The sequence below is a fragment of the Indicator indicator genome, chromosome 1 (genome assembly GCF_027791375.1).
Source record: "Indicator indicator isolate 239-I01 chromosome 1, UM_Iind_1.1, whole genome shotgun sequence".
In the NCBI taxonomy this organism is placed as follows: Eukaryota; Metazoa; Chordata; class Aves; order Piciformes; family Indicatoridae; genus Indicator; species Indicator indicator.
Window position 1 is genome coordinate 95,936,587 of NC_072010.1, and position 118,510 is coordinate 96,055,096.

Here is a 118,510-nt window from a genome sequence, read left to right on the forward strand (position 1 = left end):
TACAGCTGGCACAACGTCCAGCACCAGAATTAGGATCACTGTTGGAGCTATCAGAGTTGTTCTGGGAAACTGAGGAAGCAACAGCTACCCTCCTGGTATTGTTACCTCGGGATCTGCCCCTCTGCAGCTCCCGTAACCTCTTGAAAAGATCCGAAGTTGGTTGACCATCCCATCTGTTCATGTTCTCACCAAACTGATCACGCAGAGTTATCCAGATACTGCCACGTGATTGCCTCTGCTGTCTGTTTTGGTTTGACCTATTCTGGAATGGCCTTCTTGGAGCACGTCTGTTTCTGACAGCTAAAACTTGTATCCATCTGGAGGAAGAGGAATCAGAATCATCCCCTTTCATCAAGTTGGATATGGATGCTTTAAGTTCCTCCTTCAGCTCTTTCATGCATATCTTTATCTCTCCAGACAGAGTTTCAATGGCTGAAACCAAAGAAGTACATGCAAGACTATCCTCCAATTGCCTCATTTGGTCAGTGAAATGGCCAACAGTAGGAGGTGCTCCACCATAATTTCTTGCCACAATCCTGCTTGCCAGAACAGTAGCATAATTAGGAGGAGCAAGCTTAATGAGCTTTTTGGCAAGGCCTGTTCCAACAGGAATTTCATCAGGATTCAGTCTTATGATCTCCATACATTACTTCTCTCACAGCAAACTCTCTCAGACGCTTGATTCCCTCAGCTATTGTGGTCCAAGGCTTAGGGTTCCATGGTAAATCATCTCTGCTGGGGTACCTCAGCGAGACTGCCAGTAGGAGGCGTGCCCACAGAGAAGCTTTACCAATGCACTTGCCTAGATGCCTGTCTATGCCTGTATCCTTTGAGAGCATACCCAACTGAGAGGCCGACTTGTCGCCTACCACCAATGCTGGGGCTCCCATATCAAAACACCTGGCTAGCCAAGACAGGACTGGCTCATTATCTCCTCTGATGTAATCCTTCCTCACATGTCTAATTTCCTGTCTGGGTGCATTAGCTGACTGTATGTCATCCTCATCATCATCATCATCATCATCATCCTGAGGTCGCTGTCCCCATAATCCTGTTGTAATCCTCCGTTGAATTTCCTTAAGTTCAGAGGCTCTGCCAGCAGTTGCTAATCTACCGGGGTCTACATCCTGACCTACATCTCCATCATCCATGTGGGGTCTCAAGAGGTCTACCAGAGTTTTAAGGCTAACCCTCTCTTCCTCACCAGAAGGATCTTTCTTAACAGAGGGACCCTGAGTAGAAGGACCCTCATCTCCATCTGCACCATCTCCTGCAGCATCTGCATCTCCTCCTGCAGCTTCTTTGCGCTTTCTGGTGATAGTGGCAACCAAATTTACTGGATTGGTTTTCACATTCACAGCAGAGTTGGAAGAGCAAGTAGCCTTATGTCTTTCTTGACACAGTGCTATCAGTAGCCATATGATTATTCCAAGAAACAACAAAATTAAGATTAAGGCTAGCACAAGATATCTAGGGTACCATTGGTTCCAAAGACCCTCTGTAGTTGTAAGAGGAGTAACAAACTCATATATGTCTGCTAGCACATCCATAGTTGAGTTACCATAGCTTCTTAGCCCAATAAGACCACAACAGAATTCACCAACATTCAGTAACTTGTTCTTAACCCAAAGAAACAACTTATATGCCACATATCTCACAATCTTGTCTATCATGCAAGAAACGGCCCATCTGTAAACAATCACACTGATAATAGACGAAATAGAATGACTCAGAATCCAAAACAGCTTCATTTTGCTTCCTAATCTGAGCAGAAATAAATCACAAGCAATCGAGCCCCATGTTGGGTGCCAAAAATAAAAAGTGTGTCAGTGTGAGCTGAAATTCCCCCCTCCACCAACAATAACCAGGCTAGCTCAGTCTGGAAGCAAATGAAGGCTGTATTTACAAGCAGAGTCTAAAATCTACAATGAAATGCAATGAATATGTACAAATATACAAAATTCACAACATTCACAAATATATACAATCAACAGAAAAAGCACAACCGATCTCCCTTTGCTTCCCCCCAAGGGGACCCTCCCAAAGGGGCCTCTCTCTCTCCCAAGAGCTTCCCCCCCACACCCCCCTGGACAGAGAAGCAGTTAGTTAAGCAGAAAATTGTTAACTTAGCTGCCAAGGTCAGTACGTGTTATCTTCAGCCAGAAGAGAAGAAGAAACAGCAGCCAGACAGCCCAGCAACTGCCCCCACTGCAGAACGCAGAATGTGCAGAATGCCTACTTTGTTTTGGGTAATAGTTCTTAAACATTTCTATCTATCCAATGGAAGTGTTTAGAACAATCGTTATTTTGCTTTCTTACACCCAATAGTGACTTATTTACATTCTTTCACTTTCTCTGTTTTGAACTTTGCAAGGAAAAATTAAAAAGACAATTTCAAACCACCACATCCAGCCAGCCAATTGCCTGTGATGCCTCTTCCTAGCAGCACTCCCAGCACCAAGGAAAACAACCCCCTCCAGGAAAAGTCCTCCACCCATGGGAATGCATAGAAATGCAGAAACAAAAGCCTTGCATTCTTCCCAGTCTCCTATACCCTAATTAGCTAAAGCAAAATTACTTCCCATATCTTTATCACGACATTATCTAACTGAACTGTCCTTTGTGCAACGAATAACAGCAACCTAAAGAGCAACAGCTGGCAGTCAAGATTGAGACTTTTTTCTTTTTCTGGAAACATCTGTTTGGGGTGACTGGGGTGATAAGGAAAAGAGTCAGGAGAAGGAGCAAAGCAAATGTGGCTGGGAATAGTTTTCATTAAATACCTGAGGGAATGAAAACTGGACACTAATTGCATGAGAGGCTCCACTCTGCACTGAGAATCTGAGTGTGAGGGTAAGTTTTTGGGACTCTGTCACCAGCCCAGTACTGCAGCTCCATGTGAGCTCCATGTGAGCTGAAGTAGTCAGGAGTTTCTAGTCCTTCAGCTGAAACCCAGAAGCCCTTGGGGTGCAAATCTCTGTGGTAGAGAGGAAAAACAAGCCCAAACATGCTTCAGGCACGTCGAAACTCAAACCTTCTCTTTTCCCCCTCCCTCTGGAGCTGGTGCTTTTGACAGGAAATAAACAACAGCCAGGCACCTGCATGTCTATGTAAACATGCCCAAGCTTGTCCTTGTTTTAGTAAACAAGTACCCACGTGCCTCACCTGTGCTTGCCTTGTGTTGGTGTTATGGTTTGAAAGTGGAACTTTTGCCTAGTTCCTAACTGTGAAAACAATAATAGGAACTTTCTAGACATTTCTGAGTAAAACGTAAACAAATTATCATTTGACAAAGAACAATAACATAGATAGGTATATATCATTCCATTCGTTTGCTAACTTGGATAAAAAACAGTTGTATAAACTATTCTTTCTCTTTTTTGCTCCTTCTCTCTGCTTATGCATTGCTTCCTTATCTCTCTGACCTGAATACAAGCTGAACTGTCTCTTATTAGGCTGTGTAAGGTATGGGGGGGTGGGGCGAAGGTGAAAGGGAAGTGGGGAAGCTTTGAGCAGCCCCCTGGCTTTGCCCAGAGGGGTCTCTGTATTGTTTATAAATTGTAAATATATGTAAATATATATATAGTACATATTCATTGCATTTCATGTTTTTAGATTTTAGTTTGCTTGTAAATATAGCTTAATATGCTTCCAAAACCTTCTAACCTAGTCTGGTGATTTATTTTGGGGGTAATTCTCCAAATTCATGTTGAGGGGGCAATTCCTAAACCCACCACAGTTGGACTTATGCGTTATCAAATTTGGTCAAACTTGGTACTACAGGTTAAACTAGCCTGTTTACTTCTTTTGCCATTAGCCAACATTTATTCTTGGCAAATATTAAATACTTGCCCTTGTTTACCAAGTAGCCCTGGGTTTTGCCAAAGTCTGTTTTGTACATATGAAACCAGAACCTGAACCATAGATTGATCTGTGGAAATGAACCCTGCAACTCCGGAGAGTTATGAAGCAGGCATGTTTGTTACAGTGCTGGGTACAAGTGGGATCTTTCCACCAAACCTGTACACCCTATACCAGTACACGCAGGTATTTATGTGATAAAAACATACATATTCATTAGTTTTCTGAGAATAGGTGTAGTTCAAATAAATTATTTCCAGGAACTCATTAATATGTGTCCTCCCATTCTCTGCCCAGGTTCTGCCCTCCGGCGGTTGTTTGGGTGGTCGTTGGGGATGAAGCAAGAATCTTCCTCACAGGGTCTTTTTCACCTTTGGTCCAAGTACATGTTTTCCACTACATTCTAGTTCCCCCTTACCTCCATTTTTTTTTTTTTTGGTTTTGTCAAAAGAAAGATGCAAACCTTGACCCTTATGGTTAAATGTTCAACTGCTTCCTGAAGGTACACCCTTTGATGAAAGACCTGTATCTGTTCTTTTGCAGCCCAATGTTTGTAATGTATAGTTACACGTTACTTCCTTTGATCAATAATGGGTCTCTGGTATAGGTATTAGAAAATAAATAATGGGTCTCTTCTGAAATATAGGGTTAGAAAATCATTAAAGACCCCTCCACCAATATTCATTAAAGGCTCCTCCACCAATATTCTTTGATTTTATATTTTTCCTTCATCAAGATGAAAGACGGTGAAAGCTGATTGCATTTACAACAGCCTCAGCACAAATCAGTGTGAAGCTACAGTGAAAAGCCCTGCCAGCAAGCCAAAGCCATTTTGCTGAGTAGAAAGGGAAAAGCCCTGGGAAAGCTGTGCCAGCTGCATCCCGAAGCTGCAGCCCGTGAGTGAAAAGCCACTCCGTGAATCAAGACCTTGTAGGCTGCCGTCCAAATGCTGAGATATACCACAGTCTGTGAGCTGAGCATAGCGCTGAGAACCATGCGCCAGAGCCCGAGACCTGTTTGCAAGAGAGCGGAGAGCCGCTGCTGCCAAGATGCAGCAAGGCCAATCTGAGAAACTGCGAAAGCAGCCTGCCACTGCCGGACACAAGGAGAAAAGCTGATGCTGATCGCTCAGCCAGCAAGGTGCCAAACTTGCCACAGTGTCCCATGAAACCATGAGAAAGCCACGTTGTTGCTGAAGCCTGTTAAAGTGGAGTTCTGATCCTTCATTTCCACCAAGAACGGTTGCTCTGGCTTAGGCCAGGCTGGGCTGGCTCAAAAGCTGCTGCTCTCAGTGACTGTTTCCTTGTGACCAGCAGCATAAAACTGAAGTCTTTGCACAGATGAATCCTTCTAGCTAGTATGAATATGCTGAGTTGTTGTAATTATATTTGCAAATCAACACATAAACATCTCTGCAGAGATGACTGGTAGCCTTAAGAGCTGCAGCGCTAATTGGGCTTTCTCTACTCTTAAAATCAGTATGAATGTGCTTGCACCATGCTCCATGCCAGTGTCAAATACACTCATTTAAAGCAAGACCGGTTATTGCAACATCTCACTGCTCCTGGAGTGCAGATCTATTGTTTATGAGCAACACATCCTCTGCACTCCACACTGTGCAACAGTTGAGCATCCAGGAGTACCTCTAGCTGTCAGGCCTTGATAACAGCTGTGTCAATTTGCAACCCTGTGATTGATTCCAGTGCCTATAAGCAACACAAAAGTTCCTTTAGTCTGAACCAGCTTATTATTTAGATGTTTATTTGCATATTCCTATTGAGATTCAACTACTCTTAGAGCAAAAGGATAGGCCCAATGCAACAATATCAGGTAACAAGCTATTTCAAATAACAGGAACCTAGCTCACTTAGCTCTAAGCTGCTGCTGCAGGACCATGGTCAGGAAAAGAAGCTGGGAGAAAAGCAGAGTCTAAGTATCTCAGTTACCGATTTTTTTTTTTTTTTAATTCACAAAGTGATACTTGCCCCTTTGGTATTAGCTGTTGTATTTTTCCTTGTATCTAATTCTTTTGGTACACAACTGCTCTTGTTATCAGATGAAACATGAAATTCCTCACAAATCAAGGTGGTTACAACAAGGCTTCTGAGGCAACAAAATATTCAGGATGTATATATGAGTAATGACATGAGAGGACTAACATCAGTTCAATAATAAGCAGGACTAGAATGACTGAAAATTAATTTGGCCTCTATTTGAAGACAACAGCTCTAGAGCTAATCTTGAAGGTGTTTGTACTCAGTCCACCAGGAGACATGCAGCCATGAAAACACGTAAAGTCAATGTAGATCAGGCATGTAAGAATGAAGCTGCTCTAAGATAAATGGCCAGCAGGTCAAGGGAGGTGATTCTCCCCCTCTACTCAGCTCTGGTGAGACCCCACCTGGAGTACTTGTGCTGGGGCACACCCATCCTGGATGGGGCTGAGAAGAACCCAGCCCCAGGTGGACAAAAGAAATTTAATCTGGGGAGGGCTTTGGCCCCTCCCCTGCTGGGAGAAGGTGGTCCCCTGACTCAGAGGTGGTCTGTTCCACTTCCCCTTCCTGTCCAGCAAGCCTATAAAAAGGGGGGACAGCTTGCTGCTCTTCCCCTTTTTTTTTCCTGCCTCGTCTGCTTGAGAGGACTTCCTGCTGCTGTTGCTGTCACTGTCTCCTGCACCGGACCACGTGGCTGGGGCCCTTTCTCTCTCTCAACTGAATCCACCGACATCCAGGGGAACACAAGGCCATCCAGGCTTGGTTTTGTATATTTTTCTTCCCACTTACCCTCATCCCTCACCTCTGTGAACCCCCCGCCCCGTTACTGATATATATATATGTAGAAAAAAATTTTTTTCCTTTCCCTTTTGTGAAAAAAGAAAAAAATTTTACTCCTCCTACTTCCAAACCGACTTCAGAATATTTCTTTCACGAGTTTTTTTTTTTTTCTCTTCTTCTTCTCTCTCTCTCCACCCTGCCAAGAAAAAAGGGAGAAGGGCTGGGGGAGGAATTTATATCTATTATCATTTGAGCTCCTAAACTCAGAGCTCAAACCACCACAGTACTGCATCCAGTTCTGGAACCCCTATTACAAGAGGGATATGGACATGCCAGAACATGCCCAGAGAAGGGCCACCAGGATGATCAGAAGGCTGGAGCACCTCTCCTATGAGGACAGACTGAAAGAGTTGGGGCTGTTCAGTCTCGAGAAAAGAAGGCTCCGAGGTGACCTTATTGTGGTCTTCCAGTATCTGAAGGGGGCCTACAAGAAAGCTGGGGAGGGACTTTTTAGGATACCAGGTAGCGATAGGACTAGGGGGAATGGAATAAAGCTGGAAGTGGGGAGATTCAGGCTGGAAGTGAGGAAGAAGTTCTTCCCCATGAGAGTGGTGAGAGCCTGGAATGGGTTGTCCAGGGAGATGGTTGAGGCCCCCTCCCTGGAGGTGTCTAAGGCCAGGCTGGATGAGGTTCTAGCCAGCCTGATCTAGTGTGAGGTGTCCCTGCCCATGGCAGGGCGGTTGGAACTAGATGATCCTTGTGGTCCCTTCCAACCCTGATTCTATTAAAAGAGAACCAATTCCATGACTAGATTTAATTTTAAAGGAAATTAGGACATACTGATTTGTAACACTTGGTCCACAGGAGCTAAAAAAGCATAAAGGTCCAGCTGCTCTGAAATGATTATGCCTAAATACAATGAAGGAGGAAAAAATAGGAATTAGTAACTTTCACTGATCACCTATATTCTACATATAATACTTAAACATTTTATAGAGATGATGGACGCTTATTTGGATAGCATATTAATTTGAGTCAATTATCTCCTTCGACGCTAAAGATTATCACAGTCTCCCAAATAATCCATTCGACCACTACAGCAAGTCTTGCACAGTGAAAATCAACAAAGATATAGAAATACATCTTCAAATGAAAAGAAAACTTGCAAATGCTGCTTTAATTCTTACAACAGGGAGGCATTTTTATATAAAAAAAGGAAAGTTCAGAGGCTTCACTGTAAATACATCCTAAATTATTATTCCATAAAACCAGAAAAGAAATGGTGTCTTTGTGGAAAATGGTCTTTTTTTCTTTCATTTCTCAATACCATTTATTACACTTAAACAAACAAAACCTTAAAAAAACCCCAAAACCAAGCAAACAAAACCCCCAACACCACACAAGAAAAACCTCAAACCTTTTTTTCTGTTCACATAGGCTGACACAATCATTTAGAGTATTGCTAACACTGTGTTCCTCATCTTATCATTTCTCTTTGTTGTACAAGACAGAGTCTGACCCAAGGGCTTTCCAGAATTTTGTGGGAGCCGCTGAGATACTATCAGTGATCATATTTGATGCCGAAAGAGCCAATTTACCTCTGCCCTGCATGCAGAACCTCCTTATTTTGGGTCAAGTTATCCTGCAGCTTAGGTCCATATGAATAATGCATGCTGGGAAGGGAGACGAGCAGGGAGGGATGGTTTTCTGCAATTATTTCTCCTCCATATAGTCTAGAGAAATCAAGCTTTTTTGTTTGTTTGTTTTTTGTTTTTTAACTTGCTATCCTAGAAAAGTGAACTAGCAACTTACTGGTAATTAGCCCCTGTGTGTTAGCCACATAGTACAGCTGTTGATAAGCAGCTACTTATGGAGGTTGGCTGGTGTAAAAGTCACAGTAAGTCCTGTATTACACTACACAAGTGGGAAGTGGAATTAAGAATAACCTTAGACAAAGCAATAATGTTGAAAAATGGGCTCAGATTCTCAAATATTCATGTACTATGAGTACTCAACCATGAAAAAACGTCACTGATGTCACTGGAATTACCTCTGGAGAAAGGCAATCATCAAAATGAGTATTTTCACTATCCATCCTTCTGAACATATATTTCCATTTCAGTGTCTCAAGCAAAGAAAGAAAACTTAAGGTCAAGAATCCTGGCAGATAAGTGACTCTGACGGATAAGAGTATGTTATTTATTGCTTTCATCAATTCTCCTGCTATTTATTTCATTTGGGGTAACAGAACCACTAGAAAAGCTTCACAGGAAGGCTTCTGGTTGCTTTAAAATGAGGTTGGAAGTACAAAGAACACTCAAGGAATGTTAAATACCAGAACATCTGAAAATGAGCACACCTGAGGAAAAGAATACTGTTCCATTAAAGTTGGCTGAGAAGAATCTGGCTTTACATTCTATTGTTACTAGCATAATTTAGGCTTTTGAGTATATCAGAAACAACTGTCACTAGGCTCACAAACAAATGTCTTCAGGAGCTCTGTGAATGCAAAGTCAGCCTAAATAATGGGAATATGATGGACTAGTACAGGGTGCTCATATTAAGGAGTGCTAGATTTGTCACAAATAGAAGAAATGTTTGACACAATTTCTCAACTTAGTAAATTCCAGTTTGATGTTTGTGATGTGATTCTCCGTGTTTTCCAAATGCCTGTGATATATTTTAAATTACTTGATTACCAGAATGCTGTTAAAAGTCTAAAAGTGGGATCCGATGATATAAGAATTAAAGCTGGTACAGTGTAACAAGAGTTATTTTCAAAAGTTGAGCTACTTATAAAAGCATTTCAGTTTTGAAGTTGCTTACTAATATTGATACAACTTGTAAACATATTCACAGACATCCAGGAATCCAGTGCCCAAACTATTTTTTCCTTTTACCAAAAGCAGATTTCATAAAACTTTAGATTTTAATTTGTATGCTATGCTCAAGAAACTGTAATGAGACTGAATTTATTTAGATTCAAATATATTAACAGAATCTGCAACTTGTAATTTTTTGCCGATATATGAAAATTAAGAATTGAAATTAGTTCTAAACAGAACTTCCTGAATATTTCTCTCAAAATTGAATGTATCAAGGGCATAGTATGAACACAGATGATAAATTTACCCTGTAAGATTTATCACCGATGTGAATAAAAATGTTTTACAGAATTCTGTTCTTGATTGTCTCCTTGCAGATGAAGAGAGAGGGTATTTCCCCCCCAGTTGTATGTAAAAGAGAGGAAAAACACCCCGTTGACTGTTTTCTTGTCACACCTCAAATAGAATCACACAGGCTTACTTGTGGTGTGAGACTAATTACACAAATTACATCTGAAAGAAAAAAGTTAAATTAAGAATTGAATGGCTACTGCATGATCAGTGGGCATGAGTGAGATCTAATGTCATTGTGTTTAGAAATGGCTTCATCCAGATCCAGCTGTCTGTTGTTGACCTTCACCTCCATGCAGCCATTATAAAAAACGGTTACTAATGTAGCGCCCAGAGGAACATCTGCATAGAAACACATTCAATTTATTAGGACAACGCATGCAAATTCTCACATTTTTCAGATTAGCAAAAACATGGGGAATGCACCATTCCGCATCCATTAGTCAGACATAGGAAAAGAAAGAGAATCTAGATAGAAACACTAAAGTTCATCTCCCTTTTTCATTTGAGATAAGGTCAACAAAGACTGAGAAAGGCCAATAGAATTTGAAGTATGTGTTAGAGGTGTATTCCCATCCAGAAACCTAAACACACTTTTGTTTAATAGTAGCAATTTCCTGTATTAACAACACTGAATCAACAGTTTGTTTTCTGGAACCCATGGCTCTTGTCTTGACCTACAAACAGATGCTTATGAGTTTAGAGGTCACAGAAAGAACCATTTTGCCTTTGCCAGAAAGCTACTCTGAATTTGAATCTGCAAGTTCTCAGATAGGGGACCCCTGGGAACTCCACTTACTTTACTGCTTACTTACTGCTTTTTGGAAGTGAATTTGCTGTAAAAGACTCAATCTGTTGCTCATTTAGGTATTATTTGGGTTATGGAAACATCAGATTATGGATATCCTTCCTTCCAGGAAACAATGTTAAGCACAAAATCAAGCAGGCATTATTTTGAGGTCTTAGGCTACAACTGGATTCTTAAAAGGCAAACATAAGATGATCCAAGTACCTTCAGAAACTACAATGAGGATGCCTAGAAGCTGATCTCAAGAGTATCATCTTGTTTTTTCAGATGTTAATCATCCTATCCCTCCTAAAAGATAAACTTGATTGTTTGGGAACAAGAAATGTTGCTGTGATTTTATTTTGCTGTAAGCTGCAGTACTGCACGAACCATTCTGTAGAATTGTATCCTTCTGCTCTTTTTACTCCAGTGATGATAACATCACTATCATAGAACTATGGAAGTCTCATATAGCCTGCATGGTAGTGCTGAATTAATTAATTAAGAGGCATACATCCAACGCTGATACTAGTTTGAAGAAATGCATATCAAAAATGAGGACTTTAGGCATTTCGTGAAGACCAGATTTTTGTTACGATCCTTACCTACCATTTTATACTGCTCAGTAATTCCACGGACTTTTCAGGAGTGAGTTAAGAGTGAGCAAATGAATTGGTCCAGCCAAACTGGCTGTACACAGGGACCTAAAGTAGTTTTCCTAGACTACATTTTCAGTCTTTGGTAACAGACTGTTGTGGAAGAGTGTCATTTCGACAACACAGGGTTTTTTGTTGCTGCTTTGAAACCTCTGAATAAAAAATGTTCATGCATACAGAGGATTTTTGTTAATTTGCATGTGGAAAATACCGTTCAAAACTGAGAAATTATACTTAAGCAGTGGCATGTAACTAATATTTGCTTCTTAACTATTTGGGATGCATAACTGAAGTCAAGGTCGTAGCTCTTAAGATGCCAATTATTCTGTGGCTAGCAATGTACTAATAATTTAAATATCCCAAAGACGAAGAAATTACTGGAATCTTAGTTACTATGGCTCAGCCCACCTACTGACTTGCCACTATTAAGTAAATACTGACTTCATCCTTCTTTTATAAGTGTGCAGGAATTACAGAACACTCACCTATTGTGGTATGGGACAGTACTGCACCATTACTGCATTTTGTCATTCTACACACTCAATTTGAATTGAACTTACCTTGTTATATGGTTCCCAAAATATTGACTATCCATTGAAAAAAAAAAAAAAGCAGGAGAAATTGTAAAGAACAAGTCAATTCTAACATTCAGGCCTGGATACTAAGGCAACCACCACTTCAAAGACTGTGATACCTGAACTACTGCCCTCAATACCTTCCTTCTGCTTTGACAAGCAAGTCCAGAGGGTGGAACTATAAATCCAGGTTCCCCTGCGTGCTATCTTGGAGGAAATGCCTAAAGAGAGAATCTCCAAAGGATACACAGTTCCTCCATTCTTTTAACTTCAGTGTACTTTTGTCTCCTTTAGAAGAAATACACTGTAAATAAAACTAGCTATATCTGGGGCAGTGCTATGACATTGCAGCCTACATGTAAAATGGATGTCAATTCAAGACTGTTGGTCGAACTCTTCAGAAGTTCCGTAGGAATTGTGACTTACTCTCCCTGAAATAACTTTAATAGAGGATACAGAAAACCCCTGCCAGTAGTAATGTTGTAACCACGGTGTCTTTCCTGTATGAATTCTCAAGTTAGAGGACTTTAAGCTTCGAAAATGCCTTATGTGTGGCAATGCTGGTTTTCCTCGTAACTCATGATGAAGTTAAAGATAAGCATGTGCACACTTCCAGTACAAAATAATGCTTCTAGGTCTTGAGACTGGGGATGCACTTGCAGCTTGCTTTCCATAAAATATCTGCTGTTTCAACACATTTTCTCAGAAATGTCTCAGAAATATTGCCACATTTCTGTTGCTCAGAGTTAAACTACTGAAATTATGTTCCTGACTTCTCCTACTTCACTTCTGGCAATTTACTTACAAATGCCTGGGTTTCTTACATGCTTGATGCAGTTCCTAAATTGTGCCAGCTGGTGGCTCTTCAGAAACATGCAACGCTCAGTCCCCCTCAGCTTGGAAATCAAGACATTTTCCAAATCCAGACCTCTAGAGAGAGACTCATGCCTTTTAATGGGCTGAGTAATGCTATCGTTGAAAAGCAGACTCCCTCAAAAGCTGAATAGACTGTATAAAACAAGAAGTGCTTGGGAAAGAACCTGTGTCTTTTTGAGCAGTTGAAGGCTTTTTTCTTGCTTGGGTAAGGCTGAATATAATCAGGTTTCTATAAATAAATCAAAATAATGAAAAGAAATGAAGCTCACCTGGCAGGCCACCCAAATAGGTAACAACATTTGCCATCATTGCTCGATGCAAGAAAGATAGTTGCTCTGAAGTGCTTCTGTCTGTGTGTGAATCAACAGACAGTTCAAGTTGCTGTTTTGTTGCTCTAAGTCTAATCAGCACTTTTCTGGGTGTACATAATTTCTTTGATTCTAGATGTGCGACAGTGATGTTTCCAATGGTCACAATGATTTTCTAAAAGGAATAATAGTAGGTCACAAAAGATGCTACATATAAATTTAACAGACAGTTATACTTAGTTCTGATGCGTTTTGTATTTGGAAGTAGAAAAAAAGGAGATGTTGGAGCCACATTTTTAAAAAACAGCACCTGAAGTTGGAAAAGTTACCAAAGTTAATGCATAGTCATAACCTTTGGTGATGAATGCCATTTATTTATATTCACTAAATTTATAGTGAGAATGTTCACTGTAAAAAATCTTTGACCATGGTTCTGGGGTGAAATCCTATTTCTCTTACAGCCAAAAAGAGTATTCCTACATTTTTAAAGGTAACCAAACGTTACTACAGGTTCTTGTTTTGGACAAAAGCATGGATTAGCCATAGTGTTTAATCATGCTCTATCTCGGGATGCCTGATGTAAACAGGTGTAAACAGAAACTTATGGACAAAAAGACCTTTTTATGAATTTAACAAACATGATGCCATTATATAATATTCTGCTTCTGTCATATTCCTCTTTCTGCTTTGGGCATTTGTAAGGAAAAGTTAAAGATTATGCGATGAAATGGATAGTACTTGATAGTACTTGGCTAGTGCTTAGTCACTGCTGTAGCAATTGTGACTAGTGATGTCTTTTCTGCACTCCACTGTATGATCTAAGTGCTTTGCAAAATATTTTTCAGCCTACAAGCTCCCTGGCAAGTAAATGTGAGTAGCTCTTTTAGTTTAGTTTTTCCCAAATGGAGTAGTAAGTTAAGCAAGACAAAATAAGAGCTGTGACTTGTACATGTATGAGCTGCTATGACAATTGTAAGATCACCTGTGAGTCAGAGGAGTTAGAGTCCACTATGGACAAAGCAAGCGGCACTGTTTCATTAGAAACCAAAGCAAACATAACACCAGTGTCTGTGGATGGGCGAATAGTCAGAGTCACATTTATTAGCCAGTCTTCATCACTGTCAAGATTGTCTGTTGCAAAAAGAATAATTTAAATTAATAAATCCATCTGCTAATGAAGAATTAATATGTTGTTAAAAATTAGTATTTAATATGCTCTCACTGTAGGGGAAAAAAGTTCGAATCTCCAAAAAAATACGTGAACTTTGGAACTTTTAGAAAGAACTACAAGTCTAAAAAAACCCAACAAAACAAATATAAAAAATTTCACAAACATCCAAACCAAAACCTGACAAAAAAAACCCAACCAAACAACAGCAACCAACACCCCCCCCAAAGAAAACACTAAAAAAAAGAATAAAAAGGAAACATAATCCTGTATTTCCCCTATTCTTCTGTGCTTATTGGACTGTTTTTGTTATATCTTCTCCATTTTAATGTGTAACAGGTACCATATTAATTTAGAGATCAGTTCAAAATGAAACCCAAAAATCTAATATACTCACAAATTATTGCCACTGAGTAAAAGATCTAGAGTTCTCACATAGTTTCACATTCCAAAGCAGTTCCACTATTAAAATAGGAATTTGCATGTGCATAAAGTAAATACGCAAATGGTGCAATTGCAATTTCATATCATGCATTCATAGTGAAGCTAACAGAAAAATTATTTTTTAAAAAAGTATTTGTCATCTTTTGTAGTTTTTCTTCCAGTGTCTCTTCCCCATCTTTCCACTTAAATCTAGCAGTTTCTTGAGGAAGCAGAAATCCAAAAATATGAGGTGAAGCTAGATTCCTACACAAATCTAAAATAACACGGAGACTGGGTTATAAAAGCTCATAGAAGGGCAGTGCTAGGTTTGAGCAGCCTCTCCGATTTGGCAGGGGGGTGGGGGAGAACACAAAGTCGAGAGGGTGAAGTCATGGCAGCAGACCCAAACACAAAGGTGAGGAAATATCATGGCAGCATGTTACAAGGGAATGAATGAGAGAAAACCTAATGAAACTGTGAAATTAAGGTCAGGCAATAAAATTCTGGATTCAGGAAGGAACAAGAGATGCACCTAAAACCTCTTGATAAGCAGGAGAACTGCACACACCACTATCAGTGATCCCTTTCTCTATGCCCAGTCTTCTTTTTCTGTCAGTAAAACAGAATCATAAAATGGTTTGGGTTGAAAGGAACCTCCAAAGGTCATCTAGTCCAACCTCACTCCTTCACTAGATCATGGCTGCCTTCCCCATTGATGATCTGTGGACACTGAATGTATCCAACAGTGCCCATCCTTTGCAAATAAGGAATACATTTCCTAAAACACTTTGGAAATGAAATAGCATTTTCATTCAAGGAAATTTCTAATGGAAGCAATGAGAATCATTACTGGATGCAGTGGCATACAGCTTAGGTTCTGTGTGTCTCTTTAACAATTCATCAGTTATACCACCAGTCCAAAAATAATCTATAGGGAGAGATAGAAAAATACTTACTATAGTTTATCTTAAATGCTGCCATTCCAGTGCCAGGGTAGAAAGATCCTCTCCCCACTGATACTAAACAGTGTTTGCTTTGTTTTTCTTGAATTACTTCTTTTACACCTGAATGTCCCTGATTCATCAGGTTCCAGGCACGAATGCACCCATCTAGCCGAGGGTTAATCTGTAGAAGAATTGCAGCACTAGGTGTTTGCATTCAAAGTTGTTTTAAAATTGTTAATAATAAGCATTACTTGACATATCAACTTACTTCTGGCAGACAAATAAAGCCTTATCACTCTGAGAGGTTACAGCACTGATGCTGGGATAGCATGCAGTTACTATCTCAGTCATCAAAAGGTTTTTCTGATTTAGTAACATTTCCAATTTTGATATCACTGATCTGTACAAAATTTTTAAAGCTCATGCTGTCCTGCTTAGGTCACAACAGCTTTTCTGTAGCTGAAAGACAATGATCAATAGAACTGTTCCTTGTTCAAGGTTTCATCTTTTACCAAAATAAGAAGTAATTTCAGGAATTACTTTTTGTTGGATAAAGGGATGTTGTTGTATTGCTTCCTATTTTTTCCCTCTTCATTATTGAGCAAAAATGGATTAAGTTTTTTATACTTTGTAAAGGTGCAGCTTTTACCTTTCATTACTTTTTGCACCTCTGTTTAAACTGCCGATTAGTTTCAGGACTTCTGGACTGCAAATCAGTCTCAATGGCTTGACTGAACTCATACACAGCACAAGTTGCTGAGGATGGATAATTGAAAGAATCATGGCCCTTGTCTATCCTGAGCTATTATAAAACCTAGTAAAAATGAAAGCTCATTGTACTGCCTGCAAAGTGAATTCCATTATCTACTCAGGGTCTAGTAAAAGCAAGCAACATGAATTACTCTGAACTGCTCTCACAGCAGGAGTGGTGGTTACTTAGGGAACCTTAAAGCTAGAGCAGGAAACATGCTACAGAATCCTGAAAGATTAAGCCATCAGCATTGAGTTTTTACAACTACAAAACTACATGCATGCTTATTTTCAAAACTGTGGTTTAACAACAACCTTTTATTTCAGTTACCTGCTTAACAAGATTGTTGCCCACTTTGCGAGGTAATCCAGCAATGTATACTTTAGTTTCCAAGAAACTTTGTGATTGCTTAAAAACAGTTCCTGGACTGTTAATACTCATCACGGCTTCTTTAGCTATTTTTACACTGATGCTGTGTTCTAGTTCTTCAACTGATATCTAGAATTAAATACAGTTAATTACATATATACACAAACAGAATATTTTAAATACTAATTGCATATACTTGTATGAAGCATTAGTAAATTTTCTCTAAATATGTAACTTTAAATAGATTTAATGCAGTCAATAATGCAGTTATGACAACTGTCCATATCCATGGACATTCACAGGAGGATGATCTTCTTCTCCATCCCTATCCCACCCCTTGGTAAACCCATGCAGCTGATTAGTTTGCTTTATGTACTATAGAGTTTTCACGAAGCTGATTTCTACAATTCCTCTATATCAAATCCACATTTGGCATACAGTCATACAGTTCTCCACTGCAATCTGCTGCAGAGAACTGAAGCTTCAGATGGGATGCAGACAAAATAGGTTCAGTGGTTGCTCCTGTTGTTATTAGGCATCAGAGCATATTTGTAATCTCAATGAAGTTGTATTAGACAGGATTACTGAACGGAAGTTGTACTGAACAGGACATCTACATAGAATCCCAGCTTCTCTCGTCCCCTCTTTGAAAACAAACCAAACAAAACCTAACCAATGTTAGGAATTTGGTGTGATTTATAATCATTTAAGTGAGCAAGATCTTCCATCTTTGGCATGCATGTTTGAAGAACAAGATGGATGTCTGGTCTAGCAAATGTGTAACTTGTTTTCTAGAAAAAGTATCTGACAACTATGCACTTGACCACACAATCACACTTTTTAATATTCTACTTCTTCCTTTTTCATGACTACGAAGAATAATTCTTATGTTGCCAATTAATAATAATTACTTCTTTTTTTGATCACAAACAGGTGCCACAGTTTCCCAGATATAAGGCATTCTTATGCATTTCTTGTTTGATTTTTAAATCTGAGGTTTGAGGACATTATTTTAAGCCTTTTCAGTAGTTGCTTAGCTTCTCCCCACTTTACTTATCAAGGCAGAATGTTCCCATAGTGGGTTAAAGGAAGAAAAGGAAAGAAGAAAACCCAGCTTACTATATGCCACAATCCATCATTAATGGCTTTGCCTCCACTGGTGACTTTTGTTCCAAATTCATTCTTGAATTGAATTTCAATCTTCCCATCACGAAGAGCAAGCAAGATCCATGCTGTATTGTCAAGGGATTCTGCATATAGTATAACTCCCTCTGCATCATATGTTCGGAAATCAAATTCTGCTGTAAATCTGAATTGTGAATAAAGAATCTTAATTAAGAAGACAGGAAACATGAACTACTCTAAAGCTTAGGATAACTCATTAATAAGGTATTAGAAAAAAACCCAACATTCATAGATATTAACCTTTTGGTTAGTAACTATTAACTGCTCTGTATCTGAGCAGTTGTGATACTTGTACACAATTAGTGAAAAGCAGAATTTGATGTAAGCCTTGTTCATCTGAATCCCACAAAAAATGTTGAGGTTAACACCCTGAGCTGGGATTGAAAGAGTTTTGGTTTGGTTCTTAAATCTGCTATGAGCTTTACATGTGAAGGATATCACAGCCCCTTGAGTAAGAAGAGAGACATAATATTCCTATTACATTTTGTGGAGATATGATGTGAATTATCATGTAATATTTACAACCTAACAATCTGCTTTGGTTACTGCTGCCTTTTATATGTGATCCTCTAACTCAAGGGTTTGTTGTCTGGGTCTTGGCAGTTAACTGAATGTGTGTATATAACAAAATTATGATTTAAATTACAGTACCTGTACAGTGGAAGAAAGAGTATGTAAGTGTAGTGAAAACCAGTCCTTGTCTCCCAGAACTTTTGGACTTGACAGAATAGATTACAGATAAAAGGAGAAAACAAAGTTTTTGTAAGTTAGGATTTGCTGAAGACAACAAAAGAAAGAAGTAAGGGAGCTGTAGTTAAGAACTCAGGTTGATCTCACTCTTGTCTTTGTCCACTAGATGCCATTGTCTCTCATGCAGACTCATAGAAAAATCATTCTGTATTTACACATAGATAGCTTCAAACATTTATCATCTTAGAAAGGTCTTCCAGGACAGCATTAATTGAGTGATCAACTTGGAATAGCAGCAGAGGAAAAAGTATCAATATTTAAGTCCTTCTATAAGGTTTTGAGGCTCTGGGAATCACCAGTTCAATAGCTGCTGCTGTCACTCTCCAATTGTTCAGTCAGTAAGCCAAAGAACACTGCAATTTCATCTGCTGTATTTGGAGTTACTGTCATTAGCAATGGTTCGGACAGCTGTAATGGAAATCACATAGATGGTGCTCTAGAAAAGTACTGTGTCCTATAGGTGTCCTTGGAACACCCTGTGAAAGCAAGCACAGGGTAGGGCTGGGGAGGAAGCACTGGCCTCAGTAAGTATACATGTAGCATATTCTTTTTGTGTTACAGCTGTCAACAGCAGAATTGAAGTAGCAGCAACACCCAAACAAAAGCCATTCCCTTACATAACTGTAGCTGTAAGTTGTACAGTAATAATTTTCCTATAACATCTGAATTTATGTTGAGAATTTTAAACGCCCTCCTATATCTATATTGCCACCATCCACCTTCCCCATCCCCTGTTCTATTCTTTAGAGGAAGAGTAAGCAATTTTTTTCTTTTTTGTCTACAAACCAGTGGGATTTACTGCCTATTAAACTTACTGCCGTCAATCCTCTTCCTTTTTTTGCCCATTCAAGCCTGGATCTCTTTGAACTTTTTCACCCAGCCCATATATCTCTTCCTACAACAGTAGCGGTAACGATGACTATAACAGCTGGAAGACTCCAGCCCTGTTAATCATAGATATGATCACATCTGAGTGCCACTGGTGCACGCCTTGCCCTAGCTGTGTGCTGCTTCCTGACTGGGACACAGCTGCCACTGCTTCCTACTCACTTCTGAGGTATCTGGAAGAAACCTGTTTTGCAATGTAAGAGAATTGCTGTCTATATTGATGAGGTGGCTCAAGGACACTGTACCACCAGTAAGAGATGCTGTAAACTCACTCCAGACATATTACTTTTGCCTGTCCACTTTCAAATTACTTCAGCTTACTCTTAGTGCTAGTATGTGTAGGGACTTGAGTTAATTTATTCTCCATATAAATGTATTTTAACCAGTGGGGAGATGGTAAAATCATCTATGCATGCCATACTTGCTTTCTAAACCCTCAGAAAATTAATGGAAACAAATATCCATGATTTTAAAGCACACTTCTACTAATAGAAAATGCTTACCTGGTGACGTTTGGCAGTTTAAACTTTAAGTACAGAACGGGAGTTCCTATAAATTGCTCTGCCAGGTAAAGCAGCTCATAATTCTTTTCAAGATTCAGTGGGATACATGCAGTAACAGACTGAAAATGGTAGAGAATAAAATATGCTGTTAATGCATTGTAATATCTCATGAAGCAACTCCTGCTGTTGGATGTTAGTGTGTTCCTTTTTTTTTATAAGCAATGGCTTATCTCTTTTGTTATTAAAAATTAAATACCTATATACAAATGAAGAGGTGTTTGGTTTTGCTTGAAATGTCCATTATTTAAGCAGCTGGAGGATAATCCAGGCTGAAAAGGTTCTAGTGAATTGCAGCTAATATTTAAATATTTAGTAATTGAATTAAGAATTCAAAATTGATAGCAGGGCACTGTGACTGAGGACCTGTGACACTAACCTACTAGGGTCCTGTCAGAATCCATCATTAAAATTGACTGGAATCTAAATCTGTTCATGTGTTAGAAGGAAATGTGGCCAGGGCTGTGTCTTGTGAAGATTTTGTTACCAAATAAAAAAAAAAAGGTAAAAAAAAAAAGTAACATCACCTTTTATTTTCTTTATCAATATTGATGTACAACTACTCATAGCACTACTAGAAACACTTACCTGGAATAAAAAATAAGCATTTACATGTGGATTAAGAAACAGATAAATAGAAAATGTTTCTATCTGTTTGTTCATTGAATGTACTTGTCATATCTCAGCTCTGGAAAGGAATGTTGATGAAATCAACACCACAACTACTGCTGGAATAGCACTGAATTAATATTTATGAGAAGAGTTAGTAGGGATACGAAGCTCTTAATACTATATTCTCAGAAAACTGTTAAAGTATTTCTAAGTATTTGTGCCAACTGAAAGGCATATAACAGTTTGTAAAATCAGGATTAATCCCAATATTCTAGCTAAGTCAATGTGAGTAATTACAGACAGCGAACTGCAGTTGCAGTAAAAAGGGGAGGGCAGTGGAGGGAGAGGGAAAGGAAATGGTCCTTATTCTTTCAGGTATTCATTTCCATGAAGTTTTAAACAAAGACATTTAAATCCAGGAATACTGTCTATTTTATGTGTGAAACAAATTTAAACTAGTGCAACATTCAGTAAATACATGTCAAGAATCCATTTTAAGGCATTGTTGCCTTCATCTTCTGAAACTGATGTTGTAACTAAAGTAGAACTACAATTTTATCTTAAAACTGAAGCACTCAGACTTCCTTTAGGAAACTACACTCTGTATGTGGGCAGAGGTGGGAAGATTATTCCAGAATGTAATTTAGAGCACCTGTCTCATTGACTAGTAAGAGCTTAAAAGTCTCTTTGATCTGAAGTTATCCTGAAAACACACCTTGAATATCTTCTATATGATGGCAGTGTAGTATCCCAACTCTGACTTCTGTATTCACAATGCAGCAGTTTAATTAAATGTACAAATGTTCATCTTGAATTTTATGGCTACTTCATGTTATGTTTGTTAGTGTTGCTATTCTTTGGATTGTATGTATTTTCAGCTGATTACTTTTTTCTGATTAAAAAGCCCTGAAAGTAACTTCCAGATAAACTTAATCATTTCTGTAAAGAAAATAACATGTGAGGCTAGAAGACGCTCTTTCTAGTTCATGAATATGCAAAATGAAATATAATGACTGCAAGCATTGTTCAGATATTAAATTCCAGAAAGTACAAACAAAATAATACATACATCCTAAAACTTGTCTCAGATCTGTTCCTACACTTTAACACAAATTTTGTTAGGATGTTAGAGAAGTGTTTTTGTTAAAGTTGTCTGAACTCAATTTGCATAACAAGTCTCTGCCTGAACCTTTCAAAGTACACAGAGAACCACTCACAAGAAAATCCTTGAGTTTCAAACTTCCTGCTACTAAGAAGTGTAAATGTTCAAACTGACCAAGAATAGCAAATTTTGGCTGCAAGACGTTCTTCAATTGGAAAGTACTAAGTGCCTTTTTTTTTAAGCATGTAGAAGTGTGGAAAATAATCCTATTTTTTTCAACCCAAATAGGCAAAGCACAGAGTAATTCTGGAAGAGTGAGTGAAAACTTCTGAGCAGGCTAAGGAAAATATGGGAGCATATGGACAACTGGAGTGTTCCCTCTCTGAGTAAGCTGAACAGGAATTATTTGTCTGACAAGAGAAAACTGGGTCTTATATTGGAAGCAGCATGGACTAAAGGTGACTGGGTAAGGCAAGTTTCTCTTGACAAGATTTCTCTGAACGAACATGAATGAACTGAATGGCGTCCAAATCCATACCACATCTCCTGCATGAGCCAATACAGCTCAGTCCCCAACGCTTTCTTGGCAATTTTGAATCAGTTTTCAAATATCTTCCTATTTTCCTTAATTTTAACTTATCCTCCCATCAAGAAATATCCAACTTTGTGATTCCTCTCAAGGGAATTCTACACAGTGCAGTTTTACCTCACAGCTCTTCATGTCCTTGGAGAGCTTGAACCCTTTCTTGCCATCACAATAGCAGCTGTAACTTCCTGGAGAATTTATGCAGAGCTGAGCACAAACATTTTCAGCACATTCATCAATATCTAGGGGAAATGGATACATACAGAATCATTTATTCAGATTATTCATGGCACGGAGAACTAACACAATAAATTGATGGAATAACAGACAAGATAGATAGATCCAGCAGGTGACTACTGCTAAACTGAACTAATGCTAATGGATTTCCCCTGTGTAAAATTTACAATCCAGAATTACTTAGTGAGTGTATGAAACCTGGTAATCTGACAGAAGTCTTAAGTGCAGAACTGGGGATAATTTGGTCTGATTTGTGAGGCAGTAAGAAGCTGAGCTATAATGTAGTTGAATTAGTGAAAGCGAACTCAATAAATCACTGCCACTTACAGAAGAAATGCCATTATAGAAGAAATGTCAGATCTCTTCCTTGCCCTAGAAGGTGTCATGAGAACTTAAGAGTATTAAGAGTATTTATGGCAAGTATATCGAGAAAAGATGTGGTTTATTCACATAAAACCAAAATAATCTTAGGGCAACATACCCTTCAAAATAACATGTCATAATTGCATAAATAACTAAGTTTCAGACAGCATGTTTATATGGAGAGAAATCTGATCTGAGCTGTGAAGAAAGTAAACCAACTAAAGGAACTTCCTATTTAGTAGGCTCTATATAATAAAAAATTTGGAAATGAAAGGGTGTGTAATATGCCAACGTAACTGTTACATTTCTAATCCAGAAACAAACAAAATGTCTCTTGCTCAAGAGAATATAATGAGAGTGATTTTAGTCATCAGATTAAAGAAACTGTAATACTTACTTTGAAACAAATGACCCTTCTTGAAGGAATAAACAATTTTGTACCAATGTATGAATTTAAAAAATATGGTTTATACTATACTATTTTTTAAGATGAAAATACTTTTTTTCTTTGTTGCTTGGAGAAGGATAGAGAAAAACAAAGAATGGAATAAAAAAAAAGCAGGGTGAGAGGGGACAAGGAAACCCATTCCAAAAAACCAAACAACCCAAACAATGCATGCACACACAAAAAACCCCACAGCACAAAACCAAGACAAAAACAACTGCAAAACCTTTTTGGAGGAACTCTTAGCACTCTACATCCAGCTCCACCACCTCCTTGCTTCCATGTCACCATAAATATCTCTCTTGTGGAGGAAGGTGAGGGATAGGATAAGAAATTAAGTTCTTAATGGGAGTTCTCTGCATTACTATCATGGTAATTCTGTAACAGCCAGCTCAAACCAACTGTTCTGTTTTACTGGGTTTCACTGGGTTCTGAGGATACACTGGGTTCTAAAGACATATGTAAGACTTTAAACCTTTGACCAGCAAGCGCTGCCAGATTGTTTTCCTGTTCTGGGGAAAAGGTTAACACATACTGGAAGATAGTTCCTAAAATATGAGTGGTAAGTTGATGGTTGTGGCTTTTTAGATTCTTCCAGTACTAGTCTTAGGTTCACAGCTGCAGAAAGAGTTATACAGGAGATGTTTCTGCTTCTCTCTGCTCCTTAAAGTGTTTTATCCATCCAAAATGTAATCTAGGTGCAGAAGGAATTTTTATCATAGAAGTACAGTACTGATGTTTCTTCAAGTTGATCTGACATTTTGCCTATTTCTTTTGTGTTACACCCTTGTAACTTTAATGAGTTTTAGAGCACATAAATTGTGACTGTGTCTGAAATTACCATTCCTTCAAAGGTGAATACTTGCTCAGATTTGAGAAACTTGTCTTATTAAATGTGTTACTCTGCATGTATATATGTATGCACAAGTTCAGACTCCCGCAACTATAAATTATCAACTCTCTATTCATGGTTTACCTCCTATTTCATTCACTTTGGCCTGATGTCACCTGTAGTATTTCTTAAGAGAGTAAGATGCAGGGGGTAAGTCACAGTATCTAAGTGTTTATTCTGGAGTCTTATTCAGACTTCTTTCCATATCTTTTGGAGATAATACATGCCAAATTAGTCATGTGGCAGGACTTGGCCAGTCGTTAAATATTATGCTGATGCATACTTGCAACTTATTAACCCTTTTGTTTCCTCCAGCTGCAACTAGACTACCTCTTACTCTTTTGTTTGGCACATGCACTACTTCCATTTAGAAATCACTAAGCTTGTTAATGGCCTTGAAAGGGGTTGCCTAACCCAGTAGACTGCAAGCTCAGCTTGGTGAAAGGATTCTACTGTGAAAATAATTTTCTAATAATTTCTAGTGACTGCCAATCTGATGTCTATTAAAACTAAGACGACACGATGCGTTACAACATGAAGCTGGTGTTCCCACCACTGTTTCTCCATCGTAGCTAAGATGCAAATAAAGCAATGACAAAATCCAAAATATAGCCCAACCATACTATGTAATGGGTGAAAATACTATCTGTGTTTTCTCCCATCCTGTCTCCTTTTTTGGGGAAAAAAAATTAAAAAAAAAATCTGGTTACAATCATTTTAAGATTTGAAAAGATCAAGAAATCCGTATAGGCATGATCACACAGAGAGAAGGAAAAAAGGAAACAAAATAAAACATACTAACCCCAGCCTATTGTCCACTTCTCACTGAGGAGACATAAAAGAAAAAAAATGTATTTCCTTACAAGATGAATTGGAGTAGAGAGAAGCACCTTTCTTCTCATGCCCTTCGCAGAGAAGCATGATCCTGTGCAGATACTTTAAGACATATTGTTCTCTGTGCAAAATCCACTTCGAATACTTGAACTCCTAGCACTACAGTATAACTACAAGTCCTGCTGGTTAACCAGCAGCACTAGAGTAACTCCGAGTACTGAATACTCTGAAAACAGTAGTTAATTGTGAGCGTGCTCCTCAGGCCCAGGATCTGCAGACAGAGGCTTATGAAGTTGTGAGGAAACTTACCACAGTTTGACAGATGAATTTCTATCATTAAAACAATTACTGAGAGACCTGCATCAGTCTTGCAGGGGTGTACATCTCCATTACCCAAAACAAACCTACTGCTCAAGAGTAAGAACTCCCTTCAGAGTGTACTATAGCAGCAGAGAACAGTCAAGTTTGTTGGATAGGCACAAAGTCTGTTTCCTCAGCAGATGTTCTGGAATCCTGAGTCAGCCCAAATGGCAAGATCTCCCTATGCAGAAATAACTGTCCTGCTACAGAAATGCTGATATGCACAGCCTGGAGGGGATGAAGTATTTTTACAGACTTATTTTAATAATTTATGCTATAACTATCCTGCTGGGTTTTTTTTCCAAGTTCTAGTCAGCATCTTTACATGTTTGAGTGTTTTCAAAGGCTTCTTACAGATCTGTCTAAATGTCAGTCCCACACTTTGCACAAATACATGAATCTGAGCAGCAACCTGGGTTTATACAGCTGCTTTCAGTGGAAGGCTAAAATGGCTTGCATCAAATAAGTTGCTAAGATACAATAAAATAATCCACAAAGAAGACATACTGTGCCCTGAGACAAGCACTGATGTGAACAGGCAGTGTTAAGCAAGTCATGTGGGAAGAAGAAACCTTGATTTCTTGTCTCAAATTTTCAGACTATGTGCTAAGGAAGGACTAATTCCAACATGGTTAATTCTGTGATACTCTGTGCTATTGATTAATTGGTTCAATTACTTCTTTAAGACAAGTTCTCCTTTCAGAGAGGGAGAATAATGTGGGGAAAGACAAGCCAGAACTTTGGACATTCTCTAAAATATGGATTCAGCTTGTTTTGTTTCCTTAATACTGACTGCAAGACAGATCCTTCTAGTACAATAAGCATACTTACTCATTCTTACTACCCCTTTTTGTCAAGGTGTTTGAAATTGCAAAGGTATAGAGAAGAAGATAGTAAAATTCTGTATTTAGAGTTGTGTCGCATCTATGAAACGAAAACTGATATCTTTCTCTGATAGTGTCTCCCAAAAGGCAGGGATGAAGAACTGTAGCAACATTCTCTAGGAACAGGCTGAGGGAAAAAAAAAAAAATCAAACCCCTCTTCTATTCCACTCTACTTGTGTCTGTCATCATAGAGACAGCTGTGCATAAACATATGTGAATTTTGGTTTTCTGATAATCATAATTGAATTTGGCTACCTCAATGCAACATTGATGTCATTTAGTATTTCTCTAAGGCTACATTCCTGTAAGTCTGAACAATCCTTTCCTTAGACAGGATTTGGTGTGTCATTTAATGTCATTACGAGAAGGTACAAAAGCTTAGCAGCACAATCCTTCTTCTAAGAGGTATGACTGCTGGTTTTAATGTGATCATCTTGCAACCTCTGGAAACCATGTTTCAGAAGAAAAGAAATACTTATGTTCAATTTGATGCAACACATGTATCTGCAAAAAGGGCTAGGAGGAGTGCGAATAAGATTAATTACCATTAAATTTTTCTCATTTCAGTGCATGCAGGGACACAACATTTTCAGCAACAGTTTAATCTCATAGTAAGTAGACAAACAGCACACATGCAAGGTTCTGTGACAAAAAAGCTGCATGAAAAGCCATGGAGTAAAAGATTTATAGCCAGCAAGAAGGTACTTTTGTGTCCTTTGAAGCAGAGTTTAAAATGAAAATCACTCATTAATGTATTTTTCTTAAACTGGCAATGCAGAAAATCTTTCTTCATAGTAAAATTCTAAAAGCTTATATATCTCTGAAATCTAATTTCTGATGTATGTGCTAAATGGGAACTTCAACGAATAAAAATAAAATAGATTCTGTAGCAACTATGCAAATATTTTCAATAGTTGAAGAAGTTATTTTATGATTGTGTATGAATGACTTTTTGCTGCTTTAGTGCTTTAGCCATCGATACATTTCAACTTTGCTATAAGCATTACAGAACTTCATTTTGAAATTCCTTCTTACAGATTTCCATTTTAGGAACAAATACTCCTGAAGAAAGATTCTTTTGGTGCAGCTTCTTTTTTTCACAGCTCCTTTTAATAGGTATCTAAGAACATTTTTATTTTAAATGTGCGGTCTTTATAAAGAATCTTTTATACAATTGCCATGCTGTCATTTCCATCCTAGAATGGAGATCAGGTCACTCTAATGAGGTATTTTTGAGCATAAGTAGATATACCAAGGAAGGATTAGACTAATGTTATTTTAAATGAAATTCAATTCCCCCAGTGAAAAGCTCTTTCCACTACCTGAGATCTAAGGATATACAAAGGACAGAGGCTGAGTCTTGAGAGCTAAATAAGCATCAAAACAGCCTGTAACATGGATAAAGACCATCTTTTTACGTTTCTGAGAAAACTTGATTAAGAATGGTTTATAATTTCTGACAATTATTTCTTTATAAATCTTCCCAACAGTCTTGCCCAGTTTGGAATTGCCAAATAAATGCTTTTAACTGATTTTGCTATAGCTTGTCTTGAGTTAGGTGTATATTAAACTGACTGAAATCAAATACTCCATCCTTGTAACTGTAATGGGGCTTTAAAAATCACAGAATCATATCATAGAATCATAAAATCAGCCAGGTTGGAAAAGACCTCCAAGATCATCCAGTCCAACTGATTGCCCAGCCCTATCCAATCAACTAGACCATGGCACTAAGTGCCTCATCCAGTCTCCTCTTGAACATCTCCAGGGACTGCAACTCCACCACCTCCCTGGGCAGCCCATTCCAATGGGTAATCACTCTCTCTGTGAAGAGCTTCCTCCTAACATCCAGCCTATACCTCCCCCGGCACAACTTGAGACTGTGTCCCCTCGTTCTGCTGCTGGTTGTCTGGGAGAAGAGACTGACCCCCTCCTGGCTACAACCTCCCTTCAGGTAGTTGTAGACAGCAATGAGGTCACCCCTGAGCCTCCTCTTCACCAGGCTAAACAACCCCAGCTCCCTCAGCCTCTCCTGACAGGGTTTGTGTTCCAGGCCTCTCATCAGCTTTGTTGCCCTTCTCTGGACACGTGCCAGTACCTCAACCTCTCTTGAATTGAGGAGCCCAGAACTGGACACAGTAATCAAGGTGATGCCTAACCAGTGCTGAGTACAGGGGAAGAATAACCTCCCTTGTCCTGCTGGCTACACTATTCCGGATATAGGCCAGGATGCCACTGGCTCTGCTGGCCGCCTGGGCACACTGCTGGCTCATGTTCAGCCTACTATCAACCAGCACTCCCAGGTCCCTCTCTGGCTGTTCTCCAGCCACTCTGTCCCCATCCTGTAGTGCTGTTTGGGATTGTTGTGGCCAAAGTGTAGAACCTTGCACTTAGCCTTGTTAAATCTCATCCCATTAGCCTCTGCCCACCCATCCAGCCTGTCAAGGTCCCTCTGCAGGGCCCTCCTACGCTCCAACAGATCAACACCTGCTCCTAACTTTGTGTCATCTGCAAACTTACTGATGATGGACTCAATTCCCTCATCCACATCATCAATAAAGATGTTGAACAGGCCGGGCCCATCACAAATCCCCGGGGGACACCACTAGTGACTGGCCGCCAGCTGGATGTGGCACCGTTCACCACCACTCTCTGGGCCTGGCCCTCCAGCCAGTTCTTGACCCATTTCAGAGTGAATCTGGTCAAGTAACGGGCTACCAGCTTTGCCAGGAGCTTCTTGTGGCAGACAGTGTCAAAGGCTTTGCTAAGGTCCTGGTAGACTACATCCACAGCCTTCCCCGTATTCACCTGGCTGGTAACCTGATCATAGAAGGAGATCAGGTTGGTCAGGCAGGACCTGCCTCTCCTGAACCCATGCTGGCTGGGTCTGATCCCTTGACCATCCTGCAGGTTCTGTGCGATTTCACTCAAGATGACCTGTTCCATAACCTTGCCTGGCACCGAGGTCAGGCTGACAGGTCTGTAATTTCCTAGTTCCTCCTTCCAGCCCTTCTTGTAGATGGGCCTCACATTGGCCAGCTTGTAGCCATCAGCGACCTCTCCAGTGAGCCAGGACTGCTGATAAATGATGGAGAGTGGCTTGGCCAGCTCATCTGCCAGCTCTCTCAGCACCCTAGGATGGATCCCATCTGGTCCCATGGACTTGTGAGGATCCAAGTGGCTCAGCAGGTCCCTTACTGCTTCCTCCTGGATTACAGGAGGACTATACTGGTCCCTGGCTCCATCTGCCAGTTCAGGAGGCCAGTTGTCCTGAAGACAGCCTGTCCCACTATTGAAGATTTAGGCAAAGAAGGTGTTAAGTACCCCTGCCTTTTCCTCATCTTTTGTTACTATATTCCCCTCTGCATCCAATAAAGAGTCGAGGTTGTCCTTGCTTCTTCTTTTGCCATTAATGTATTTATAGAAGTATTTTTTATTCTCCTTTACAGCAGTAGCCAGTCTAAGTTCTAAATGGGCTTTTGCCTTTCTAATTTTTTCCTACAAAACCTGGCAACATCCTTAAACTCTTCCTGGGATACCTCCCCTTTTTTCCAGAGGTGAGATACCCTCTTTTTTTCCCTTAATTCCTTTAGAAGCTCCTTGCTCATCCAGTCTGGCTGTCTCCCTCATCAACTCCTGAACCTTCAAGAGTTCTTTCTTGAAATAAGTCCATTCTTCTTGGACTCCTTTGTTTTTAAGGCTGTTTCCCAAGGAACTTTCTGAGTTAGTTCCTTGAATAAGCCACAGTCTGCCCTTCGGAAGTCCAGGATGGAGGTTTTGGTGGTGCCCCTCCTGGATTCACCATATATTGAAAACTACTTAATGGTCACTGGACCCCAGGCAGCCTCCCACCACCACATCTCCCATCAGCCCTTCTCTATTTGTAAACAGCAAGTCCAGCAGGACTGAACCCCTGGTAGGCTTGCATAACAGCTGGGATAAGAAGCTATCCTCCATACACTCCAAAAACCTTCTAGACTGCCTCTTCTCTGCAGTGCTCAGTTCCCAGCAGATGTCTGGCAGGTTAAAGTCACCCACAAGAACAAGGGGAAGTGATCTTGAGGCAGCCTCCAGCTCCTTGAAGAATAATAAACCAACCTCTTCTTCCTGGTTGGGTTGTCTATAACAGACTCCAACCAGGATGTCGGACTTGTTGGCCTTCCCCCTAATTCTTACCCATTAGGACTCAACCTGATCATCCTTAGTCTCTACTTCCATGATGTCCAGAGCCTCCCTAATATACAGGACCACTCCTCCACCCCTTCTCCCTCACCTGCCTCTCCTGTAGAGTCTGTAGCCATTGATTACAGCGCTCCACTTGTGAGAGTCATCATACCATGTTCCTGGTTTCTTGGCCTTTTGGTGATCAAGTGTAGTGTAAGTAAAATGGCACAAGACACTCTAGTAATGTCCAGATCCACAACACATTGATCCAGGTTATCTGAAAAATGCTCTAACTGCTTTTAGAGCTTGGACAGAAAGTCCTCTCTAAAGTGAAAGAGGAAAGCTTTCAAGAATTGAGAAAGTTATCCAGCATACAGTGGAACATGGGAGTATACCATTGTCATGGATTGAGTTGAGCCTGATGCTGTTATTCATAGCATGCAGCAGTCTTGCCAGCTTCAAAAGAATTGAAATGCTAACTGGAACAAAGTATTATAGGGCTTGAAGTTCAGATTGCAACATGGGAGACTTCCTGTTCCGGTTCCTGCTTCTGGGTTCTGGGTTCTTGGGCATGGTCTCTTTTCTGCAGGCATGGAGGTAAAGAGTGGGAGTCGGATAGCTGCTGGTTTCGGTTTTCTGTTTTATGCTGTTTGTTTTTTTCCCTATGTATTTTACTGTGCTGCTTTCCGCAAACAGGTTAAGCTACGGTAATCATGTATTGTATTATTAGGTTAATTAGATTATTAGCTAAGGTAATTATGCATTGTGCTTATATCTTATGTTACACTAAATTCTTATCTCTATCTCAGCCCTGAGTTGCGGGAGTTACTCTTCCTCTCACTCCTGTGTTGAGGGAGCAGGCAGGCTACCCCTTGCACTAAGCCATTACAACCACAAACCCCTCCAATGCCTGGAAGTTAATTGTTGCAGCTGTGTACAACGTATGTAATAAAGCCTATCTGAACCTCTGAAAGAACAATCAATTGAACTATATCGTAATAAACAATATGAAGATTGAAAAATACACTACTAGACGAGATGCTGGGGGGTGGGTAAAAACCTACCTTCACAGTTCTTGGAAGTTGAATTATACGTGTAGCCTTCTGCACATGCACATTCATATTTTCCTAGGGTGTTTTTGCAGAAGGCTGTTCCACAGATGTTTGGATCTAACACACATTCATTTATATCTAGAAATATAAAAAAGTAAAAAACCAAGTAATTCTTTCCCATACTACTTTTTCCTAACTTTATCCAAAACTGTGCAAATTGAGTTGAGGCTTGCAAACTGGCTTGCTCATGACAGGGCTACCACGCTTTCATAGCGGACTAAAGCTGAACCTGTAAAAAACTTTCAGAGGTCTCCAAAAGGCACTTTTGCAGGCCCTCAGTGAAAAACAAGTTTGCTGCTTTCCTACTCATCTAATTCTCTCTTGTGTTTTCTGGCAACAGGAAAAGGTACATATGTCCAAGAAAGGAGAGAGAGAAACACTCTGCATAATAATATCCTACCTTGGAAAAAGACATCCAGAAAGACAAGAGATAATCATAATAGTTTTTCTTACATGTTACAATCAATTCATGTCAGAATCATGTTTTAATTGACTATGCTGACAGGTATTCAACTCCCTCACTGTCTCTCCATCCCTTAAACCATTTTAGAGTCTGTGTTGTTTCCAATTTTTCAATGTCATTTTTAAAATGCAGATGTGACAACTGGATGGAGCATAGAGTATCAATTTTACTAAATGTCTTGTAGACAAAAAAATATTGATCTCTGGTAGTGCTACAAGTCTCATTTTTATGTGACGGAATCATTCTATTTTTCTCTGTGGTTTTGTAGTAGGTTGTGGAAATGGTGTTGTACAAGGGAACAGATTCTGCCACTGGCTTGACAGGACTCTTTAAACATTTTTTTAAGTCAAAGATGTCCTGAATTCAGCCTTTTTTTTTTTTACAGTGACTGTATGTACTCAAAATTTCTAGATGTATAATTTTGTAGTTGGATGTAATCATAGAATGGTTGAGGTTGGAAGAGACCTCTGGAGATCAAGTGCAACTGCCTTGCTAAAGCAGGATCACATTGATTTTTAGTCAACGTACTTCCATTTAATCATGTTTTCCTGAAGTCTCACTTCCTACCTCCGCAATCCCGTTTATTTGAATGCATGAAGTAACCATCTTCACACAAACAACGGTAGCCTCCAGGTAAATTAGAGCAGCGTTGGCTACAGCCTCCATTTAAGTCTTCACATTCATTTATATCTAGAAGGAAAACAAAAATCTCTGCTGAGGGGAAGACGCTGAACAATTGGGCGGAGGTTGGTATATTCAAAGATCTGATGCTACTCAATAATTGTAGAACTACAATTGTGTTTCTGAGAATTAAGATTTTAATGAGATTAGAGAGTGTACCTTCTTCACATTTCTCTCCTTGCCATCCTGGTTTACAGATACATGTGTATTTGGCCTGTCCATCTATGCAATCCTTATATCCATCCTTATGGCATGGCAGAGGGTTACACTGGTTTGAAATTTCTGTGGGATGGAAAACATGGTAAAAAGACTTGTTATTTAGGGTTATTTTGCTTCAAGGATCAGTTTAGCCTTCCTTCTTCTCTTCCGATAGGTATCTTTAATGAAATAGGAAATGGCTTGAAGCATAATATCAAGTACCCATGCAATCGTCTTGCTATTAATTGTCAGCAAGAATTTGCAAGTGACTGAGAAAACACAAAGCCACCAGCACTTTTTCTTTACAGTATCACAGTACATTAGAGATTGGAAGGGACCTCCAGAGACCATCAGGTCCAATCCCCCTGCCAAAGCAGTATCTTAGATAGAAAACAGTCAGAAAACAAACGATTCACTATGATATGTCAATCCCTGCAAAATGTGGCCAAACACAGACTTGATACTATTTTCATCACATTTTAAGGACATAGTTCCCTTTGTAAAGAACAGTGATCTGCCCCATCATATTACCACAAGTTTTACTAGAAATACTGAAGTTTCAAGAATACCAGAATTTAAGGCTACACAGTTCACTTTCTCTGGTGAAGGAGTGTCACATTTAAGGAGAAACTAATGCCTCAGGCTGCCTTGGCTTTCCAGATCCTGTGGGTAGATTAGAAAAATCAGTGCTTAATGCTACAACCTTTTACATAGATTAACTTCAATGACAAACAAGTTTGTTTCATAAGGAGTGACTGAAGATACTATATATGCTAGCAAGGCTCAAATACACAGACTGGGGCAAAGTACACAGAATAACTGCCTTTTCTTTTCTCTAACCAAAATACGTAACTTTTTCCACCAGTTTCATCATCTTACATCAGCATACCACATAAGAAATCATTCTACCTGCGTCACCTGAATATGCTGGCAGCTTTTTTTGATTATTTTTCTGCAGGCCTTGAACATTACAAATACATTGTTTCTACTGTAAAGCTACACTCTTGTAAAGTTCTGGAGTGCCACTCTGAGGCATGCTTTTCAAAAAGGTAGTACCCTAAAAAAACAGATAGCAGAATGAAAAGAAGAAAATATTTAGTTATGTTCAGATTTAAAAAAGTAGAATGAAAGGCTAATGATCCTGAAAACTGGAACTTGCTACAATTCTGTACGTAAGGATTTCCTAAATGTTTCTTACTTCCCTCAAAAGAACTAAGCCCCACAGAATTACACGTTTATAAAGCCTTCCGTGACTAAGAAAGCTTAAACAAAATCTGTGCTAGTATATTTGTCAATTAAATCCATTCCTAATTAAATTCTGCTGCAATTAAATCCAAAAGCTCAGAGGTTAACCAAGCTTTGAAACCAAAGAGCACCTCTAGAATAGGTACAGCATGTCACATAATGTTGATAGTTCAGACAACAGGACTCACTCCAGCTGCAGATGAAGTCTGGCAGAAGAATAAAATTAATGGAGTTTATGTATAGATCGTTTACAGCAGTTTCCAAATGTAAGTTTTAGAACTTTCAAAATTTCTTTTCTTTTTTTTTTTTACTGCCTTTGTAGGTCCATGAACAAGTGTGTGAATTTGAGTAGGCAAGCAGGGAACAAACTTGACTTTAAATGTTTCTCAGAAAAAGGCAGTGATAGCTTGTGAGATTCTGAACTGAGAGAAGATCTACTGGATTGTGATTGTGAAATGTGAACAGACTGAATTAGGTGAATTAAGGATATATTGGGGAAGAAAACTGAAGATATCAATGAACGAGAAAAGGAGACCTGGTGAAATACATCAGAGGGAGAAGACAAGTCAGGATGGATACGAGTGGGTGAATGAAGAGATTTATGCCTGTAGATGAATGATTAAGATGTTACTGCAGAAACAGTAATGTAGCAGCCATTTATTCCAAAAGCTGGCCTGCTGTTCCTGTTTTCATAGCATCACAGAATGCCATAATTGGAAGGGACCCCATGGATCATCTGGTCCAATCTTTCCAGGTGGTAGTATAGTTCAAACAAGATTGCTCAGCACCCTGTCAAGCTGAGTGTTAAAACTTACCAAGGCAGGTGAATCCACTACTTCTCTTGGGAGATTATTCCAATGTCTAAATGTTCTCATAGTGAAAATCCTTCTTCCAGATTCCAATTGGAATCTCCCTAGGAGTAACTAGTACCCAGCGGTAACCCATGTCTTTTCCATGTGACTCCTTGTAAACTCCATTGTCCCATTTTCCCAAGACAGTGTGCTTTCTGATTTTGAAGGTTTAACACACAGCCTTCTTCCCCACAATGTAAAAGTGAGGGAAAGTAACACAAAAATCCTCTGGGATGAGAAAGAGTTGAGATAAAGAGCTTAAATAAGAAAAATGAGATGATACAATGCACAATTACCTTAGCCTATTTCCAGAAAAGGCACAGCAAAATGTCAAAGTGGCAGCAGAAGCCAGAGACCTACCTCCTACTGTCCCACACCAACCCAGTGAGAAAGAACAATACCCCAAGCCTGGAAACTGAAAGCAGCAACTGGAACATGAAGCTTCTCTTGTTACAATCTGAACTTCAAGCCATGTAATACTTTGCTCCATCCAGCATTTTAATTTTGAAGCTGGTATGATGTCATCATGGTATGCAGATTCAACTCAACTCATGACGCTGACCTACTACCTAGCAATGGTTTTTGATAAACATTTATTACAACAACTGAAAATCAGAAGATATGCTCAAACTGCAAAAGAAAGTGTAGGTGGCAGGAAATGTATTGTGGTACCTCTATCTTCTGCCACTGAGAGGCTTTGGTATCCATGAGATGTGTCATGGTAAACTGGATAGATAAAAATGCAGGGACTTTAAAGTGTTTGTTTTCAAATGCAATTTGGTATGCAAATTTATGGGATACAGATGTTTAGAGATACCTGCTTGAATTAGAAAAGTATGAAAAAAGGTCTTCCGAAAATTTTCCTTTTCCCTCCTAGATGCGGGTTAAGGAAAATATACATATAGTTTTCTGTAATTGTCTATCCAGAAATATGTGTCTTTAAACCATATCTTCTTTTGTGTACTGAAATATGTCATTTAGACAAATCTGAAAACAACAAAAGTATTTTTCAATTTTGTTTTGCACTGTTATTTTTATTGCTTGGGGGTTTTTTTCAGCTTGAAGTTCAAACTAGTTACTCTATTATTATGAACTAATTCTTATAATTATTGTTTCTCATTAGGCAAATTGGATTTTTCATTTTCAAAAAAATCAGAAAGAGGACTTTTAAAAAATTGTGGTATCAATATTACAAAATCTTTGTCTCAGTGAAAGGATATTTTTAAAAAAAGTTATATAGTTTTAATGTGAATTTTAAATTCCACTTTCTCAGTAGAAGCTGCATTCCAGAAATGTGGATAAATTTCATTGAATGTTTTAAGTCCTAAAAATGCTTGAAATTTTTAGGCATACCACTTTATTTCTCCTTTACCCTGGTGACTGACCAATAATTTTATTTTATAACGTGAAATCAAATGAAGAAATACAATGACTACGAAGAAAACTAGTTGTTTGCAATGGGTAATACAGAAACTCTGAACATTCACACAGCTCTGATAAAATCTTTTCCTCTCACAACCTCTGATCAGAGAGTGAGAAAGAGTAGAATGAATGGGCTTTAAACTAGGCTTGAAGAGGGAAGGGAGCAAGTACAACATTACTAGAGATGAACCAAAGGAGGCTGAAGGTGTTAAGCTTCAGACAGGGGCAAAACCAGCAGCCCAGCTGAAGTGTATGTACACTAATGCGCGCAGGATGGGTAACAAACAAGAGGAGCTGGAAGTCCTGGTACAGGAGGAAACTATGATGTTGTTGCCATCACAGAAAAATGGTGGGATGACACTCGGAACTGGAGTGTTGTAATCAAGGGCTACAGACTCTTCAGGAGAGGGAGAAGGGCTGGAGGAGTGGCCCTGTATGTTAGGGAGACTTTGGGCATCATGGAGGTTGAGACTAAGGATGATCAGGTTGAGTCCCTGTGGGTAAGAATTAGGGGGAAGGCCAACAAGTCTGACATCCTGGTTGGAGTCTGTTATAGACCACCTAATCAGGAAGAAGAGGTTGCTTTAATTTTCTTCAAGCAGCTGTAGGCTGCCTCAAGATCACTTCCCCTTGTTCTTGTGGGTGACTTTAACCTGCCAGACATCTGCTGGGAATTGAACACTGCAGAGAAGAGGCAGTCTAGAAGGTTCCTGGAGTGTATGGAGGATAGCTTCTTAACCTAGCTGTTATGCAAGCCTACCAGGGGTTCAGCCCTGCTCGACTTGCTGTTTACAAATAGAGAAGGGCTGGAGAAGGGTGATGTGGTGGTGGGAGGCTGCCTGGGGTCCAGTGACCATGAAATAATTGAGTTTTCAATATACGGTGAATCCAGGAAGGGCATCTCCAAAACCTCCATCCTGGACTTCCGAAGGGCAGACTGTGGCTTATTCAAGGAACTAACTCAGAAAGTTCCTTGGGAAACAGCCTTAAAAACAAAGAGGTCCAGGAAGGCTGGACTTACTTCAAGAAAGAACTCTTGAAGGCGCAGGAACAGGCTGTGCCCATGTGCCGGAAGAGGAACCGACAAGGGAGACAACCGGACTGGATGAGCAAGGAGCTTCTAAAGGAATTAAGGGAAAAAAAGAGGGTATCTCACCTCTGGAAAAAAGGGGAGGTATCCCAGGAAGAGTTTAAGGATGTTGCCAGGTTTTGTAGGAAAAAATTAGAAAGGCAAAAGCCCATTTAGAACTTAGACTGGACACAGCCATAAAGGAGAATGAAAAATATTTCTCTAAATATATTAATGGCAAAAGAAGAAGCAAGGACAACCTCGACTCTTTATTGGATGCAGAGGGGAATATAGTAACAAAAGATGAGGATAAGGCAGAGGTACTTAACACCTTCAGTCTTCAATAGTGGGACAGGCTGTCTTCAGGACAACTGGCCTCCTGAACTGGCAGATGGAGCCAGGGACCAGTATAGTCCTCCTGTAATCCAGGAGGAAGCAGTAAGGGACCTGCTGAGCCACTTGGATCCTCACAAGTCCATGGGACCAGATGGGATCCATCCTAGGGTGCTGAGAGAGCTGGCAGATGAGCTGGCCAAGCCACTCTCCATCATTTATCAGCAGTCCTGGCTCACTGGAGAGGTCGCTGATGGCTACAAGCTGGCCAATGTGAGGCCCATCTACAAGAAGAGCTGGAAGGAGGAACTAGGAAATTACAGACCTGTCAGCCTGACCTCGGTGCCAGGCAAGGTTATGGAACAGGTCATCTTGAGTGAAATCGCACAGAACCTGCAGGATGGTCAAGGGATCAGACCCAGCCAGCATGGGTTCAGGAGGGGCAGGTCCTGCCTGACCAACCTGATCTCCTTTTATGATCAGGTTACCCGCCTGGTGAATGCAGGGCAGGCTGTGGATGTAGTCTATCTGGACCTTAGCAAAGCATTTGACACTGTCTGCCACAAGAAGCTCCTGGCAAAGCTGGCAGCTTGTGGTTTGAACAGATTCACTCTGAAATGGGTCAAGAACTGGCTGGAGGGCCAGGCCCAGAGAGTGGTGGTGAACGGTGCCACATCCAGCTGGCGGCCAGTCACCAGTGGTGTCCCCCGGGGATTTGTGATGGGCCCGGCCTGTTCAACATCTTTATTGATGATGTGGATGAGGGAATTGAGTCCATCATCAGTAAGTTTGCAGATGACACAAAGTTAGGAGCAGGTATTGATCTGTTGGAGGGTAGAATGGCCCTCCAGAAGGACCTGGACAGGCTTAATGGGTGGGCAGAAGCCAATGGGATGAGATTTAACAAGGCTAAGTGCAAGGTTCTACACTTTGGCCACAACAATCCCATGGAGCGCTACAGGCTGGGGACAGAGTGGCTGGAGAATAGCCAGACAGAGAAGGACCTGGGAGTGCTGGTTGATAGTAGGCTGAACATGAGCCAGCAGTGTGCCTGGGTGGCTAGGAAGGCCAATGGCATCCTGGCCTATATCAGGAATAGTGTAGTCAGCAGGTCAAGGGAGGTTATTCTTCCCCTGTACTCAGCCCTGGTGAGGCATCACCTTAAGTATTGTGTCCAGTTCTGGGCTCCTCAATTCAAGAGAGATGTTGAGGTACTGGCACGTGTCCAGAGAAGGGCAACAAAGCTGGGGAGGGGCCTGGAACACAAACCCTATGAGGAGAGGCTGAGGGAGCTGGGGTTGTTTAGCCTGGAGAAGAGGAGGCTCAGGGGTAACCTCATTGCTGTCTACAACTACCTGAGGGGAGGTTGTAGGCAGGTGGGGGTTGGTGTCTTCTCCCAGGCAACCAGCAGCAGAACAAGAGGACACAGTCTCAAGTTGTGCCAGGGAAGGTATAGGCTGGATATTAGGAGGAATTTCTTCACGGAGGGTGATTGCCCATTGGAATGGGCTGCCTGGGGAAGTGGTGGAGTTGCCATCGCTGGAGACATTCAAGAGGAGACTGGATGAGGCACTTAGTGCCATGGTCTAGTTGATTGCTTAGGGCTGGGTGATCGGTTGGACTGGATGATCTTGGAGGTCTTTTCCAACTTGGTTCATTGTATGATTCTATGAACTACGCTTTATTTTGTGACAGAAGTCACGTTGGCCAATAGATCTGGAAAATATATTTATCCAAACCATGTGCAGTGCCATTGTTATGCCTTTTTTTTCCTTCCATTGTTTTCAATGATGGAATAGTGTCAGATGGTTAATAATTGAAAGCTTCTTTGATGTAACAAGATTTAAGAAGTCTCGAGAGCAACGGTGACAAATAGGGAATATGTTACACAATTCTTCCTATGAATTTACTAGAAAACCGCAATTCACACTGGACTTAAATATATAGGCATAAAAATTAAAATATTTGACCAACATCACAAGTTTCATGCTTTGTGATCTTGTGTCTCATAGCAAATAGCAAATCACTATGTTTTCCAGCAAGTTTCCGGGTTTTTTTCTTCAGCCAGTAATGTTACCCACTTTATGAAGGGTTACAGTACAACCATCGGATAAAAGGTGGTATAAAGGAGAATTAACCAAATGGTCTCTTCCATTAACTGACAGAACAGGACCTGATAGATGTACAGTCAGGCATACCAATTAAAGACACAGTTGAGCACAGAGTAAGAATGGAAGAATTCTGCCTTCCATTTTGAAGTTCATGATGTTTCTTTTCCAGAATGCTTCACAAAGTTAAAAACAATCATGTACAACACTTGTTCCGAAAATTCTGCATCTTGCCCAGTATTTTCTTTGTCAAATTCTGTATCAGACTATTGAGTTTGCCTGATTTATCTCTTTTTCTGCCAACTTGAACTGCTTTCTAGCCACATACACATGTGCTCTTAGATCTGAGTGAATTAGGTAAAGTATTTAACAGCAGCACTTACCATTGACACAAGCCCTTAGATCAGCTGGAGAATCTGGAGTTACTGCAATAACCCTGAAAATTCCTGCTCGATGGGCAGCAAGGCAACCTGCAATTGCAAACATAGACACAACCTGCTTATGATTCAAACACTTATTTAAACTGAAATTACATCAGCTTATGCATGGCATCTTCAAAGAGTCTGTTCTCACAGTTCTAATTAGAAAACTTGTCCATGCATATTAAAACCAGCTGATACAGACCAGTCTTCTGAGTGCCTCTGCTAGGATCTAAGCACACAGAGCTGCCTAGGATCTACTATGCATTATAATCAGTATGGAGCTCATAAAAGCATTATGGGCAGAATAACTAAACTAGTATTAACCAAGTAAGAAGACTAATGAATTATACACCAGAGCTGTTTATATTTTTTTGTACTTACTTAAATATTTGGGATAAAAATACTCCTGCAGAAAGAAACCAAAAATAATGAGTAAGAAAAAAATTAAGATAGAATTACAGAAAAATACAGCTCTGAATACTTTGTAATATGTAATACTTTGTAATAGAACTACAAAAGAAGTAAAGCCATTTTGACACACAGAATACAGACCAACTTTTCTATATCACCATTATTTGGGCTAAGACAGAAGAATATTTAGTACACACAAGACTCTGATTAAGATCCTGCACTGAATCGGACACTTTCAAATTGAAGGCAATGAAAATGACTTATGTGTCAAAATGACTTTGAAAATTGCCTTTTCAAATGGATCTTGTCTCTCTACACCTTAAAATAAACAAAAGCACCTGGAATATGTTGAACATCTCACATGCAATTCATTTCACAAAGTGAAAAGTGTTACTAAAACAGAAATTGTTTAAAAAAACCCTGATTATTGATTACTGAAAATATTTAAACTTATCAATCATTATATCCAAATACATGCAATATTATAAAAGAGAAAACAAGGAACTGACACAGTCTGCTGTGTCATATATATATATATTTTAACCATATATATTTTGTAATGAACCTTTTATAGTACAAAGCTGAATAAAATACAGTTAATACTAAACAATGTGCAGTGAGAATGAACTGAGGAGTTCCCCCCACTAGGAAAAAAAGCCTGCAGTAATATGTCTAATCTCTGCTTAAAGAGCTGAACTGCCATGCATGCATCCTCTGTAAAATCTTAGTTGAAGACAATGGTGTTTCCCCACATGGAATGCTTCCAGACAACTGTGGTCTAAAACTGGTGATCCCCACTGGAAATTAATATCTACTCTACTATTCTCTTTGCTTACACAGTCTTCATTATTAATTGTGAAGGTTCTACACACAAAGAAATTTTGAACCAATTCTTGGTCTGCATGTTGGGGTTCTTTTACCTTTGCATTCTATGTACTTCTAGCTTTCTCTCTGCAAAGAACTACTATCTACCTTGTAGATATTCACTGGAAACTTACAGTTTCAGAATTATTTTCAAAGATTTCCCTGGCTTCTTCTTTATTGCATAATTCCTCAATGCACTCTCTTTCTAGATTTCCCTTCTTTCTTTCTTCCATAAAAGAATTTGCTCGACGTTTCCTCACCAGGAACTGAGAGGCATACTGTTGAGATAAAACTTTGTAGAAACAAAAGAGCTCTGTTATTTATTTTTAAACATATTTTAAAAAGTTTAAGCACTGAACCAATATGAGAATCTGGAATGAAATGCTTAGTTAGGGGTTGCTGCTTGCTATCATTTCAGAAAACGTGGGCAAGAAATCCAAGGGATTCTGCTTTCTACGTGCGGGGGAACCCTTCAACACAGAAAGTCCTGAGCAACCAAAAAAAAAAAAACAACCAATACAAACCAAAACCCAAAACCTGTAATGAAAAATGCAAAGTTAAAGCTGAGAATGATATCCTGTGAAATATCAAGGCAGACAATTTAGAAACACATTCACATTTTACCAAGATAAAATACAATCCTAGCTTTTATATTTCAGATCCATCATATTATGTGCCATTACTTAATTTTCACGTATATTTATACTGCAATTTTATTGGCTTTTCCAGAAATTATTAACAAGTAAGTGAGTTGAGAAATTATATGAAAAATGAATGATGTCTGTTTGCTTCAACATTCTTTATAGAGGGCACAACACTACAGGAACAGCAACTAAATTACACTGCCTTTTTTTTTTTTGAACATACCTTGTGATTAAAAGAAAAATGGATGAGCATAATTGGAAAAAGTCCAGCTGATGGAGCTAAGGAGAATGGCTGACATTCGTTTACTAGACAGCCCCACATTTCTACACCTGCCCTTCTTTTATCAGCTTTCACCCAATTTAACCTCTCAGGCTAGTACAATGGTGTGAAGGTTATGATACCTGCATGTAATACCTCAAACCCAGAGCACTTCTAAGACATGTCATCAGCCAAGTGTCAGAGAACGGCCTTCAAATGTATATGTATTAACAGGGAAGAACAAACTTAGAAGGCTTATTAGAAAGAACAACTAAAGAGGCCCAGAACCTGAAAGGAGAACAGCTTTAACGTTAGACAGATGTAACTAAACCCATACCATCCTAAACTCATTACTTGAGGGTCTCTACGAAGTGACAGAGAACAAAACTGAAGCACTCTGAAGTGCTGCATCTTTGGATAATGCATGATCTGAAGACACTTTTCTGCTACAGCATCTTAAATGTATTTGATGTGGCTTAAGTTGTAACTTTAAATGGCTCTATTTGCTTTCATTCTGGTAAGACTATCTTTCTGGTAAAGCAATGGATTAGATTTTCTCTTCATAAAGTGCACAGAATGATTCTCCCTTAGTTAAGGAGTACCAGATCATCTACACAAGCTGGACAACTACAAATCCATGGGCCCTGATGAGATGCATCCTTAATTGCTGAGGAAAATAGCTATGGATATTGGTGAGTCACATTCCAGCATTTTTGAAAGGTCATGGAAAACAGGAGAGGTGACTGAGAAATAGAGGAAAGCCAATATCACTCCATCAGGCAGGAAGGAGGACCCAGGAAACTACAGGCCAGTCTGCCTCACCTCCAACCCCGGAAAGGTGATGGAACAGCTCATTCTGGATGCTGTCTCCAAGCATATGGAGGTAAGGAAGGTTATCAGGAGTGGTCATCATGAATTCACCAAGGAGAAATCATGCTTGATCAATCTGATAGCCTTCTATGATGACAGGACTGGCTGTGTAGATGAGGGAAGAGCAGTGGATGTTGTCTACCTTGACTTCAGCAAGACTTCTGATACCGTCTTCTATAACATCCTCATAGCTGTAAGCTTAGAAGCATGGACAGAACTGGCTGAATGACAGAGCACAATGGATTGTGATCAGTGGTGCAGTCTAGTTGGAGGCCTGTAGTTAGCAGAATTCCTCAGGGTCAGTACTTGTTCAACATATTCATCAGTAACCTGGATGAAAGGACAGTGTATCCTCAGCAAGTTTGCTGATGATACAAAACTAGAAACAGTGGTTGACATACCAGAAGGTTGTACTGTCACTCAGTGAAACCTGGACAGGCTGGAGGGCTGGGCAGAGGTGAACCTCATGAAGTTCAACACAAGTGTCGAGTCCTCCATCTGGGGAGGAATAACCTCATGCATCTGTACAGGTGAGGGGTTGACTTGCTGGAAAGCAGCTCTGCAGTGGAGGACCTGGGAGTCCCGGTAGACAAACTCACCATTAACCATCAATGTGCCCTTGTGGTCAAGAAGGCCAACGATATCCTGGGGTGCATTACAAAGAGTGTGACCAGCAGGTTGAGGAAGGTGCTTCTGCCCCTCTACTCTGCCCTAGTGAGGCCACTTCTGGAGTAGTGTGTCTGTTTCTGGGCTCCTCAGTTCAAGAGACATAGGGAACTACTGGAGAGAGTCCAACAGAGGGGCAATAAAGGTAGTTAGGGGACTGAAGCATCTCTCTTATGAGGAGAGATTGAGAGACCTGGAGCTCTTTAGCCTGGAGAAGACTAAGAAGGCATCTTATTAATGCTTATAAATATCTACAGGGTGGAGGTGGTGACAAGGGGCATCAGGCACAAAAAGTTTCACTTCAACATAAGGGAAAATGTAAAGGAACACGCTACTCAGGAAGGCTGTAGAGCCTCCTTCTCTGGAGAATTTCAGAACCTACCTAGATGCATTTCTGTGTCACCTGATCTAGGTTGTATCTAGCTTGTACAGCTATTATGTTGCAATCAGTTCCATAATTTCAGTAACTAGTCTCCCAAAATGCTCATAAGTGACATTAAGCTTTATACAGCCAACAAAATAAAGACAATACACTGCTAATGTCTGCCTGTTCCTTCTTATCCAAAACATATCCCTCACTAGATGTTGGACCAAACACAGCTGCACTAGGAGTACCAGAGAGGCAGCTGTCCTTTATGATTATTGAACGGTACAAACTGCAATGTTAAGCAGCTGTTTTCCTTTTTCCCCATTCCAGAAATCTCTGTCACTGTTCAGAGCCAGAAGCAGAAAATGGACTACATGGACCACAGACAATTCACATGTTCCTGGTTGAATAAGGACAACTTTGAATTTCCCATTATTCATGAAAGAGAAAACTGATAAAGGTATGTAGTAGGTAAGAGAAACCAAAAATATGATGGGAACAGTAGAAATGAACATTACAAAATATTTCTTAGAAGATTTAAGGACTTGTTAAAAAATGTTATAAAAAGAGCTTTCGTTCCTCTGTGCTGTTTGAATCATAGTTTGAATCCCTTCTGCTTGCATTCAAGCAGAAGTCTGAATAGTAAACATCAGGTTCTTCTTCTACCTGTTTAATCATTAGTGAAACACGTCAGAAACAGGCTTACTTTGAACCTGTAATTTTGTTTGTTGTGAATATAGTCTTATTTTACTACTAAGCTCAAAAACTTTCGTATCAAAGACATAAGCATAACATTAGATTTCTTTTTATCCGTATGTGACAGCAAGTAGTTCTTACCTAGGCTGATAGTTCTGACCTTATTAAGTCAGGGTCACTTCCCCGTACTCCACAGGTCTCTCTTGAGACCACGATCTATCGGGTATTTTTCTTCTAAGCGAAGGCATACTTTCTCTTGAGCTGCAGAGTTGTATTTCGGCCGCGACCAGCTTCAGAGCCGCGACCAGCCGCAAACTGCAACTCTGCTGCCCTAACGGTAACCGCTGGCTTCGAGAGAACAGCCAAAACCTTCGAGATCAAGGAGCTCCACCAACGCGGTGGTGGTTCAATAGCTTCTTTGCAAGAAAGGAAGCACGATACAGCGATCCGCACGGGGAGGACCGCCCATCACCGCGATCCCAAAGCAGCCGCCTGCGGCACCCACTCCCCAGATCCACGGGCAACGGCGCGGGTCGGCAGCTTGCCGCAGAACCACTCGCAGCCCGTCCTAGGCGCCAACGGACGTGCGGCTGGGAGCACGATGGGCGCTAAGGGCCATCGTCGCGTCCCGGCCCTGCACGCCTTTCGCCACCCCGCTCCCCGCGCCTTGTGTCACTCACAGGTCGCGGCCTCCGTAAGGGCGATGGCCACTGCCAGGCCTACCAGCAGCGGGAGGCACCGTCTACCCCACGGCCTCATCGCTATGGGGAGTGGGGAGAGGGCGGCCGACACTGGGCACAGCACCGTAACTGCGCGGCAGCTCTTCTGCGTGGCGACCAGGTCGGCGGCGGCAGGCGAGCCTCTGGAGGCAGGAGGGAGGGGCAACGAGGCGGGGTGTGGAGGCTGGGCCGTGTCCGGGCAGCGTTGCCCTGCGAGAGCGTCAGCAGAGCGCCGGGGTCAGCGCCTCGCAGACGCAAGCCGTTCGCGCCTGACCCGAAGCCAGGCCGCGCCAAGGTCCAGCCACGGGGCGCGGCGGCTGCGGCAGCGGCAGCCGGGGGAGTGTGCGGACGTCCTCCCCGCGCGCCGCGTACAGCGAGCAAGAGGGCGCAAACCATGGCGGGCCTCACAGCAGCAAGAGTGGTACAGAGCAGCTGTGCAAGCTGCTGGCAAATATCGCCATCTCGGGGCACGCGAGCTGCTTTTGAGCAGGGGCACCAGGGACCAGCGCTCTGTCCTCGCCCCCTCAAACCTAATTGGTTCATCCTCAGCGAGCCTGCTCCTACTGGTTGGCCGCGGGCCCGCCCTCTTGCACCTTTCTTCCCGAGCGCTGATGTAGCTTGGCTTCACGCTCCGTTTCTGCCAGCAATGTTGTCCCTTCCCCCTTTCCGTTAGGGGTAACTAGGGGTTACTGGTCTGCTTACACGTCCCCGCTGCCTCGGAGATCTCGGTTTCGGCCAATGAGCGGCTTCGGGTTAGCCGAGTGCAGGGCACGTGATTCAAGAACTGCCGTTTCGGGAGCTGCCACCTCTTTCTGCTGCCCGCCTTTGGCTGCGGCCTTCTGTTGCCTGGGGCAACGCCAGTCCCGGTGGCCTCTGCTATGGCGGGGACGGGCAGTGCGGCTCGAAACACCCTTGGGCGCGGGCGGGCAGCGTGGGCCCGTTAGTGCTCAGACTGCGTGGCCTCATCGCCTCGCGCCTTTGCGGAGCGACCGGTAAGGGCGGGGACGGGGGCCGCGCAGTTGTTGGTGTGAGGCATTTGTACGACTTGTCCCCGGCCCTGCCGGGGCCTGATTTACCAGGAGCGCCATGTGCAGCGGGGCGCCAGTGGTGCCGCGGGAGAGGAGAGAGGAGAGAGGAGAGCCTGGCAGCTCGGATCAGACCTGAGGCTGGCGTGCGCCGTGGTACGGCATAGAGCCTTCTTCAGGTCGTCGCGGTGGAGGGTCGCTCCACCAGTCTCGGCCCGAGTTTCTTGCAGCTCGCCTCCAGTCTCGCTGTGTAAATAAACCGTGTTGGTATGTGCCTGTATGGAGACACACAGGTTGTGTTTGGCAAGTCTGTGTCTAAGTCTTTAAGCAACAGAGCATAGATTTTTGTGTGAAATATTTGGTTTATAAAACATAAAAAGTATCCCTACAGTGGAAGTGAAAAGCAAAGGAATCAACGTTTGGATTTTAGGGTTGCTTCTTTTTTGGAAATGTAAGGGGGGTTGGACTGCGAGTGGAAAATGCAGAAACTCCCTTGAACTGCTAGTCTTCTAGTAACTTTTCTTTACAATGCAACTGATGGTCGTAGAACTATTTCTCGTGTATAACTTTTATTGCTTCAGCCTTTCAAGACACTACAGTTGTCGCTTGAGCTTCCTGCACTTATTAACCACGCTGCAATTTTGGCAGGAACGGTGGTGCTCAGATTTTTGTAGAATATGCTGCCTTCACTGCTCAATCACTTTTCATTGCTGTTCGTAATACAATACAGTATGTTCTTATAATTAAAATTCAGACAAAAGACATCACAGGAGGAAGTTGTGAGGAGGGTGAGCTTTAAATGATTTGTTTAGTTATGTTTTAAATAAAGTGAAAGCTTGATATGATTGAAAAAGTTCTCTAGCATAGCAGAAGCTTGATGTAAAGTGACAGTGAAACGTGTAAAAGGTGCTTGTGTTATATGGAAGGATATAAACTTATTCATCAGGTAATTTTGGATGTTGAATTTGCAAATGCCCAGTATTTTGTATCACATAACATATGGGCTGCTAAGGAGCTCTTGATCTTAGAGTGTTAAGAGTTAATGTGATTATCTGTCATATTTTTCTTAGTCTCTGTAGTACATTTTTTCTTTTGTGTAAAAGTGGGGTCTTTTGAAATTCTTAGTCCTTGGACCTGCTATTTAAATGGTATACTGGTTTGACAAATTTCTGAGCTTGTCAGCATATTGGTTTTGCATCACCTCAAGAAGCATAAAGAGTTCAAGCTGACAGAGCATCTGGAACAACTTCTGAATGCTGTTAATGCAGCATGTAAAAAACATGTAGTATGTTGCATACATACTTCAGAGATCAAAATAGCATAACACTCCAAATATAGCATAATATCTCCAAAATAACACAGTGTGATTAGTCTGTCTACCATTATTTTCTTAGTGGTATTGAATGGCCATTCCTCCTATAGTGGCATGTTTGGGAAATACATTCTTAGTTGTCACCTCCTGCCCAACTGCCTTTATGGTTTTGTATTGAAACAAGATGTCTTTGCTATGACATAGTTGTCTTCACTCTTGTGAATCTTTTAATGCTATGGGCCTTGTCTGTACTTCAGAGCACTTTTCTGACAATTTACAAAGTTTGACAATCTATAATACGGGATGGAAATTGTTCTGTGATGATGCTGAAACACTGAAAATGTTATGGTCAGTGTGCTGTGCATTGAGCTGTTACATCGTGCAGAACTAGCTGAAAGTCTTGTGTAGCTATGTTCTTAAGGTTCGCTTTTTGGGTACTTGCTTGTGGATTGAGGAATGTGCCATACTCCACTGCATGTGGAGGTTTTATATTTTTTTTTTTTTTGAGCTCGAGTTTAGTGCTTGTAATAGTTTGAATCATTTTGCTTTCATTTTTAGGAACTTCTCTGTACTTCATACACTAAACTCTTCTGGGGAAAAGCTATTCTCATGTGGTCTTGTATAATGGGATATAAGTATTTAAAGAGTATCTGTTGCCTCTGCTGTGGGAGAAATCTGACCTGTTTCTGACACTGAGTAATGGCAGATCCACACAAAGGCATCCCTGAATGCAGCAGCTTCATAAGATCAGGAGAAGTTCTTAGATACAACCTGTATAAAGTAGCTAAACCACCATAGTTTATTTGGGACAAAATATGTTTGTTAGGGATATTTCCTTTGTTTTTTTTTTTCCACTTCTATTGGTCTAGGTTGGGAAGATGACAGTTTTGGGAACTTCAGTTTTCTGTATAACTTGAAATTATTATAGTTTGAGGTTAGTTATAAATTAAAATGGGAAAGTAATTTATTTAAAAAAATAAGTTTGAGAAAAAAGCTTTAGGAAACTCGCTGTGGTCATTCAGACGGTCACTGCTCTTTGTTAATCTGCTTGTGAAGGCAAGTTGGCAGTAGGGAATATCTGCATACATCTCAGCTCTTCTGATATGAATCCAGTTGGTTTTTTTTAACTTAAGCTGCTGATAAAAATGGATCAAGATGATATGAGCCCATGAGCTGAGGTGATAATACACATTCCTTCTGCAAAGGTTGTGATAATCTCTGGAAGAGAGATTGGTTTGTTATTAACCATGATCCCCTGTTCCATTATTTATGCATGGATATTATTCCCCTATTCTATAGCCCCACCCCCTGCCCAAGCCTCTTCCCCAAATAAGAACTGTTGATGACTTTGTCTCCATCTCTGGAAGTGGTCACTCAGGGCTGGGAAGGTGGCATGTTGGACTATTGGGTGCCAAGACTCACTTGGGTTGAGTTCCTCAGGAGGCCCATCTTCCTTTAGTTCAAGTGGTTCTTGCTGTACTGTTCCTGTAACATATAACTCAAATCATGTGTTATTTCCCCCAAGTTTAAATCTCCTTCAGATACACACTGGATTTCACCATGCTTCCACAGTACCTACCAAATGTACTTGAGCAAACATAATGCCACAAATGGTTTTGCTTTTTCCCAGGGGAGGTGCAATCTAAACAGCCTTTTCCACAAGCAGTGGGCTCTTAATACACGGTAATGTAAGCAAGCTCAGTGACCAGCACAGGAGCCTGCCAATTAACAACTGTAATGTGCTCAGATCAAAACTGTTACTGTCTTTAGCTCCATGTTGGCACCAAGAAGGAATGTGGTGGGTTAGTCCTGCTTGATAGCTAGACACTCACCTAGTGACTTGGTCATTTCTCCCTTACATGGGATAGGGTGATGGACGATTTGAGGATAGAGGTAAGGGCAGTTTAGTGGGGAAAGAAAGCTGCATGCTCGGGCAGAACAGAAAGATAAATTAGTCATTACTTCCCATCAGTGGGCAGATGTTCAGCTACTTTTCTGGAAAGCAGGGCCTCAGCATGCTTAATGGTTGCTACAGAAGAAAAATGCAGTAACCATGAACTTTCCATCTTCCTCCTGTTTTCTCTGGCCTGTATTTGCTGAGTATGACATCATATGGTATAGAATATCCCTCCCATCCATTGGGGCAGGCTGTCCTGGCTGTGTGCCCTCCCAGCCTCTTGCACATTCTAGCCTACTGGCCTTTGCAAGAATACCGGAGTAGGTCACAGTGGGAAGGAGCCCTCAAGAGTTGATGCTGTGCAAACACTGTGTTATCGGCAGCCAGTTAGCCAAAAATAGAAAGCACAGCACCATACAGACTGCTGTCAGGAAAATAAGAGCCAGACTCTGTACGTTGTCACATCGTCCTGCTGGGCAGGTTATAGGTTTGAACTCATGAAGTAAAATTGTCACACACTTGCTGGTGAAAGGTCTTTACCTGAGCAGCTGCTGTTGGTCATAATAGGATTGTTACAGGTGAATAACTAGGGAGTTTTAAAGCTTTTGCATCTTTGTACCTTTGCATGGTTTGTGTAAGCTTTGCTGTTTCATATCTGTGCGTGCATATAAAGAAATAAACACAGCCACACAATTATTCTCAGTCATTGTTTTTTCCATAGTGCAACATCAGAAAGAAGAAATATTCTCGATTTCCTTTTCTGGATTGAAGACTACAAATTAGTGACAGTTACTAGGTATTAAGTTCCCAGTTCGTCAAAGTACTCACTAGACAGCCCAGTTTCCTTGTTGAGGGCTCTATTTGTGTAAAAAAAAAAAATTGATAGTTAAATGAATATATTTAACAGGTAGAACATTCTTTGCTTGTTATGTCTTATCCTGTTATGTTCTTACATGCTTGAAGTTGTTCCTTATTTTCTGTCAGCAGAGCTGTGAGATGTATTAGTGAGGCAAGCACTGGAATTTCATAGCTTGATGTGTCTTACTGCTCTAACTTGCAGATTTCCTTCTGTGGTCTTAGAATCATAGAATTGTTAGGGTTGGAAGGGACCTCAAGGATCATCTAGTTCCAACCCCCTGCCATGGGCAGGGACACCTCACACTAGATCCGGTTGCTCAGAGCCACATCTAGCCTGACCTGGTCTTGCATTAATATAATTTATAAATACTGTGCTTTTGCTGCCCAGATAATGTAAAATAGGGGCAGATGAAGTGTGGGAGGATGGGAAAGTGAAAGACATAATGCAACTGTGATAGGGCCTACTGAGTGTGACATACGCTGAATAGACTGCTGGGGATATAGTTATATGTAGGGGCTAACTCTGCATTTCCTTTTTATTTTTGTTTTGTTGTGTGTTTGGTTTGTTGTGGAGTTTTCTTGTTTTGTTGTTTTTTTGTTTGTTTGTTTGTTGTTGTTGTTTTATTGCTAGCCAAGACAAGACATCTGGTCCTCTGCAATCTTCCTTCCAGGGTTGTTCTGGCCTGCCCACATTGTTTCTCTAGCTTTTGTGGCTCTGAATGGCTAGTGAAGAGGAATGTTCAGTCTAATGGCCAATTGCTGCAGCTGGTTAAAACGATGGCAGGAACCTGTTAGGTAAATATGTGGAAACATTTTACATTTCTGTGCTGACCTTCACAAACTATTTCATTTTCTCTTACTTACTTATGATTTACTCTTTGCTATATAAGAGTATTGCATAATTTTTGATTCCAAGATAAAACCCTTAAGTTTTTTCTCCAAGAGAGAATCAATGTCTTCTGAACCTAAAAAGGAAATGTTTGTTTTCTCTAAAACAGGTACTTTTTTTCTGACATCAGGAAAGTATATAGTTCAAAATACTGTCCTTCCTCAAGTTGAACATTATGGGGTGATGCTAGAATGTTTATGTAAAGTTTATTTGCTGTTTGACTTATTGAGATAGTTTTTGCATTTTGAGATTCCAAAGTGTAATGTGTTAAAACACTTCATTGTAAAGAGTAGACCATAACCCCAGTGTAATATTTGTTCTCTTACTGTTGTCTGAGCATCTTAATACTGGATTCTGTGAGTAGCCATTCTCACCTATGTAATTCCACTATTCTCATTTGTTCCTGTCACATTTACTTTGCATCCCTCATCCTTTTCCCTCCAATTAATAGAGTTGCACAGATAATGCATCGTTTGCTTCAAACCCTGCAAACTATGGGGAAAGGAAATAAAGGGTACATCACACGTTTTTGTACTGCACATTCGTAGGAGAATTTTGCTCTTCAATGCAAGTGAATGTGAGATCTATTGCAATGATCCTACTGTTTTTTTTCCTCAGAGGTTTTTGCATCTTCTGAAAGAATTTGCATAAATTGTATAACGTACAATGAAGCTATTATAGTTTTAAGGCTGGAGGTAACAATGTTTTAGCATTCCTTCACTTAAAGGAGCATATAGCTGAAAAAATTCCTTTGACTCCTGAGTCATTGTAAATAGGAGGAACAATTGAAGTGTACACATAGACAAGCTTTTACTTACTGTTCTACTTAAAATCTTTCCTTGGATAAATTCTAACCTGTATACCCATTTGTTAATATATTGTACATACTCACCACTGGTTTGTACATGTGCAGTCCAGTTTGCTCCTGCTTGAAACAAAGGCGTAATGAGTATCAGTGTTACTGATTTACAGCATCTGGCACAAGTATTTTATATACTGCATAGTGTTGTTCAGATGCATTGGTTGAGATAGAAATAAATTTATAATATAGACACGACTTTGAGGCAGAGAGACAATAAAAATACAGGGGAAAGGAAATGAAATTACAGAAATTGTTAGAGACCATGACTACACCAAAAAAGAGCATACCTTTTATTTCAGCAGGCAAATAAAAGTTGAAAGCAAAATCATTGTCCCATATGAACGTACAGCACAATATTAGTCTTCTCATTTCATACCCTGTTCTGTCAGACAGTTTGACATATTGAACATCAGATACACAGTCACAACACTGCCTGCTGCTTGGTATTTTGATACGTGTTCTTTCTACTATTTGGGGTGCTAATCCGTATTAAAAAGTAATAAAACAAGTGATGTCTATCTAGAGGTACAAAAGGATTTGAAATATATTTGTTGTTTTGTTTTGTTTTCCTGTGGAGGAAGGTGACACTAATAATGGTGGGTCTTGATAATGCTGGTAAAACTGCTACAGTCCGAGGAATTCAAGGAGGTAAGCAATTAATTGGTTTATTATCTAATTAAAAGAAAGAGTACAATTACTAATTTTCCATAATCTTAATCTAAAAAATATTGCTTCATCTCTTAATTTATCTTTCTCACCCATACTGCTGAAAGAAAATTTTGGTAGTTTTTTCACCAAAAGTAGTACAAGAGTGGTTTGCCAAAGTAAGCATGCCACAGGTCCTGTTGTGTGAAGACCTGCAGATAAGATAAGGAGATCTTATCTTTGAAACATAAAGATCCCGATTTTTAATATCAAGCAAGTAATTTTAAGATAACTGAAAGCAGGTGCTCCCAGTCATGTACTTTATGCTCAGAGAAGCAGCAGAGCAAACTCTGCATTTGCTCATTTGCCACTGTGCTTAATGTCATGTTGAGCTAATGTAGAACAAGTCAGTGGTAATTCAACAAGGTTGCTACCATGCTGTTACATCTTTTTTCAAGTGTAATGTTATGGTATAGAGGCAAGGTAGACAGTATATAAAGAACTGCCTCTCAAGGCATCACACCATGTAGCATTAGAGTCCTTAGTCCACAGAGAAGATAGTCCATAAAGGCATTTAATTATCTTAATTGGGAAACACCAAGTCCTAATGTTCAGAGTGCCTTGGTGTATATGTGCCTAGAACTGGCTACAGCACTGTTAACTGTGCAAAATGCTACATTGCAGCAAAGTCTGTTCTGAGCATCATAGCCTATTTTTGGACTAGAATAAGTTTTTTTTTCAGTAGTTCAAATAGGAAGTAATGCTGTAACTACAAGCAAGCCATCTGTTTACATCAGTAAGGTAAGTGTAAGACAAAAACTGTGAAGACTATAGATCACATTCTAATTGATAATTACTTTGAATTAATGCAGTGATACAAAATATTGTGTTTTACATCTTAGTATACATTAGAGAAATCAAGGGACTTGATTTTTAAATTATTTTTTGTATGTGTGCTGAGGTTGCTTTCAGGTGACCATCCAGTTACATACAGTTGTTAGTAAACTTTATATAAAAATCAGTATTGTAAGAACATATGATGATGAAAAGGTTCAAAAGAAGAAACTGCATGTGTATATATATATAAGGATGGTTCTATATTTTATATTATTTATCACCAGAAAAAAACGCTAGCAATTTTCTATACACTTAATTCAGTATAACAAATCACTCAATTTTAGAGAGTACTTTGCACCATCGAGGGACACATTCAAACAGGATATAATAAGAGATAAAATTTGTGCTTATGAAAGCAAAAATACTGTAGTGTTTTTTTTTTCTTTTTGTGAGATTCCTTTCTAAATAACTTTAATCTTGTGTAATAAGAAGAGTGTGCTTAGTAGTTATCTGACAGACGTAGAGACTCCACTGTGACTTTCTGTTTATCCATGTTATGTTCATGGACTTGCTAAAGTGTGAATAAAGTTATGAATGCTCTCTCATTTATATTCCTGAATCTTTGCACTGAAAATGTGAGTGTTTCATTATTTGGTCATCTGTGCTGTTTCAAAATCAACTGTAAGGGCGTTATTAGCTATATCCCACTTTTTCTGGGGAAGAAAAATGGGATAAAGATGTGTATTTCTACAGGGAGAAGATAGTTCTGACTTCTGTGACTATTTCCCAGGGCTTGAGTAATGCTTAACTTAGAAAGCAAATTTTTTTTTTCCTTTAACAGGGTTTTCAGAGATTAAAACCTTCATTTAGATTTCAGGATTGATAAACCAAATATGTTTGGCTGTGCACCAAACATCCTGCAGTTACGATGGGTGAGCTTTTGTAGAAACCAAGTATATTTAAATTCTTAGGACTCTTAAACCTACGCAGATCAACATTGTCACCAAAATCATACCTACCAAATGGAGCTGCAGCTAATATGGCAGACCCTGTCTTTACATGAAGACTGTGATTGGAAACCTCACTGTACCATGGAAGGAGACTTTTCAGCAATACCCCTTTATGTTCAGCACCATTAATAATTTTTACCCTTCACCAACCCTCATGTTGACATTTTTCTTTCTTGTAAGAGTACGTACTTATGGTTCACAGTGCAAAACACTCTTCAAAATAAAATCTGCTGAGTTTAGAAGCTGTGGTTTTTCACAAATGGGGGTCCTGGATGCTTCTTTACTGAAGTCTTAGCTTAATTAACTATTCTGGCCAAGGCATCTGTTCTGAATGCCTATCTTGGCTTTGGGTGAAGGATTCTCTCAAAAAGGAATATGGTAGCAGAAGGCTGATGGTGATTAACTTCTGCGCTGCTCTTCAGAGCTTAGTGGTTCTGACTATGCCTTCATTTCTTCTCAACAAGCTGAATTTTACATGTGTTTCTCCTGTCTTGTGCTACCAAGCTATATAAAACTGTTGCAGAGATCCAATTAAGTCACACCTTCAGAGACAGCTTAGTGGTGTGAGATGACTATAAGGCTTCTTTTTTTTTAACATCTGGACAGGGAGACAGCAAGCAGAAGTATTAAACATAAAGCTATAGAAGGCAAACTCAAAACCAGAAAACAAAAATAAACAAAAGCCAAAACCTGATCTGGAATAAAGGGAAACAAGTAGTTTACATTGAAAACTGCAGTATGCTGAACACCACTGCAATTTAACTGTGGTATTAAATATGATAAATTGCATTTTTGGCTCTTGTGCTCCTATCTACATTAAGGTGAAGTAGCTGATTGAGAGATGAGTGCATTAATTTGGAATTACCTCAAGAGAGGGAAAATCTTGACATAAAAAATATGTGGTTAGCAATATGGTGTCAATATGGTGTTTGCTCCATACTTTTAAGTGAAGAATTTTGCTACACAAATCTCAATGTAAAACCCTCTTTAAATAACTAAAGACACTTTTCAATAATGTCTTTCTTTGAACTCTGACAGAGTCTCCTGAAGATGTGGCTCCAACAGTTGGATTTTCCAAGATTGACCTTAAACAGGGACGGTTTGAAGTCACTATCTTTGATTTAGGAGGTGGAAAACGAATTCGAAATATCTGGAGAAATTACTATGCTGAGTCCTATGGTGTAATATTTGTTGTGGACTCCAGTGACATTGCAAGAATGGAAGAAACAAAGCAAGCCATGATAGAAGTCTTAAACAGCCCTAAGATATCAGGAAAACCTGTTTTAGTGTAAGTAATGTTAATAAATCTCCTCCTAATAATCTGGAAGTTTGTAAATTTTCACCTTCAATACACTATCTAAGGAAATATTTATGCATAGTATAAACGTAAGTATCAAGTACACTAATTTTAGCACTAAGTAATATTACAATTAGTTCTACAGTATTTATGAAGTATATATTTATGCCAGTATTAGTATCATACTACTGAAAAAAGCCTTCTCTGCCTTCCCTCCTGAGTTTTTCATGGTGGTATACTGAATCCATTCACTGCATCTGACATTAGTTCTTCTCGGACAAATTTATTTTTCTTCTCTTTCATTAACAGAGGAAATATAATAAGTTTGGTTGTTGTTTTTTTTTTTTTTAAACTTTTGAAAAATCTAATATTACTTGAAATAGTACGATAAAGACTTTGCAAGTTTGGCATGGAAAAGTGTAAAAATATGTTCATTACAATTACTTAAATTGTAAATGTTTTATTTGAGGTACCTGGAATCTCTCAGCACTAACTTGTTCACTTGACACATGGTGTTGTTGCTGATACATGATCAGCAAAACCTTGTTAAAGAAGGCTTACTTTAGTAGTATTTGGCATGTGCTTTTATTTCAGTGCGTGTGCTTTAATTGAAGTTAAAGCTTCAAAAGGGCTAAGAGATATTCACAGAACAGACAGATTCATGAACATCTCTGCTTAGAAATTAGGTTTTGTAAAATATTGGAAATAACATTTTATTAACGTCAGCCACACAAAAGATCCTTGAGAACAAATATGCTTCTGACATTATGAAATAAACTGAAATTTCAAAATGGTTTATCAGGACTATATTGTTGTTTCTGGTGGGCATAAGTCCTCCATAATGCAGTAATTAAACAACATAACGTCATAAAGAATCTCTAGATGTAAGAAGAGAGGCCTGTTACTTTTAAGTAGTGATGATCTGGTGGTTTGAGATTGAAACTGTCTAATTGTTTTGATCAAGTGGAGTGTAGTTCAGAAAGCTAATAGTGTGCATGGTGAATAATGGAATAGATTTTTAACTTCTATTGCTATCTGAATATTATTAGTGCAGAGAAGTCAATAAAACCAATTTAATGCAGCTAATTAACTCAAATCTGTTCTGGAAATGCAGCTGTGACAGTAGGCAACTATGCAGTGTTTCTAAATAAATACAACTTCTGGGTTTGGTCTTTTTTGATAAATATCTTTCTGCCCCAATCCCATAACAGAGTTTATTTTGTTGGCTGGCTGTACCTGCAAAGAACCCACAGTCCCATGGGACCTGATCCTGCTTTAGGATCCACGTCAGTAGCTAATCAAAAGGCAGAGAGTATTAACTGAATCTAATGTGACCGAGTTTGTTGATGTTACTGCCTTCTGATTGAGCCAAGAGCCTTTGGACAAAATTTGCCTTTGCAGCATCCTAGTACTATGGAGGGATTCAGTAGTTCTTTGTTTCATATGGATTATGAATTCCTTTGTTGTCCTCATTTTTTGTTTGGTGTGTATGATCGTGGCATAGCTGTGCTATTCTTGGCATGTTCAAATCATGTAAACCCCAAAATTTCTTACATTGTAAAGCTTGCATGTTGTGAAGCTTTTGTTACTAAACGCTTGAGTTCTTTGTACATGAAAATTAAGTGTCTAGCAAGTGAGGTTAAACTGGTCACATGCACCTTCCTTTCCCTGTGGATGCTTTTGATGGGAGTTGTGAATCCCCATCACTCATACTTGCAAAATAAGAGTTCTATAGAATAAAACACTTTCCCTTAAGTGCCTAAAACTGAAAAATTAGCAAGTATCAAGAGCAGAATAAAGGAAACAGCAGATTTCTGAATTTCCAGTCAAAGATAGCCTTTTTAAACTTCTCCTTCTTCTAAGGATGTTCAGCTTTTGTTTTAGTTTTTGGATTTTCATTCATTTTTATTTTTAAATATTGAAATACTTGTTATCCACACAGATATTAGGGAACTTACTGCTAAGTTTCTAATCAATGCATTGTATTCTTTGTACGTTACATGTGAAGGCCAGTAAATCCTGAAAATAATACAATTACGTCAGAGTATTTAATCTGGGGAAGTTCAAGTTTAAGTGATTCCATTATCTCCCATGGTCTTGCAATGCAAAGCACAATCTATTTTTTTTTTTTCATAGATGTGGTAGTTTCAGGCTATGACCACCGCAGTAGAATACTGTTATAATTTCATTGCCAAAGGAGATTCCCTTGTATTAATTAATTTATGAATTATTAAATCATCTCAAAAAGTAATAAAATAGCCTAAAGTCTAAAAGAATGAGGAGTGAGCTGTAACTTCAAAGTATGTTTTGAAGAATTATGAAAGTGGTATGGTATTGGTAACTTGATCAGAATGAAACACTTGAAATATTTTTACTGGATGTTCGTATTTCATTTTAATCGTAGATTGAACTAATATACCAAGACTTCAGCAGTCAGCACTGAATTCATCTAGTATTTGCCCTACTGTGCTATTTGCAGTACCTGGTACAATGAAGCATATATAAGTATGCTCTAAGATTGGATGCAAGTCTGTTCTGAATTTTGAAGGCAGCAGCAGAAGTTGCTGTATGTGCAGTATCAGGTGTATCACTGTGTGTTCTTATAATCTGCTTGTCTTAGGCAGTGGCTTGGGGGTATATTTGTGTGTGTGTAGTCATGACAGATAATAATAAAAAAAATTACATCACTTGGATCAGGGGAAAATAAATTTTTGTGATTGGTAGGTAAGATAGACCTTTGAAATGGGTACAAGCTCTTTAGGAAGGACAGGCAGGGAAGGAGAGGAGGAGATGTTGCCCTCTATGTCAGTGACCAGCTGGAATCAGTGGAGCTCCACCTGGGGAAGGATGATGAGCTGGTTGAGAGTGTATGGGTTAAAATTAAAGGCAAGACAGGGGAAGGAGATGTTACTGTAGGGGTCTGCTACAGGCCACCTGGCCAGCAGAACCAAGCAGATGAGGCCCTCCACAGGCAAATAGAAGTGGCTTCCAGGTCACAAGCCCTGGTCCTCATGGGTGATTTCAACCACCCTGACATCTGCTGGAGGGACAACACAGCAAGGCACCAACAAACCATGATGTTCCTGCATTGCATAGATGACAACTTCCTCCTCCAAATGGTGGAGGAACCAACAAGAAAAGGTGCTATGCTGGACCTTGTTCTCACCAACAGGGAAGGGCTGGTAAGCAATGTGAGGCTCAGAGACAGCCTTGGCTGCAGTGACCATGAAGCAGTTGAATTTAAGATCCTCAGGGCGACCAGAAGGACGTATTCTAAGCTTACAACCCTAGACTTTAGGCATGGAGACTTTGATCGCTTCAGGGATCTGCTAGCCAAAGTGTTGTGGAATGAAGTCCTAGAGAGAAAAGGGGCTCAGTATTCAAGGATCACCTCCTCTGTGCCCAGGAGCAATACATACCAACAAAGAGAAAAGCAGGGAAGAATGCTAGGAGGCCTGCCTGGATGAGCAAGGAGCTGCTGGACACACTATCACTTAAAAGGAAACTCTACAAGGAGTGGAGGAAAGGACAGCTAGAATGGGGGGTATATAAGGAAGCTGCCCGACCAGCAAGAGACCTGGTTAGGAAAGCTAAAGCACAGTTTGAATTGAATCTAGCCAGGGAGGTCAAAGCGAACACTAAGAATTTCTACAGGTATATTAATGGTCAAAAGAAGCCTAGGGAAGGTGTGGGCCCCCTCAGAAAGGCACCAGGTGAAATGGTCACAAGTGACATGGAAAAGGCTGAGGTTCTCAATGACTTCTTTACTTCAGTCTTCACTGCAAAGGCCTCCAGCCACATTCCTGGAGTCATGGAAGATAATGGCAGGTACCACAAGGAAGATCTGCCCATCGTAAGTGAAGATTAGGTTCGTGATCACCTGAAGAACCTGAAAGTGTTCAAGTCCATGGGACCCGATGGGATACACCCAGGGGTACTGAGAGAACTGGCAGATGAGGTTGCTAAACCCCTCTCTATTATATTCCAAAAGTCCTGGCAGTCTGGGGAAGTCCCCACTGACCGGAAAAGGGGAAACATTACTCCCATTTTCAAAAAGGGTTAGAAGGAAGAACCAGGGAACTACAGGCCAGTTAGTCTCACCTCTGTGCCCAGTAAGATCATGGAGCAGATCCTCCTGAAGGCACTACGGAGACAGAAGAATAGTGAAGAGGTGATTTGGTACAGTCAGCATGGCTTCACCAAGGGCAAATCCTGCCTGACAAACCTGGTGGCCTTCTATAAACATTAATAGATGAGGGGCAAGCAACTGATGTTATTTACCTGGACCTGAGCAAAGCCTTCGACACTGTCCCACACCACATCCTGGTCTCCAAACTGGTGAAACATGGGTTTGATGTGTGGACCACTAGATGGATAAAGACTGGCTTGATGGCTGCACCCAAAGAGTGGCTGTCAATGGGTCCATGTCCCAGTGGAGGCCCGTGACAAGCGGAGTCCCTTAGGGATCAATCCTGGGACCAGTCTTGTTCAAAATCTTTGTCGGTGACATGGACAGTGGCATTGAGTGCACCCTTAGCAAGTTTGCTGATGACACCAAGCTGTGCGGTGCAGCAGACACGCTGGAGGGAAGGGATGCCATCCAGAGGGACCTTGACAGGCTGGAGAGGTGGGAACAAGCCAACCTCATGACGTTCAAACAAGACCAAGTGCAAGGTCCTGCACTGCTTCCAGGTTGAGGCAATCCCAAGCACGAATACAGGCTGGGCAGTGACTGGCTGGAAAGCAGCCCTGAGGAGAGGGACTTGGGGGTGCTGGAGGGCGAGAAGCTCAACATGAGCTGTCAATGTGCACTTGCAGCCCAGAAAGCCAACCAGATCCTGGGCTGCATCAAGAGAAGTGTGGCCAGCAGGTCAAGGGAGATGATTCTCCCCCTCTACTCAGCTCTGGTAAGACCCCACCTGTCCAGTTCTGGAACCCCTATTAGAAGAGGGATATGGACATGCTGGAACGTGTCCAGAGAAGGGCCACGAGGATTATCAGAGGGCTGGAGCTCCTGTCCTATGGAGATAGACTGAGAGAATTGGGATTCTCCCAGTTTGGAGAAGAGAAGGCTCTGAGGAGACCTTATTGTGACCTTCCAGTATCTGAAGGGGCCCTACATGAAGGCTAGGGAGGGACTTTTTAGGGTATCAGGTAGTGATAGGACTAAGGAGAATGGAATAAAGCTGGAAGTGGGGAGATTCAGACTGGACATGAGGAAGAAGTTCTTCACCATGAGAATGGGGAGAGCCTGGAATGGGTTGTCCAGGGAGGTGGTTGAGGCCCCATCCCTGGAGGTGTTTAAGGCCAGGCTGGATGAGGCTCTGGCCAGCATGATCTAGTGTGAGGTGTCCCGGCCCATGGTAGGGGGGTTGGAACTAGATGATCCTTGTGGTCCCTTCCAACCCTGACTGATTCTATGATTCTGTGATTCTATGAAATAAACCTTTGTTCATCAGACAATTAGATTTGTATATATGTAAATGAACATTACAGTTACCAGGTAATCCATATCATATTTGTAGCTGTGCTCTGTAATATTTTCCTTATGAGTTGATAAAACTTGGAAAAGAGTGATAACGGAGTGGTATGGAGGCAGGAATTTGCTTCTGGACAAGAATTCTTATCTGCCAGAGTTCTGTTCCAAATCTACCTTTATACCACAATGTATAAAAAAAAAAACTTCAAAGAGAAATTGCATTTGCTGTTAAGTAAAGTAATGCTCACAAGAAGTTTCATCCTGTTTTACTTGTAGACTTCCTGGCCCTCAGAGCATTAGGGTTTGGATTATGAAGAATGCTGTTATTGAGTGCTTTTGAAAATGTGATTGTTCAAGAATTTCAAGAAATAAAATACAATTTATATAACTCTGTCCTAGTGATTAAACTCATCTTATATTCTCTAACCTCTCTCACTAGCTCCTGAAGTCTTCTTACTTTCTGGCTGTGTAAAGACATTTTTCTGGCTGTGGTGCAAAAAGCAAAGTATTCTGCTGTCTGTTGCCTTTGAGTGAAGTGAATGAATTAAAACAAGTTTTGCTGGCTCTCTTCTACCTGTTTGAATTTGATATAGGTCAGTGGTACGGTTATTGTAGGAGCTAACTGTCCTTGAAGAAATGGTCTAAAAATGTACTGGGAGGATGAAAAGACTTTCTCCTCAAATAAGCAACTTTGATGTGATGTAATGGGTAGAATACATGCTGAATCATGAAGTGCCTTTATCTAAATAATCTCTAATTTTTATCTTTAAAGATTTTGGGAAAAAAATAACATATCCCAATTTGGATAACTGTGTATTTCATCCTGGAAGAAGATAATGTTGTTTATAACAACATTGCCTGGAATTATTTGGGCACAAAAGGAGAGTCTATAGGGAGTAGAAGCAAAAATAGGCTTAAAAGGGAGGATTACAAAGAAGTTGTCTGAGCAGCCAAGAGTTGGGGTAGGAAAGCTAAAGTGCAGATAGAATTAAATTTGGCTATGTACATAGGAAAAAGAGAGTTTCTTCAGGTACCTCAGTGACAAAAAGAAGGCTAGGGAAGATGTGGATCCTCTCCAAAAGGAAAGTAGAGACCTAGTTACAAGAAGAAGGCTGAGGTATTCAAACACGTCTTTGCCTCAGTCTTCACCAGCAGGGGCTCTAGCTGCACTGCCTAAGTTCCAGAAGGCAAAGGTAGGGACTGGGAGAAGGAAGGCCCACCCACTATAAGCATAGATCACATTCAGGACCATCTAAAGATCCTGAAGGTGCATAAGACCATGGAGCCCAATGAGATCTACCCATGAGTCCTGAGGGAACTAGTGGATGAAGTTGCCAAACCGCTGTCCATCACGTTTGAAAGGTCATGGCAATGTGGTGAAGTTCCTGCTGACTAGAGAAGGGAAAACATCTTCAAAAAGGAAAAAAAAAGGAAGATCCCAGAAACTGCTGGCCAGTCAGTCTTAACCGCTGTGCCTGGTAAGGCTCTGCTAAGGCATATGGAAAATGAAGAAGAAGTAGTAATCAGCATGGCTTCACCAATGGCAAATCATGCCTGCTGAATTTGGTGGACTTTTATGGAATTACAGCATCAGTGGATAAGGGAAGAGCTACTTGGACTTAATGTAAAGCATTCAGCACTGTCCTGCTTGACACCCTGGTCACTACATTGGAAAAATATGGATTTGAGGGATGGACCACTCACTGGATAATGAATCGTTTAGATGATAGCTCTCAATAGAGTTGCAGTCAATGGCTCAGTGTTCAAATGGAGACCAGAGATGAGTGGTGTCCCTCAGGTCAGTGTTGGGACCAGTGCTGTTTAACATCTTTGATGGCAGTATGGACAATGGAATTGAGTCCACCCTCAGCAAGTTTGCAGATGACACCAAGCTGTGTGGTCTGGCTGACCCACTGGAGGAAAGACTTGGCAGTCTTTGATGCACAGTCCTTAATGTAAACAATTTTTTTTCCTGATTTCGAACAGCACAGTAATTATGTGGTGGGTCTACTCTGACAAATTTAGTTATTCACTCCCTCTCCTTTTCCCCCTTTTGTTGTTATTTGGGTGCTGCGAGCACAATGAAGCATCAGTGTATGTGGGAGCTGATTTGCTTATTCCTTCTTGGAGAGAAACCTATGCTTCCTCTTCCTGTATGTATACTACTATATTTTGGTCAGATAGTAAGGGTGTAGAACATTACCAAATTCAGCTTCCACTGTTCAGGAAGGGTCTCCAACACTGCATCATCAGGTCTTCCACACTGCATGTGCTCATGCTATGTCCTAAAATTTTAATCATATGATATCATGGAGGTTGGAAGGGACCTCCAGAGATCGAGTCCAACTATTCTGCCAAAAGCAGGAATTCTTTCATGAGATCAGCAATTCTTTCATGAGATCCATTGTCCTAATGCCATAGGGGTGTCACATACAGCCCATAAGAGACTAAGTGCTATAGTGTGGATGTGACCAGTCCTCTCCAGAAGGAGATCTCCAAAAGCTCTTCACTCCAAGCAGTGTACATGGGTGCCAGTATGCATCACTTTATAGAGGCCAACTTGCTGTCCAGAAAGACATTGTAGTTATAATTTATACCTAGGTGAGCAATTAAGTTAATGAGTGTATTTGGAAGAAGGTGGAGAGGAGTGGTGGGAGAAAAGTTTTGGATATGTTGTCCAGATAGGACTGTGATGCGTTCAATAAAAGTGTTTAAATCATAATCTACAGGAAGGTGTGCAAATTAGGTGTGGAAAATCATACCCACAGCAAAGACTTTTTCCAGTACAATAGTAGATTCTTGAAAACTGTATATATTTTATTTTGGAAAATTAAAAATCTAGGGTTTTTTTTTTGTTTGTTTGTTTTGTGTGGTTTTTTTTTTAATTTTAATAACAGCTTTTCCCAGTAAATACTCTTTTACTATTTTTTCTTTGAATAACAGACCGTTTCCTCAGAATATTTTTCTTCCTTTGTTTTACATCTGCCAAAACAAGCAACAGTCTTTTCTGGAAAGCACTGGAAATTAATGTCAATTTATGTCTCTGTATTTCCTCTTAGATGTCTTTTATTCATAATCAACCTTATACTGTGAAAAATTCTAGTAAGATACCACCTTGAATTATCATGGGTAGATAGGTCTCATTTCACAGTGCAGAGCAGTTTGAGATGGAATCTTCATGATACAGCAAAGCAGAGTGGGAGTCACCGGCCCAGTCTTCCTTTTGCCATCTTTTCTATCCCAGTTGTATAGCAGTATGCCCTAATCCTGCAGTGCACATGTATGTGTCAATTCTGCGTTTTGGTAGGAGTAAGAAGACACATTGCTGAGAGAAGTGAAGTTAAAGGGAAGATAACTCTTGCTTTTCATTCTCTGATAAAGGAATGGATAGTGAGCCTAAGAACTATTCAGGGAGAAATGGAGGCCCAGCAGGCTAGAAACAGTATAGGCTGGATTGTGCAATATAGTTTTAAGATTGGCACAAAACACTCTATTATAGGAATATGGGTATGTAAGAGATCTGATATTGTTCACTGCTTGAAATTGAATTGATACTGTGGCCTCTTCTTATTTATTACCAGCCCCAGAGGTATTACAGTATCATTTTAAGACAGTTTTCATAAAGCGCTGATGATACTGCTGTTACTGACAAAATACTTGAAGCAGCTAAATTTTATATTTGCCTTTTTTTATCTTTTTTTTCCTCCATTTTGTGCTACTACTTTCTTTGCATTGCTCAATACCTATTTAACACTCAAGTGTTTAGGTAGTTAATCAGTCTGTTAAGTATGGGGAAATTGAGTTGTAGAAAGCAAGAGATCTTAGGTTCTTAGGTTCATGAATCAATTCTTCTGTCAGCATCCTGAAGATTTATGTAGGTATGCAAATCAAAATTTTCTTGTCTTAGAATTTTTTTTCTCTTTTATTGGAAAGAAGAATTTAGACTTCATATTATGTAGGCAAATACTAGTTTGGGGTTGTTTTTAAGGTTGGTTTTTGGTTGTTTTTTTTTATTTTTGTGGCGTTTTTGCGGGTTTTTTGCTTTGACATGAAACATGCAATAGGAAATACAAGTCTATGGGCTATGGCTGGTATTTTTGTATTGGACACAATACAAAACGCTAGGCAGGTTGGTGGGTTTTTTTTCATTTGTTTATAGTAGAAACTACTTTCAACCTATTACTTTGGTGATGAGGGGTTCTAGTTATTAATAGTTCACATTTCTTACTAGAACAGAGGCAGCTCTACTTTGAGCTGTTCTTCTGTATAGCTATGTAACTAAAGAAAACATTAAAATTATTTTTGTGATTACTGCAAATTTTGGGCTGTTAGTCGATTTGAATACTCAATATCAAGTTCTCATTATGTCAATAAAAGTTGTAGTTTATACTACTTTCAGTTAATAATACGTTATATTAAGAAATACCTTTCCACAAGTTTTTCTGTTTCTCTCTGTTATGTGGTGCTCCAAACCCTCCCTTCTCCCACCTCTATCGGTGGAGGTTTGAATGGGGGAAGACAAAGGCGAGAAATTTCCTTCTCCTCCTCCTGGGGGACAGGTAAAAAAGCGTCCATTCTTCCCGCCGGGGTGGAGGTCCCTCACATGTATTTACCCATGGGGGAAGCTGTGTGGAACTGTGATTGGCTGGATTCTTCGCACCCGGTATATATTGGACACATTGTCTAGGAAGGTCTTAAATAGAGTGACCAGGAAGCGGTCTAGGCTCTCTCATTTTTGCACTAATTTTGGACTTCCCTCTGCTCTCGCTCTGTATTCGTGGTGAAATCGGAGAAATCAGCACCCGGACCTGGCTTCTCCCTGGACCTGCCTGCCCAGGGGTCCTGCTCCCTGCCTGCTGCTGGAGTGACCCTGCCTGCCATAAAGCTGCGGCTTTTCTTGCACTGTTCAGACAGTTCAGTTCTTGCACTGTTCAGACAGGCAGGTCCCTTTTCCTTTGGATTTGTGGCACATTATCCACAAATCAGATTATAGAACTTGCTGTGCTGGAGCCTGCCACCAAAGAGGGACCTAGGGACCATCTCCAAATTCCTGCTCTGTCCTCGGGAGTAAAACCGACATTCTCAGCTTTTCCTAGAGTCCTGGCTTGCCTCTGATTTTATAGGTGGGGTGAAGCTATTTTGTGGCTTAGCCTCTTCCATTTTCTGAATTCTCTAAATTGTACTGAAGTTGCCCATAAGCATCCTGGTAGAATTCATGATGGAATAGAACCTGTAAATAAGTTTAATTAGTTTTGTACATAATTTTGGGGTGGGTTTTTTTGGAAAATAAAGATAACTATATTTTTATAATTCCTGCCTCGTTAATTTAATCCAAATCAAACCAATTTCTCTTCTCAGTTGTTCTCCAGCATGTCATGTATGTTTCTATTTTGCCATTTTCTAACCAATATACAGCTGAAAACTGCTCCACTTATTTACTTGTCTATGAACAGGCATCTGTCTTCTTGAATATTAGTAAAACTTGAGAGTTTTTTTCCCAGAATTTAACATGCAGCTCTTGTTGAGCGAGACTGCGTTGAAGAAACATACCTGTTGTGCAAAGAGGAAGGGCTAGTCCAGGAATTCATTTCTCCTACAGATAAGGATGCTTGTGTGAACACTCCTGTGTGGGGGATGCTGGGTAAAACAGGTGATTGTTGTAATTTGGTTTTCTCATCTGTTGGTGCTGTCTCAAGTAATCTTTCACAAAAGTAGTGTAATGCCTTTTTAAGGGCACAGGATTGCAGTAAAAGGCTATCTATTGTGTACTTTTGTTCTGCTAAAAGTGAAAACAATCACAGAGTGGTAGGGTTTGGAAGGGACCTTTCAAACCCCTTGCTAAAATAGGTTCACCTAGAGCAGGTTGTCTGGGACCAAATCCAGGTGGATTAACCTCAGTGGGTAGCCTCTTCCAGTGCTCTGTCACCCTCAAAGTGAAGAAGATTTTCAGACGAAATTTTCTGCATTGCACTTTGTATCCATTGCTCTTTGTCCTGTCACTGGGCACCACTGAAAAGAAAATGGGGGGTTGTTTCTGTCTAGTGCATATTTCTGTGTATATTAAATATGTTTATGTGCATACATACTATATGGTAGAGCATGTTTGCCAGATCAACTTTTTTCTTTGCCTTTGTTATTGGCTAATTTTTACTTTGCTCTTGTAAAATTAAGGTAGCTTTTGTATATACAACAGTTAAAGGAGATTATTTAATGGAATGGTATCAATGGTGCAATTGCCTAATTTTATATTTTGTCACTAGTGTATAAATAATCTTTCTCACTTTATAGTTCAGACTTCTGGTTGTACTTTGATAACAGTTAATTTCAGTTGCAATTTTAAGCTGGGATGGAAGGAATGTGAAAATAATTCTTAGTCCCTTTCGATAGTAGATTGGTTTGATGTGGGTTTTTTTTCCACTATATGCAATTAAAAACATCTAGCTCACTTGGTTTCTTGTAGCATTGCAGTGCAATTTGCTGCTGACTTCTCTGACTGTTTACAGATACAGTGGTATTGATTGTGTCTTTGAGCAGCATAAAAGAGTTTAGAAATACATTCCAGGTTTGGTGTTTGGTTTTACTGTATTTTTGTTTCTCTCTTTGGGAATCATTTTGCCTCAGTTGCATTGTTATTTTCTGTTAAATTGCATTAGAGCACCATTTCTCATTCAGTTCCAAAATGGGTTGGGTATAGGGCAGAAATCAACCATTGGGACTCCTAAGCACTCCTTACGACTTGTTTCTCTTCACTGCAGCACTAAATACTGCTGCAAAACAAAGTAATGTAATACCCCCTGTCTTTCTAATTTAGCCATTTTATAAACAACATCTAAGGTACCTTTCAGGGACAGGTTGAGTTTAATGGTTAGCTGCTCAGTTTAAGGTACTCAAAAGAGGTCTTCAAGTTTACAACTTTAAGAATCCTTTTTGCATACTTACTTGAGTATCACAGAATCACAGAATGTTAGGGGTTGGAAGGAATCTCAAAAGATCATCTAGTCCAACTTCCCTGCCATAGCAGGATCACCTAGAGTAGATCGCACAGGAATGTATCCAGGCAGGTTTTTAATATCTCCAGAGAAAGAGACTCTACAACCCCCCTGGGCAGCCTGTTCCAGGATGCTAGGCTTCTACAATGAACAGAATTTCATGGAGCCACTTAGAGTTCTGGAAATCCTCAGCTAGTTCTTCTAGCCACTCCTGTAGCAGTACAAATAAATGCATGTCCTATAAGTGTGTCCAGTTCTGGACTTCCCACTGCAAGAAGACTATGAAGACAAGTTCCTTCCATGCTAAATAATTCTCTGGTTATAGATTATGTTTTACGAGGATGGAGTTCTATTTTTAAATTACCTTTTTTTCCTTCATTTTTGTATTAGTAAAAATCAGCCTGAAGAGGCAACTGCATATCTAAACAGGTTATAGAGCAGTAAGAATGTGCTTGTCACTGTGTAATAAAGTATCATATTCCCCTATCCTCTCCTGATAGGGATCTCTCTATATATTTGAATAATGTAAATATGTCTGTCAGTTTCTTAATGCTTGGCTTCTTGGAGGGCTGCTAACAAGTGTCCCTGTAGGTTTGGTGACATGGTCACCTGCTGTTAGTGGTCTTTAATGTGTTCAGAAAATACCAGCTCAGCACCTGTCTGTAAGAAATACAACATTAAAATAAATAACCCAATGCCTGTTTTGCATTCCATAAGACTACACACTCTCTTCCTATAACATGAGCATTATTTCATGGTGTTAAGTAGATAAGTAATCTTGCAAGTAACTTTTCTGGTAGATGTAGTATTGAGACACTCCTGATAACTATTTTCTGACTTGTTTTTTTGGTTTAGGCATCATGTTCTGTTTTTTTTTGCTAATGATGTCTGCTTTAAATAGGTTCTATTTTTTGTTGTTGAATTTCAGGTTCCTGGGGTGTGGGGAATAAATAAATTAGAATTTGAACCAAGTGAAGATGAGTGCAAAAAACACACAAGGCAATTAGAAATGTTAATTACTGTCTTGTGAAAGGTAACTAAACTGTTCTTATAAAATCCGTCTCTAACAACATTTTGAATGCTTCCCAGAATCACAGGTAGTTTGTTGCTGCATGGTTTTAGTTTTGAGAGGTAAAAGCAAAAGTGTCACTTGTGTTCTTTTATCCTTTCCTCCAGTTCATGTGTTTTTGTGAAAACCATAAAATAAAGAATTTGTATGTACATGCTTCTAGCTCTGTTTGGAAAAAACAATGCAATTTTTCCTGAGAGCTTTTGTGAAAGGGGAAATGGGAAGGACTCTTTTACAAGATTAGTATACTAAATAGGAAGCATTAGTGTTTCAAACAGTTTATTTGTTTTGTCATTTGCAGCAGGGACAACACCAGCAGCATATTGCTTTGCAAGGGTTTCTTTTTTGATACTTGACTGCAAGCTCAAATGTTTCATTAGAAGCTTGAATATATTCTTGAGTGCTGTTCATACAGATTTCAATGTTGTTGATCATCTCCCCTTGTTCTTCTGCCAGAACTGAGATCTGGATGAAAAGTTCCTGTAGGTCTTTCATCTGGTTCTCCAAATTGACTAGTTCTTTGTGTCTCTGTTCGATCTCTGAAAGCTGAGCTTTAGTAATTTTTACTTCAGTGAGTAGATTTTCATTGAAAATTTCCCATTTTCCTTGTTGGAGCATGTGGTTTTCTTCCTCAGATAACTCTTTACCAGCTACTTCAAGCTGGTGGGTGATAAACATTCTACATTTCTCTTGCTTAGCTGCTATAGCATCATTGTACGAGAGCATAGCATTTAGATAACGCAGGGACAAGAAAGCATGCTGGGAAGCTAGAATTCTTACTGTGGCACATGATGGCCCATGTTCATTTTCAGCCTTTTTTTGCTGTTTTTGACAAGTCATCCAAACAGTTCTGTATGTGCTCTGCTTGAATTTTTATTTCTCTTGTTATGTTAGATTCCTTTTTAAGAATGCTGAACCTTCCTATTGAAGATATAAGGCTTTTTTGTTGTTGACTGAATTTATGAACTTCCTCCACCAGATTATTAATTTCATTCTGAAGCTTCTGGATTTCGTGCAAGTGCCTTTCAGTTGTGGGCTCTTTTTCATAAATAATGGCCTGCTGTTCAAATTTCTCCTGCTCTTCTTCTTGCACAGTTGCACTGTTATTTTCTCCATCTATTTGTAGTTTCTTAGCTTTTAGTTTAAGCTCTTGGAGTCGATCTCTCATGGATTTTGTGTTCACCTTTTTTTGAGGTGCTTTTCCCCTCTTGCAACACAAGGAGTTAACTCCAATATATTTTTATTCTTGTTTCACTGTAATCAAAGTGTAACAACAATCAGGGTTAGCAGTTATATCTATACATGAAAAGTGGTTTGGGAGATGAGAGCTACTTCTCTCTGCACAAAAGCAATGAATAGTATGTGGTAGGTATTCTGAAAAAATGTATAAGATAGGTGGTGTCAGTGCAATCTGCTATTTAATCTGCTTTCTGTAAGACTTAATCATAACCTATATTTTTAATTTATCTTCAGATGTGTGTGGTTAACAGTCTTCCCTCAGCTTCTTCACTTTGGTATTTGCCACATACAGTGATTCACAGCCCAAGCCCATTTTTGTGGTAGATTTGTGGTGTAGGGTCCATAACTTAGAACAATGAGGAATATGGCATGTGGAGAGGACTTTTATTTGGGGGAGGAAGAGAGGAGTAATTCAGATTCTTATTTTATTTTAATTCCTTATTCAATGCTTTTGAGGCTGTGAGACTATTTAATGAAATTGAGTTCTGTCACGAATAAGATATTTTAGGCTATTAGTTTAGCCACACTGAAAAACCTTTCTTTATTTTGCCTGCCTCCCCTTGCCTGGGAAGTTAAACCGCTAGTAACTGAAGCAGTTAACTCTACAGAAAAACAAACAAAACCAACCAGCCAACCTACAAACCCTCAGAATTCTAATAATTTAGCATGACAATACTGTTTTTTCTTTCCTTTTTGATTTTTTTTTCTTTTTTCCTAATATCTGAGTTTTTATAGAGGAGGATTCATAGCACTAATGTTGCAGAAAATTTTCTAGGCCTTTTTTGGATTATTGTAATCTATTCTTACATTGTCAGTTGCAGTCTTGATAAGATTATACAAGTATGCTTTGTACACCATAGTGGGATACAATTCAGTACTGTTTCTTATTTAATAGAAAGTGGATTTAGTTCTGTTTTCTGCTCTTGTGTGGGCAAGTTTCTACTGTGTATGTTTTAGAAAATACCTAAGTTCAACTAATTTTAATTATAAGGAAGAAAATATTTTCCTCAGACTCTATATGAATGTTTTCCTTGGACTATGATCAAGAATGAAAAAAAAATGTTCAGGACTAGAAGACTGTGGGATTTTTACTTGGTGTCTTCTGATTACATCAAATGCATGTCTTTCAAAAGGCTATTCAAGTGTACATGTTAAACAGTGCAATAGCATTGTTTGGCTAGTTTCAGTGATTTCATGGCAGTCTTATGAAACAGTTTTATAGATGTGTTTTATAGATGTATTTCTTCTAAAACCCAGTTTGTACATATTTATTTATATAATTATGCAAGCAAATGCAGCCCTTCTCTTTATTATCTAAATTAATGCATTTGTAGTGACTGCAAAGGATCAGTCCAGTAACTTATCAATGTGCAAATTATTTAATTACAATTGAACACCTTAGTATCTCTCCTTGCATATGCATATTTAAATTCCCTGAAGAGATTTTTGCATAATATATAAGTCATGGAGTTGAAGAGTGTGAACATGTCTTCCACAGACTTAAATCTGTTTGTCTGCAGGAAGATTAGCTGAAAAACAAGACCTGAAATGCTGCAGAGATCAGTTGTGAGAGAATGTTGACATTCTACTCCAGTGTGGATTTTCCTTACTGCTGTTTTTTGGTTTGGTTTTGTTTTGTTTTTCCCACTTAGCGGCTTAATATCTGAACTTAGTGTTTTCTTACTCACATCAAGAGAATCCAGAAAGCCTGGCAGTCATTAGTAGCTATGGTAATGTGCTGACACGATCAGTTGAAAAACTGACTTATTGGAAAGCATTACTTTTGGGTCAGGAAAATGCAGCATGTTCATTTTGTTCTAGTAATTCCTCTTCATTGCCTGACTTGTTGTGTATCTCCCTGCAGAAGAAATCTGCATAATACTCTTTAGGAATGTTTCAGAGCACCTTGGCACCACCAAGCCTGCCACAGGGGAAGCTCAGTCTGGGGCATGTGAAAGGAACCAGGAGTCCTAAACAAGGCTTCAGAGAACTGACCTGAAAATCTCTTATAATATATCCTGACATATTTGTTGACCCATGTTAATTTAGTATGGCTTGATAAGCCTGTGATCAAAAACAATCTCTAAGGACACCATTAATGCTTAATTAACGGTGACAGGACTTTCTGTATCTAAAAGAATGTAAGTAATTACTGAAAAGCTCTAAAACATGCATGCGGTCATGCAGTTACACCTTTAGAACACAGTAAAAATTCTCAAAAGGGCAGTTACCAGTTTTTCATATGATTACTCTCCTATGGTCTAAAAGTAAGTTAAACAGGAGCATAAGAAATATAATGAACTTCATCTTTAATTTGTGTATCCATTAACAATAGACATCACTTTTCAATGTAGTGGATGTATTGATCTTCAAATAGCAAGTCTACAAATATTCTCAAATATCAAACTGCAGAGAAGTAAGAAAATACTTAAGATTTCTGTTAACGGCTTTTTTTTTCTTGTTTAAACAGCAGTCTCACTGAAGAGTGGAATGTGAGCAACTGAACTGTAGCTTCATACCTTATTTCCTATCAGGCTTGCCTTTAAAACATTTCACTTGAATGTGCTTGTTGATAAATATGGCAATTGAAATGCATGCCGGCTTCAGATAAAAAAAGGATGTCTTTGTGACAAAAATAACCTTGGAAAATGTTGACTAGACTTCTTGAGTGTTCCGTAACTGATGCTAAAACCATGTTTTTGGATCTGGAATCACTAGCTGATATTTAACAGAAGGTAATCTGTAGAAATGGAGTTACTCTAATAATATACCTACAATAACTTAGTCAAGCTGATGTGCCTCTGTGCTGTCTCTGTTCATGCTTAGAAGCAATGCAAGATAGAAAACAAAGCCAAAGAACAGACAGGGCTACAGGATGGATTAGGGGAGGAGGTAGCAGGGAAGGGAGGAAGAATTATGTCCATTGTTGCTCAATACCAAAATTGTACTCAGAGTTCAAGGATTATTCACGTGCTATTTGGGGAGAAAAAGTAGGAATGCACATCTGGCATTTCAGTTTGGTCACTCAGGCATATCTTGTCTTCTAGAATAGCTTTCATTCCTGCCCGTTGCAACACTTCTATCATACAGATCCACTGCTCATTAATTTTGTATTTGTTCTTCTGGTACATCATCTTTATATATAGTTATATATAATTGTCAGGTTCAGAAATGCACTTTTCGCATCCTTGCCAAATACATTTGAAGGGTATTGAAAGAGTCTTTGACTTCTGATAACTTTACTGCATTGCCCATCAGGGTTGTGCATCTCTCCAGTCACACTGATGACATATGTGGCTGGGAAAATCTTTAAAATGGCCATTACCTCAGCATACTGACTAGGGAACCCCCATTATTAGTCTGTCATGATGATAAAGTATGTCCTCAATTCAGAGAAAATTATTTTGATGGAAATAAGAACTTTTATACTATCTTCTCCATTTCCTAAGGAAGAGAAAAAAACATAAAGCAAGGGCCTAAATAAAGGTACTTTTGTTTAATTGCAAGGCAGCCATATATTCTTCCACCTAACTAATTCATCAGTAGACTTCAGGGAGCTTCTTTTTTAATTCATTTATTTCCTTCCCATGCCTTGACTGTTAACTATTTCTTGATTATTCAGCACCTTTATTAAAATGCCTGATAGAAAAGGCTGCTTGTATTTGGTCTTTGATGTAATTTGCCTGCTGCCTTATGTTCATTTTAACATACTGTGGTCCACCAGGAGAAGCGGTCTTGCTAACAATCAAGGTCATAATTCTCTGTTTAATAGATTTTTGACATTTATAATCCCGGTTTTGCATCATACTCCTTTCTTTACCTCTCCTCAAATAGCTACTTTTTTATTTTCTTTTAGTTTTTAAATGATTGCAACAAAAATAAGGGTCAGCTTGGTTTTGTGTTCCTTAGTTATGAGTTGAATAAGGACACTGCGTAGAGGACACTTGCAGGCAACATATTCCAAGGAATTTCAGGTTACAAGTAAATTTTTTTTTCCTGATTAATGTTTGGGGTTATACTGTCGTCTGGAACTTACTTACTGTTCTAAGTGTCTTAAGTTTAGCTAAAAAAAAAATTGGTGAGATGCACATACCATTTAAATATCTATAGCTTAAGATGCTTATAGTAGTCTATTTGGGAAACCTAGGCCTTGAGCTGACATTTCCGTTTCCTCTAAAGGCTGTGCACTGTTGTTCTCACAAGAAGAGAAGGAACTTGTTCGAAGGGTTTTAGAATTTTGCCCTGTTACGTGAAGATTTAAGTAACTAAACTAAGCAATCTTGCTACAGGTTATGTTTATTTTTCTCCTTTATTTAAAAAGTTTCCTTCACCTTAAATACCTTGTAAACAAACATGCTTGAGCCAAGGATTATCCCACAGCAAGGGGTTGGATGAAAATATCTTCTAAAGCATCTCTATGTTAAGACAAAATCATAGAATCAACCAGGTTGGAAGAGACCTCCAAGATCATCCAGTCCAACCGATCACCCAGCCCTAAGCAATCAACTAGACCATGGCACTAAGTGCCTCATCCAGTCTCCTCTTGAATATCTCCAGCGATGGCAACTCCACCACTTCCCCAGGCAGCCCATTCCAATGGGCAATCACCCTCCGTGAAGAAATTCCTCCTAATATCCAGCCTATACCTTCCCTGGCACAACTTGAGACTGTGTCCTCTTGTTCTGCTGCTGGTTGCCTGGGAGAAGACACCAACCCCCACCTGCCTACAACCTCCCCTCAGGTAGTTGTAGACAGCAGTGAGGTCACCCCTGAGCCTCCTCTTCTCCAGGCTAAACAACCCCAGCTCCCTCAGCCTCTCCTCATAGGGTTTGTGTTCCAGGCCCCTCCCCAGCTTTGTTGCCCTTCTCTGGACACGTGCCAGTACCTCAACATCTCTCTTGAATTGAGGAGCCCAGAACTGGACACAATACTTAAGGTATGGCCTCACCAGGGCTGAGTACAGGGGAAGAATAACCTCCCTTGACCTGCTGACTACACTATTCCTGATATAGGCCAGGATGCCATTGGCCTTCCTAGCCACCCAGGCACACTGCTGGCTCATGTTCAGCCTACTATCAACCAGCACTCCCAGGTCCCTTTCTTCCTGGCTGCTCTCCAGCCACTCTGTCCCCAGCCTGTAGTGCTGCTTGGGGTTGTTGTGGCCAAGGTGTAGAACCTTGCACTCGGTCTTGTTAAATTTCATCCCATTGGCCTCTGCCCACCCATCCAGCCTGTCCAGGTCCCTCTGCAGGGCCCTTCTACCCTCCAACAGATCAACACCTGCTCCTAACTTGGTGTCATCTGCAAACTTACTGATGATGGACTCAATTCCTTCATCCTTCCCCTCCTGAATCCATGCTGGATGGGCCTGATCCCTTGACCATCTTGTAGGTTCTGTGTGATTGTACTGAGGATGACCTGTTCCATAACCTTGCCTGGCACCAAGGTCAGGCTGACAGCTCTGTAATTTCCTAGTTCCTCTTTCAGGCCCTTTTTGTGGATGGGCATCACATTGGCCAGTCTCCAGTCATCAGGGACCTCACCTGTGAGCCAGGACTGCTGATAAATGATAGAGAGTGGCTTGGCCAGCTCATCTGCCAGCTCTCTCAGCACCCTAGGATGGATCCCATCTGGTCCCATGGACTTGTGAGGATCCAAGTGGCTCAGCAGGTCCCTTACTGCTTCCTCCTGGATTACAGGGGGACTATACTGGTCCCTGACTCCATCTGCCAGTTCAGGAGGCCAGTTGTCCTGAAGACAGCCTGTCCCACTATTGAAGATTTAGGCAAAGAAGGTGTTAAGTACCTCTGCCTTATTCTCATCTTTTGTTACTATATTCCCCTCCACATCCAATAAGGAGTGGAGGTTGTCCTTGCCTCTTCTTTTGCCATTAATATGTTTGTAGAAATATTTTTTATTCTCCTTTATGGCCCTGGCCAGTCTAAGTTCTAAATGGGCTTTTGCCTCTCTAATTTTTTTCCTACAAGACTTAGCAATGTCCTTAAACTCATCCTGGGATACCTCCCTTTTTTTCCAAAGGTGATACAACCTCTTTTTTTCCCTTAATTCCTTTAGAAGCTCTTTGCTCATCCAGTCAGGTTGTCTCCCTCATCTTCTCCTCTTCTGACACATGGGCACAGCCTGTTCCTGTTCCTTCAAGGGTTCTTTCTTGAAGTAAGTCCAGCCTTCCTGAACCCCTTTGTTTTTAAGGGCTGTTTCCCAAGGAACTTTCTGAGTTAGTTCCTTGAATAAGCCAAAGTCTGCCCTTCGGAAGTCCAGGATGGAGGTTTCGGTGCTGCCCCTCCTGGTTTCACAACATACTGAAAACTCAATTATTTCGTGGTCACTGGACCCCAGGCAGCCTCCCACCACCACATCTCCCACCAGCCCTTCTCCATTTGTAAACAGCAAGTCCAGCAGGACTGAACCCCTGGTAGGCTTGCATAACAGCTGGGATAAGAAGCTATCCTCCATACACTCCAGGAACCTTCTAGACTGCCTCTTCTCTGCAGTGTTCAATTCCCAGCAGATGTCTGGCAGGTTAAAGTCACCCACAAGAACAAGGGGAAGTGATCTTGAGGCAGCCTCCAGCTGCTTGAAGAAAATTAAAGCAACCTCTTCTTCCTGATTAGGTGGTCTATAACAGACTCCAACCAGGATGTCAGACTTGTTGGCCTTCCCCCTAATTCTTACCCATAGGGACTTAACCTGATCATCCTTAGTCTCAACCTCCATGATGCCCAAAGTCTCCCTAATATACAGGGCCACTCCTCCACCCCTTCTCCCTCTCCTGTCTCTCCTGAAGAGTCTGTAGCCCTTGATTACAGCACTCCAGTTGTGAGCATCATCCCACCATTTTTCTGTGATGGCAACAACATCATAGTTTTCCTCCTGTACCAGGACTTCCAGCTCCTCTTGTTTGTTACCCATGCTGCATGCCTCAGTGTACATACACTTCAGCTGGGCTGCTGGTTTTCCCCCTGTCTGTGGATTACCAGCCTCAGCCTCCTTTGGTTCATCTCTAGTAATGTTATGCTCACTCCCTTCCCCCTTCAAGCTTAGTTTAAAGCCCTTTGTACAAGCCCTGCCAGCTTGTGTGCCAAGATCTTTCCCCCCCTCTGCGACAGGTGTGCCCTATCTGTTGCTAGCAGTCCTGGGACCATATAGAGTTCCCCAAGATCAAAGAATCCAAAATTTTGTTGGTGACACCAGCCTCTTAGCCACTTATTAATCAGGAATGTGTTCCTGTTCCTTTCAGCATTCATGCCTGCAACTAAGGGTATAGATGAAAAAATTACCTATGCCCTTGATCCCTCTACTACTTTTCCCAGTGCCTTGAAGTCCCTTTTATTGATTTAAGACTTCTGATATTGACCTCATCACTTCCCACCTGCATAACTAGCAAGGGATAGTAATCAGAGGTCTGTACTACACTGGGCAGCCTTCTGGGAACATCCTTGGCCTGGGCTCCAGGGAGGCAGCAGACTACCCTGTGGGAAGGGTCTGGCCGACTTATGGGGCCCTCTGTTCCTTTCAGAAGGGAATCACCAATCACAATTACCCTCCTCTTTTTCTTTTGTGTACAAAAGATGGTATGTCCTTGGGAAAAAATATATTTCAAACAAGTTTTAATTTCAAATTTCTGTTTGCAGGAAGTGTGGGAGTGATTCAATAGGAAAGTATGAAAGGCGGAGAGCTTGCCCTGGTTATGAGCCTAAAAAAAGGTGCCATTATACATGGAAGGTAGCTAAATTGTATGAAAGTGTGTACTACATGATAGTACAAAATCTAAAAATGCAGCATTTTCAGCACAGGGGACTTAAGTGGTAATGACTATCTCATTCTTCATACTAAAAAATACTAACATGGAAATGTCATTTGTATTTGCCAGTATTGTCTCAGAAACAATCTGTAGCATGTTGTTTCTGGCATTATGGACTACATAATATTGAGGAAATGTAATCTGGTTGCTTGTACCTTTGAGACAATATTACCCACCATATCTGGCATAATGCTACCTAGTGAAACCAAAATGATGACCAGTATGCAAGAGCATAGAAGTGCTGCATTTGAAACTAGATGGCTTTGGAGTTCTCTCACTAGCATGAAATAATCATGGGAGGTGGAGAAATGCTGATATTGAGTTAAAACATGAGATTCAGATGGAATAACATAGGTCAGATTAAGAATGAGTCCAAAGTTGTTCGGGCAGACCTCTGTAATAATTATGCTGTTGGAGATGTATCTGTCTTATGGTAATTGTGTGGTATTGCATGATGTGAAAAAGAATCTTGAGAGTAGGGAATAATACAAGGTATAGGCTTCAGCATTACTGGAGTGGGAGAATACAGTAGTTTGTAAATCATCTGTATCACAAGCTTTTTTTACTTTTGAAATGTCTACACTGTCAGTACATATCTTACATTCCAGTTAAAAAATAGGGGAAGGGGTTTGCTGTTATGCAAAGTGGCAAATCTGAGATTGTTCCTTGGAGTTTTGGAACCTTTATTATGAATGTGTGGCTGCAGATATGGAAGACTTGACGAAAAGCATCTGCCACCATTTCCATGTCTATGGATAGCAATTGTCATGTATTCTACTGATACTTTTGGTAAGGCTAGGTGGTGAGTTCATGCTTTTGCACTGGTATAAGTCAAAGTAATGGTGATGCATTCAGCACCTACAAGGGCTGACTGAAAAAAAATTATCTCACTGTACATAATCAGTTAGTCTGTAGATTATTCTGTGTAATTGGTAAAGGAATGGAGTATCCCTTGGTTAAAAGCAAAACTGAAGAATTTATTTAATGTTCTTCCGGTGGTGTTTTACCTATTAAACCAGAGATTTACTAAGATACCTCAGAAATGAGCACTAGGTAGAAATAAATGTATACATTGTAGATACTTGGGTTAATTTTTTTTTATTTCCAGAACGAATACTAGAAAACAGCACCTTCCCTTAATTAGCTGTTGCAAATATGATTGCAATTACAGGAAACAGAAGTCCAGAAAGAAAATCATAATCTTATCTACTAAAAAATCATAATCAAGGCCTGGATACTGATATTTTATAGCAGCATTTGAAAATAAATTCAGAGCAACAGAAATGGCTACAGCAGGATAGAGGAGAGGTGAAATTCTTTGCACTTAATAAGATAAATTTGAACTACTAGTTAATGACTTTATATTGCCATAAATCAGTTTCAAGATTTTTGTCTTCCTGACAGTAGAATTGCAGGCTTGAAATTTGCACTGTGTAGCATCCTACCTACTTAACATTTAGTCTCCCTCAGACCTTATGGCTACGGATCACAGCCTTGGAACTGTAATAAATGTAAGGATTTTCAGGCAGCTCTTTTTAAAAGCATATCTTGTAGTCAACTTTGACTGAATAACTTTAATAATTAGACTTTGATATATCAAAGTGAAATAGCGTCTAAGAAAATAATTCATATTTACAATATTTAAACATCTAATACAAAAATATATGGCATTGCATTTGGAATTACACATCTGGATGCTGAACATAATCTTGATGTGAGCTCAGATACCTCTTTGGATGCAGCCTATTTGATCAATAGGTGTGATTAAACCGGTAGCAGAGCACAGTGTGTGAGAGAAATACATTTTTGGTAAATAGGACTGCGATTCAGACCTGAGGTGAGAATAAGGTTATTTAATAAAAGCTAAACAAATTATAAGTGTTGTTCTTAGTTATTGTTAATTTTGATGGCCATCATTTAGGTTTGATGCAAAGTTTTGGCTTTGTGATAACTGACTGATAAAACTTAATCCCAAAAGCAATGTCTAAGACAGGTCTACAGATAACTCTTCAGAGTGTATACCCTCTACAGTATTTAATTTTCAGTGTTCTGTTACTGTATGAGAATCACATACAAGTGGGAGACATTTTTAAGTTGGAAAGAGACAATGTTTAAAAAACCTTCCAAGTCTGCAGAACAAGAAAACAAACACATGTACATGCACATACCCTCACACAAAATAGTTTCTTCCCAAACAAACCCTGAAGCCACTTCCTGGATTTTTGATGAAAGCTAATATACAAATGTGTCCATTTCATACTGGATTTTTTTTTCACCAAATCTGTTGGATTATAAAGAAAACTTTAATACTGATTTATTTATTTTCTTTTCCCTTTTGCTCAGTAATTTACATTTTAGAAATAGGTCAAGGAATGCATAGGCTTTGTAGTCAGACTTTGTTTTTCTCTGGGATGTCATCTGACTTCTAAGGGAAATATTGTTATTGAACTGTAGATGTCAGCTGTGCCAATGCACACATACACTCCCTTTCCACATTGTTTCCCATGTCTCTTAAAGTTACAAAGTTCTTTAGCTGCTTTAATAAAAAATCCAACTTAATATTAAGGTAGTTCGTGCCTACTTCATTTCTTGTGTAAACTAAATTTGTTAACCCTAAGAATGTTCCAGATATAGTTTATATGAAATTGAAATAAGACAAGCATGACTTTATGTATCTGAAAGCTTATTACTCAGCAAAATTAATGTGATAAATGAACAGACATTCTCCTGTGCTCTCACGTATGTTTTGATACATACTTCCTACAGTGTTTCAAACATGAAAAAGTTCTGTATATGAGTTCAACTGAATTGAAAAATTAAAATCAAAGTCTGTCCTTTTAGATAACTCTGATGTATTCACTAAATAAGGAACTTTTATGCAAAACCTATCATTCCTGTACATGAGCAGCAGACCTCTGGGATTATATTCACCCAAAGAAATATCCAGGTCTCACAGGGCAAACATCCGGTTTTTGTATTGACACTTAGGCACATTTCCAATCCAAACCACATCACACAGACTTTCTGATATTTGCAACTTCATAAACATTAATTAAAAACTAAGTCTTTACCTTTTAATCCTGTGCTGGTGATTTTATGTTTTATCCTTTACAGAGGAACTCCTGAGACTGAGCTTTGGTATCTCTGAAAAACATTGTTTTGAATATTTGCCTAAGTACTGTGTGTTGAGTGGCATTCCATTAAGTTTTTTTTCCACATGCCTTCCACTTCTAGTTCTTATGTGGTTGTCCAAGGGTTCATCTTCAGGAGCAGTGGTGTGAGAGAGAAGCCGACTTCTGCACCTGCAGTAGACAAGCAAATCGATTACTTTCTACATGGGGAATCTCGTTCTGCCTGTTTGAAATCCAGCCTTAGTGAGAGGCGATCACTACCGGAGCTGCATGGTAGCAGGAAGTGTCTAGGAGCAGGTCCTTAGATAGGGGCCCTCTAAGCTGCAAGTGGAGCACTGCCTACCTATGAAGCACAAGGGAATGCTTTCTTCTCCAGTAAAGCATGAAGTAAGGGTAGTTCATGGATCTATTCCTTTATTTACCTGAAAAATGGAGTTAAAATATTTTAAAGTTTGACCTAGAATTGGAGAAAATGAAAACTAATTGGCCAAAAGGACAAATTTTACGTCTTTCAGTGTAGTATAGTTTAAAAATCAGCAGCTACTGCAAGTTATAGGACGTTAGTGTTGCATTCACTTCATAGAATGTGCAATCCAATAACATAATTAATGGTGCAGTTATTTAATTTTCAGGTGACAAAGGAATAGGCTGTGACAACAAACTTCAGAACTATTTTCTTCAATTACATCTAGATTAATTTCCAATACTACTGAGGAAGGCATTTTGAGACTAAGGAGCAGTGCATAACTTACTTTAATTTCTTCCTTTCTTGAATGCTTTTTTGGTTCTCTTTACTGCTAGGACTGCCCTTCAGGAACTGTGGATCCTGGAGGTAATAAGAGAAATTCTGGAGGAAGGCAGACTGTTCCTTGGTCCAGGTTAAAGATCATTTAGGCAAACTGGACACATGCAAATCCATGGGCCATTATGGGATGCATCCAAAAGCACTGAGGGAGTTGGCAGATGTTATTGCTAAGCCACTCTTCATCATCTTTGAATAGTACGAAGAACAGGAGAGGTGACTGAGGACTAGAGGAAGGCCAGTGTCACTCCAGTTTTCAAAAAGAGCAAGGAGGACCCAGGAAACTACAGGCCAGTCTGCCTTACCTTCATCCCTGGAAAGGTGATGGAACAGCTCATTCTGGGTGCTGTCTGTAATTGTATGGAGGAAAGGAAGGTTATCAGGAGTGGCCGTCATGGATTCAAAAAGGGGAAATCATGCTTGATCAATCTGATAGCCTTCTATGATGACATGACTGGCTGTGTAGATGAGAAAAGAGCAGTAGATGTTGTCTACCTTGACTTAAGACACTGTCTCCTATAACATCCTCATAGGTAAGCTTAGGAAGTGTGGGCTAGATGAGTGGACAGTGAGGTACATCCAGAACTGGCTGAATGACAGAGCACAAAGAATTGTGATCAGTGGTGCAGTCTAGTTGGAGGCCTGTAGCCAGTGGAGTTCCCCAGGGTCAGTACTGTGTCCAGTCTTGTTCAACATATTCGTCAGTGACCTGGATGACAGGACAAGAGTGTACCCTCAGCAAGTTTGCTGATGATACAAAACTGGGAGGAGTGGTTGACATACCAGAAGGCTGTACTGCCATTCAGGCTGGAGAGCTGGGCAGATGTGAACCTTATGAAGTTCAACAAGAGCAAGCATAGAGTTCTGCACCTGGGGAAGAATAACCTCATGCATCTGTACAGGTGAGGGGTTAACTTGCTGGAAAGCAGCTCTGCAGTGAAGGACCTGGGAGTCCTGGCAGTTGATCATGAACCATCAATGTGCCCTTGTGGTCATGAAGGCCAATGGTATCACAGGGTGCATTACAAAGAGTGTGGCCAGCAGGTTGAGGGAGGTGCTTCTGCCCATCTATTCTGCCCTAGTGAAGCCACATACGGAGTATTGTGTCCAATTCTGGGCTCCCCAGTTCAAGAGAGATAGGGAACTACTGGAGAGAGACCAACATAGGCTTGCAAGGATGGTTAGAGAACTGGAGCATCTCTCCTAGCAGGAAAGACTGAGAGACACTCATACCTGTTTAGCCTGGGGAAGACTGAGAACAGATGTTTGAAGCTAAAAGCTCTCGTGGAGTAAAATAATTGAGAACTGAGGCTCTCATACTGTGATTCTGGAAAATAGGAAGGAATAAGGTCTTAGATTAAACTGAAGTGCTGACAAGTTCTGCTAACCAAGGGACTGAAGTCTTTCCATTGTTTCCTCCTAGCAAGTAGTATTATAAATCCTAAATATAAGCTTTGGCCTTATATTCCTTAAAAGCCATTTGAGTTAATGATGATAACTTCAGATGTCAGAAGAAAGGCTATGATCTCTGGTTTCTAAACCACTTGCCGTTACATTCGTGGAAGCCAAATATTTGTGGCTTTATCTAGAAAGTTCTCATGAAATGGAAGGATTGCTAAATTTCATTATTTTAGTGGAATTTCAAGGCAACATTATTTTATTAGAGGCAGGCACAATTTTAAGATTTCATAATGCTGTGCAATACTCTTCCTTGCAGCTTTTGCACATAGCTTGGATTATTACTGTTACAGAAAGTACAAAACAAAAATGTATTGTATGTTTGGAGTCCAAAATGGTCTACAGTGCTTCAAAGAAAACAGTAGCAGTTTTTGTGCTTAAAAATAGTAACTTTGGACAGGAATATTATTTAATATCTTTTCATAGTTTCTGGGGTTTTACCATACAACCTTTTAATTAAAAACAGGTAATGGGAGTGGAAAGAACTGTTCTATTGCCACAAAAAGTTTTTATGGAAGATGGTGTAGTAAATAAACTAACCAAAAGTGTCTTTTAAAGTTTTATTAAGAAAAAGGAACAAAACAAAGAAAACAGCCTGCTGGGCTGAGAAAAAGGGATGAAAATACAGCAAAGGAGTAGTTTTTCTTTCCTTCTTATATAGCTATCTCATTTACATAAACAGGCTTATGTTAAATAGAAGGAAGGATATGGTAATGAGCCCCCAGAATGTTCTGAAGTGCTCGGGAGAGAGAAAAAAAGGATCAGAGAGTAAAACCATCTTCCTCATGGAACACCACAGACCTCCTACATTCTTATCTGACACACACATTCCAAGGCAGAGCCAGGCAAGGCCGCCTTTATCTATGGTCTGTCTAGTAAGAGGTCGAATCAAGCCCCTTAAAACAGCTTTTACGATCTTCCAAAAGAAATTCACTGAACTTAACCCTTCACTTGACACAAATCACATATTCCTCCATGAATATTGTAAAAAATATTCGCAACAACTCCCCCATTTCTCTTTTAGCCATAATTGATTTGTGTTACGATTTCTAAGTCTTCAAAACTACCTGCCATCTACCTTTTACCTAGAGGACCTATCATCTTAGGACAATAATTACAAATTGCTAAGACTTATACAAGTCAGTGTTACAATTATTTTAAGAAGCATTACAAACAACACCTATTCATAAAGCAAATCCGAGGCTAATCTATTTTGAGTATTTTCAAAACACCATTATTCTTTATTTATATCATATCTATGTCTACCAAACTTACTTATACTAGGAATATGTTAGGTGATATCTTTGATTTTGGCTGGACTCCTTATACAAAACAGGGTTAGGATCAGAGTTTCATTCCACCTGTATGTCAACTCTGCCTCCTTAGCCTACTGGGTTGCAGCCACCAGCTAGGTATGATGTCTTCTTGGCAGCAATTGCATTCTTCAGGAACAGAATCCTTAACCCGCTTTAAGATTTTAGTAGGAGTGACTTTTCTACTTCCTCAGTTAGCTTGTTTATCATTTCCGAAAGTGCTATTATTTTCATCCCTCTTCTTCCTTTTTACTAATTTCATCAATTGCTCCTAGTATTCCATAACTAAAATTTCCCTATTATACTATAACATTATAAAATTATAAAACACTATGAAATCATAAAATCACAAGATTATAAAACACATTAAAATTATAACAGATACAATACCATTTCTTACAACATCTAAAAACATTTGCAAACTCTAGGATGCTTTATATGAAATAGGGGTGCAAGAAATCCTCGATGTTCTCTTGCAACGCAGATTCAATATCGGAGGGTAGGTTGAGTCTGTCTCATGAGCTCCAGTGCTCCTGGATTAAGGTGTTACGTTTATTTGGGTAGTTATCTGGTCTGTCGGCACTAACCACAGTCCTGGATATACTTCAAACCACCTGTTTAGTGCTGGCGCCAACTTCACTTTCTTTGTAGAATCACTTTAGTCTCTCCAGGCTCAGAGGTTACTCTCCATTCCCGAATTGGTCCTTTCACTCGTGAGACATGCGTCCACCCTTTCTCTGCAGTTTGAACGGCAGCACCTGTTGTCAATAAAACAGGAAACGGTCCCTCCCAAGGGGGAATCTGATTAATTTCATAATTTGTCCTGATGTGAGGGGTATAGAGGTCCAAGGCCAGCAGGATAGGCCTATAGGCCCTCCACAAACATAAGAGTTACCTAAATTAAAAGCCTCACTTGTATATTTTGCCAACAAAATAAACTCATTACCCCCAAAGGGGTTATGTGGATAAAGAAGAGAAGAAGGTAAGTTCCCTCTCTCTACACAAAAAGGCTAGCATTAGCACCGAGAAACATGACTCACAAATGACCCATGCATTTTTCTATGGCTGCTTCTGTGGCCATTTCTGAATCTGCAGTCAGCGTTCAGAGGATGATAAAAGCACCCATTAAACCCATCTTGCTGAGACCCAGCATAGTCCAGAACCTGTTGAGGCACAAACATATCCTCTACCCCAGATTATTATTTCACAGAAATCAGACCATTGACCTGTTTGTAGGTTTCAAACTTTTACTTTGGCACCTGAAGGTGCGGCATCAGTGGTGGTCAGGGAATTAGAATGGTGTATCATTAGGATCTCTTGAAAATCGTCAGAGAAATGCAAAAAGACCTTTTAAAACAGTAAATAGTTATCTGATGTGATACTCCAGCAATAAAAGGCTCGCTACCAATGGCGAATGATATCTTTGACAGTTCCTCCTGTATGAACAGTAGCAATGATGACTAAGGAAAATGTATTAATAGTTATATGAGCAAATTTTTAAGCTGCCAAATTCAGTAATATGCCAGACCTGAAAAGCTCACAACCCCCCAGGGTAGGTCTCATAATAATGAGGGATGTGATATTATTGTTTAACCTTCCAGTGAGTCAACATATAAATCCACACATGAACATATTCCCTAATTACACAATATTAAAGCACTGAGATATTTAGCCCCAAATAGGAGGTTTCCTCGGGGAGGACAGTCGTGAGATCCGCTTCAGATTCATAGACATTGCCATTTGTCCCATCCTTTGAGTCTGGTACTTTGCCATGCTGGCATCAGGAATAAAATCCTTATCTTAACAACCTTTATAAACACAAAGACCAAAACAACATTCTATAACGTTTCTAAAATAAGCTCTTAAATCCTGCCAATACAAAAAAGGCATCCTAAAAACTTAAAAACTATGTGAAAATTAAACTATCAAAGTAATGTATAAGAAACGTGCAAAAAGAGGGTATATCACATAAAGCGTGCTTTTCAAAATGAAAATTTCTTTACAGAGCTCCTCTTTTAAAAAAAAATTTAAAAATTGCCAGCACACTCAAAAAAAATGGTTCAAACCCAAAAAAAACCCTTAACCTACAAACTTATAAAACAACTTACACTTATTAATCGTTACTGTTAGTGCAAAAATGCAATGACTACAAATATCAAAAGAGTAAGTGTCCAAAATTTCATACAATCAAAAATAATACCAAAAACACTACCCATATCAAGTTTACTTTCACAAAATGCTAAAATGCCTTTTTCTTCAAACTTAACAGTTATTTTAAATTTCGCTGCTTGCAGCTGCCTCTTACAGAGAGTAAAAAGGGGGGGATGAAAGTTGGTGAGAGGGTGCGGAGTAGGAAAAAGTTCTTATCCCACCATTTACAAGCTGTCATTAAGCTATCGATCACTAGCTTTTTATTGCTGTAATAGCAAATGGTAACTTTTTCCCTCTGAACTCTGTTAGTCTGTTTCTACTCCTAGTGTTTTCTGACTTTCTCTTAAATCTTTTGCAAACAAGTTAGCTTTAGCCTTTTGTTTCTCCTCGTCTCTTCTTACATATACCTTCTGAGCCTCTCGTAATAAATCTTCTAACCCTCTGTCTTGCCAATCCTCGATCTTCTCCAACTTCTTTCTAATATCTCCCCATGATTTCGCTACAAACTGCGTTCTGAGAAGTATCACTCCAGCTGCAGAATTGGGGTCTATTCCCAAGTACATTTGTAAACTTTTCTTCAGTCTTTCCATCCATTCAGTGGGAGACTCGTCCTTCCTCTGTTGTTCACTAAAAGCTTTGTCAATATTATTTCCCCTGGGTACAGCTTCTTTAATTCCTTGTATTAATATAGTCCTCAGGTCACTCATATTCTGTCTCCCCTGAGGTTGTTCATGGTCCCACCCAGGATCTTGATTAGGCCACTTCTGATCTCCTGGTGGCCCCCCTTGGCTTTGTCTCTCCCATATCCTCATTCCAGCCTGTCTGATCAAGTTTCTTTCCTCTGCAGTAAATAGAATACTCAAAATTGCTTGTACTTCTCTCCAGGTATATGTGTTAGAACCCAAAAATTGATCCAATCTCTCAGCTACACCTAAAGGGTCATCCAACAAAGACCCATCTCTTTCTTGAAATTACGCACATCTGATGTATTGAGAGGCTTATCTTAAATAGAAGGAAGGATATGATAATGAGCCCCCAGAATGTTCTGAAGTGTTTGGGAGAAAAAAGGTTCAGAGAGTAAAGCCATCTTTCTCACGGAACACCGCAGACCTCCTACATTCTTATATCTGACACACACATTCCAAGGCAGAGCCAGGCAAGGCCGCCTTTATCTATGGTCTGTCTAGTAAGAGGTCAAATCGAGCCCCTTAAAACAGCTTTTACGATCTTCCAAAAGAAATTCACTGAATTTAACCCTTCACTTGACACAAATCACATATTCCTCCATGAATATTGTAAAAAATACTCACAACAATGTGAACAACTCTTTTGTGAAGGTTTCATTTTTCCTTATAAAACTCTTAAGACCCTCAGGAAACATGAATTTTTTTTTTTGTCATTTTTGTTTGTTTAAAATATTCAGTTTGGATTTCTATCTAACTTTCTCCATTTCTTACTAAAATTTGCTTACAAGTGAACTCAGAAGATCACTGACCAACCTGACTGCAAGTTTACTTTTTTAAGTTTCTTCTTAGGGAGTACATCTCCTTGGCTAATACCTAAATACTACCTAAGTATTTAGGTAAATTTACCTTGCTAATCCATCCTACCTTCTTGGATGCTGACCAAAGTAAATCCATTTTGTTCAAGAAATTGAAGTTTCAAGGGTAGTCAAGTCCTGTGAGTTTCATGGAAGTTATTACTTGGATAGCTGAGATAAATCCCCATAAGGGAAAAGATTTTGGCTTTCTGTGAGAAGTGATTCCATACCAGTTTTGACAGTTATCCTCACTTTTTCTTACATGCAGTTTGTGATGTACCTTTTCTAGCTTTTGATCAGAAGCTTTTCCAGTTTCATTTCATATATAGAGGAATTTTCAGTGAGTAAGCTCATCTGTGTGGTTAGAACCTGGCATCACCAACAGTTTGGTGAAGAACTTAAGGAACCTAACAGCTTCTACTTCTGGGTGTATGTCGATACTAAAGTGTGAAGTAATGAATAACATTCTTCGGGTGGAAAACCAGATCTATTTTCTGCCTTTTAAAAAGCACACATTATTGACTGTAGCATTGTACTTAACAGAGTATATGGAAGACAAATCTGATCAAGAAAAACAGTCCCCCAAAAACTTAAGTCTGGAGTCTCTAAGAAATGAGACGATGGCACTTCATCTTACAGTATACTTATTTTGTAAGATATGTGTTTTATATACTTTGGGGTTTTTTTTCCGTCCCTCTATTTGGTAATAAAATACGTTTTTTAGAGCAAGCTTCATGCAAGTTCCTCCCTTCAGTCTTTAAGCTTTACTTATAAAGAGCAGTTTCAAAGTATTACATGTCTAGTTGTTTGGCCTCAGAGAGATTCTGGATGACAGGCAGACCTTAGATGATCATGAAGCAGTGTTATGTGGGGAAATGGGCATGGTTTGGGATTCTGCAAAGCTCTGAACTTTGATCCATAGACTCAATTGTAATGTGTAGCTTTAGATGTACAACAGTATGGTTTTTACATCCATCCTTTTAACTTGAAAATATAATTGATTTGTTTATTGATAATTATTAAATCATTAACTAAGCACCTTAGTAATTATTTAATGTTAGTATCTGCTGACAGTAGTGCATGAACTAATGAGTTTATTAAGTAGAAAGAACAATAAAGAAAGCTGAAACAGGCATTTTCTCTTTCTGTTTCCTACTTTTGTAAAAATTTTAGGTTTTGGAAATCTGAGAATCTCTTATGTTTCTTTTGATCTTTTCTTTAGGCTGGCAAATAAGCAAGACAGAGAAGGAGCTCTGTCAGAAGCAGATGTAATTGAGTCCTTATCTCTGGAAAAGCTTGTGAATGAACACAAGTGTCTATGTCAAATTGTAAGTACATGTCGAGATGCTTCATTTTCCAATTTATTTGTAAAGCTTGCAGTAAGGTAGGAGATTGTGCTGCATAGTTCAAAACTGAAACGAAATCCCTGCAATCCCAACAAAGATGGAGTAATGTATCTGTTCTACAAGCACTTCCACTCTTTACCTTGTAGGTCTGTGATCTGTGTTTGGTCACAGGGCAATAATTCATGGCAATTACAGAGACATGGTGGGGTAGCTCACATGACTGGGATGTTGTCATGGACAACTATGTACTTTTTAGGAGAGATGAATCAACAAGGCAAGGTGGTGGAGTTGCTCTTTATGTGTGAGAGCAACTGGAATGTATTGAGCTCTACCCAGGGAGGGAGGAAGCACGTGTTGAAAGCTTATGGGTAAGAATTAAGCGGTACACAAATATAGGTGAAACTGTTGTGGGTGTCTACAACAGACCACCAAACCAGGAAGAAGATGTTTATGAGTCCTTCTACAGACAGCTGGAAGTAGCCACAAGGTCACATACCCTAGTCACCCTGATGTTTGTTGGAAAGGCCACACAGCTAGGCATACTCAGTCCAGAAAACTCTTGCAGTACGTTGATGGTAACTTCCTGATGCAGGTGATGGAGAAGCCAACGAGGAAAGAGGTGCACTGCTGGATCTTGTGTTAACAAATAAAGAAGATCTGTTGGGGACGTGAAGGCTGGGAGCAGCCTTGACAACAGTGACCATGACATGATAGAGTTTAGTATCCTATGAGGAAGAAGCAGGGCAATAAGTATGATTGCAGCTTTGGACTTGAGGAGGGCTAACTTTGTCCTCTTCAAAGACCCGCTTGGAGGAATCCTGTGGGTCAAAACTCTGGAAGGCAGGGGGGCACAAGAGAGATGTTTAAAAGATTTTTTTTTTTTGGCTAGCATAACATTTAATATTCAAACATCACTTCCTCTAAGCTCAAGATAAGTGCATTCCTTTGAGTAAAAAAAATCAGGTAGAGGAGGAAGGAGAACTGTATGGATGAGTAAGGAGCTGCTAATAAAAGTCATGTGGAAGAAAAGTTCACAGTATGTGGAAAAAGGGACTGGTCACATGAAAGAATTATAGGAATGTTGTCAGGGTATGTAGGAATGCAATAAGGACGGCCAAAGCCCTCTTAGAACTAAATCTGACAAAGGAAGTAGAAGAGGACAAGAAGGGCTTTTTCAAATAGATTAGTGACAAAAGGAAATATAAGGAAGCTCTGGGTCCACTGCTGAATGAGGTGTGAGCCCCGGTAACAAGAAGGCAGAGTTACTGAATGCTTTCTTTGCTTCAGTCTTTACTGCTAAGACCAGCCCTCAGGAATCCCAGAGCCTGGAAGTAATAGAGAAAACTTGGTAGAAGGAAGACTTTCCACTGGTCAATGAGGATTAGGTTAGAGATCATTTGGACAAACTGAACATCCACATGTGGCTCTGATGTGATACATCCATGAGCGCTGAGAGAGCTGGCTGATGTGGCTCTACCACTCTTCATCATTTTCAAAGGATCTGGAAAATGGGAATGGTATCTAAGAACTGGAGGAAAGCCAGTTTCACTCCAGTCTTCAAAAAGGGCAAGGAAGAAGATCCAGGAAACTACAGACCAGTCAGCCTCACCTCCATCCTTGGAAAGGTGATGGTGCAGCTCATTCTGGAGGTCATCTCTAAGGACATGGAGGAAAAGAGGGTTATCAAGAGTAGTCAGTGTGAATTCACTAAAGGGAAATCATGTTTGGCTAATGTGATGGCCTTTTATGATGGTGTGACTGAATGGGTGGATACAGGGAGAACAGTGAATATTGTCTACCTTGACTTTAGCAAGGCTTTTGAGACCGTCTTCCTTAACATCCTTGCAGGCAAGCCCAGGAATTGTGGGTTAGAAGAATGCACGGTAAGATGGATTGTGAACTAGCTAAACAACAGAGATCAGAGGGTTGTGAACAAGGGTCCAGGGTTCAGTTGGAGACCAGTAACTAGTGGTGTTCCCTAGGAGTCAGTACTGGGTCCAGTCTTATGCAGCGTATCATCAATGACCTGGATGAGGGGATACAGTGTATGTACCCTCAACAAGTTCACTGATCATACCAAACTGGGAGGGTTGGCTGAAGTGCCACAGGCTAACACACTGAAAGGCTTTGTGACCATTCAGTGAGATATGGACAGACTGGAGTGCTGGGCAAAGGGGAACCTAATGGGGTTCAACAAAATAAGTGTAAAGTGTGGCAGCTGGGGAGGAACAACAGCATGCACCAGTACAGATTACATGTTGATCTGTTTGAAAGCAGCTCCTTGGAGTCCTGGCTGATAATAAGTTATCTATGGGACAGCAGTGGCCAAGAAGGCAAACGGTGTCCTGGGGTGCATTAAGAAAGATGTGTCCAAGAGGTTCTACTCCCCCTCTATTCTCCCCGCATGTAATGGTTTAAATCAGAATAAAATGGGTCAAATGGAACCAGAGAGTTAATCTGTCTATTTCTATTTTCCCAACACTGAAGTGAGGGAAAAGTAACACACAAAAAAATGGGATTGAGACACAAAAAATCCAGTGAATAGAGTTTACTAAGCAAAATCAGAAAAACATGGTACAAAATGCATAATTACCTTAGCCTATTTGCAGAAAAAGCACAGTGCAAAGCAGCAGCAAGCAGAAGCAAGTGAGCCAAAGGCCCAAGCCAGAAAACTACTCCCCCATCCCTCCTTGTCCCGCTGCCATCCCAGTAGAAAGGACCAACACCCAAGAGCCCAGAACTCGGAAGCAGCAACCAGAACAGGAAGCCTCCCATGTTACAATCTGAACTTCAAGCCCCATAATACTTTGCTCAAGCCAGTACTTTCATTTTTTAAGCTGACATGACTGCAGCATGGTATGAATAACAGCAGCAGATTCAACTCAATCCATGACACCAAATGAGACCACATCTGGAGTATTGTGTCCAGTTCTGGGCTCCCCAGTTCAAGGAGGACAGGAATATACTAGAAAGTGTCCAACAGAGGACTATTAAGGATGATTAAGGGACTGGAATATCTGTCTTACGAGGAAAGGCTGAGAGACATGGGGTTGTTCAGTCTTGAAAAGAGAAGACTTAGAGAGGATCTTATTAATGTTTGCAAATTCCTGAAGGGTGTGTGTGTCAAGATGATGGTGCTAGTTTCTTTTCAGTGATGTCCTGTGAAAGGACAAGGGGCAATAGATACAAACTTGAACACAGGGTGTTCCACTTCAGCAGGAGGCAAAGCTTCCTTACTGTAAGGGTGCCAGACTATCCAGAGAGTGTCCTTCTCTAGAGACTTTCAAGATCTGTCTGGAAATGTTCCTGTTTGACATGCCAAAGTTGATCCTGCGTTGGCAGGAAGGTTGGACTCAATGGGAGGTCCCTTCCAACACCCCAACACCTACCATTCTATGATTCTACTTCTAGATCTATTGAAGAAGTTTATAACAAGGATCCTGAGAGTGTACCTGCTGGACCATTCTAAAACCATATAAGAATAATTAGTTACTAAAGTGGTTTAAAACTTGTTTAATTGAATGGCAAATTTAGTATTCCATCTTTTTAAAAAGAACCAAGAAGAGTAATTTGACTATGGTGACATTCAGGAAGGATCACTTTCAATATGACGTTTGTCTCATTTCTGCTCATAGCGAACACCATCATTTAGTTGGTGTCATCATCTGGCAAACAGCAAGCACTTAATCTAGTTCCTAGGGCATCTAATTCCCAGCACAGTAATCACCAAAAAACACTGTTGGAGCTGTTAATGTTTTCCCTAAAATAGCTACATTTCAGATGTAGTGTTCACAGTCATGTTAAAAAAAATAATAAAATCAGCAAGGGGAAAGGAGGAGCTAAAATCAGAGATGTATACAAATGATACTTAATATCCATCAACTTAATATTCAATTTGGGTTTTAAAATTTTCTCAGAGAAACAAGGTATTATTGCCTATACATCTTCTCCCTGATGAGGTTCTCCTAGAGAATATTGTAGTGTTCCATAGTGAAGAACACTCATGTTTGAACCTTCATAAAGAACATACAGAATGAATGTATTAAAGTGCAAACTAGATTTTGCACTCTGCAGAGATGTACAAGGTCAGAAATTTTGGTTTTGTTTTGGGGGTTTTTTGGTGGTTTTTTTTTTTTTTTTGTTATATGTCATAGATTGTACATACCATGCCTGACTATGGTGCCATTTAAATGGTTGGCAAATGAAGGAATAAACCAGAATTTGTTGGTCTTGACATTTTACATCCCTGAAGGTGTTCCAAAAAATACGTAGACATTGGCACTTCAAGGCATGGTTTAGTGGGCATGGTGATGTTGGGTTGATGGTCAGACTTGATGATCATAGAGATCTTTTTCACCTTAATGAGTCTATGATTCATTAGAGAGTTCATCTTTTCCAGCATTTCTTCATTCATGAACACAATCAGTGTGAAATACCATTTCTTCATGTCAACTATATAACCGGTTCTATTCAATTATTCAGACAACAGTTTAAAAAAACCCATACAGTAGTCCAAAGCATTCTGGAAAGCATTTCTGAACTGGAATAAAGCAATATATATCTTTTGTTTCAATTAAAGTTCATTATACTTCTCCTCATGACAACATGAAGAGCAAATTATTCTTTTCCTATTTGCAGTTATGCGTTGTGTTTTTGAAGGCTATTATGTCTTCTTGAAGCTTTTTCATCTCAAGAGAATCACTCCTGTTCCTTCAGTGTTTTCTTAATCGATATCTTCTTAACAAATTTTGTCTGATTTTTCTCACTGTACTCCTCTTAATTACTTCCAGTCAATCAACTTCCTTGAATTGTTGCATCCAAGCTACAAAAAAGATTCCAAACTAATTTCGCAATATGTTTTACACCCATCTTCCAACAGATTTGCCTAGGTCATGTTTATCTTTCTTGCTGGTCAGAATATAATGACAAAAGTTTTACTTCAAGATGCAGAATATATTGCTCCACCTCTATCCACACTACCTGTTCTGATTATAAAAAAAAAAAGAGAGAATCAGTTTCACAATTTTTCTGACAAATTCACCCTGCATTTTATTTATCCAGTAAGTGCTTATGAAGTCATCGAACATTTCTGTCATTATTTGAAGCCAAGCTGATTCTCTTGGATCTCATTTTTCCCATTTTAGCAGATACATATAACATGGACTATTTATAAACAGCAGCAAACCAGAACACATATATTCGAGACTGACAAATTGTATTTATGTACAGCTGTGTAGATATGGACGTGTAAATTACATATATACACATAGCAGGTATATATGTATCATGGTTTGAGTTGAATCTGCTGCTTCAAAAATGAAAGGGCTGGCTGGAGCAAAGTATTATGGAGCTATTCTGTGCAGTATTCTATTATTTTTATAATGGGACTGAAAATAATGGACTTCGGTAGAGTCAATGTGATTTGTATCTTGTCCAGAAAGTACCTGAATTTTATAGAATACCTTAAAACAAATTAATTCCCCACACTTCTCAGTGTTTTGCAAGCTTCACAGTAAACAGTAATTGTTTCACCAAGGCTTTACCAAGGGCAAATTGTGTCTGACAAACCTGGTGGCCTTCTATGAAAAGGTCACAACACTAATAGATGAGGGTTGAGCCACTGACATCATTTACCTGGATTTGAGCAAAGCCTTTGACACTATCCTGCACAACATCCTGGTCTCCAAGATGGTAAAATATGGATTCGATGGATGGACAACTCAATGGATAAAAATCTGGCTTGACGGCCGCTCACAAAGTGTTCATGTCCAAGTGGAGGCCAGTGACAAGGGGAGTCCTTCAAGGATCAGTACTGGGACCAGTCTTGTTTAACATCTTCATCAGTGACATGGAGGGTGGCATTGAGTGCACCCTCAGCAAGTTTGCCAACAACACCAAGCTGTGTGGTGTGGCTAACACAGGAGGGAAGGAATGTCATCCAGAGGGACCTTGACAGGCTGGAGAGGTGGACCCAAGCCAACCTCATGAAGATCAACGAGACCAAATGCAAGGTCCTGCATCTGCGTCAGGGCAATCCCAGACATCAAGATAGGCTGGGCAGTGACTGGCTTGAGAGCAGCCCTGAAGAAAAGGACTTGGGGGTACTAGTGGATGAGAAGCTCAACATGAGCCATCAGTGTGCACTTGCAGCCCAGAAAGCCAATCATATCCTGGGCTGCATCAAGAGAAGCATAGCCATCAAGTCGAGGGAGGTGATTCTTTCCCTCTATTCCACTCTGGTGAGACCCCACCTTGAGTACTGCATCCATTTCTGGACCCCTATTACAGGAAAGATATGGACATGCTGGAGTGTGTCCAGAGAAGGCCCACAAGGATGATCAGAGGGCTGGAGCTCCTGTCCTATGGAGACAGACTGAGAGAGTTGGGATTCTCCCAGTTTGGAGAAGAGAAGGCTCTGAGGAGACCTTATTGTGACCTTCCAGTATCTTAAGGGGGCCTACAAGAAAGCTGGGGAGGGACATTTTAGGATGTTGGGTAGTGACAGGACTAGAGGGAATGGAGCAAAACTAGAAGTGGGTAGTTTCGGATTGGATGTCAGGAAAAGTTCTTCACCATGAAGGTGGTGAGACACTGGAACAGGTTGCCCAGGAAGGTGGTGGAAGCCCCATGCCTGGGAGTTTTTAAGGGCAGGCTGGATAGGGCTCTGAGCAGCCTGATCTAGTGTGAGGTGTCCCTGTCCATGGTGGGGGGTTTTGGAACTGGGTGGTCTTTGAGGTCCCTTCTAACCCTGTGTGTCGGTGTGAGCTGAAATTCCCCCCCCACCAACAATAACCAGGCTAGCTCAGTCTGGAAGCAAATGAAAAGCTGTATTTACAAGCAGAGTCTAAAATCTACAATGAAATGCAATGAATATATACAAATATACAAAATTCACAACATTCACAAATATATACAATCAACAGAAAAAGCACAACCGATCTCCCTTTGCTTCCCCCCAAGGGGACCCTCCCAAAGGGGCCTCTCTCTCTCCCAGGAGCTTCCCCCCCAGACTCCCCTGGACAGAGAAGCAGAGTTAGTTAAGCAGAAAGTTGTTAACTTAGCTGCCAAGGTCAGTGTGTTATCTTCAGCCAGAAGAGAAGAAGAAACAGCAGCCAGACAGCCCAGCAACTGCCCCCACTGCAGAACGCAGAATGTGCAGAATGCCTACTTTGTTTTGGGTAATAGTTCTTAAACATTTCTATCTATCCAATGGAAGTGTTTAGAACAATCGTTATTTTGCTTTCTTACACCCAATAGTGACTTATTTACATTCTTTCACTTTCTCTGTTCTGAACTTTGCAAGGAAAAATTAAAAAGACAGTTTCAAACCATCACACCCTGACAATTCTGTGATTCTGTTTTGCTGATTGCTTATTTTCAGAGGGAGGAATTTGATCTGAAGCGCAAATAATTTTCCTCTCCTTACATTTACAGGAACCTTGCTCAGCAATCATGGGCTGTGGGAAAAAAATAGATAAATCAATAAAAAAGGGTTTATATTGGCTTCTATGTATCATAGCAAAAGATTTTGATGCCTTAAATGAGCGCATCCAAAGAGACACTACAGAACAAAAGGCATATGAAGAACAACAGAAACTAGAACGAGCTGAACGAGTGAGAAGGATACGAGAAGAAAGGTACTTTCTCTATAATTTCTCTTACCCTCTTCTTCCTCCCTTTCTCTCTGGTACTTCCTTCCTGAACAAAGCTATCAGGATTTGAAGCTTACAAGCCAAGAGTTTCTATATTAGAAGTATAGACCTGAATGCTAGAGCTTTTCTTCAATGCCTACACGTCTTTACCTGCTTAATTCTCTTTATTTTATTTGCTCTATGCTGGAAATGTACTGTGAATGAGAACTGTAAGGCAGTTGCAGAGTAAACTTGTCCTTGCCAAAATAACTAGGGTGCTACCCTAAAAAAAAGTTGTCATTTAATCTTGTTACCTTCAAATATGTGCTAAGGTAAACTTTTGGCAATTTATGTTATACTTTATAACCCATGTGCAAATATCAAACACTAGATGTGAAATTTTGTTCAGTGCTATCCTTAATAAACTTCAGGATATCCAGCAGGTGAGGCATGGGGATGCTTAATATGATTCAGAGAGGGGAAGCATGACAAATTATTTATTACTTCCTTTCAAAACCCTTTGTGGTCATCAGCAGCCAACTTTTACAGAGTGATGTTAATCATTTTACTGGAACATTGTTAAAAAATTTCACTGAGCACCTCTGTCCCTCCATCTGCCCTATACATGCAAAGATTTATGAGTCTTAGTTACTGTGAGAAATAACTGTGAAGTGACTTGGCTTGTATTCTTGCTGATTCAGTTTAGTTTATCAATTTAATAAGCATATTTGAAATATCTGGAATTTGACAGGGTCTTCATACACATTTCACAAAGATAAAAAAATACATACACTGTTATTGTGCCAGATGTCTCTGCAGAGACAAAATTCTCTGACCATGTTGGATTGTATTGGGTTTGTGCCACATTGAGAAGTTTCTCAAGGAGGACTGACTTTGAAACATGTCTCAAAGAGATTATCTGATGACATGGGCATTTTAATTGTATTCTATCCCTGCTCAGTGATCTTGATGGTATTTGTTCACTGAAGAATTGGTTAGATCTGAATTAGATTAAATGCTTAGAAGTTTTTATAAACTTCTTGTGTCTTAGAGGAAAGCTAACATCTGCTGGTTTTACCTGTAGCTGAGGGCTTGTTTCAGTTATAAAAGATAGCATTAACTCTCATTTTTCTGTTTTGTGTCGAATCAGGTTTTTTTACTATAACAAATAGGTTAATCTTGATTCTGGTGTAATTGTGGTTCATTCTGTTTTAATAATCCCTTAGGCTGCTTTTTGTTGTGTACTTGCAGCTGTAAATTAGGTGTAGCAGTGACTTCCTATGCACAAGTACCATCAGATCAATTGATGAAAAATGATGATTGTATGCTTTATTAATTCTGTATTATTCAATACATAGTAATTTTAATGTTTATTGCATATTTTTCTGGTACATAAAAAATAACTGGTGCTGGTGCATCAACAGTATACTGAGAGTTTTGTGTATTTCTAAACTTTTCTGAGTCTAGTTGAAGCAACTATGATTCCCTGTTAGTACATAAACTGAGCAGTCCAATACATTAAAATTTCAGTATATCGCTGAACAAGGAAAACCTTCCAGTTACAGATGTATTCTTCACCTATCCTGTCCTCAAACTCCTTCTACTTCCTGAAGTGCTGATTGAACATTTCAACACATAGCAGCATATGGTTTTACCTCTACCATAACATATACTTGTGCTTTATTAACGTTAGCTTGTCATTATGATTTCTGTAGAATGTTTTTGAAAATACAGAAGCATATTGTAAAAAAAAGCTGGCATAAATTGGAGGGTGAGTTAGATGACCTAATGTCTCTATTATGTAAAATGTGTGGTTTATCTTCATCATAATTCTTTGTTCATTCCTTCTCTTTCCTCTCCCTGTCCCCCTCCAAAAACACAACAAAACGCAAACCCACTAAACAACCAAAACCACTAAATCAACAACAACATAAACTAAACAACAACACAAAAGGGAAAGAGAAGAAGGAAGAAGTGTACCTGACGAGGAAGACCCTGAGCCTGGGAACTCTGAAAACCCCTTCCAGCCTATATCTGCTGTAATCTCTGAGGTATGAGAATATGTGGAAATATGGGTCATTTTAAACCTACCACTAACAAATATTTGAGAGGTAATGAGAAAAATGGTTCAATTAAAATCACAGAATTACAGAATGCCAGGCTAGAAGGGAGCCCAAGGATCATCTGGTCCAACCTTTCTGGATGATAGTTTAGTTTAAATGAGATGGCCCAGCACCATCTCAAGCTGAGTCTTAAAACTGTCCAATGTGGGGGAATCCACTACTTCTCTTGGGAGATTATTTCAATGTCTAACTGTTCTCATTGTGCAAAATTTTCTTCTGGAGTCTAATCTGGATATCCCCAGGAGTAACTGGTATCCTTAACCCTTGCCTTTTCCCTGTGACTCCTTGTAAAAAGGCAGTCTCCATCCTCCTAGTAGCCATCCTTTATGTACTGGTAGTAAGGTCTTCCTTAAGCTGTCTCTTCTCAAGGCTGAACAAATCCAGTTCTCTCAGCCTTTCCTTTTGCTTATATGGCAAGTCTTCTAGTCCTTTTAATCATTCTTATGGCCCTTCTTTGGACACTTTCCAGCCTGCCTGCATCTTTTTTGTACAGCAGGGACCAAAATTGAATGTCGTACTCCAGGTGACAAGCGCTGAGTGGGATAAAGGCTTCTTTATCTTAGCTGGTAATGCCCTTGTTCATGCAACCCAGCATCCTATCGGCTTGCTTTGCCACTGCAGCACACTGCTCATGCTGAGCTTGTTATCCACTAAGAACCCCCAGGTGCCTTTCCGTAGGGCTTCTTTCCAGCCAGGTAGATCCCAGTCTGAGCTGCCACTCCTGGGTTATGTATTCCCAGGTTCAAGACCCTACATTTGTGCCCATTGCGCTTCATAAGGTTCTTGCTAGCCCACTCCTTCAGCCTGTCCAGGTCTTCCTGGAAGGTGGCTCTCCCTTCTGGCATGTCAACCTACCCACTCATTTTGGTGTTAATCTGCAAACTTCAGCAAGTTGCTCTTGATGCAAACATCCAAATCACTTACAAAGATATTAAACAGTGTTGGGACCCCACTTGTGACTGGCTGCCAGTTTGAGAACTATTTACTACCACCCTCTGAGTAGAGCCTGTCAGCAAATTCCCCACCCACCACTTAGGCCACCTATCTAGGCCATAATGTGTCAGTTTCTCTAGGAGGAGGTTGTGGAGAACTGTGTCAAAAGCCTTGGAGAAGTCCAGGTAGTCAATGTCAACTGCTCACCCTGCATCAACTGAGCAAATTACTGTGTCATAGAAAACAATCAGGTTCATTAAGCACAATTTGCCCCTGTTGAATCCATGTTGGCTTTTCCCAAGTATGTGCTTCAGTTGACTTGTGGTAGAGCCAAGGAGGATTTGTTCCATAACTTTTCCAGGGATTGAAGTGAAGCTAATGGGTTTATAACTGCCTGGATCTTTCCCAGGCAGAAGGGGGTCTCCAGTTCCACCTACTTCCCTTGCCTTTAGAGGGTTTTGTGTGTCTAGGAGAACGTTCTTGAAAAACTCCCAGCACTCACTAGCTCTAATCTCCATGGAATCTTCCCATGGGATCTTCTGGGTGAGCCCTGAGCATGCTGAAGTTTGGTCTTCTAAAATCTAAATCCATTGTATTGGAACTAACCTTAACCGTGCTCAGCAATATCCCAAATTCCACAACAGTGGGCTTGCTGCAGCCAAGGCTGTCACTGAGAGATTAAAAAGCAGGTTTTTGTGGTTAGTGAGGAGCAAGTTTTAACTTTTATATGAGGAGGGAGTCCTCTAAAATATTGTTCTAAGTCTGTATGCCCAGCATTATTTTTAAATATTTTTTTAACCTTGGCAGTCTTGTTTTGTGTGCATCGAATCAAAGCTTTCATGTTAAGAAAATCCCCTAATGTTGATTGGAGGGCAGGTATTGTAAAAAAATGACTGAACACATTTCCTAATTAAACTATTGGATATTCAGAAGTGGAAAATATTCAAGATCTATTAGCTTCCTCTAAAAATGTTCTAGTGATGTAGTGAGTTGTATAAAATCTCCCTGACTGCATGACAAATATTTAGATTTCTGAGCATAAATTGCTTTCTGTTGAAGCCAAAGACAACTGAGAAATGTTCTTGGCTTTGAAATATGAAAATAATATTAATATATAAAGTTTCCTTAACCTGTTTTTCAGAGTTCAGGTAGTTCTTATTGTACCATGTTTTTTAGTTCAGTTGTCTTGTGATAACATAACCTCAAGAAACATGTAAATTCTCAGAGAGTTTTCCAGTAAAGAATTCAGACCAAAAGAAAAGCAAAAAAGTAGGCTATAAGCCTAACAGCAATTTCTTTTGCTGTTAATATTTTTTTTCTTTATAATTTTTTTCCTTCCTCTGGACAAAATGTTGCATATTTAATTTCTTCACCTATTTGAAAATGTTTTCTATGCTAGGTGTGGGACAGAAAAAATATTTTAGGAAATTTTTGATTTTTAAAATAACTTTTCTGTCTTATTAGTCAGTTTACAGCATTAGAAGTTGTTTTAAAAAAATTCCTTTTTTTAGAATGAAAAACAAATTGAAAAGGAAAAGAAGCGGCAAAGGTTGGAGACTGAAAAGGCTATGATTGCCTTGAAACCCCAAACAGAACATGAGCAAATGGACACCCAGCACTTATCAAGTAGCAGCAGCCAAACTACAAATGATAGACTAGAAAAATGCAGTTCTACAACTACACAGCTTTTGCAGCATGAAGACGAGCAGCAAGCCACAGAATGCCTTTACTCAGGTAAAACTGCTTCCTTTTAATGTGTCACTTAATGATATTTTACCACATAGTTCTCTCTTCTGCATTATTTTTTTGATACCACATGTCAGCTTAATCTATTGAAAACCTAAAAATGCACAATTATGATATTGTACCAGAAAACGTTCCAAGAAGTTTGTTGGTGTGAGCCGATACAGTAGCTGAAATTTGGTTGATTTTCATCATTATCAAATATGTAGTCCACTTTATTAAAACATAAAATTTGCATATATTTTATGTGTACAGCTTATTTTCTATAGCAAAAATGTGTAAATTTTACATTTCACATGATTTTGTGTGTAAGTATGAGTTGAAAACACCGATGTATCTCATACCAACAATTGTATTAGAAGATGATCTAAGATAATTCTCCGAATATAACCATATGATATGTAATGCATTATTTCTGTTTGGTATAGATAATAATAACAAAAAAAATCGGAAGCCAAAATTAAAAAGGGGCCACAGAGTAGAACCTGTAAATACAGAGGACACTGTTCCCAAGAATCCTGCAACACCATCATCTATTCCACCAGGTAACTGTACTAATGAACAATAATCAATGTCTCAGTTTTTTGTTATCAATAATTAAAATATTAATTTCTGAATCATTCTGAATGCTCTTCATATAGAGATAAACCTTACTCTCCAGGAAATCTTTGATGCAGTTTCCTAATTCATGGCACATACTTTAAGCAGTACTAATTTGACCTATTCTGTGGGGGAAGATGTTATTATTTTCTCACAAAGAGAGTCAGAAACTTGACAGGTCACTGATGAAAAGTGATTAAAAATATCAATATATTAATGGCAAATCAGTTTAATTCTAAAGTATTTCATCATTATTCACCACATATACAATATATTACATGCTTCTGGCATTTCTAAGTTTTTTGATTTCTCCCAAGAGAACGTTTTCCATACCTTTCATCAGAATCAAGTACAGTTGTGGTGTGCGCTAACTGTCTTTATTTTCCTTTAGTTGGCTGGGGAACTCCCAAGCTTAACAGACTTCGAAAACTTGAGCCTCTTGGTGTAACACATCATGCTGGTAATTGAAAATATTTTGGAGTTTGTACTTTCAAAAAGTATTCACTTCTACATTAATTTCTTCATCTCTTTTTTTATTCCTCAATCACCATTTTCATTGACCAAAAGCTAACCCTTTTGCTTTGTAGAAAGCATCTTCTTGATTTTTCAAGTCTTATTTTTTATTTTACCAAAAAAACATAAGTTCTTTCAGATTCCCTTATAAAGTGGCATGGGATATCAGAAGCTAGTAATGATCTGTATTTACACAGCATCATTCACGTAAATATTATAATGTGCCACATAACAAAGAATGACAGGGACCAAATACACATTACCTTAAAAATGGAACTTCCAAAGTGTATTTGCATTGTTATTATGTAGACAACTCATCATTATCTGATGGAATGGGGACAGGAGTTGGGTTACCTGAATACTGGAAGAAGTCTGAGGTACTTTGCAGAGAGGATACTGAAGAAAAAAACAAAGCAAGACTGCAGAGATCCATCAGGGCTTATTAATTTGGCATCCATAGTAACTCTTCCATGTCCAGGCCATTCTGCACTAAGCTGCCTGTTTGTTTCCACTGGAAGTGCTAATCACTTCACAGTACTGAACCTAAATGGGCCTCAAGTATTTCTATAGTTCCATGAACCATAGCCCATGTCCAGAAGAATTTGCTGACTGGTTCCTTGTGTTGCCTCTTGAGATAGTCTAAAATTTCTTTTATCCACAGGTACTGGTTCCATATGCTTTTAAAAGCATATCCTGTAAGATTTTTGTCATTGATTTAGGGCTAATTTCTTGTGAGAAGGAAAACTAAAGACATGTGGGCATTTCTGAATTAGTGCATTATGTTAGCAACTCCAAATGAGAAACTGCAATCTCTGCTATGAAGAAAAGCCCAAAATAGACTTGAATGCAGAATTAATTAGACTTCCAACTGAAAACTAGGTTATTGATCTGCAAGGAGAGGTGTCACAGAATCACAGAATCACCTGCTTGGAAAAGACGTTAAGATCATCGAGTCCAACTATAACCTAACATCTCCCTGTACACAACTGTTAAGACCTTGTTCCTAAGCTACTTATTCAAACATCTGCTAAATACCGTAAGGGGTGGTGACTCCACCACTTCCCTGAGTAGCCTGTTTCAATGCATATTGACCCTTTCAGTGAAGAAATTTTTCCTAATATCCAACATAAACCTCTCCGCACTTGTTACCTGGAGAAGAGGCTGTCCCTTACCTTTCGACAACGTCCTTTCACTTGGTTGTAGAGAGCAGTGAGGTCTCCCCTCAGCCTCTTCTTCTCCAGGTTGAACAACCCCAGCTCCCTCAGCTGCTCCACATAGGACTTTGTTAAAGGCTGCTCATCGGCCTCATTGCCTTTCTCTGGACGCACTCCAGCACCTCAGTGCCCTTCTTATAGTGAGGGACCCAAAACAGAACACAACGTTTGAGGTGTGGCCTCACCAGTGCTGAGTACAGGGGCACAATCACTTCCCTACTCCTGCTGTTCACACTATTCCTGATACAGGCCAGGATGCTGTTGGCCTTCTTGGCTGCCTGAGCACACTGCTGGCTCATATTCAACCAGTCCCTCTCTGCCAAGCACTCTTTCCCAGGCCTACAGCACTGCATGGAGTTTTTGTGACCGAAGCACAGAACTTGGCACTTGGCCTTCTTTAGTACCATATAGTTGGCCTCAGCCCATCGATCCAGACTGTCCAGGTCTCTCTGCCTCCAGCAGATTGACACTCCTGCCCAGCTTGGTGTTGTCTGCAAACTTACGAGGGTGCGCTCTATCCCCTTGTCAAGGTCATCGATGAAGATGTTGAACACAACAGGCCCCATACCAAGCCCTGGGGAACACCACTTGTGACTGGCTGTCAACTGCATTTAACTCCATTTACCACCACTCTATCCAGACAGTTTTTGATCCAGCGAAGAGTGTGCCTATGGGTAGACAGTTTGTCCATGAGGGCGCTGTGGGGAACCATGTTGAAGACCTTACTGAAGTGCAGGTACACAACATCCACAGCCTTTCCCCCATCCACCATGTGGGTCACCTTGTCATAGAAGGAGATCAGTTTTGTCAGGCAGGATCTGCCTTTCTTAAACCCATGCTGACTGGGCCTTATCCATGCACCAAGGTCAGACTGACAGGTCTGTAGTTTCCTGGATCCTCCCTATGGCCTTTCTTATAAATGGGTGTCACATTTGCCAACCTCCAGTCAAAGAGAACTTCCCCAGTCAGCCAGGACTGATTATAGATGATGGAAATGGGCTTGGAGATCACCCCTGCCAGCTCTGTCAGCACCCTTACATGGATCCCATCTGGCCCCATAGTGTATCTAAAGTGGCAGAGCATGTCCCTCATAATTTTCTCTTGAATCAAGGAAGCTTTGCTCTGCTCCCCAATTCCGTCTTCTGACATATCGGGCTGCATATACAAGGAACAGCTGATCTTGCTATTAAAGACTGAGGCAAATGCAAGCATTAAAAACCTCAGTTTTATCCTTATGACTTGTCCCTGTGTTCAATAAAGGGTGGAGGTTCTCCTTGGCCCTCCTTTTGTTATTATATCTCAGAGACTTGGCCAAATTAAGTTCTAGTTGGGTTTACACCGTTCTAATTATCTCCCTGCATGACCTCTCTTCATCCTTGTAGTCCTCTCACGTTGCTTGCACCTACTTGCAAAGCCTATAGACTATCCTTGTTTTTCTTGAAGTCCAGTTGAAGTTGTCAGTGATAAAGTTTGGGATCTTCTGCTTTATGTGAAGGGTCCCTACAAATTCACAAGCTGTCCAGAGAAAAATTTTACTAACTGGAAATCTTAAGGTGTAGTAGGCACGTTCTTTATTTCTCTCTTTGGCAATGACTATTTTCTAATATTGGAAGACCATGGAAGATTTTCATATGCTCATACTGCATCTTTTTCTGTTTCAAATGGTAATTTTTTCTTACATTTTTATTTTGCAAATTTTGAAAAGCCAAGTGAATATAGAGACATCTAAAGTAATATGAGAAGACGGTAACAAACTAAAGCAATTGCAACACTTAACAAGAGTTGAACAAAGAAAACACTAATTGAGGATCTTATAGAGAAAGATGCTCAGCATAACTGTAGTGATTTTTGAGCTTAACCTTGGCTTGAATTGATTGTACTACTATATTGGACATACCTGCTGAAGTTCTGAAGCAACAGAACATGGAACTTCTCTGCCAAAAAATCAGAAGATGCCTGAAGGGCAATTAAGAACTCTAAAACCTAGATATTTATTTTTCATGTGCATAAAATGTCATTTGTAATCTTAATCATAAAAGCATCTTGCTCTTTTTTTTTTTTTTTTTAAAGGCATATAGGGAGAAGGCAGCCACAAGGAAAAGCCAGATGAAGAGGTATGGAGGGAAGGAAAAAAAGAGGGAAGAAGTTGTACTCATTTTTTTTTTTTATGCCTAAGGGAGGTGTTGTATTTTTTAGCAAGAGCATGGATGAGACAAATTTTTTTTAAAAAATGCTTAAGCTATTTTTCCTATTCAAAAGTGTGTAAGCTAGTAACCTGAGTTCTGTGTTAATTTAGTCTATTTGTAAAACAAGGATAATAATGAAAGTATTTTGGAATATAGCATTGGAAAAGATGCTGGTAGGGGAATGGTCTCTTGACCAGAGTTGTAACCATTGAGATCAGAGGAAACTTGGAGTGCTTAGGACTTTAAATTGATTACATTGCCTGCTCTTTGCTAACACTTGTCTTTTTGAGGAATTTTGAGACACACAAGGTACAGAAAATCCCGAGAAAGCAAGGAAACAGCACTATTTATAAATGAAAAAAAAAACTCTTCAAATGCCTAAGTCCCCACATTGTCAAAACTTTACTTAGGTCCTGATATCAAAGAGCATCAATTTTGCTTAAAGCAGTTGTAGTTGATTTTTTTTTTTTTATACTCAGATTATCTGAGAACCATAGAATGATTTAGGATGGAAAGAACCCTTAAGATCATTGAGTTCAACTGTTAACCTAACAATAAGAATTCCGTCTTGCAGTGATTTTAGCTTGCCATTTGTCCTTGCCTTTTTCTGTTACAAAATAGTCTTTTCCAAAGAATTTGTATATTTTTTGCAGGTGGAGAGCCTGCTCCTGCTTGGAAATGCATTCAAGTTTTCCCAAAACCTTTGACCCAGGTTTTTCAAATATTCCTTGAGTTGCATCTTTCTGAAAACAAACTCCTTTTGGGGTGTCCCTTCAGCAGAGAAATATTTTTCTTTCTTGGTGTTTTTTTTTGTTTGTTTGTTTTTGTGGTTTTTTTTTTTTACCCCCACCTTTTCCCAAAGCTTTATTTTTTTGGCATTCAACATTTGTGAAATAAAAAGCCCTGATTTCCTAATTGGTTTCATAATTAATTGATATAAATGGATTGAAGGTACAATTTGCAGTGTAAGCTTGAAGTGGTGGGATTTTTTTATTTCCTTTATCTGGGACTTAGTAAGGCTTTCTCTGTTTGCTTTGTTTTCTGTGGTTTTTTTTTTTTTATTCTCTGAAGTACACTGTTTTCTACAGCAATTATGCATTCTGTTTAACAGTTTGCTTTGACAAACTGTTACTGGCTAACTGGCTGAAAAGCTGTAGAATATGGTGCAAATGAGCACCGACCTTTGTGTAGACCAGGCTGAGAAACCGCTGTTCCAGTAGAATGCCCAGGATGCTTTTGTTAGGACTCCAGGTAAAATTTCTAGTGTCCATAAGAGTAAGGAAAGAAGAAAGTATTTAAAAGTCCACTTTTTAAAGAGCCTTAGTTATGTGTATTTTCTCAAAATCTGTGTGCAAGAGTGTATTGATAATTTCTCAGTCACCTTAACCTTCAAAACAAATGCGACTTTTTGTAGGGTTGATTTCTGCTAGTACATGAAAAAACACAGGAGCAGATATTTTTCTGCATTCCTGTTCATTCTGGCACAAGTCTTCATTAGGATAGCAGTTACTCCTTTGGTTTTGTCTTCAAAATAATTTTCTGGAAGTTTCACAGATGCATGGTAGTTGTTGCTCCTGAATATATAAAATTAGTGTAGGGTGAGGTTTAAACAGCCTCAAGAGGTCTAGTTTTAATGTTAGCTTTCTCAGAGACATAAATGTGTCTGAATAATTTAAGATGCAAAAAAATTAAGCAGGCTATTTAGTATATTCATATTGAGTATTTTTTGTGTCATTCTTAGTAGAGAAAGTTATGTTTGCTGTTCAGGCAAAATTAACAGGCAAGAAAGTCAACTATATAAATTATTAATTACATATTTTTTCACTAAAAACTGCAATTTTTACATCCTAATGATTCTAGAAGGATACATTTGCACGAGCAATAAATCTCTCTCATTGTATGAGGTAAAATCATCTGGCAATCCTAAAGTCATCTGCCAGGCCTCAAGAAATTAATAAAGCCATGCACAAATTTTCATTTACCCTATATAATTTGTGAAAATTTTGTTGCTTTTCACATGCTTCTGTAACACTGAATTAACTCTATTAAAATACTTACAACAATAATATTTAAGTGTTATTATTTTACTGATTAAATGTAAGGACAACTAAAACCTTGCGCCTACAGACATTTACACATACTCTTCGAGCAATGTGATCCAACTTGCTTTTGTTAATTTTAGCTTAGGAATGCAATTTTACACACAAGTTACTGCATGTGCAGCAATATATTTTTCTTGGAAAAGTATGATTTATTAAAGCTGAATTTTGTGTTAGCACACCATCGAGGCTTTGTTGGGGAGGAGGAGATCTGTGTAAACAAAATTGAGATTTGAACGCTTCAAATAGCTACTTCTTTTTTATTGTTTTTATTTCTACCTCTTTCCTTTTACCATCTTTCATGATACCATTTTGCTTGTGAAATGTTTTGCATATAGCAGTCTGCATGTTTGGTTATTTTTTTTATGTCAATTACAGTGTTTGAGAATGCTTGTTATTCTCTTCTGGTGTAGTTAATAACTTTGTCTTGAACAATTTTACTACTTTAACATCCTTTACTGACAAAAGGAAATGCTTATTTTAAAATTCTCAATATAGTTCTCTCAGAAACCCAGTATGGCTTTCAAGATAGTTGCCAAGCATAAATGGTCCCAAAATTTTGGATGCTGCATAGCATTGCTGTCACTTAAAACTTTACTGTAATGCACACTTGACTACAGCCACATTCAGATTTTGATACTTCATTTTTTTCAGTTGTTATTTGTACAGTTTGGTTGTCTTGTTCCCTGTTTTTAGGGAATTTTACAGATCACCTTTTGGCTTGATCTCAAAAATGCTGATACATGTATAACAAAATGTAATTAAACCCTGTTTTGGTCAATACACTTCCAAACATTTATTAGAACTGTTTGAGAGTTGCTTGTAGGAATTACCTCTAAACTCATAGCTTTCCTTTCATTAAGGAAGCAAAAATTTGCCTTATGTAAACATTATGTAAGTCAGGGAGATGGTAAATGACAGATTAATATGTTTTCCTCTCTGGCATTTCTTACACAGATTTCTATGGAAAGCCTCTGGCGCCACTGACTATACGCCAAAGACCCAACAGTGATACCCATGATGTCATTGCTTAACTGGATCACATATAGCATTTAAAATAAAAATAATGTGTCAGAAACATTTTTTGCCCTTGAAGGAATTTTTTTTTTAATTACAGTCTATCAACTCATTGCAAAATAACTGGGAGACAGTTAAACATGAAGTACATTATATTTTACTTAGTTGATCAGACTTTGTCATTTACTTTTCATATCACCAGCTCATCTTCAGGATTTAGCATGAAATCAAGAATGGTCCGTGTGTCCATGGATGCCCATATCAACATGGTATTAAATATTTATTTGGATTGCTAGTGAAAATACATTAGCTGTAAACATGAAGAAAAACACTCAAGATCACATAATACTGGATTATATGTTCTCACCAAGATTTTTCTCCAGGTGCTGTGCAATAGTTGGTGTTTTTGCAGCTAACAAATGATTCTAAAGAAATTTCTAAGATTCCTGTATGATAGGATGAAGATAGGAAAGTTATGCAACAAATATTGAGTACATTTTTCTATCTTTTTATAAAATTATTTGGAAATTTGAGAGGGCATGCATATCTGCTACCCATAAAATGATACCTGTAAAGCTTTAGAAAGCTAACAGTCAAATAGCATACAAATGGATTATGTGTGACTTTTACATTTCTCTTACAGTAGCAATACCTCTATTTGGGATTACATTACCAGATACATACATCATATTTCTGGCAATCTGAAGTAGATGGGGTACATAGAAAGGAATGTTTAAGATAAATACATTTTATACAACAGTAATGCATTTTCAATTGTCTGAAAGTTTTCTTACATGGCTTTTCTTTGTTTTGTTAATGGAGTGCAGCATAAGTTATAAATTTAGTTGGAAAAAATAGACCTTGTCATTATATTGTCTACTACAGCATACAAGAAAATTGTATATAGTGAAAATTTTGCACTAATTCATTCATCAATTGTGCTATAAAACTGAAAAAGTATGCAGATACGCTCTGGCAGTTTTCAGTCTCAATAATAATAAAACATCTTGAAAACTAAAGAAACCATACATTTTTAAGGACTTATATGTCCATGTAATGTGTTAATTTTATGCTTAATCACATACAAGTGATACATAAACAAGGGTTACAATTAGATTAATATGTTCCTATTTAAAATGTTTTTCCTCTTACATTTGAAATAATCATTGGTATATTGTGTAAAGATAATATATATTGTTATACCTCTTAGTTTCATCAAGGATGAAACCACCATTCAAAGGCTTTTTTAAGAAGCAGTACCTCATGATTTTTTGTTACACTTAGTCTTCCATAAAGCTGTTAAAATGATGCAATGTACACATTTAACACAGACATTAAAAACAGTTGCACAAATAAACTTCTAACGTATTAGTCAAAATGAAATTATTAATTGAGGTCTTTAAGAGTGTATTTGAGTGGGGGAAAAAACAGTTGTGAGAATGTAAGTTTGGAATGAGTGGATAGGAACATTCCAAGTTTCATAATTCAGTAAGAGAATGAAACAATTTGATGTCTCAGTTTGATTATTCTCAGGATTTAGTCATTTTCACTTCGAACAAACACAGCGTTAAGCAGAGAAGGGTGAGGTCTGCACAAAAGTTTTAGGGTGCAATCTCAGTCTTACTGTCTTTAATTATGTTACCACTTCAGGGTTTTTTTGGCTTAAAGGTTCTACTTTCACAAGCTTATTTTTTTACAGCTTCAGTTTCTAGAAATGTATTACCTTTTTATTTTAACACTAAGTCTATTAAAAATAAAGTATTGTTGTAATAACAAAATTCGAGAAATTGAAATGTAAGGTGTTGATACTGCTATGTGAAATGCCTGATATGTGAGATGTGTTGACACATACCAGTTTTGTTTCTGATTTTAAAATAAATTTACCAACATGACCAAAATACTCAAAAATGTTTCCTACAGTTTTGTTTATTAAATGCTCTTTCAGAACTTACTACATTAGTTTTTTCGATATTGTACTACCCTGATTTTTATTTGCACAAGTCAACACTAAAACCCAGAAAGGTTGTGGATGCCCCCTCCCTGGAGGTGTTCAAGGCAAGGTTGGATGAGGCCTTGAGCAATCTGGTCTATTGGTGGGTGTCCCTGCCCCATGGCAAGGGCTTGAAACTACATGATCTTTCAGGTTTCTTCCAACCCAAACCATTCTGTGAATCTATGACGTTTATTTATAGAATAAAACCAATGCACAATATCAATGTTTCCTATAGTATCATAAATTTACAAATTTTTGGAAGGAAGTATAGTCATAAATGTTTAATGGCTGTAAGTCTCATTTACATTGCTAAAATGTACAAAATAGAGACCTTGTGACCTTCTAGAAGGAATCTTTGCATGTTTTCACAGCTGCATTGTGGTCAATATGTAATGTATTGATAGATCGGCACTAAGTCATATAACATGTATGCATATAAGTGTTTTGCTAGTACATTTTATATTTGAGAGGTACTAAGTTGCCCAGTTATAAGTAGAGAGGTAATATTGCACAAATTAGACAATTTTGTCGGGTTTTGATGCAATGCTTTTCATTGTCAATAGTATCACTTTTAAGTCGTATCAGTGCACTGAACTAAGTATTTTTACTTAATTATATATATATATACACAGGAATTTGCCTCATAAGTAGAACATTTTTCATTATCTATGCACAACATTTGAAATCCATTTTAGACAAAAGAAAGTTAAATATATCTTCTAAAATAAGGAATAGTATTTTTCATTAGTTGAATTAATGTAAAAGATAATCAATGCTTCAAAATAAATCATAGAATCACAAAACGTTTGGAGTTGGAAGGGACCTTGAAAGATCATAGTCTAACCCCCCCTGCCAGAGCAGGATCACCAAGGCATCCCCAGAGCCTTCTGTTTCTCCAAGCTGAATAACCCCAACTCCCTCAGCTTGTCGTCACAGCAAAGGGATTACAGCCTTCTGACCCACCCATGATCTTGTGCTGATACTCCAGAGCTGGACACAGTGCTAATTCTAATCATTCTAATTGTTGTCCTTCTCTTGAGCTGAAGCCTAGAATCCAAAAAAGCACCTTACTCAGAGATTTAAAGGTTTAAAATAAATATAATTTATTATTAAAAGTAGGAATATTTGATCTCTGTTTAGTTCCATGTAAATAGTGCACAATGAGGGGCCCTCATACTGAGGTGAGGCAGAAACAGTATGATTTTAGAGGAAGCTATTTGATAATCCTGTGACATTTCTATTATAATTACACAGTACCAACAGAGAATTAGAAAGTTTTAAAAGAATTAAAATGGTGCTGCACCTGGGTCAGGGCAATCCTAAATATAAGCTGAGTGAGGAGGGCTTGAGAGTAGTATTGAGGAGAAGGACTTTGGGGTGTCAGTTGATGAAAAACTCAAAGGGAGCCAGCAATGCATGCTTGCAGCCTGGTAAGGCAAACCATATACTGGGATGCATCACAAAAAAGCGTGACCAGCAGGATGAGGGAAATTATTTTCCCCCTCTACTCTGCTCTCGTGATACCCTACCTGAATGTCCATTTCTGGTTCCTCCAGCATAAGAAGGACATCAGACTGCTGGAGCAGGTCCAGAGGAGGTTCATGAAGATGATCAGAGGACTGGAGCACCACCCGTATGGGGATAGGGTGGGAGAGTTGGGGCTGTTTATCTTGGAGAAGAGAACACTCTGGGGAGACCTTACAGTGGCTGTACCTGAAAGGGGCTGTCACGGTCCAATGACGGATAATTTGGCAGAAGTTAAACCCCGTTGCATTCCAGCTGGTGCTGAGCTTAACTTCTGATTGATGCCCAATTGAACCTTTAATGTGATTAACTTTTACATTCTCGGGAACAGAATTAAGACTTAAAACAGAGTCAAGTGCCTGTAAGGGTTTATTAACAGACTGCAAAATGGATACCACGGTGGTTGAGCGGTGATGACAAACAGGAGGGAGCGGGGCCATGCAGGACGGTGGCTCGCTCTCAGGTGCACACCATGGCAGGGAGGCAGGGCACACAGGCACGTACAGGTCACCTGCTCTTCTTGGACAGGCAGGTATGGCAGGCATGCAGGAGAGGCAGGCGACAGCTCCTCACAGCAGGCAGACATGCAGGTCCTTCTCCCAGCCGACAGCTCCTCAACAGCCCAACAGTCCCTCCAAGCAGCAACTTGCATACAGTCCCCAGGCAGTCTCTTTTATCCTTCCACACCTTGCTGCCAAGCAGTTGCCACCTGTCCTGATTAGTCAGCAGAGTACATGCCTGAAAACATCTCCAGGCTTTCAAACCTTCCTGTCTCCAGGGCTTCAAAACCTGCCCCAGGAGTTTCTGCCACCTTCACTGCCAGGGAGTCCCAGGGTCCTAAGTCCTACCAGGGTTCAGTGTTCAACGCCCCTTACTTGACCTCAGGGGGCCAAGTGCCAAGCTCCCTTACACCAAACTATTATCCCTAATGACTTTCCCAACGATGTTGAGCCGTATATATATTTTGGTCTCTTACAGAGGCATACAAGAAAGCCAGGAAGGGACTTTTCACAAGAGCTTGTAGTGATAGGACAAGAGGGAATGAATTGAAGCTTGAGGAGGGTAGATATTAGAAATAAATTCTTTACAGTGAGGGTGGTGAGACATTGGAACAGGTTGCTGAGGAGGGGTTATAGATGCCTCCTCCCTGGAGGTGTTCAAGGCCAGGTTAGATGAGGCCATGAGCAATCTGGTCTAGTGGAGAGTGTCCCTGCTCATGGCAGGAGCATGGAAATAGATGATCTTTAAGGTCCGTTCCAACTAAAGCCATACTATACATCTATGTGATAGACAGCTGATGCCAGATTTCTAATGGCCCTCTTGTGAACCTTCAAAAGGAGGTGGAAGCAGCAAGGCACCCATAAAGAGCCCTGCAAAGCAACTGTAACAGGCAATCGTCTAGCACATTAGTTCCCATAGGCTATCAGTGAGGCCATGGAAGCCCCTGCGCAAACAGGCTTCGAGCTCGTTTTCTCTTTCTAGGCTGTGAATTCTGCATAAGCTTTATAAAAGCTGCAGCAATTATCATTTCCTTGAAAAGAGCAACTGTCTTCTCTGTAGGTCTGTCACTTAAAAATTGATATCTCAGTTTTGCTGGTTTATTTCACTTCTAAAATAAAGTCAGGAGTGATCTCATGACAATATTCTTCCCCAGTAGTTACTTTTTGATATAGTGATGTCACATTAAAAAATGACTGATGCACAATGACAAAGGAAGCAGCATAAGCTTTTGATTTGTTTTGGTTGGTTGGGTTTGTTGTTTTTTTTTTTTTCATTAAATCACATTCAAACTATTTCTGCTACTTAGATACTCTAGTATCTTAGTTACTACTAAGTTACTACTTAGTTACTACTAAGTTACTACTTAGTTACTTACTAAGATACTCCAGTATCTTAGTTGACAGCTTAGTATTGTAACTTCAGGATATTGTCCACTGTTTGCCATACTGTCTGTTAGCTTCCTAGCATCTGGGATTCATTCAGCTTAACATACTTTACTCATTCAATTTATTGGTACAGTAAAATTCAATTATTGTATGTCTTGTCAGACTTACAGTTGCAGAGTACTGTAGTTTTTATACCAGTTTTGTTCTGTATCCGTTGGTACAAGTAATTTCTCAAAAATCTTTTCTGGTCTGCTTTCACATTTGCCTACTGACTTTGTTGGGACTGATCCTGATTGAAAGATTTTACATAAGTTTTCCAGTTTTATGGCAGTTTGCATAAGGTTTACATAAAACGTTCCTAGTCTTCGTTAGTCAGTGCCCAAAATCCAAGTTTACCCTGCAGAAGTTGCCAGGTCAGCCATTAGTTGAAATTACCATTAAACAAACTTGCTGTTTCCACGAGGTTTGCCCTTACTGAAGGATCTGACAAATGCTGATGGAAAAGTGAGCTTTTGAGGGAGGCAGAGGGTATGTAGTGACTTCGTTTTGCAAGGCCACAATAGTTGCAACAAGAGATGGCCAACATAGCTTCCTCACAGGAGGAATTTGCAGATCTACACAGTTCTGTTCAGTTGAAGCAATCAGAAGAGGGACTGCCAGAGCGTGTCAGCAGCCTGATTTTAGTGCGGCACTAAGCCAGTTACAGTTGGCAAACTGGTGTCTGGTGGTTCTAGTTACTACTCCCAGAGAATGGGTTATATGAAAACGTAAGCAAGACATTTGTGTGAACAATTCCTAAGTTTCTGTCACATTTTATTTACAGTAGCAGCAGGTCAAGATAGAGCATTATGATTCAGAGGATGTTGTTGAGCAGCTGAATAGCAGTTGCAAAGTCTGCTATAATCCTGGACCAACCAGGAGTTAAGGACAGGTGGAAAGCTACTAGCATGACGGTTGTATGGATGGCAACAGCATCTTGTCAAGGGCTGAGGCTGGACTGGCCACTTGACAAATGACAAATGCTCTCAATCTCTCTTCCCAGAAGGGGAAAGGAATAAGGGAGAGAAACCTACATGGGGGGGTGGGGGGAGGAAGAAGGGAAGGGGCAGATGACGACACACAACAACCAAGCAAACAAACAAAAAAAGAAACCAAAGCCACAAACAAACCATAAACCCCAACCAAACTGAACCATCTTTAACTGACATAGTAACAATTAGATACAATAAAAAGAAAATGTAATAGTATGAATTAAATATATGCAAAACCTATATTGAACTCCCCAATAATGGTCATACCCTTACTGACCAGACTCACTGGGAGATGGGAATGGGGTTCAGAAAGTCATAAATGGGCAAAGGCAGAATAATGGAAAGTTCTTGGACACCAGCCATTGAAGAAGAGACCTCGAGCCTCATGATCCCTTGGCTTTATACTGAATAAGATATTTTTATGCATTAGCAGAGTACAGTGCCACAATCCCTCTCTTCACACACAGACAGGAGGGAAAGTAACACACAAAACCCCCACTCTGGGTCGAGAGAAGGAATGTAATGAGATGATACACCATACAATTGTGGTTTTTCCTGAGCGTATCGAGTGATATGTTGATCCTGAACCTGCCAATCTCAACTCAGAGAGCAGAAATACAACTGACAGACCAGTTGCGAGGAGGTGACCACTGCCATAGGGTGGGCAAAGTGGCCCAGACCTGCAGAACCGGGGGCTATTTATTGAGACATATGTGAATATCTACAGTTTCACTTTCCCACAACCTGCCTCATTAAGCCCACTGATTTATCTTCATTTTAACAGGTGCCTTTCTCCCCAGTTACCTTCACATCCATTTCTAAGAGGCAATAGTTTGTTATTTTTAAACTCCCATCCCTTTCTCACATGATTTGGAGATACAATATCTCTTATCACTTCCAGGGCCTCACAGATATGGAGGCCATCTAGACATTCTGTTATTATTCCTTTTTTGTGTTCCCACATACAATTACCTCAGCAAAGGCAGAAGCAGCAGCAGAAGCCAGCAATAAAACAGTTCCCCCCTACCCAAACCAGCCCAGTGGACAAGATCAACACCCCAAAAAAATGGAAATTAGCAAGAGCAACCAGAAACAGGAAGTCTCTCATGTTACAA

The 118,510-nt window shown here is 39.6% G+C and overlaps 3 protein-coding genes across 3 annotated transcripts; 1 reads left to right on the forward strand and 2 right to left on the reverse strand.

The window, feature by feature from the left end:
• Positions 1–9,999: 9,999 nt before the first annotated feature.
• On the reverse strand, positions 10,000–45,971 carry PROS1 (protein S). The gene is made up of 15 exons (XM_054382403.1): positions 45,893–45,971; positions 41,845–42,002; positions 40,817–40,841; positions 40,397–40,483; positions 32,947–33,069; positions 32,674–32,796; positions 31,596–31,721; positions 22,472–22,593; positions 19,995–20,113; positions 17,788–17,977; positions 16,630–16,797; positions 15,561–15,729; positions 13,996–14,144; positions 12,975–13,188; positions 10,000–10,153 (listed from the first exon to the last, which is right to left on the reverse strand). Exons 1-15 carry the CDS (start codon positions 45,969–45,971, stop codon positions 10,008–10,010), a joined length of 1,998 nt encoding a protein of 665 aa, XP_054238378.1. The 3' UTR covers positions 10,000–10,007.
• Positions 45,972–51,759: 5,788 nt separating this feature from the next.
• On the forward strand, positions 51,760–110,978 carry ARL13B (ADP ribosylation factor like GTPase 13B). The gene is made up of 10 exons (XM_054383436.1): positions 51,760–51,818; positions 53,352–53,422; positions 56,305–56,554; positions 90,779–90,884; positions 98,337–98,539; positions 100,488–100,584; positions 103,101–103,323; positions 103,761–103,877; positions 104,324–104,392; positions 110,902–110,978. Exons 1-10 carry the CDS (start codon positions 51,760–51,762, stop codon positions 110,976–110,978), a joined length of 1,272 nt encoding a protein of 423 aa, XP_054239411.1.
• STX19 (syntaxin 19) lies at positions 70,392–71,268 on the reverse strand. Its single transcript, XM_054383447.1, is given in 2 exon segments — positions 70,392–70,919; positions 70,921–71,268. Coding segments are annotated over 2 exon segments (876 nt in total).
• Positions 110,979–118,510: the final 7,532 nt, after the last annotated feature.

Bases quoted from the DNA above. Each gene is read 5' to 3' on its own strand.
- PROS1 (XM_054382403.1), bottom strand. From the start codon at position 45,971: ATGAGGCCGTGGGGTAGACGGTGCCTCCCGCTGCTGGTAGGCCTGGCA. The intron at 33,070-40,396 runs GTAAGTGCTGCT...TCCATCCCACAG, and splicing joins TCTAAGGGCTTGTGTCAATG to AAATTTCAAACCAGTGTAAC. The intron at 14,145-15,560 runs GTAAGTATTTTT...TTTTTGCAACAG, and splicing joins AGCATTTAAGATAAACTATA to ACAATCTTGACAGTGATGAA.
- ARL13B (XM_054383436.1), top strand. From the start codon at position 51,760: ATGTTCAGTCTAATGGCCAATTGCTGCAGCTGGTTAAAACGATGGCAG. The intron at 51,819-53,351 runs GTAAATATGTGG...TTTCCTGTGGAG, and splicing joins CGATGGCAGGAACCTGTTAG to GAAGGTGACACTAATAATGG. The intron at 103,878-104,323 runs GTAACTGTACTA...ATTTTCCTTTAG, and splicing joins ACCATCATCTATTCCACCAG to TTGGCTGGGGAACTCCCAAG.